The 144,179-nt window shown below is 38.4% G+C and overlaps 2 protein-coding genes, 1 long non-coding RNA gene, 2 other non-coding genes and 1 pseudogene across 33 annotated transcripts; 1 reads left to right on the top strand and 5 right to left on the bottom strand.

Annotated features, from left to right (window-relative positions):
• Positions 1-45,552: 45,552 nt before the first annotated feature.
• LOC125960442 (60S ribosomal protein L38-like) lies at positions 45,553-55,574 on the bottom strand (annotated as a pseudogene).
• An 11,870-nt stretch (positions 55,575-67,444) lies between these two features.
• Positions 67,445-92,942, bottom strand: LOC125960418 (uncharacterized). The gene is made up of 4 exons (XR_007470069.1): positions 92,746-92,942; positions 89,643-89,729; positions 69,975-70,064; positions 67,445-67,821 (listed from the first exon to the last, which is right to left on the bottom strand). It is a non-coding gene; the product is annotated as an uncharacterized LOC125960418 (long non-coding RNA).
• Positions 72,965-73,071, bottom strand: LOC117201749 (U6 spliceosomal RNA). Its single transcript, XR_004483838.1, has one exon. It is a non-coding gene; the product is annotated as a U6 spliceosomal RNA (small nuclear RNA).
• On the bottom strand, positions 78,288-78,748 carry LOC101271922 (40S ribosomal protein S26-like). The gene has a single exon (XM_033430157.2). The coding sequence runs from the start codon at positions 78,744-78,746 to the stop codon at positions 78,435-78,437; it is 312 nt and encodes a 103-aa protein (XP_033286048.2). The 5' UTR covers positions 78,747-78,748; the 3' UTR covers positions 78,288-78,434.
• A 135-nt stretch (positions 92,943-93,077) lies between the features above and the next one.
• CAPRIN2 (caprin family member 2) lies at positions 93,078-135,212 on the top strand. Of its 29 annotated transcripts, none has more exons than XM_033430146.2 (20): positions 93,078-93,277; positions 94,392-94,657; positions 96,638-96,700; positions 103,939-104,025; positions 107,767-107,841; positions 109,137-109,375; positions 110,631-110,713; positions 112,751-112,918; positions 113,935-113,978; positions 114,881-115,558; positions 118,047-118,169; positions 119,593-119,674; positions 120,715-120,770; positions 123,770-123,874; positions 125,167-125,313; positions 128,741-128,909; positions 130,273-130,455; positions 131,163-131,263; positions 133,081-133,144; positions 134,288-135,212. In XM_033430146.2, the coding sequence occupies exons 2-20, from the start codon at positions 94,406-94,408 to the stop codon at positions 134,854-134,856; spliced, it is 3,288 nt and encodes a 1,095-aa protein (XP_033286037.1). In that variant the 5' UTR covers positions 93,078-93,277; positions 94,392-94,405; the 3' UTR covers positions 134,857-135,212. The 29 variants fall into 29 exon arrangements, with proteins under 29 accessions (XP_033286037.1, XP_049550108.1, XP_033286032.1 ...); XM_049694151.1 differs by having other exon boundaries at positions 93,145-93,277; positions 130,333-130,455; XM_033430141.2 differs by having other exon boundaries at positions 93,145-93,277; positions 130,276-130,455.
• On the bottom strand, positions 121,982-122,088 carry LOC117201740 (U6 spliceosomal RNA). The gene has a single exon (XR_004483830.1). It is a non-coding gene; the product is annotated as a U6 spliceosomal RNA (small nuclear RNA).
• Positions 135,213-144,179: the final 8,967 nt, after the last annotated feature.

Genomic DNA, 144,179 nt, shown 5'->3' with positions numbered 1-144,179 from the left:
CCTCTTAGCCTCAAGGCCTAAATATCCAGTTTAAGCCAGGCCAGTTGCCTGCTTCGGCCAACCTAGCCTCCTGGAACAACTCCAACGGCGCACCATTCACATCCAACAGAAATGCTGTCCCTTCCACCCCTCCCCCTCCCCGGCCTCCCCCCACTTCCGCGTTATGCTAGCACTGAAGATAACGGTAGTGGAGTGCACGAATTCAGGGATGCTTTTGGCTTTAGCAGCTTGAGATTCTGCTTCCTAAACTCCTTTGTAATGTTTTCCTTCTTTCTCAAATAAACCAGTGATGAGGGATGCAGTGGGGATATCTTTGGCCGTTTCTAGAGCATCCTGGTGATATCAGTCTGTCAATTGTTAAAATAAGGAATCTGTCATAATTAAAAATTCTAATTTTCATTTTCTTCTGAAGAACTTAAACCATTTCATTATTGAGGAGGCTGACATCTAGAACTACCAGGAAAAACTAAGCCCTTTGCTACTGTTTTAACCTGCAGCTTTTTTATCTTGGCTACGAAGCTTCCCTTATCATATGGTACTATATGAATGTCCACAAGGTGGTGTTAGTCACACAAAATACTCTGAGAATGTTTTAGGCTCATCCAGTTTAGCGCGCTCATTTACAGATGGAGAAACTTACCTAATGATCACCTAGCTCATTAGTTGCGGAGCTAAAACTGGAGCTAATCCCTTGTTGAATCCACAGTCAGCCAAATGGTTATTTTAGCTTAAATGTGAGTCTTAGAAACATATTTAAAATGTCTGGAGAATCTATTTCTATTTCCTTTTGACAAAGATAAGTTTAATCTTTGTTAAGAACTAAAAGCCAAACTTTACTGCTTTCTGCAGTTAATTTTAAATTATCACAAAGGAGAAAGAAAGCATACTTGTGTTTTCCTTCTCCAAATTCCCTATCCCAGAAGACTGCCATTGTGATAAACACATGCTACTGGGGAGTCAATTCTTGAATATCGCAGATACTGTGGCCATAGTCCTAAAGGATTAGGACAGCCTGGGTGTCTGTCCAGTGTACATTTGGAGATTAAGCTGTTGCCATACAACTGAGACCAGAAGTTACCAAGCCCTCCCTAGAGCCTCTGATTGATCTGGTTGTTAAGGCAGCGTGCTCCCACTGTCTGTACAGGTGTGGTTTCCAAGTAGTGTGCAAGGCTGGTCCTTTGGGGTATACAAAATAATTCCTATCTATTTTTTCTCATTCTTTTTGTCTCCTCCTTTTTTATTGAAGTATAGTTGACATATAACATTGTATTAGTTTCAGGTGTACAACAATGATTTGTTATGTGTATACATTGTGAAATGATCACCACAGTAAGTCTATAGTTAACATCCATCACTGACATATTGTTACAGATTTTTTTTCTTGTGATAACTTTTAAGATCTATTTTCCTTCTATGTTCTTATGTTTTTTAAGGTACATAATATTAGCACAGTGTTACATGTGCATATATATATATGTATGGAAGAAACGTATTAGGAGTATATACTCATTTTATTTTTTCACTAATTGGAGAGAGATCAGAAAGGTTTGGAGAGAGTTGCATACTTCTCTGTATGTGTATTACATGTCAATAAGAAGTTTACTTTTAAAATATTTGAAGTTCATTGCTCTAGTTGCCACATAGTGATGGAGGGTTAGGGGTAGGAACTGTTTATTTTCAAGTCCAAGAGATTATTTTGGTGAAATATTAGAGAAAATGGTTTATGGACCTTTCCTAAATTTGATGGGGAAGGAGGAATGACAGTTGCCAGAGCTGGTTTATATTACATGCTTATCAAACGGTTTCCTCTCCCGCGGTGTAATATTTCCTCTCCCCTGCCTTTATCACCAAGAGTGGAGTGTTTTTCAGAATGGCATATCCTCCCTCGGGAGTAAAGTTATTAAGTGTGCCTTGTCATTGGTGGAAAGAAAAAAAAAGCCTGGGGATTTCTAGTTTCTTCCTTTGCCTCCCATTCAACTGGATACCCACAATTCCTAGCCCCCAATTATTTTTTCTTAATCATATTGAAACTCCATAGAAAATAGAAATGACCGCACTGCCTTATTAGTCTCTACATTTGCCAAACAACTGAAGGCACTGAAATGGGCCAAGAGAGATAAAATTATGTGCAAGCCTTTTTTTTTTTTTTTTCTTTTTTTTTTGCGGTTCCCGGGCCTCTCACTGTTGTGGCCTCCCCCGTTGCAGAGCACAGGCTCCGGACGCGCAGGCTCAGCGGCCATGGCTCACGGGCCCAGCCGCTCCGCGGCATGTGGGATCTTCCCGGACCAGGGCACGAACCCGTATCCCCTGCATCGGCAGGCGGACTCTCAACCACTGCACCACCAGGGAATCCCTGTGCAAGGCTTTTTAAGGGAGGTTGAGAGTGGAGGGTAGAAAATCAGTTATTTAGATTTAGCAGTTGTAAAATGAAGCTGCACAGCTACCCAACATGACAGGTAATGAAGAATATGAGGAAGCAGTAGAAAGAGGTTCTTTTGGAAGAGAATCAAGTCAGAACATTTTGAGAGAAATTATTAGTGGATGGTGGAAACTAAGAAAACTTGTTTCGGGGAAAACGAATGTGATTCCATAATTTAGCAATAAAATAATAGATGTTGCAAAGTGTCAGAAATTTATTTATTCAATCATCTATTTAGTTAATTAATTCATTTATTTATTTATTTTTGTGGTACGCGGGCCTCTCACCGCTGTGGCCTCTCCCGTTGCGGAGCACAGGCTCCGGACGTGCAGGCTCAGCGGTCATGGCTCACGGGCCCAGCCGCTCCGTGGCACGTGGGATCTTCCCGGACTGGGGCACGAAGCCGTGTCCCCTGCATCGGCAGGCGGACTCTCAACCACTGCGCCACCAGGGAAGCCCTATTTAGTTAATTTTGAGTTCTTATTCCACACTAGCTGCTGAACGAGGCACTGAGAAAATTATAATGGACTACACACTACCCCTGCTCTCAAGTGTCTCATAGTCTTGGAAAATAGTAAGAAATGCTTAGACAGGGGTAAGCCCTGGTGCCACGTTAGCACACGGAACAGCCCCACTGGTTTAGGGGAAGGTATTAAGTGACCATTTATTGAGCATTTTGTGCCAGGCACTGTGCTAACAAACACTTTAAAAATCACATTGGCTTTTAACAGCTACTGTACTTTTAAAACTAGAGTTTTTAATAAACTCTAGTGTTGTCTTCATTTTACAGATGAGAAAATAGAGGCTCAGAAAGACCAATAGTAAGAAAAAATTTTGATGCCAATACCAAAAATTCTGTAGAATTTTTGTAGATTTAAGTAGAAATATGAGAAAGTAAAAATAATTTGAAAAGTATTAAAGATAAAAGAAACAATTCAGCCACTAAAATTTAAGCTTCCCTGGGTACATTTACTTTCAAACTTTTCATTGAAGTATAACACAAAAGGCTAGGGCACTATGGTAAATGTACAGCTGGATGAATTTCAGTAACTGAGCACACCTATGTAACTTGCATCCAATGTAAGAAACACAACATTGCCAGTTTTCTAGAAGGCCCTCCTATTCCTACCTCCCATGTCCCTTCCTAGTCACTACTTTCCCCTGACTTCTAACAATATAGATTAATTTTACCTGTTTTTTAACTTTATATAAATGTAATTATATAGCATGTACTCTTTTCTTTTCTTTTTTTACATCTTTATTGGAGTATAATTGCTTTACAGTGGTGTGTTAGTTTCTGCTTTATAACAAAGTGAATCAGTTACACATATACATATGTTCCCATATCTCCTCCCTCTCGCGTCTCCCTCCCTCCCACCCTCCCTATCCCACCCATCCAGGTGGTCACAAAGCACCGAGCTGATCTTCCTGTGCTATGCGGCTGCTTCCCACTAGCTATCTACTTTACATTTGGTAGTGTATATATGTCCATGCCACTCTCTCACTTTAGCATGTACTCTTTTCTGTCTGGCTTTTTTTTTTTTTTTTTGCTAGCTCTGTGAGATTCAGCTATATTGTTGCACATAGTTTTAGATCATTCATTCTCCTTACTATATAATATTTCATCATGTGAATGTACCATACATTTCATAGATATTTGGGTAGCTTCAATGAGCATTTTAGTACATGTCTTCTGGTGAACATATAGATGCATTTCTGTTGGTTATATACTAGGAGATGTGTATGTTCAGTTTTAGGAGATGTTGGCAAATGATTTTTTAAGTGCTTTTACCATTTTGTAGTCCACCACCAAAGAGCTCAGAAAAGCAGCATTGCTTGGGACTTAAAGAATATAAAGTGAAACTGCAAAGTATGCTCTACAGAAAATACTGCCCACTTGACTCTTACTGTAGTGCATACTCCCAGTATTAGCTGTGCCAGGCAGCTTGGAGAACCAAGCTGCTTAATTTTTAACTCATCTGAGGGAGAGAGATTTTAGACCTCAAATATCTTCAAACCCCACATTTTAGTTATTTATTTTTTTCACATTGTGGGAGAACTCAGTTACTACTTGGTTAGATACAGGTCTCTTCTTTTATTGATTAAAATTTAATGCATATTAGATGAATAAGTTCACACAATTTTCCTTGACAGTGGCTATTATAATCACGTTATGTAGGATGCAATGGGCGCATTAACCATGACCTTCTTTACCCGAGAACAAATAACCATAGTTAAGAAGCCAAAATTTCTGGCTTTAAAAACATGTATTCTTGTTGTAAAGATAATGGAACATTTTTTTAAACAAACTAAAAAAAAAAAAAAAATCACTTATAAATCCAGCTCTCCATTCCCAGCCCCTGTACAATAATAGCCTTGGTCTTTTGTCTTCCACTCCAGATCCTGGTGTCTAGGTCCTGCTCTTTCCCAGTTGTGGTTTATGTTCCACTGCTACACAAGCAGTTTTCTAAGTCTGTAGACGGTGGAAGACTTAAGGAGTTTTTTTCTTTACAGCTTTATCAGCACTGATGAAATACTGGCAGGGAGAAGAGATGGGAGCTTCCATTCTTTCTATTTTGTAGCTCCAAGGAAAGAAAGTTTAGGGAAAGAGGGGTAATTCACATTTGGAAGATTAGAGGATAAAAGAAAGTCTATTTTCTTAGATGAACAAGGGTTGATAGTCATAAATGGTTTCTGCAGGTTCTCATGTTTGTGAAGAGCCTTGTGTATCCACTCACGCCTCCATGCCATCTCCTCATGTACCGTCTTTAAAAAGAGATGAAACTTGCCCATAGTGATCTAGAAGTTAAGGTCCCAAATGAATTCTCACAGTGATGGTTCTGACAAGCACCAAACAAAAGTAATTAAGATAGTAGAGGTAGCAGACAAATAGAAATAGAAAATGAGTTAGGCAGTGATCCAATAATTTCTTGTTGTTGATTTTAGTCCTTTGCTCATAAAGAAAATTAACATAATGTTTTATTCGAGAGTGCACTCTTGCTTCTTTTATCTTCATTGATGATGGAACGATCACTGGAATTAGAAATCCAAATTCTGTGTTCAAAACTAAAGCATTGTATGTCTAGGAATCTATCCAATGTAAGTGACTAAGATTGTATGTAAGATTTAGCTACACGAAAGAATGAATTTCAACCCTTACCTCATACCATATAAAAAAATTAATTCAAAATGGATCAAAGACCTAAATGTAACAGCTAAAACTATAAAACTCTTAGAAGGAAACATAGGTATAAATCCTCATGGCCTTGGACTTGGTAACAGTTTCTTAAATATGACACCAAAAGCCCAAGCAACTGAAGAAAATAATAGATAAATTGGACTTCATCAAAATTAAAAACTTTTGTGCATTAAATGACACAGTCAAGAAAGTGAAAAGACAACTCATGGAATGGGAGAAAGTATTTGCAAGTAACATATCTGATAAGGGCATAGTATCCAGAATATATAAAGAACCCTTACAACCAACAATAAAAAGATAAACAGCCCAATTAAAAAATGCGCAAAGGATTTGAATAGACCTTCTTCAAAGAAGATATATAAACAACCAGTAAGCACATGAAAAATGTTCAACTTCAATAGTCATTAGGGAGATGTAAATCAAAACCACAATGAAATACCATTTCATACCTACCAAGATAGTGATACTACTAATTTTTAAAAAGGAACATAACAACTATTGGGGAAGATATGGAGAAATTAGAACCTTTACACACTGCTGGCGAGGATGTAAAATGGCACAGCCACTGTGGAAAACAGATGGGTGGCTCCTCAAAAAGTTAAACATAGAGTTACCACCTAACCCAGCAATTCCACTTCTAGGTATAAACCCGAGAGAACTGAAAACATATGCAAAAACTTGTACAAAAATATTCATAGCATCACTATTCGTAATATGTCAAAAGTTAGAAACAACCTAAATGTCCATCATCTGATAAATGGATAAATAAAATGTGGTGTATTCATATGATTGAACATTATTCAGTCATAAAAAGGAATGAAGGGACTTCCCTGGTGGCACGGTGGTTAAGAATCCGCCTGCCAATGCAGAGGACATGGGTTCAAGCCCTGATCTGGGAAGATCCTACAAGCCGCGGAGCAACTAAGCCTGTGCGCCACAACTACTGAGCCTGCGCTCTAGAACCCACGAGCCACTACTACTGAGCCCACGTATTGCAATACTGAAGCCTGCATGCCTAGAGCCCGTGCTCCACAACGGGAGAGGCCACCGCAATGAGAAGCCCGTGCACCGCAGTGAAGAGTAGCCCCTGCTCACTGCAACTAGAGAAAAGCCCACGTGCAGCAATGAAGACCCAACACAGCCAAAAATAAATAAATACATTTTAAAAAACAGGAATGAAGTATTGATACATGCTACAACATGGATGAATCTTGAAAACATTTTGATAAGTGAAAGAAGCCAGACCCAAAAAGCCACACGTTGTATAATTCCATTTATATAAAATGTCCAGGATAGGTAAACACACAGCGACAGAAAGTAGATCAGTAGTTGCCAGGGGGTTGGGGGCGGCAACTGGGAGTGATTGTTAAGAGCATGGGGTTTCTTTTTGAGGTGATGGAAATGTTTTAGAATTAGATACTTGCACAACCTTGTGACTCTACTAAAAACTTCTGAATTGTACACTTTAAAATGGTTAAAATGGTAAATTTTGTTTTGTGAATTTTATCTCAAAAAATTACCAAAAAATTTGTCTGCAAGGGTATTCACTAAATTCCTAGCTTTTATATAAAGAAAAAGAAGGAAAAGAAAAATGTTAAATATTCAACTATGGGGTGTTCTTTGAATGAATTGGACTAGAGCCATAAATTTGTAGAAATTAATTTATTAATGTGAAAAGATGTTCATGATCTTGAGTAAAGAAAAAAGTTATAAAATAATATTTAAGGAATGATTCTATATTTTGAGAAAACAACAAAAAGAAAACCAAAATACACGAGAGAGTGAGAGACTGGAAGGGTTTACACTACCATGTTAGAGAGCTCTGTGTGGCAGTTTTCTTCCTCTTTCTGCCTGCTAGTATTCTCTGGTTTTTCCACAATTCCCTTCGTTCCCATAATAGATTATGATCAAAGAATCGGCTAAGATGTAGGAATTCTGAAGACTTGGGCCACCTTGACTCTCTGGCTTGCCCAAAAGCTGGGTTTTCCTCAGAGTCAGAAAAACATGAAAATTGAAGGGGAAGGAGAAAGTTCTCCAGTTAATAAAGAAATCGTTTTAGAAAATGTCATTAGGCAAATGGTACCTATAACTGCTAGACTGCCTGCTGCTTGATAGTTTCCCCTGGGCCTTCATATCCCCCTGGTGAAGGAGGTAAAAAGACCAGTGTGTTGGCAATAAAATTGTTATGGCAGCACCAGGGAGTGCTACTGTAATTATGGGGCTCCGAGCACTTTCCTGCAATTCCAGTTTTCAGATGTTTAAAACTATGTTGTAAACTCTTCATCCACAATGAGACTTAGCACCTTTGACTACTGCTGCCCAGAGATTTAATTGTTAAAAACAACAACACCTTTTGATTGGGGAGAAAAGAAAAATAAGACTAAATATTTCTGGAACTTGGAATGTATTCTTCCACATGATTTTGCTTTTTAAAACGAAAACTTTTACATTATAGTCTTTTTGTATACTTAGCAGGTTTAAAAACAATGTAAAACACTTAATATTTTAAAAAAGCCTTTTAAGATGCACTGACGAAAGTTGAACATTTCTAAAAACTCCAATAAATTATAAAGAAATGTTTACTTATCGGCCACAAGGAAAATAGGGGACATTTACTAGCTCTTTACTAGTTGTGTAACTTTGGGAAATTTATATAACCTCTGTGCTTTGTTTTCCTTTCTAAAAAACGGGAATCATAATAAAACCCACCTCTTCGTGACAGCCATGAGGTACAGCAATCAGATCTGTCTTCAAGAAAGGACTTGTGGGCTTCCCTGGTGGCGCAGTGGTTGAGAGTCTGCCTGCCGATGCAGGGGACACGGGTTCGTGTCCCGGTCCAGGAAGATCCCACGTGCCGCGGAGCAGCTGGGCCCGTGGGCCGTGACCCCTGAGCCTGCACGTCCGGAGCCTGTGCTCCGCAACGGGAGAGGCCACAACAGTGAGAGGCCCGCGTACCACAAAAAAAAAAAAAAAAAGACTTGCTCTTGAGCTCTAAGGAGTGTTAGCACCTTCAGGATCTAGCTCAGATTTCTGAGGTAGATCATGATCTGGGGCAGCCCCCGGCCAGTGGTTGAGCTCAGTGGGGTACGGGCATAGTCATTGCAGCCCAAGATGAGACTCCTCTAAAGGGAAACATTGCTCCAGAGTTTCTGATGGCTAAGACTTTGTCAGACTGCAGCGCGGTCTGAGGCTCACCCGTCCCAGCCTGCTGACTCTTTAACGTGTCAGATCTGCAGTGTGGTCTGAAGACCCTGTGCCAATCCTGATTTTCCAGCCTTTTATCTTCCACAGGCGTCGTCCCCCAATAAAACTTTTTCATTCCTAACTCCATCTGCTTCCCAGAAAACCCAACTGACACGCTCGGATTTGCTATAACACTTAAGTGTGATAGTACATGATAAATCCTAGTCAATGCCTAGCACAGAGTAAGCCCTCAATAAATGTGTAATATTACTAGCATTACATAACTGATTTTAAAATTAGTTTTTATTTTTGGTCACCACTATTTTCTCATTTACTCTTGATTTGGTTTCCACCATCCTTTTCTATTGGCATATAAATATAAGATTGCATATACACTAATTTTTTAAAATAAAAGTTTTATCATTGCTGTTCTGTGAAGAGAAAAATTTAAACAAATATTGACTAGTATTTGGCAAAAACTTAAAGAGAAGAAGATAAGATGTGCATGACGTGAAGATAATAGATTATGAGGACAGATATTTTTATTTAATATTTAAACAATGTTATATGGCATATTCTTTTAACCACTCACCTGTTCCACCCCTGCCTCGTAAGAATTCTCTGTCAGCATTTAGAAAATTCTTTTTTTTTTTTTTTTTTTTTTTCGGTACACGGGCCTCTCACTGTTGTGGCCTCTCCCGTTGCGGAGCACAGGCTCCGGACGTGCAGGCTCAGCGGTCATGGCCCACGGGCCCAGCTGCTCCACGGCACGTGGGATCTTCCCGGACCGCTGCACGAACCCGTGTCCCCTGCATCGGCAGGCGGACCCTCAACCACTGCGCCACCAGGGAAGCCCAAGGAGATTCTTTTTTAAAAAATTAATTTGGAGTATAGTTGATTAACAATGTTGTGTTAGTTTCAAGTGTACAGGAGTGATTCAGTTATACATATATATGTATCTAACCTTTTTCAAATTCTTTTCCCATTTAGATTATTACAGAGTATTGAGCGGGGTTCCCTGTGCTATACAGTAGGTCCTCGTTGGTTATCTATTTTAAATATAGCAGTGTGTACATGTCGATCCCAAATTCCCAATCTATCTATCCATCACCCCCACCCCTCCCCCCGGAAACCGTAAGTTCATTCTCTAAGTTTGTGAGTCTGTTTCTGCTTTGTAAATAAGTTCATTTGTATCATTCTTTTAGATTCTGCATATAAGTGATATATGATATTTGTCTTTCTCTGTCTGACTTACTTAGTATGATAACCTCCAGGTCCAACCATGTTGCCACAATGGCATTATTTCATTCTTTTAAATGGCTGAGTAATATTCTATTATATATATGTACCACATCTTCTTTATCCATTCATCTGTTTGATGGAGATTTAGGTTGCTTCCATGTCTTGGCTATTGTAAACAGCACTGCAGTGAACACTGGGGTGCATATGTCCTTTCAGACCATGTTTTTCTCCAGATATATGCCCCAGAGTGGGATTGCTGAATCATATGGTAGCTCTATTTTTAGTTTCTTATGGAACTTCCATACCGTTCTCCATAGTGGCTGTACCAATTTACATTCCCACCAACAGTGTAGGAAGGTTCCCTTTTCTCCAGTATTTCTTGTTTGTAGACTTTTTGATGTTGGCCATTCTGACTGGTGTGAGGTGATATTTCACTGTAGTCTTGATTTGCATTTCTCTAATAATTAGTGATGTTGAGCATCTTTTCATGTGCCTCTTGGCCATCAGTATGTCTTCTTTGGAGAAATGTCTATTTAGATCGTCTGTCCATTTTTTGATTGGGTTGTTTGTTTTTTGATATTGAGCTGCATGAGCTGTTTGTAAATTTTGGAGACTAATCCCTTGTTGGTAACATTGTTTGTAAATATTTTCTCCCATTCTGTGGGTTGTCTTTTTGTTTTGTTTATGGTTTCCTTGGCTAAAAGTTTTGGGGTTTAATTAGTTCTCACTTGTTTATTTTTGTTTTTATTTCCACTACTCTAGGAGATGGATCAAAAAAGATTTTGCTGCAATTTATGTCAGAGAATGTTCTGCCTATATTTTCCTCTAAGAGTTTCAGAGTATCCAGTCTTACATTTAGGTCTTTAATCCATTTTGAGTTTATTTTTGTGTATGGTGTTAAAGAATGTTCTAATTTCATTTTTTCACATGTAGCTGTCCAATTTTCCCAGCACCATTTATTGAAGAGACTGTCTTTTCTCTATTGTATATCCTTGCCTCCTTTGTCATAGATTAATTGACCATAGGTGCTTGGGTTTATTTCTGGGCTTTCTATCCTGTTCCATTGATCTATATTTCTGTTTTTGTGCTAGTACCATACTGTTTGGATGACTATAGCTTTGTAGTAGAGTGAAATCAGGCAGCCTGATCCCTCCAGCTCCTTTTATCTTTCTCAAGCTTGCTTTGGCTATTCGGGGTCTTTTGTGTGTCTCCATACAAATTTTAAGATTTTTTGTTCTAGTTCTGTGAAAAATGTCATTGGTAATTTGATAGGGATTGCATTGTATCTGTAGATTGCCTTGGGTAGTATGGTCATTTTGACAATATTGATTGTTCCAATCCAAGAACCTGGTATATCTTTCCATCTGTTTGTGTCATCTTTGATTTCTTTCATCAGCATCTTATAGTTTTCAGAGTACAGGTCTTTTGTCTCCTTAGGTAGGTTTATTCTTAGGTATTCTATTCTTTTTCATGTGATGGTAAATGGGATTGTTTCTTGAATTTCTCTTTCTGAACTTTTGTTGTTAGTGTATAGAAATGCAGCAGATTTCTGTGTATTAATTTTGTATCTTCAACTTTACCAAATTCATTGATGAACTCTAGTAGTTTTCTGGTAACATCTTTAGTATTTTCTATGTATAGTACCGTGTCATCTGCAAACAATGACAGTTTTACTTCTTCTTTTCCAATTTGGATTCCCTTTATTTCTCTTTCTTCTCTGATTGCCATAGCTAGGATTTCCAAAACTATGTTGAATAAAAGTGGCGAGAGTGGACATCCTTGTCTTGTTCTTGATCTTAGAGGAAATGTTTTCAGCTTTTCATCATTGAGTATGATGTTAGCTGTAGGTTTGTCATATATGGCCTTTATTATGTTGAGGTATGTTCCCTCTATGCCAACTTTCTGGAGAGTTTTTTTTTTTAAATCATAAATGGGTGTTGAATTTTGTTAAAAGTTTTTCTGCATCTATCTCCATATGGATTTTATTCTTCAATTTGTTGATGTGGTGTATCATACTGATTGATTTGCAGATCTTGAAAAATCCTTGCATCTCTGGGATAAATCCCACTTGATCATGGTGTATTGATCCTTTTAAAGTATTGTTGGATTTGGTTTGCTAGTACTATGTTGAGGATTGTTTTAAGAAGATTCTTAAGTCTGTAGCTTAAATCCGATATTTGCTAGGCTAGGCATTTTTTTTTTCAATTCCCCAGAAGATTTTCCAGAAGTACTATCTTCATTAGTTTGCCCAATTAAAGTTTGGGCTTCCTCAACTTTTATATTTTTATAAGAGATTAGATTGGCTAGATTTTTCTATGTCATTCCCAAACTCATTGACCATTTATTTGAAGACTTTTAAAAATTGAATTATAGTCAATTTACAATATTGTGTTAGTTTCATGTGATTCAGATATATATACATATATCTCAGATTATTTTTCATGATAGGTTATTAAAAAACATTGAATAGAGTTCCCTGTGCTATACAGTAAATCCTTGTTGCATACCTATTTTATATAGAGTAGTTTTTTTTTTCCCCCCCTTTGGCCATGCTGCATGGCTTGTGGGATCTTAGTTCCCTGACCAGGGACTGAACCCAGGCCATGGCAGTGAAAGTGCCAAGTCCTAACCACTGGATTGCCAGGGAATTCCCTATGTATAGTAGTTTGTATCTATTAATCCCAAACTCCTAATTTATCCCTCCCCCACTTCCCCTTTGGTAACCATAAGTTTGTTTTCTATGTCTGTGCATCTGTTTCTGTTTTGTATATAGATTCATTTCTATTGTTTTAAAAATTCCACATATAAGTGATATCATATAATATTTGTCTTTCTCTGTCTGACTTACTTCACGTAGTATGATATTCCTAGGTTTATCCATGATATTGCAAAAGGCAATATTATATATATATATATATATATATATATATATATATATATATAATCTTCTAAAGCCAATTCTCTGTTGATGGGCACTTGAATTGTTTCTGTGCCTTGGCTATTGTAAATAGTTCTGTTATGAACATTGGGGTGCATGTATCTTTTCAAATTAGAGTTTTCATCTTTTCCAGATATAAGCCCAGAAATGGGATTGCTGGATCATATGGCAGCTCTAGTTTTAGTTATTTAAGGAACCTCCATACTGTTTTCCATAGTGACAGCAATTTACATTCTCACTAACAGTGTAGGAGGGTTCCATTTTCTCCACACCCCCTCCATTTATTATTTGTAGACATTTTGATGATAGCCATTCTGACCAGTGTGAGGTGATATGTAATTGTGTTTTTGATTTGCATTTCTCTAATAATTAGCAATGTTGAGCATCTTTGCATATGCCTATTAGCCATCTCTGTGTCTTCTTTGAAGAAATGTCTACTTAGGTCTTCTGCCCATTTTTTGATTGGGTTTTTTTGATATTGAGTTGTATGAGCTGTTTGTATATTTTGGATATTAACCCCTGTTGGTCACATCATTTGCAAATATTTTCTCCCATTCTGAGGGTTGTCTTTTTGTTTTGTTTATGGTTTCCTTTGCTTGCACAAGCTTTTAAGCTTAATTAGATTCCATTTATTTATTTTTGCTTTTATTTCTTTTGCTTTGGGAGACTGATCTAAGAAAATATTGCTACAATTTATGTTGGAGAATGTTTTGGCTATGCCATCTTCTAGGAGTTTTATGGTGTCATGTCTTATATTTAGTTCTTTAAACCATTTTTAGTTTGTTTTTGTATATGGTATGAGTGAGTATTCTTATATCACTGATTTACATGTAGCTGTCCTGCTTTCCCAATACCACTGGCTAAAGAAACTGTCTTTTCTGCATTGTATATTCTTTCCTCCTTTGTTGTAGATTGACTGTGGGTGTGTACGTTTTTTTCTGGGCTCTCTATTCTGTTCCATTGATCTATATGTCTGCTTTTGTGCCAATACCATGCTGTTTTGATTACTGTAGCTTTGTAGCATGGTTAGAAGTCTGGAAGGGTTATACCTCCAGCTTTGTTCTTTTTCCTCAGGATTGTTTTGGAAATTCTGGGTCTTTTGTGTTTCCATACAAATTTTAGGATTATTTGTTCTAGTTTGTGAAAAATGTCATGGGTAATTTGATAGGAATCTATTAAATTAAATCTTAAAACTTAGATTAAATCTGTAGATTGCTTTTAGTGGTATGGTTATTTTAATGATCCTAATTCTTCCAATTGAAGAGCATGGTATACCTTTCCATTTCTTTGAATCATCTTCAATTTCCTTTATCAATGTTTTATCATTTTCAATGAATAGGTCTTTCACTTCCTTGGTTAAGTTTATTCCTAGGTGTTTTTTTTTTTGGTAAGTGGGCCTCTCACTGCTGTGACCTCTCCCATTGCGGAGAACAGGCTCCGGACACGCAGGCTCAGTGGCCATAGCTCATGGGCCCAGCCACTCCGCGGCATGTGGGATCTTCCCGGACCAGGGCACGAACCCGTGTCCCCTGCATCGGCAGGCGGACTCTCAACCACTGCGCCACCAGGGAAGCCCCTAGGCATTTTTTAAAATGCAATCTTAAATGAAATTTTTTTTATTTTCTCTTTCTGATATTTCATTGTTAGTGTAAAGAAATGCAACAGATTTCTGTGTATTGATCTTGTATCCTGCTACCTTGCTGAATTCATTTATTAGTTCTATGGTTTTTGTGTGCAGCACATAGATTAAAAAACAATAAAAAATTTTGTGAAAGGGATTATAACTACAATTAACAGCAAAAGGATGAAAATGAAGATGTAAAGTAGGACATCAAAATCACAAAATGTGGGGGAGAGGAGTAAAAAAATGTAGATCTTTAGAATGTGAACTTATATGACTATCAGTCTAAAGCAAGTACATGTAGTTACAGGTTAACATACTTGAAAACTAGGGTAATGACATCAAAAACATACAGTAGATTCACAAAAACCAAAAAGAAAGTAACTCAAACATAATACAAAAGAAAACCAGTAAACCATGAAAGGAAAAACAAAGAGAAGAAATGAACAAAGAAGAACTACAAAATCACCTGGAAAACAAGATTTAAAATGGCAGTAAGTACATACTTATCAGTAATTACATTAAATGTCAGTGGACTAAATGCTCTGATCAAAAGACACAGAGTGGCAGATTGGAAAAAAACCCGAGAACCTACAACATGCTGCCTACAGGAGACTCACTTTAGTGCAAAAGACACACATAGATTGAAAACGAGGGATGGAAAAAGATATTTCATGCAAATGGAAAGGACAAGAAAACGGGTGTAGCAATACTCATACTAATCAAAATAGACTCTACAACAAAGTCCATAAAGAAAGACAAAGAAGGGGACCAATTATATATAATTATACAATAATAAGGGGACCAATACAAGAAGGGGATATTACACTCATTAACATGTATTCATGGGACTTCCCTGGTGGCTCAGTGGTTAAGAATCTGCCTGCCTATGCAGGGGAAATGGGTTCAATCCCTGGTCCAGGAAGATCCCACATGCTGCGGAGCAACTAAGCTTGTGTGCCACAACTGTTGGGCCTGCGCTCTAGAGCCTGTGAGCCACAACTACTGAGCCTGCATGCCACAACTACTGAAGCCCGCACACCTAGAGCCCATGCTCCGCAACGATAGAAGCCACCACAATGAGAAGCCTGTGCACCACAACGAAGAGTAGCCCCTGCTTGCCACAACTAAAGAAAGCCCATGCACAGCAATGAACATCCAATGCAGCCAAAAAAATAAATAAACAAATCCCATTAAGAAAAACATATATTCACCCAATATAGGAGTACCTAAATATGTAAAACAAATACTAACATACATAAAGGGAGAAATTCACAGGAATACAATAATAGTAGGAGAATTTGACACCCCACTGACATCAATGGACAGATCTTTCAGACAGAAGATCAATAAGGCAACAGAGATCCTAAATGACACAATAGAGTAGTTGAACTTAATTGATATCTACAGGACATTACATCCAAAAAAACACAGAATACACATTCTTTTAAGCCCACATGGACCATTCTCTAGGATAGATCACATTGTAAGTCACAAAACAAGCCTCAATAAATATGAGAAGGTAGAAATTATTTCAAGCATCTTTTCTGACCACAACAGTATGAAACTAGAAATTAACCACAGGAAGAAAAAGGGGAAAATAACAAACAGATGGAGACTAAACAACATTGTACTAAAAGAACAGTGGGTCAACAATGAAATCAAAGAAGAAGTCAGAAAATACCTCAAAGAAAATAGATTAAAAAAATAAAGAAAATACCTCAAGACAACAAAATGAAAACACAATCTTACAAAGTCTATGAGATGCAGCAAAAGCAGTTCTAAAAAGGAAGTTAATAGTGATATAGGCCTTCCTCAAGAAAAAAGAAAAACTCAACTAAAGAACCTAATCTACCACTTGAAAGAATTAGAAAAAGAAGAAAAAACAAAATTCAAAGTCAGCAGAAGGGAGGAAATAATAAAGATCAGAGAGGAAATAAATAAAATAGAGATCAAAAAAACAATACAAAAGATCAGTAAAACCAAGAGGTGGTTTCTTGAAAGGATAAACAAAATTGACAAACCTCTAGCCAGTGTCACCAAGAGGAGAAGAGAGAGGACCCAAATAAACAAAATAAGAATTGAAAGAGGAGAAATAACAACAGATACCACAGAAATACAAAAAAACCATAAGAGAATAGTACAGTCATATGCCAACAAATTGGACAACCTAGAAGAAATGAACAAGTTTCTAGAAGCATACATCCTGCCAAAGTTAAATCAAGTTGAAACAGATAATTTTTTTAACATCTTTATTGCAGTATAATTGCTTTACAATGGTGTGTTAGTTTCTGCTTTATAACAAAGTGAATCAGTTATACATATACATATGTTCCCATATCTCTTCCCTCTTGCGTCTCCCTCCCTCCCACCCTCCCTATCCCACCCCTCTAGGTGGTCACAAACCTCCGAGCTGATCTCCCTGTGCTATGTGGCTGCTTCCCACTAGCAATCTATTTTATGTTTGGTAGTGTTATATATGTCCATGCCTCTCTCTCACTTTGTCACAGCTTACCCTTCCCCCTCTCCATATCCTCAAGTCCATTCACTAGTAGGTCTGTGTCTTTATTCCCATCTTACCTCTAGGTTCTTCATGACCTTTTTTTTTTTCTTAGATTCCATATATATGTGTTAGCATACGGTATTTGTTTTTCTCTTTCTGACTTACTTCACTCTGCATGACAGACTCTAGGTCCATCCACCTCACTACAAATATCTCAATTTCGTTTCTTTTTATGGCTGAGTAATATTCCATTGTATATATGTGCCATATCTTATTTATCCATTCATCCGATGATTGACACTTACGTTGCTTTCATGTCCTGGCTATTGTGAATAGAGTTGCAATGAACATTTTGGTACATGACTCTTTCTGAATTATGGTTTTCTCAGGGTATATGCCCAGTAGTGGGATTGCTGGGTCGTATGGTAGTTCTATTTTTAGTTTTTTAAGGAACCTCCATACTGTGCTCCATAGTGGCTGTATCAATTTACATTCCCACCAACAGTGCAAGAGTGTTCCCTTTTCTCCACACCCTCTCCAGCATTTATTGGAAACAGATAGTTTGAACAAACCGATCACTAGAAGTGAAATAGAAACTAATTTTAAAAACTCCTTGCAAACCAAAGTCCAGGACCAGATGGCTTCACTGCCAAACATACAAAGAACTTACACCTATCCTTCTCAAATGATTCCAAAATTTTGAAGAGGAGGGAATACTTACAAATTCATTCTATGAAGCCACCATCACCATGATACCAAAACCAGACAAAGACACTACCAAAAAAAAATTACAGACCAATATATTTGAAGTCATTTAAAAAATATTTTCTGTGTCATGATTCCCATTATTATCCTGACTGGAAGCACCTACTGGATACTGATGGATGGGGCAGCTACCAGAGATTTTAGAAATCTTTTGTGCTTTTTGGTAAATCCAACACAAAAGGAACAATGCAAAGTCCACTGCTTGACTGCCATGAATGTAGGCATTAAAGTCTGTTCCTTTGTGATGGTGGAACACACTTTACAAGTAAGATTCACCAGAGAACTTGGTCAGGCAGGTTTTTGCCCTGAACATCCTTGGTAACTAGTTGGAATGTAAGAAAATGCAACTTTGTCAAAAATATCTTTCCAAAAATATAACCCTGAATACTGTCAGGTACATTCTGGCTCCTTGAGTCTTTGTGACTAATATTAATCATGGCTGGCATTTTCCCATCGTGTCAATCTAAACGGAGTGTCATCTGTTTTATTCTTGCCTCTTTTTTGTTTGAATGTTTTTTCTATAAGGTGCTAGTTCTTCCTTGCCATGGTGGTTACTGATCAGAGAAGCAAAGTCAGCTTATTTCTTAGTCAAAGAGCGATGGGCGAGGACTTCCCCGGTGGCGCAGTGGTTAAGAATCCACCTGCCAATGCAGGGGACACGGGTTCCAGCCCTGGTCCGGGAAGATCCCACATGCCATGAAGCAACTAAGCCTGTGCACCACAACTACTGAGCCTGCGCTCTAGACCCCCCCTGGGCCCGTGCTCCGCAACAAGAGAAGCCACCTCAATGAGAAGCCTGCGCACCGAACGGAAGAGTAGCCCCTGGTCGCTGCAACTAGAGAAAGCTCTCCCGCAGCAACAAAGACCCAACTCAGCCAAAAATAAATAAATTTATCAAAAGAAAAAAAGAGCGATGGGCGAGTAAAATTTACCATGAGTCTACAGAAAAGACACAGCACTCTAAGCTTCTTAAGGGCAGTTATCGTTGTATATCACATTGTATTTTCTACAATTCCTAGCATTATTGTTGTGCACATTATAGTTTCTGAAAATAAATTTAGAGAGTGTGTTAAAATATATGTGTATGTATAAATTGTGGAGTGAACCATAGTAGTTTATTAATTTTTATGTGGATATTATAAGGTTAAATGAAATATATACACACGCAAAACTGGGTTTGATTATTGTTTTATTTTTGCGGAACGCGGGCCTCTCACTGCTGTGGCTTCTCCCGTTGCGGAGCACAGGCTCTGGACGCGCAGGCTCAGCGGCCATGGCTCACGGGCCCAGCCGCTCCGCGGCATGTGGGATCTTCCCGGACTGGGGCATGAACCCGTGTCCCCTGCATCGGCAGGCGGACTCTCAACCCCTGCGCCACCAGGGAAGCCCGTGGGTTTGATTATTTTTAACATGGTACCCTCCTGGCTCTTTCAGTATTATCTGGTTTATAACTCTTAGGGAGTCTTCAGCTTTGTTAACCAAAGGTATTTAGAATGTTGGTGAAATGTTGCCTTTTAGCTACTAGCACTGTCAAAGATGCAGTTTGCTTTGCAGAGAGGTGAGCATCTGTTCTCTGGGGGAACTAGAGGCTGGTCAGGGACAAGACAATAGGAACTGATGGCCTTTCAATAAACTCTGTAATAAGGAACACATTCCCTATCCCTTGAAGCATTCAAGCCCAAACTAATTGATCACTTATTAGAATCCTGAAGAGGTGATTTGTATGAAAACAGGACAGGAGGAGAAGACTGCTAAGACTCCTTCTGTATGAAGAACTGTCTTTGAGAATTAGATTCATAAAATTAGTAATGTTTAATGCTTCATCAAGGTCATTCTTAAGTAAAACTGACTTTTTTTTTTTTTTGCCGGTATGTGGCAGAGAAGAGAACAATGGCTATTAGTACAGGTTAGTGTCACTGCCTTGACTTGGGTTAAAGTGCCAGCAGTTTTCCCCACCATTGTTTTTTCCACCATCAGTGCAAATGTCAACAGAGTGAAAAAGTCTTACTTTCATTATGAAAACAGAATCATTTTAAAATCCAGTCTGACAACGATTCTCTTTTAGTTAGTCTGTTTACATTTAATGTAATTACTATATATTTGGATTTAAATCTTTCATCTTACCATTTGTTTTCTGTTTTATCCTGTGTATGCTATGTTGCTTATTCCCTCTTTTCTCTGCTTTCTTTTGGAGTATTTTTTACTATTGCATTGCTGCCCCTACTCCCCCCACCTCTAGCATTAGCTTGTTAGTTACTACTACTCTTTCAGTGATTACTCAAGAGATTAAACATGAATCCTTGATTAATTAAAATTATATAAATAAGTACTTTTATTATTCCCAGACAATATGGGGACTTTGACCATTTTTGCTCCATTTACCTTCCTCCAGCCTTTAAAAATTGTTTTGATTTTGAAAAAAATTTTCAAAAAGTTGAAAATTTTTCAAAAAGTTGCAATAATAGTGTAACACAATTCTATATACACATATATATATTCATATAGATTCAACAGTTGTTGACCTCTTGCTCTCTCTCTCTCTTAGTTTTTTTTTTTTAATATAAATTTATTTATTTATTTATTTTTGGCTGTGCTGGGTCTTCGTTTCTGCACATGGGCTTTCTCTAGCTGCAGCGAGCAGGGGTTACTCTTTGTTGCGGTATGCGGGCTTCTCATTGGGGTGGCTTTTCTTTGTTGCAGAGCACAGGCTCTAGGCACGTGGGCTTCAGTAGTTGTGGCTCGTGGGCTCTACAGTGCAGGCTCATAGTTGTGGCACATGGGCTTAGTTGCTCTGTGGCATGTGGGCTCTTTCTGGACCAGGGATGGAACCTGTGTCCCCTGCATTGGCAGGCGGATTCTTAACCACTGCACCACCAGGGAAGTCCCTCTCTCTCTTAGTTTTGCTCTTAAGGCCTTTTAACTGATTGGATGAGGCCCGCCCAGATTATCAAGGATAATCTCCGTTACTTAAAGTCAACTAATTGTAAATGTTAACCATATCTAAAAAAATACCTTCACTTAGATTAGTGTTTAATTGAATAAATGGGTGCAATGGCTTAGCCAATTTGACACATAAAATGAATCATCACAAGGCACATCAAGTTTCTTTGCTGTTCCAAGTCAGAGAATATAACAGCCATTTACGCTTCCCATTTGTTCATTCATGCCTTCATTCATTCATTTATTCAAGAACTATTTCTTGAGCACCAGCAATGTGCCAAACACTGTGATAGATACATGGATATATATTCTAATATCCAGACAACTGACTTATCAATAACTGCTACACTGAAACCTATTATGTTAAGTGAGGACCCTATTGTGTATTTTTAAGGCTATTGCCTTATTAATTTTCCTGCAGGACGTAGACAGGAATGTATTCATTTTCATGACTTTCATAAATCTCCTTGCATAGTTTCTTGTCAAGTAAATATAAATATCTCCTATCAAAAACAACATTTTAATTAAACCAATAGTTTTAACAGAAAGGTTGAGCTCAGTGGTTATTGAAATGGAGGGGAAACCTCAGCCCTATTTAGTAGCTTGTTTCCCAAGGCAACAATAGAGGACCAGCCCCAGTGCATAATTGCTTTTCAAGCTTCTGCTTGCACCTCATTTTTTTGCGTCCCATGGTCCAAACCAAGTCACAAGGCCAGTCCATGTTCAGGATGTGGGGAAAAAGATTCTACATTTTGATGGAAGTTGCTGCAAAGGATTCATAGCCATTTTTCCCCCCCCCATATACTACAATGGTTTGAAGGTAAGATGAAGCACATGACAGTTTTTTTTTGCAGCTAGTCAGAGGATCACACCAATGGAGCCCAACTGGACATATTCTGGGGTATATGAGGCTTTCCCTGCCGTACTATCATACCTGGTCACCTTTTACAATTGAGGTATAGTTGACTTACAATATTATACTAGTTTCAGCTATACAACATAGTGAATTTTATACTTTAGAAAATGATCACCACAGAAGTCTAGGTACCACGTATCACCACACAAAATTATTACAATGTTACTGGCTATGTTCACTGTGCTGTACATTATAGACCCATGACTAATTTATTTTATAATTGGAAGTTTGTATCTCTTAATCCCTTTCATCTATTTTGCACACCTCAACCCTCCTGCCCTCTGGCAACCACCTGTTTGTTCCCTGTATCAACGTCTCTTTCCTTTTTTTTTTTTTTAATATTTATTTATTGGCTTAGTCGGGTCTTAGTTGTGGCATGCGGAATCTTTTGCTGCGGCACAAGGGCTTCTCTCTAGTTGAGGTGCACGGGCTCTCTAGGTGCAGTGCATGCTCTCAGTTGCCCTGTGGCACATGGGATCTTAGTTTCCCTACGAGGGATTGAACCGGCGTCCTCTGCATTGCAAGACAGATTCTTAACCACTGGACCACCAGGGAAGTCCCTCAATGAGTCTGTTTCTGTTTGTTATGTTTGTTCATTAAAGAATTCCACACATAAATGAAATCATATGGTATTTGTCTTTGACTTATTTAACTTAGCATAATACCCTCCAGGTCCATCCATATTTTGGCAAATGGCAAGATTTCATTCATTTTCTATGGCTGAGTAATATTCCATTGTATATATATCACAACTTCTTTATTTGTTAATCTACTGTTGGACACTTAGGTTGCTTCCATATCTTGGTTATTATGAATAATGCTGCTATAAACATAGGTGTGCATATATTTTTTCAAATTAGTGTTTTTGTTTTCTTCAGAAAAATACCCAGAAGTGGAATTCCTGGATCATATGGTAGTTCTATTTTTATTTTTTTGAGGAATCTCCATACAGTTTTCATAGTGGTGGACCAATTTACATTCCTACCAACGGTGCACGAGGGTTCCTTTTTCTCCACACACCCACCAACATTTGTTATTCCTCGTCTTTTTTTTTTTTTTGCTGTACGCGGGCCTCTCACTGTTGTGGCCTCTCCCATTGCGGAGCACAGGCTCCGGACTCACAGGCTCAGTGGCCATGGCTCACGGACCCAGCCGCTCCACGGCATGTGGGATCTTCCCGGACCGGGGCACGAACCCATGTCCGCTAGCATCGGCAGGTGGACTCTCAACCACTGCGCCACCAGGGAAGCCCTCCTCGTCTTTTTGATAATAGCTGTCCTAACATGTGTGAGGTGATATCCCTTTGTGGTTTTGATTTGCATTTCTCTGATAATTAGTGATGTTGTGTACCTTTACATGTACCTGTTGGCCACTTGTATGTCTTCTTTGGAAAAATGTCTATTCAGATCCTCTGCCCATTTTTTAGTCAGATTATTTTTTTGCTATTGAATTATATAAGTTCTTTATATACATACATATATATATATATATATATATATATATATATATATATATATATATAAAATGGTCACCTATGTGCCAAACATTATTTCTTTTTTAAAATTAACGAATTAATTAACTTATGGCTGCACTGGGTCTTCGTTCCTGTGCCCGGGCTTTCTCTAGTTGCAGTGAGCGGGGGCTACTCTTCATTGCAGTGCGCAGGCTTCTCATTGCGGTGGCTTCTCTTGTTGCTGAGCACAGGCTCTAGGCACGCAGGCTTCAGTAGTTGTGGCATGCTGGCTCAACAGTTGTGGCTCACGGCCTCTAGAGCACAGGCTCAGTAGTTGTGGCGCACGAGCCTAGTTGTTCTGCGGCATGTGAGATCTTCCTGGACCAGGGCTCGAACCCATGTCCCCTGCATTGGCAGGCAGATTCTTAAACAAACACTGTGCCACCAGGGAAGTCCCGAAGTTCTTTATATTTTGATTATTAACCCCTTATCAGATACATCATTTGCTAATATTTCTCCCCTCCAGTAGGCTGTTTTTTTATTTTGTTGATAGTTTCCTTCTCTGTGCAAAAGTTTGATGTAGTCCCATTTGTTTATTTTTGCTTTTGTTTCCCTTGCCTGAGGTGACATATCTGCCTGGTCACTTTTTAGCATAAAGGGTAAAGCTGGTGATTATGTAGTTAAATAAGACAAACTTATCTTAAAAATAAGATAATTCAAGCATAAAAACAAAATCTCATTTGAAACCTGAATTATTGGTTTTTCCATTACACCAACCAGACACCTTGTCAACTGTGCCCATTGTTTTGAAGACATTAGATCTGCAGTCTAAATCACTGCCTCTTTCCTTTACCCCCATGCACATAACCATCCTTTTAACCCTTGGAAAAATATCCAAATTTCCTTCTTTTCCTTGATTACATACCCTGTAAAAGATGTTTGGTCATTTAGATTCAAAATAAAACAGTTTACTCACCTGGCAATACCTTTTAATGTTTTTTTAAATAAGTAAAGTGGAAGGTATGTAACAGGTGCTATAGTAGTTGTTTTCCTCTCATGGAAGAATTACTTAGTTTTTGCAGTACAACACGCCATGCTTTAAAATTAGCAGGAAATAATGAAAATATACCCTTCAGCAAAGTCCCACTGAGGACAACTGAGTAGCTAAGCTGCTTAGTGAGGCAAATTCAACCATAAACTTTCTAATTCAACTGAGCGCAAACGCTCAGGATATTGCAGTGTGACCCTATTGACCTGAAAGAATACATGTATCTTTAAAGAATGAGCAGATTACTTGCTTCCCATCAGCAGGTTTAAAATTGGTATTTTCATGGCTGTGTAATAAAGCTTTAAAAAGAACACAGTTAAAATGATAACCACTAGTCAGAGAAGGAAAACATTCAAACTCAAACATACCTCGGGGCTTCCCTGGTGGCGCAGTGGTTGAGAGTCTGCCTGCTGATGCAGGGGACACGGGTTCGCGCACCGGTCCGGGAAGATCCCACATGCCACGGAGCGGCTGGGCCCGTGAGCCATGGCCGTTGAGTCTGCGCGTCCGGAACCTGTGCTCGGCAACGGGAGAGGCCACAACAGTGAGAGGCCCGCGTACCGCAAAAAAAAAAAAACAAACAAACCCAAAACATATCTCAGTTTTCTTAAACAAATTCTGCCTGGGGTGTGCACACATACAATTGGTTGCTTTCCTCAGTGAATGTTGTACAAAACCACATACCCTGGAAGAATTTGGCTGTGTTCAGTACCAATTAACAAAGAGCCTTTTTCAAACATCTCAAGAGTGATATAAATAGCTGGAAAAGGTGTTAATTGCTGAAGCACGCTGGTTTATCAAATGAATAACTATGTGAATGAGCTTTGTAAACTCTACAAAACACTCTAAAAAATGTGTTGTCATTCTTTTTATACTTGTGTACATAATACATGCACAAAGTCTAACATATTTCACCTTCCACAAAATGGTTTTGCAGTGTGGTGGACTGAAAGTGAAATAACTTTGGTAATGCTTTTCCTAGGTGAATGATTTTTTTTTTTTTGCGATACGCGGGCGTCTCACTGTTGCAGCCTCTCCCGTTGCGGAGCACAGGCTCCGGACGCGCAGGCTCAGCAGCCATGGCTCATGGGCCCAGCCGCTCCACGGCATATGGGATCTTCCCAGACCGGGGCATGAACCCGTGTCCCCTGCATCGGCAGGCGGACTCTCAACCACTGCACTACCAGGGAAGCCCCTAGATGAATGAATTTTTAAATTTTGCTTTCTTGTCACTGGAATCTAGACACAGTCCCTAACAGTATGTATCGTTCCTTGAAAGGATTATTTCTGATGATCTGCATAATGTGTACCCATTTTAGAAAAATTTGAAAATGGAGAAAAGTATGAAAAATAAAGTGAATAATCATTCACAATTCCATCATCTAGAGGTAGTAGTCATTAATATTTTAGTATGTTTTCTTCTCATCTTTTTTCTATACATATAAATATACAGAGAAATATGAAAATTATATATATTTTATATAATACTATGGTACTATATAAGAGGCAAAATAGTATAGTGGTTAACATTGCCAGAATATTTAGGTTTGAATTCTGGATCCTCCGCTTTCTAATTGTGTAATCTGGTACTTATTTTCACTGTAACTCAGTTTCCTTAACTATAATATGGAATAATATTAGTGATCTACTCAATAGGGTTATTGTGAGGATTAAGTGAATTAATACATGCAAAGCACTTAGAACAGTCCCTAGCACATTACAAGTGTTCAGTTTTTTTTTTTTTTTTTGGCCATGCTGCATGGCTTGTGGGATCTTAGTTCCCTGACCAGGGATCGAACCCAGACCCATGGCAATGAAAGCGCCGAGTTCTAACCACTGCCAGGGATTTCCCTAAATGCTCAATATTATACACCATTTTTATCGTATAACACCAGGGCATAAGCATTTTCCAAAATAATTTAAAACATTTCATGAACATATGATTGAATATCATATTCTATTACATAGATATGCCATAGTTTACTTAACCAGCTTAATTGTTGAATATTGTGTTTCCAAATTGTTACTATTATAAATATCATTTCAATGAATATCTTAATGTATAAAATTTTGTCTGCATTTCAAATTATTTGATTAAACTAGATTCCAACAAGTAGACTCTGGTGACCAGCCTCCAGCATGACCCCCAGTGAGACCCCTCTTCTGGTATTCTTGCCCTTGTCTAAGTCCTCCCCATTCCCAACCCCACACTAAATACATAGAGCTTTTTTGTTTAACCAATAGAATATTGCAAATATGATGAAGTGTGACTTTTGAGTCTAAGTCACAAAAGTCATCATGGGTTCTTCCTTGTTCTCTCTGTTTGGAGCACTCGCTCTGGCAAAGGACAGCTGACACATTGTGAAGATGCTTCAGCATCTCTATGAAGAGGTCCATTATGAAGAGGTCCGCGTGTTGAGGAACTGAGGCTCCTGCCAACTGCTATGTGAATGAGTTGTCCTGGAAGCCAATCTTCCAGCCCCAGGCAAGCCTTCATATGACAAAAGCCCAGGCCAACAGCTTGAAAAACTCTGACCCAGAACCATCTAGCCCGAGCCACTCCCAGATTCCTGACCTGCAAAAACTATGTGAGATAATAAATGTATTGTCTAGAGTGAATACAGACAATATTGTATTATAACCATCAAACTTGCTAAGAGGCTAGAACTTAATTACTCCAAGCACTAAAAAGAAATGATAATTATGTCATGTGATGGATGTGTTCATTATTGCTGCAATGGCAATCACATTACAATATGTAAATGTATCAAATTAACATGCTTAAATTTTACAATGTGTCAAATACATTTCAGTAAAGAAAAGTTATTGTCCTATAAGCTGCTAAATTTGGGGGTACTTTGTTATGCAGCAATAGATTAGTAATATACAGAAAAACTGGATTAAGAGGTAGAATATTTAAACATGTTTGATAGTATTAAATGGCTTTCCAGAAATGTTATATTGATCAACTCCCATCAGAAGTATATGAGAGTACTTATATTATGGTACCTTCATCACCACTGAATATTCAGTTTTGTAATCTTTGTTAATTTCATAGAAAAAGTAGGTATTTTTCCATTGGAAAAAATTTGCTTTTACTTGATCTCTAGTGAGGTTAGTATTTTTTCTTATAGTCTTTTTTCAAAGACAGTTTTTTTGAGCAGTTTTAGGTTCACAGCAAAATTGAGAGAAAGGTACAGAGATTTCTCGTGTACCCCCTGCACCCACACATGCATAACCTCCACAATTATCAAAAAATCCCACCAGAGTGGGGTTTTTTTTACAACTGATGAACTTATATTGATACTTCATAACCACCCAAAGTTGATTGTCCACATTAAGTTTCACTCTTGGTGTTGTGCTAGGTTAATTTTTTCATGTTTCTTTTCTATTTATATTTCCTCTTCTGGGAAACCTCTTTATATATAATTTAATCAATCTTCTGTTGAGGTCTTATTATTTTTCGTAGCAATTTGTATGAACTCTATATATAAAGTATATTAACCATTTTATGTTTGTCACATTTTCAACTGGTTATTCTTGTTGGTTTTATGTTTAGTGATATATAGATATTTAAAATTTTTATGCAGTCAAATGGATATCTTCTTTAGTGTTTAAACCTAGAAAGTCCTATTCTATTAAAAAAGATAAACATTTATGTTATAGTTTTTGCTTTTGTTTTATATTTGGATCTTTTGTTCATTTGGAATTTATAATTTTTTTTTGTATCACCAAAGAGCTAGCTAATTTTAAAAGGATTTATGCATAAATAGAACAATTTTCCTCTTTTCTGTTGATCAGTGATTATTATAACTTACGTTTTTTTAAGATCTAGTGCCTGTTTCTGCGTTCTCTGTTTCACTGAAAAGCTCTTCTTGTGTCGATATCACTCTGTTTTAATTATTGTGGTTTATAATGTTTTAATAACTGGAAGGGCTAGTTAGGAAAATGACCTTAGTAGTATGACCTCATGGTCTCTCAAAGGCACAGAGTTTTCTAGAATGCAATCAGATGCCATTCAAAACTGTTTAAAAAGTTGGGTGGCTCTTCACATAAGAATATGAAAGAAGGCAAAATTTCATCAAAATCAGGAGTCTGTGGAGCTGGGCATAAAAAACATTTTAACTTTCTAAGAACCAAAGAAATGAAAAGTCCAATCAAGTGTTTTAGCAGCCTGGGTGAAAGTTGTAGACTTCCCAGAGTCAATGAAGAAAGAGGGCAGGAACTCACACCCAGGGTATGAATGAGTTCCGCTGCACAGACTAAGTTTGGCAAATAAATTACTTTTCATATGTTTATGTATCTTTGTCAAACTCTGCAAAGTTTGAAATAATTCAACTGCAAAACTAACTGAGCTTGGAAAGCTTCTGTAGGCATTCCTTTGATAACTGAATATTTTCTTCAGTTATAAGTTTCAGGTTTTCTTTCAAGTCAGTTCTGGCCATTACAAGTTTTCTATTAATCATCCAATTTATTGAGATTTTCATTCATCTGCATATACTGAAGTTTGTTATTTTATAACAAGAAATTTCCAGTATATTGCTCCTTTCTTTATTTGTTTTTCTCTCCTTTGTGTGTGTGTGTGTTGAATTTGACAGGAAGATGTTTATTTTTGTTTGTATTCTTCCCTCCAAACACATGCTATTGGCTTTATCAGTTTTACTGTTTTATTTTTTAATTTATCTCTATTTTCCTTTTTCTTAGGTTAATTTTAGGTATTCTAATTTTATGAGTTGAATAGTTGGAAAAAAATTTTTTTAAGAAGGAAAGCATTTAAAGTTTAAGGTTATTTACCATTGAGTATATTTGGTTACAACTCCTAAACTAAGTTTTATATGTATTACTTTCATTTTCATTATTTTGCAAATAGTTTGATGTTATATTTGTTTTCTTCTTTGACTCAATATTATTTTACTTAAAAAATGAAGCCCTCGGCTTCCCTGGTGACGCAGTGGTTGAGGGTCTGCCTGCTGATGCAGGGAACGCGGGTTCGTGCCTTGGTCCGGGAGGATCCCACATGCCGCGGAGTGGCTGGGCCCGTGAGCCATGGCCGCTGAGCCTGCGTGTCCGGAGCCTGTGCTCCGCAAAGGGAGAGGCCACAACAGTGAGAGGCCCGTGTATCGCAAAAAAAAAAAAAAAAAAAATGAAGCCCTGACTAAGCAAATCACTAATCTCTCTCTTCATTTACATTTTAAAAAGTGGAACAACTCTTTTTTGTTCTCCTCCTCCCTAAAAATAATTTTTCAAAATTATGCCATAGAAGAATTTAAGAAAAGCCAGTAGAAATCATTGAATTTGAGACATTTAGTTCACTTATTTGATACTTCTCCCTCAGATCTCACATTAAAGCAACTGGTTTTGAGAATAAAAGTTTTAAGTCATTACCACTGAGTGAAATGTATAAAGTGAAAGACTCAGGAAAAGGGATATTTTTGGCATCAGCTAATTTGTGCTACAGCTAATATCTTGGATCCATGATTCAAAGGCAGAAACGTAACTGAAACAGCTGTTTAATTTGCCTAGAGCAGAAAATAAGCAGCACATCCAAAGTCAGGGGAAAGGTACAGGTGAAGAACAAAAACCTATGAGAAGAAGGAGGCCACGTGGTCATCGTCGTCTGGGAGAAGAGCAGCCATGACCCCAGCTGTTGAGCACTTCAGCCTCCACAGCGGTCATGCCAGAGGACGAACGTTGCTTATTGCTGGCCAGGAATTTTGCTCCAGATCCACTGTAGCCAGTCACCACAGTGACCTGTGCAGGCCTGTGGTGGATCACACAAACTCTACGCCCCTTTAGACTGAGGCACAGCCTAGAGCATTAATATGTGCGTTGCTTCCTTTTCTGTATGGCTGTACCATAGTTTTAGGACTGGCAAAGATTACTGCCCTACTAAGGAAGCAGCTAGCAAAGTCTGCAAAACACCTCCACCCTTAAGTACACAGCTTCTGCGTCCTTGCTTCTGAGCCCCATCCTGCCACCGAGCCCCTGGTCAGTTCCTACCATACAACCCAAAGTGGAGAATAAGGAGATGAGCCCCAAAGAAATCACCATGTAAAGAAGTGATGGGCTGGCCTCATCCAGGAGCTAGAGAGAGCTGCTAACGTCTTTATACTTCCTGAGGAAAGTTCCACCCTCCTCTGGCATTCTACGAGGTCCTGAGCCCTAGCCCAGTGCCCTCCTCCTAGAGGAGGCTTAGGCTGTGGACTCATAGCCCCTGATACAACGACGGAACCAGCAGTGAGGAGACCTCAGCTCTATCACTATGGCTTTTCATATTGTAAGCATGTTATCGTGGGAACTTTTGAAAGACACGTAGCCTCTCTGGTCCTGGTTTTCATCATTTAAAAAAAAAAAGAGGGTTTGGTTTGATGACCTCCGGGGTCTCTTCCTGATCCAAAATTCTTGGTTTGATTTTCAGGAGTTTGGTCCATGAACACAGCCTGGGATTCTGCCATTCCTGCCCATCACAAAGTCTCTCTCACCATCACAATAGCCAGAGTGTACCAAAGGCACTATGTTGAGTGCTTTACATGCTTCCCTTGCAAGAATCTTCTTACATTGCCTCCATTTTACAGTTGAAAATTGGGAAGCTTCCAGAGGTTATGGAATTTATCCAGATCACGCAGCTCATAACTGGTGTAATTGAGTTCAGATCATGGTCGACCTGAGTTTAGAGCCAAAGGCTCTGCTTTGCACCACGTTGCAATGAACTCTTATTTCCTGCTTGCTTCTAGATTATTTTGTCTTAGTCTTTACCAAGTCAAGAAATGAGAGTTGAGAAAGAGTAGAAAAGTTTCAGAGTTTAGAAGTCAATGAAGTTTTAAAAAAAGAAGGAGAGGGGACTTCCCTGGTGGTAGAGGGGAAAAGACTCTACACTCCCAATGCAAGCAGCCTGGGTTCGATCCCTTCCCAGGGAACTAGATCCCACATACATGCTGCAACTAAGGAGCCCACCTACCTCAACTAAGACCCAGCTCAACTAACTAACTAATAAATAAATAAATAAAAGGAGGAGGAAGAGAGGAGAAGAGGCACCAGATATAATTCTGTTTAGGGTAATCCAGAAAAACAGCAATAATACAAAGTTCCATACAGCAAAATTTGCAAACTAGTTCCCCTCCAACCCCTCACTCCCAGTTCCATTTTGAAAACAAGGGTTTTCTGTAGCTAATGCACTATAGAGGACACTAAATCGATAGGATGAATCATGTTTAAACATGGTATTGATAGTGTCTTCTATTCTCAAATTGTTGCCTTTTTTTTTTTTTTTTTTTTTTTTTTTGCGGTACGCGGGCCTCTTTCTGTTGTGGCCTCTCCCGTTGCGGAGCACAGGCTCTGGACGCGCAGGCTTAGCGGCCATGGCTCACGGGCCCAGCCGCTCCGCGGCATGTGGGATCCTCCCGGACCAGGGCACGAACCCGTGTCCCCTGCATTGGCAGGCAGACTCTCAACCACTGCACCACCAGGGAAGCCCTGTTGCCTTGTTTTAATAAGTGAAATCAAATCAAGGTACTCTAAGTTCCGTATAGCTCATCATGTTGCAGCTCCATTCATTACAAAATCGTTTAAAAGTAACTCTAAATTAACGTATTTCTAATTATTATCTGTATAAACTACACTCTTACATTTCATATTCCAAACAATCATTTTATAGGTAAGTTGGATCGGGAGTTACAGATCACAGAGTTGATTTTCTCTTCCTAAACACAAAAAGTGACATCATATCTGTGAATGCTCTAGAATTACTGTACAAATATTTTGAATGTTCCAAAATGTTTGGAAAGAGAAGATTTTTATGCTCCCTTTAGAATTTTAAGGTCTAATCTTCTATCTTCAACTGATATTATCTGAGTTTTAAAAATATACCCATATCGATCAGGCAGCTTTAGATACACGATTTGTATACATGTCTGAAATATATTTAAACTCAGCAATTGAAGCTGTGTAAAAGTATTTATTTGTAACTAGCCCCCTCTAGTGAAAATTATTTAAAATAGCATAATTCATTTCAGAATCTCCTTTGAACTGGTCAAATTTTTTGCGAGCAGTTTCAAATTTTAAAATTTTTTATTTTTATTCTCTATCGAGTCCCAGATTATAGACTAATAGATTTTTATTATTATTATAGGATCTAGTTTAGAAATTTATGATGAAAAATAATCCAAATACGCACATAATTAATTATCCATGTCTTAACCCCATAGCTGCGACTTTTTGGAGAAACAATACGATTGACTTTAAAGATAAATCTTGCTAGAAAAGTAAAATACTGACTACTCTTGAGATGAGAAGTGAGTGTGGGACATAGATCGTGGTGAGATTGCCACAAAATTCAGACTGAAAAGAATAACCTTGTTAACAGTCCCAAATTGCTTGTACTTGTTTTTTCACTTGATCTTTTGGATATCCTGTGAAGTAGGTATCATTCCCCTATTTTGCAGATCAGAAAACAGTTTCAGCAAGTGAAGTGCTATGCCCAGGGTCACAGAGCATTGTGGATGCTGTGGTGTGCGCCCAGATTCCCCTGCAGGGCTGCAGAACTTCTTATTCTTCCACTTGCTGGAGGAGTTGTTGCCTGATGCTTCCCAGCTAGGACCTGCTCTCAACAAAAGAAAGACACTTTGCCCAAGGTTATGCTCCCTCCCTTGGGACAGGGCACACCTAATGAATTCTTCATGTGGGAGACAAAGACTTGTCGACTTTGCCTCAATTTGGGATATCACAGAAGGGCCATCCCAGCTTCAGAACTCCCCATGGGAATCTGCTGAGACCTCGGCTGCAACCTCATTGCAGTTCAAACTTTCTTCTCTGCCCAGTCTTTCTTCCCTCACCACTCACAGGGGCTATGTCTGCCAGGGCTCTCCAGTAACGTCTGCACAGAAACCTCAGTGTCTCAGTCTGTTTCCTGGGAAACCCAACCAATGACAGCTGGTTCTCATTGTGGTCCTAAAATGGGATTTTGTTGCTGGCCCTGGCTGGCTGTGATAAAGACCCTATTGCTGGTAGTAGGGGGAGCATTAATAGTCCCAGGCATGCGGTTCCAGTGCTATTGCTAAAACTTTTACAAGTGGTAAACTGAGATGGGATACTGATGGGAAGAAATGTGCCGGCAGGTGCAACATCTCAGGGGTTTGAGAGTTTCGGGGGGAATTAAGTAAGTATAAGTATTTTGGAATTAGATAACTGTTGTTTGCAATTAGATGGTCATGGCTGCTTTGGAGAGAGGCAATGAAAGGCTGAGGACGATTACTCACCAATATATTGTGAAATGTGAAGCCAGAGTACTGCCTTGGCTTTACATAAATTGATTCCCATCTCCTGCAGCCTGGGAGCAGTAAACTGAAGACATCTTTAAGGGTAACAGGATTCCAGAGAATGTTGAATTCTCAGCTCAAGCTGGTCTGCTATTTCTAGGTCAGGGCCCTGATTTGGAAGGAGTGAGAGTCTGAGGTGTTGGGTGGGGACAGCTGGGTTGTGCACTAAAGATTCCATGATTACTTTGGACCCTCTAGACCTGCAGAAGTGATACACTCCTTCCTTTTAAAGGCTAGTGCCCCTTGTTTATTTGCAGATGATGCAAAAAATCTTGTGCCCTGCTCAGGATGTATCTCTGTCTCCTCTTGCGGCCATCAGACCCGTAACTGGGGTCAAGTTCCAACATAACTCGGCCAGAGAAGTACTGGGCCTGCAAAGGGAAAAATGGACTATACTCTGAAGTGAAGTGGTTGTAGGACCTGGTCATTGTGTACCCTCAGAAATTGGGAGTGTATGTGTGGGGCTGGATTCTGAGGGTGCTGAATCAAGGGGCACAGAATATAACATTGGAAAAGGGAGGTTGTTTTGTGTGAGTGTTCTCTCGTGGTACAGGGCTTACACCTTGGCAAGGACGCCAGGAGATGGCACTAATACACTGCAAGTTCGCCTCTTAGATGCTCGGGATAAAGCATGTATTAGCTTACATTAAATAAGGTAGAACTGGAAGCACTGCTATGGCAAATAGTGAAAGAAGAAATCAAAATGTACAGAGACGTGGGCATGCTAGACTGAATATACTACATAGGCCAGAAAACCCACCAGCCATTACGTTCTGTGGGAACCTAGAGGACACTCTTATTTACCTTAGAAATAAAGTAGGTCCTTGGGGAGAAGCTCTGGGCTGCTGGTAGGAGATGCTGTTACAGAAATGGGCTCACTGATTGTAATGGGGACAATAGGGTCCTGAAATAATAGAGGCCAGGTGGTGAGCACAGCTGCAGGATGGAAACAGCTGAGAGTACATTGGCTGTAAACAGAGAATGACAGGACTGCCTCCCAGTCCCCAGCCCCACCGTCCACCCCAGAATCACACCATATTGGCTCAGTAGGGCTCGAAATTCCACTTTTTGTTTAAAATGTTTAGGCTCCAATTCTTCCTTCCTTCCTTCCTTCCTTCCTTCCTTCCTTCCTTCCTTCCTTCCTTCCTTCCTTCCTTCCTTCCTTCCTCTCTCCCTTCCTCCCTCTCTCCCTCTCTCTCTCTCTCTCTCTCTCCCTCTCTCTCTTTAGGCTGCGTTGGTTCTTCATTGCTGCGTGTGGGCTCTCTCTAGTTATGGCGAGTGGGGGCTACTCTTCGTTGCGGTGCGCAGGCTTCTCTTTGCCGTGGCTTCTCTTGTTGCGGAGCACAGGCTTTAGGCGCGTGGGCTTCAGTAGTTGTGGCATGTGGGCTCTAGAGCACAGGCTCAGTAGTTGTGGCACACGGGCTCGGTAGTTGTGACTCACGGGCTCCAGAGCACAGGCTCAGTAGTTGTGGCGCAGGGGCTTAGTTGCTCCACGGCATGTGGGATCTTCCCAGACCAGGGATCAAACCCATGTGCCCTGCATTGGCAGAAGGATTCTTAACCACTGCACCACCGGGGAAGTCCTCCAATTCTTATTTTTTGTTATTCATGTTTTTTTTTTTTAAAAATACTTCTCTTTACCAGAGGCCTTTCTCAACCAGATCCAAGAGCAATTCAGCCCCAGTACCCAGTGGCCTCCATTGCAGGGTGACATCTCAGGCTTACATGTTCAAAGGGGAAATCTTGATTTCTAACTTTAGACATTTTCCTGCCACATCTTCCCCTGTGGCTCAAGCTAAACACCTATGAGCCATCCTCAGTGCCTCTCTTTTCTTCATCCACCTGTTCAGTAAATTCTATTGGCCCTACCTCCAAAATACATTCTTGTCCATCCACTTCTTTTCATCATCAGTGCTTTCACAACATAGTCTAAAGTTTTGTATCCCTCACCTAGAACACTAAGAGCATTTCCCTAATTTGTCTTTCTGCTTTACTCCTGTCTTAGAATCATTATTCCACAGAGCAGCCAAAGGGTTTTACTAGGACTAAGACTAGGACTAAAATGGTGAGACTATGTCATAACTCTGCTTAATGTCCTCTGTTTCCTTCCTATTACACTTGAAGTAAAAACCCAAGCTCCTTTATGGCCTTCAATGCCCTAGGTGAGGTGGTCCCTTGCTTTCCTCTCTAATTCTGTTTTATTGTTTTATATCATTCTCTCCCTTGCTGGCAGCTCTAGCCACACAGGTTTTCTCATCTCCCCACTCCCTTGTTTTAAAATAACACAAGCTGATTTTTGTCTTAAGACCGTTTAACTTTCTACTCCTGAAATACTCTTGCTCAGATATTTATGAAGCTAGTTTATTTTAGGGGAGGAGGAGTTGAGAAAAAGAAGAATCAAGGATAATTTGGGGGAAGGCTTTTGGTTTGACTGATGTGGATGAAGAGTAGTCCCACTTACTGACGAGTGCATACTGGGGCAGGAGATACACAATTTGAAACGTCTATTATTAGCTTACATTTATAGAGTGCTTGAGTATTGTATTAGTTATCTATTGCTGCATAACAAATGACCCCCAAATATAGGGCTTAAAACAATATTTATCTTCTCGCCGTATCTGTGGGTCAGGAATCTGGTGTGGCTTAGCTGGGTCTTCTGGCTCTGGGACTCTCACACAGCTACAGGTGTCTCAGGACTCAACTGGGAAGTATCCTCTTCCCAGGGCTCTGGTGGTTGCCGACAGTGTTCATTACCTTGCAGGTTGTTGGACTGAGGCTTTATTTCCTCACAAACTCCTAGCTAGAGGCCTCCCTCAGTTCCTTGCTGCCTGGGCCTCTCCACAGAGCATCTCATAAGATGGGAGCTGACTTCATCAGAGAGCGTGCCAGAAGAGAGAGTCTAGCAAGACAGAAGACAGTCTTTTGTAACTTAATCACAGAAGTTCATCATGTGGCCATATTCTGTTTGCTTCTAGAAGCAAGTCATTAGGTCCAGCACACTCAACAGGAAGGAATTACCAGATGGGTTGAATACCAAGCGATGGGGATTATTGGGAGGTATGTCAGAAGCTGCCTACCACAGGCATGTAGGCACTATTCTAAATGCTCTACACATCTTAATTTGTTTAGTCCTTACAAGACACCTTAAGATAAATATGTTATTACTGTCTCCATTGCACAGATGAAGTGCCAAGTAGTCAAGTAACTTGCCCAGGGTCACATAGCTATAAAGTCGTAGGGTATAGAAATTTAACCTAGGCTGTCTGGCTTCAGCATCTGTATTCTTTCTTTTAATGCTGCTTTTTAAAAAAATTGGCATGTAAGGTTATATGTATGTATTGTGGAATGATCACCACAATAAATCTAGTTAACTTCCATCACCATACATAGTTACACATTTTTTTCTTGTGATGAGAATTTTAAGATCTCTCTTAGTAACATTCAAATATACAATACAATATTGTTAACTGTAGTCATCATGCTGTACATGACATCCCCAGGACTTATTTATTTTATAACTGGAAGTTTGTACCTTTTGACCCCCTTCAAGCATTTCACGTACCACCCCACATTCCCCACCTCTGGCAAAAAAACCCTCTGTTTTTGTATTTTGTTTTTTAGATTCCACATATAAGTGATATTTATTTTCTCTGTCTGACTTACTTCACTTAGCATAAGTCCATCTATGATGGACCCAAAGTCCATCTATGTTGTCACAAATGGCAGGATTTCCTTTTCTTTTATGGCTGAATGATTCCATTGTGTGTGTGTGTGTGTGTGTGTGTGTGTGTGTGTGTGTGCATATATATATATATATATATATATATATATATATATATATATCTATCTCACACCAGTGTCTGTATTCTTAACTTGTTGGCTACACTGCCTGAGATGGAGGTGTCAAGTAACAGCTGGCATCTGGACTTCTTGGAAGAGGATTTGCCTGGCAAAAGATATTTAGAAGGTGAAATTAACTAATTTGAGGATAAGAATCACAGCTGAGTATAGTACCCAGCCTCCTTCAGTGCCAAGTAGATAAGAGAAAATAGATTTAAAGCTTTTCTCCTGTATTTTTTCCTTCCTTTCTCCCTCCCTTCCTTCCGTGAATACTTACTCACTGCCAACTATGTGCTGGGGAAAGTACTAGATACTGGGGAATGTATTTTTAGCTTTCCGGATACAAAAGATATATTATTTTGAGAAGTTTTTAAACTACCTGTAGTCTTCCCTGAAATCATCTGCTTAACTGTCACGTACTTCAACTTGAACTGTCTTCCTATTAAATGTACCACTATTAAGTATTGTGACGGTACTAGAAAATAAGCAATTTGTAAAGCATATGCACAAATTCTAACCCAGGCTTACTACCCTGGCTTTGCCTATTAATTTCAGCAATTCCTTAATTTAACGTATGATGTTGAAAATAATTTTACAATATTTCCAATTAAGTTAATTTTCACATTGCTTTTGTGTTCTTTGTCATCACATGTAGAATGATAAAATTCTGTTTTGCATATTATTAATGAATATGGGGCGTGTTTTTCCATTTGTGTCACTAATAACTCACTATTATCTAATTTCAGAAATGAGTTCAATACCCAATCTACAAATTATACAGTAACCAACTTCTCCCAATGAATCACAATTCAGTTAAGCTCACAAGCCACCTTTTTCTACACTTGTGTCAATCTGTAACAAACCAAAGCCTGATGGTCTACTTTAGCTAAATTGGTTGGACAAAATTTAGAAGTTCATTAGCAAGAAATCTGACCAAGAACCAAGATAGGCATCACATAAATGAAGAAAAGATGAAAACAACAAGGTCCTATTGTATAGAACAGGGAACTATATTCAATATCCTGTGATAAACCATAATGGAAAAGAATATATATATATATATATATATATATATATATATATATATATATAACTGAATCACTTTGCCGAACAGCAGAAATTAACACAACATTGTAAATCAACTATACTTCAGTAAAATTAAAAAAAAACAATGGATTAAAAAAAAGATGAAATTACAGTTTACATCCACATTATCCAATCCCTAGTTTTATGGTTGGAGAAGATCATTGATGTGGTAACCCTGCTTCTTATTTATAAAAGACTAAAACAATGGGAGCAATCATTGTTCTGCTTTCAACTTCTGCTGAATATTTAGATGATTACCAAGAAAAATATATTGTAAACACCAGCCTATAGAGGATATTGGGAAAGAAAGTAGTGGTGCCTGGGAAAAATCTAACCTATTGAATTTTGAATAGTGTATGGGCTACCAATTTGGTTACAGTGTTAGGATATTCTGATGAAAGACAACTATTCCTAAGGGATAAACCTGAGAGAATCTCACAATAGCTCCATTTGGGCCTTTAAAAAACTGTTGTCATGGAAATATTCCGATGATTTACAGGGCTGTGTCACAGCACTTTTATTTATCTATTAGAATTGTGAGAACTTCCTTTACAGAAGTGCTCATTTTTATGTGGCTAAGAGGCCAATACAGATATTCTCCAAAGATATCATCATCATGAATCAAATAAAATTAGCATACTAAAGGATTCACACTTAACTGCTGAAAGTGCTCTCTGCGTCAAAGTCAGTCCATCAGTTAGGGCTTTATTAAACCCTGACTGAGAGCTTAGCATACTGCTAGGTATCCTGGAGCTGTGGAACACCACGCCTGCTGCCCACCAAGATCTAATGGGGAGCTTTATCAAGTAAACAAACAGACATGGTCCCAGTCCTGAAGAGTCTCATTGGTAGGTTCTGGCATGAGCCTCCTGGGAATCTGTTTTTATTTTTATTTTTAACCTCCCAGGTGATTCTGATGATTCGTCAGAACTGGGAACTCCGCCTGCAGAGATGGTCAAAGTCTGGTCCCTGGGCCTATATCACCAGCATCACCTGGGAACTTGTTAGGACTATTAATTCTCAACCCCATCCAGCCCTACTATAAATCATAGGCTGGTGATCGCCATCTGTGTTTTAACAAGCCTACCAGGTGATTTTGCTGCTTGATAAATTTAGAGGATCTTGGCCTTTTCTCCAGACTGAGATGTTTGCTTGAGTTCTTTCTTTCTTTGCTGCAGAGCTAAGGAAATAGGACATAGTTTCTCTCCTTGGGTACATAGCCAGCCACTCTACCCTTCTCTTCACTCTGAGCATGTCTGAAGAAGTGTGGAGCAAAATAAGCTGCCTCATCCCACTTCCTTGCTGCTTGGGAAGATGATATGCAGAGAGAGGCCCTTTTGTTTTCAAGGAAAACGGAAAGAGGATAACAAATAATAACCAATATGGGGAAATGGCAGAAGTCCTGGGATTTTAAAAAAGCTTTCTGTCCTGGTCCAGGACCTTTTATCCTCCTTTTTTATTCCTGAATATGGAGCTCACAGACTCCCTATTTTCTCACTTCACCTTTAGCAAAGCCATATGACTCTTCACAGTAACTCAAGGCCTAAAAATAAAATAAAGCCAAGCAATAGATGTCCCCTTTCAGCATAAAAGTTTTCTTTTTACTTTTAATGGAAATCACTCTAAAACAAGTTTTATCCAGTACATTCTGGATTTTTCTTGATCATCTAGTGTTATTATAATGAACATTAATTGTTATATCCTACAACAAACAATGTTATCATGGACTATTGAAGGTTGAAGACACGTTTGTTAAATAATCCCAGATGTCTAGGATTTTTTTCTTGTATTTCTGCATTTTTGTCTTTCCTCTCACCCTCAAGCTATCAGAAAACATGTCCAATTATCTTTTTCAATATTCTTCACCTTGCTTCTAATTTTTTGCTTTTGATTTGGAGAGGAGGGCGACTGGGAAGTCAGAAAACAAGTTTGTTACACTTATGTTTAAAAAAAGTGTACAACAAATAGGGAAATTTTATTTTTCAATGATAATACTCAGTGCTAGTGAGGTTGTATTAAAGTTAGTATTTCCTGATATTTCTCATGAAAGTGTTAATTAACATAATCCTTTGGGAAAACAGTATGAAAATATATGCCAAGATCTTTAAAATATTCATACTCTTTAATATAACATTATTACTTCTAGAACTAATATAAGAAAATAATTTATCATAAAAATATTTATCCACAATGGAATTTGTTGTTTTATCATTTATAATAGGAAAAAGCTGGAAATAAATTGAATATTTAATAGTAGAAGAATGTTTAAGTAAATTATGGAAGCTTTAATCGATGAAATTATAAATATCCAATAAAACTTATAGATACAAAGATTTTGAAATAAGTTTAGTATATGCACACATAATATTAAATGAAAGAGGCAATCCCCTTATCCTCTGCAGAGCTTAGAAATAATATAATAATAATGGCTAATTATTTTATATACATTAACTCATTTAAACCTCATAAAAACCCCTGTAAAGTAAGTACTATTATAAACTTCATTTAATAGGTGAAGAAACTGTTAGTAAGAGTCTAAGTAAGTTGAAAATAATTGTCACAGCTGGTATTCAAACCCAAGCAAGGTGGGTCCAAGAGCCTGTGCTTCTAACCACTGGGGCATTAAGTAAGGACATCTCAGTTTATGCTTGCTGAACTAGCACAATTATCCAAGGTGCCCCATTTCATCCTCAGAGGTCCCAATTGAGATGATAGGTCATATGGTTACACTAGCTGTAGGTGAACACAGCCATCTCAACAGTGCTCAGAGGATCAGAAACTGTGAGGATTTTCCAAGACTGAATACATATGGAATCAGAAGAGTGACCCAGAACATGACTGATACAAGGAAGTATATGATCACAAAGGATCAGTGACTAAGGGGGCCTCATGCCTGGAGCCTGTCAAAGCCAGGAGGGGGTCCAGGGGAAACTGGTATGGGGAGTAGTGGGTTACTAGGGCAGGAATAGTGACTTTAGTTATAACAGATTGCAAAAATGGTCACAATTCATCTCCCACCAAGAAGCAGTATCTATTTCCTCCCCTCGTTGAATCTGGGCCAGCCTCATGACTTTCTTTGACAAAAAGGATGTGAGAGAAGTGACACTGTGTGAGTTCTGAACACTGCTACTATGTGAACAAGCCTGGGCTAGCCTGGTGAAGATGAGAGATCACATGGAGAAGGACCAAGGTGCCCCAGCCAAGAGCCAGCCACCGGTCAGACATGAAAGTGAGGCCACTTAGGACCATCCAACTGACGGCATATCCAGCAGCTGACTACAAATGCATGAACAGGAGCACAGAATGACTGTCCACGGAGACCAAACTGCTGACCCACAGAATTGTGAGCTGAATAACTTGTTGTTATTTTAAGCCACTGACATTTGGAGTGCTTTGGGATGCAGCAAAAGCTAACTAATAGGCCAGGAAACCCTTGCAAATATCTCCAGCTTCCACTCTTCAGAGGTCTAGGCAGTGTTTCTTTGCGCAGGAGCAACACTTGGGATAGGGGCAGTGATTTGTGTGTCTAAAGTCACCTGGGATAAAATGAAGATCACTGAGTCCAGAAAAATCAGCCATGAAAAATCTTACCCAATAAGATGTGTTTGGTCCCTTCTTTCAAAAGATAAATAATGTATGTTGCAAAATATGACAGGAGTAAGATTTGCCAAATTTCTAAGAGAAGTCTTTCTTTATCCAGAAATTATTCTTTTTCATTATTTAATGCAGCTGCTGAAGAGAGGCCTGCTCATCAGGACTGCTCCTCCATGTAACTCACGTGCTAGAATTACAACTGAATGTTATCACAGCCTGTATAAAAAACTAAATAAAATAATATTCAAAAATGAAAAAAAACATGATGGAAAAAATTATAATATAACAATATTTTTATAATATAATAATATTATAATATTACATAATAATATATAATATATAGTAATAAATGAAATATATATTATTATATTGTATGTATATTATATGTTATATTATATTAATATCAATAAATTACATACCATACATATATAATATATACAATGTAATATATACAATTTATATTATATATAATATATTAATATTATATTAAAGTATAATATAATATTATTATATAATTTATATATCATTATGTAATACATAATATATCAGATAATAATATATAATATTATTACATATTATAATATATACATTATATAATACATTATATTTATAATATATATTATTATATACTATATTGTAATATATATTATTACATAGTATATTATACATTATAATATATATTACATATATTATTAATTATATTAATATATTATATTTACATAATACATATTATCTATAGGTAATATGTAATATGTAAATATAATATATTAATATAGTATATTAAACATATATTTATATATACAAAATAATATTTATATATTTATATTATAAATTTTATATATTTAATATTATATCTTATATATTTATATATAATAAAATATATAAAATACCATCTAAATATATAATACATATATAAATATGTATTATATTAATATATAAATATGTATTTATATAATATATAAAATTATATTACATAAAATATTGTATATAATATATAATTATACATTATACAAATATGTATAATATTATATGTAAATATAATATATTATAATTACATATAAATATTATATATTACATATATATATTTAGTATTATACATATATAATATGTAAAACTAAATCACTAAACTGTCTATATATTTTATATGTCTAAAAATCACTATATATACACGTTCTATTTTCATAGTCTTTTCCATTATGGTTTACCACAGGATATATAATATAGGCCCCTGTGATATATAGTATGACCTTGTTGTTTATCCATTTTATATGTAATAATTTGCATCTGCTAATTTCAAACTCCAAATCCATCCCTCTCCACCCCCTCCTTTTGGCAACCACAAGTCTGAACTCTATGTCTGCAAATCTGTTTTTGTTTCCTAGATAAGTTCATTTGTGTCATATTTTAGATTCCACATATAAGTTGTATCATATGGTATTTGTCTTTCTCTTTCTGACTTACTTCATTTAATATGATAATCTCTGGGTCCATCCATGTTGCTGCAAATGGCATTATTTTATTCTTTTTTATGGCTGAGTAGTATTCCATTATAATTTATGTACCATATCCTCTTTATCCATTCATCTGTTGATGGATCTGTACATTGTTTCCATATCTTGGATATTGTAAATAGTGCTGCCATGAACATAAGGGTACATGTGTCTTTTCAAATTATAGTTTTGTCCAGATTTATGCCCAGGAGTAGGATTGTAGGATCATATGAAAATGCTATTTTTAATTTTTTGAGGAACAGTCATACCGTTTTTCATGGTGGCTGCACCAATTTACATTCCCACTAACAGTGTAGGAAGTGGAACCCTTCTTGAAGAACCAAGAAGACATTGTGGAGGTAGGGATGCCTCACATGAGACTTAAGCTTGATTGTGAGTGAGCCAGACAAAAAAAGAGGAGGGGAAAGTCTTCAGGCCAGGGGTCCAATGTGTGCAAAGTCTCCCAAATGAGGGAGATCTTAGCCAGTCCAGGGAATCACTGTTCAGCATGGCTGGAGGACAGCATTCTATCAGGAGAATAAGAAGCAGTAAGAGGGGCTTCCCTGGTGGCGCAGTGGTTGAGAGTCCACCTGCCGATGCAGGGGACGCGGGTTCGTGCCCCAGTCCAGGAAGATGCCACATGCCGTGGAGCGGCTGGGCCCGTGAGCCATGGCTGCTGAGCCTGCGCGTCCGGAGCCTGTGCTCCACAACAGGAGAGGCCACAACAGTGACAGGCCTGCGTACCGCAAAAAAAAAAAAAAAAAAGCAGTAAGGGTACAGAGGGCCCCTCTCCAAAATGTCCTGTGAATTTTCTCATGAACTTTGGGCCTTTTGAAAAGAACAACGGTGAGCCATTTAAATAGTTGCAATGGAGGATGGGGTAAGAATGAAGGTAAAAAGGCCAGTTTGAGAGTGTTGCCATAAACTAGATGAGAGGTGTTGATGATATAAGCTCTCGTTATGTGAGTAGGTAAGTAAAAAACAATGAATGGAATGAATGATATTAAAGAGACAGGTTTTGGAGATTTACTCTGTGTGTGTGTGTGTGTGTGTGTGTGTGTGTGTGTGTGTGTGTGTTAGGGGTGGGGACAGCTAATCAAGAGAAGTTGAGGATTACTGGCAGGCTTCCTATCCATCCCCCCAAAAGAAAATTACCCAGAAGAGCAGTGTTGAGTGTGTGCCGAAGTCAAGGTCGGACATATTGGGTTTGAGGGCCCCTGTGGCAGCTGTTTAATAGGCATTTGGATTTATGAATCTGGAGTCAGGTGAGAGATTTGAGCTGAGAAAGCTTTGGGAATCATCCCCACATAGATGGTGATTGACCCCACGGGTCCTTCCCTTCCACGTCTGAAAGTCTGTCAAAGGACAGAGGAAGAGGGGATCCCATTTTCCTCAAAGGAACCTGTACTTCCTCCACTGAACTTCCTTCACTGATACCTAAGGTGGCAGGAGCGCCTTCTGAGAAGCGCGTTCACCTTCTCAGGCAAACCAACACCCAAGGCCTGGGGCTTCAGGGACCTCAAGAGGGGGCAGAGCGCCTCCCAACAACCATGCAGACTTCCTCCACTGGAGGTCAGATCAGCGGTTTCTAGAACTACCAAGTCTTCCGAAACCTGTTAATTGGTAGAAGATCAGACAGCCAGGTGCAAAGCTACATCCCTGGAGAAGTGCCATCCCTGTGCCAGAGCCGTGGCGGGAGAGGCTGGGAGCCTGGAGCGAAGGCACGGGGCTGTCAGGGTCGGGAGGCATGGGGTCCAGGGGACCCAGGGCTCTGGTTGCCTCCCCGGGGAAGAGCCACCACCCCAGAGAGAGAGGACCTGTGGCTCCAACAAAGGCAGAGCAGGAAGGGACGTCTGGGAAAAGGCGTCCAAAGGGCTACGGTGGCAGAAGCGATGGCAGGAGCGACTTCTGACCCTCCCCACTCCTCCCCAGCAATGGAGCCTGGTGCTGGGGCCCTGGGGAGCCCAGGTTCTTGAGCTGGTAACTGATGTCTCCTTTCTGCTACTGTAAGCTTGCAGCCCTGATTTTCATTCCTGGAGGAAACTTCTGCTCCATCTTGTCAGGGATCCTAGTGGCCAGTGAATTCTGATTCCTAGAAGAGTTCAGTTCCAAAGGGCACATGTTCTCCAGTGGTAAGTGTTATTTGGAAAACCTTCAACCCTACAATAAATTAACTTCCATATAGGATATTTTCTTGTATATCTCTTAGAAGCAGTTTTGCTACTGTAAATGTGATCTCTGTTGAGGGAAGATTCTCCCTAGGATGAAGAAAACAGTTGAAAATGTAGAGTAAAACAAAATGAAACAAACAAACCCCTTTCATTAGCTGGTCCTACCCATTGTTCAGGCTGTACACAGTGAACTTCACAGTATCAAAGGTGGCAGGAAACACACTTGCTTCTGAATGCAGATACTTATATCCCTTACATCTCAGGTACCCTTAAATTGGCACTGACGCATGAATGTTGAATGAATTTTGTACCTGCTCTAGCCTTGCCACAGGGGTCACTAGGGCAAACAGCTCAGACCTTTTTATTCTGGACATAGCTGGCCTTGGCACGTTCCCTTATCTGCCCACAGAGTACTCTCATGAGCCAGGCATGGTGGTAGTTGTCGAGATCTGCCAAAGGAAAAGACTACCGTTTAATATCTAAACAAAAAGCCAAATGTAATACTTACTGAAGCACAGTCTTTTCCAGCAAAGCAAGGAGTTGATTTTATACAGGGTTTGGGAAGTATGGTGTTGAGGGATTAGTGGACTTCCAAGGGGCAGGAGTGGGCTGATGCTAGCTGTGAAAACCTGCTTGTTTAGATGAGAATGGTGTGGACTGGCTGGCTTTCAATAGCACAGGGCTGTTTCTGGCTAACTTTCAGAAGTTTGTTCACTTAGGCAAGTTGCCATTGATTCATTAAACCAGTTTAGAACTGGTTCTGGTGGTTCCTTATTGCCATAGCTACAGAATATTTAATCTTTTCCTAAGATTGTAGGAAATTTTTTAAAATATATATATATTTTTAAAAATTTATTTATTTTATTTTTGGCTGTGTTGGGTCTTCATTGCTGCACGTGGGCTTTCTCTAGTTGTGGCGAGCGGGGGCTTCTCTTCGTTGTGGTGCACGGGCTTCTTATTACAGTGGCTTCTCTTGTTGCGGAGCACGAGCTCTAGGCATGTGGGCTTCAGTAGTTGTGACGCATGGGCTTCAATAGTTGTGGCGTGCAGGCTCTAGAGTGTAGGCTCTGTAGTTGTGGCTCACGGGCTTAGTTGCTCCGCGGCATGTGGGATCCTCCCAGACCAGGGCTTAAACCTGTGTCCCCTGCATTGGCAGGCGGATTCCCAACTACTGCGCCACCAGGGAAGCCCAGAATTTTTTTATTTTCAGGTCTCTGCCTTCAAGAAAAATCGTAATCTATGTGGAGGATAGATATGCAGGCTATATACAGAGGCAGCATAACAGAGAGGTTCAAAGGACAGGCTTCTTGCTCAACCCAGAAGATTGGATACTTACATTTACCTCTCCTCCTTCCTGAATCTCCAACCAGATGATACTTAGGTATTAAAAAAGATACATGGGACTTCCCTGGTGGCGCAGTGGTTAAGAATCCGCCTGCCAATGCCCCAACAGAAAATGCAAGGGCATTGAATTAGGGACACCAGGTTCAGGTATAGCAGAAAGGCAGGGAGCTCTGAGGAAAGCAGGGGGATTAAGTGGAAATCAATATCTTGCAAAGTAAGATTCTAAAGCCTCTTTCGCTAACTTGGCTCCCAGAATGCTAGCAGTCAGGTTGACACTCACCAAGATAAGGAACTAGAGGGAGAATTTCTCCCTGGGGAAAATGACCACTCCAGGAAAAAAGACCTAGAGATGCTGCCACATTTGGGAGGAGGTGTCCCCTAGCACATGCCTTGGCCCCTGCCCATCATTCTACAATGGAGTCGACAAGTCAATACTTCCTATTTCCCCTCACAGGTCTTCTTATTGGGTTTTAGTGCCTCACACTTACCCATAAATGAATAAGAATTGCCAGACATTTGAGGAAAGTCTTCAGCATGAAAAAGTAGAGATAAAAGCAAAGAGAAAAGAATTTGGAGGAAACTGAGACAATAGAGGAATCAAAAAAATTAAGTCTTACAAATCATGGTCCCACTCTAATAAAAGAAGCTATAGCATTCACGAAGAAAGAATGAGATGTTTTGAAAAAGCTATATTTAGTGAATAAAAAGATCTCGAAAATAAAAATCAGATAGAAATTAAAAAATCAATAGATAGACATTTAAAGAATCAGTAGATGTCACAAAATAGTTGTATGACTTTGCAGATGTTATTCAACTTCTCTGTGTCTTACTTTCCCTTTCTATAAAATGGGCATAACAACAGTAACTAACTCATAGGGTTGTCATGAGTATTAAATGATTTAGTACATGAAATGAGCACACAGTTACTGCTACTTTATTTTTTCACTTGCTTTTTACCATATTTTAGCATAGCAGTTATCAGTTTGTTTATTAGTTTTACCGTGCAAATAAACTTATTTGAATAATTGCTTCTTTTAAATTTATTGGCTTCTTAGAAAAAATTAGCCTATATAAACAACATGGAAAAGCATGTTATTAACTCAAAAGTACTTTTAAAACTAAACTGGTAGTAATTATTTCTAAGAAAAAGAGGGCAATGGGAAATTCATGAAGCCTATTGTCAGCTGCTTTTTTTTTTTTTTAAAATTCAAAAGATTTAAATACAGTTCAAAACAGCACGCCTTGTTCATTTCAGCTCCTTCATTGTCAAACCTGGGGCAGGGACAGATTTCCAGTTTCTCTGCCTTTGTCTGTGGTGACCAAGGTATAAAAGTATTTGCTGTATCAAACTTTAAACTTCAGATTATCCTTATTTTTCTTAATCTTGACAGATCTGGCATCCTTTCACCTGTCTGTGAGCACAAAGTCCTTGATTTCCTCAGTTTTCTGGGGCACAAAGGAGAGTGCTCAGGCCAACCAACCCCAGAGTGGGAGGAAGCAAGAAGATGGAAAAAAGCTATTGTCAGCTGTTTTGATCCCTTAACTCCAAGTGGCAGTTTGGGAGTTGAAATCCGTTCATTTTTCGAAAACTATGTACTCAGCACCTATTATCATGTGTCAGGCACTGTACTAGGTGGTAGTATTTTTTCATAATTGCACTTTAAAAAATGTAAAAATGACTGAAAAGTTTTTTTTTAAAGTAGGATTGTAAATTAAAGGTGAGGAAATATCTCAGAAAATAGAACAAAAAGACAGAGATGGAAAATAGGAAAGCAAATATATGAAAATTAGAAAATCAGCCCAAGAGACACAATATCTGAGTGATAGGAGTTCCATGGAGAGAGAAACAAACAAGTAGAGAGGAGGAAGTTATTGGAGAAATAATTTTTAAAAATTTCTCAAAGTTGAGTTTCTGATTGATGGGGCCCACTGAGTGCACCAGGCCACCTCACCTTGAAATTTCAGAACCTTGGGATAAAAAGAGGTTGGGAAAAGCTTCCAGGTTGAAAAAAGTCACCCATAAAGGATTCAAAATCATAATGGCATTGGCTATTCAACAGCAACACTGAAAACTGGAAGACAGTAGAACAATGTCTTTAATATTCTGAGAGAAAAAACTATCAGCTTGGAATTATAAAGTTGGCACTCTATCAATCACATGTGAGGACAGAGTAAGTTTTAATCTCCAATAGCTGAGTTACAGGAAAGTAACTGAAGAAAAGGAATAATATAAGATCCAGGAAATAGGAAATCCATCCCCAAAAAAGAGGCAAAGAGAATTCCCAGGTGACGGTGAAGGTAAACCTTCGATAGCAGCACCTGAGAGACTGCAGCCCAGATGGGAGCAGCTTAGAAAGCTTTGAGGGAGGTGTCTCCAGGAAAATGAATCCTAAGGTACCCGAAGTGTTGACATGTACTGAGATAGAGACAGCTGGGTGAAAGTTTAGGGATGATATAGTGATTGAAAATTAAATGACATCACCAAAGAAAAAGTAAAACACACGTTTCTTTTGTTTGCCTAGAAAACTAGGCAAACAAAAACATCAGGCAATTTAAAATTCCAAAGCAAGCACACACGTGTGCACATATGGTGCACTACATGTAATTAATCCACTATATGACTCAACTGTGCCCAGCACACAGTGCTTAATAAGTTGTAGCTATATATAATGTGTTAAGTGATGTACTAGAGAAATGTATAAAGTTGCACTATTTTTATTTATTTATTTATTTTTTAATTTATTATTATTTTTTTTTGTGGAGCACAGGCTCCAGACGCGCAGGCTCAGCGGCCATGGCTCATGGGCCTAGCAGCTCCGCGGCATGTGGGATCTTCCCGGACCGGGGCACGAACCTGTGTCCCCTGCATCGGCAGGCGGACTCGCAACCACTGCGCCACCAGGGAAGCCCAAAGTTGCACTATTTTCAAAAAATTTTATTTATTTACTTATTTGGCTGCGTTGGGTCTTAGTTGCGGCATGCAGGATCTTTTGTTGCGGTGCTCGGGCACTTTGCTGCAGTGCATGGGTTTCTCTAGTTGCAGCGCATGGGCTTCTCTCTAGTTGTAGCACATGGGCTTCTCTCTAGTTGTGGCACGTGGGCTCCAGAGCATGTGGGCTCAGTAGTTGTGCACGCGGGCTCTCTAGTTGTGGTGCGTGGGCTTAGTTGCCCCATGGCATGTGGGATCTTAGTTCCCGGACCAGGGATTGAACCTGTGTCCCCTGCATTGGAAGGCAGATTCTTAACCACTGGACCACAAAGTCCCCATAAAGTTGCATTATTGAAAATAGAACTTAATTCTGTCTGGAGGAGATAGGAACACTTTCCTAGTAGTAGAAAGCCACCACTGGGCCCAGGTGGCTGAATAGAGTTTGACAGGTGACAAGTGGGAAGGACATTCCAGGTGGAGAAAAGTTATAAGCTATAAAACAGAGGTTTGAAAATTCATTGTGTGTTAAGAAAATGTGAGCTAAGGATTTATATTCTTCTGAGCTGACTTTCAACTCCAGAAAGTTATAGACAAACCATTACAAACATTTAAAAACTCAGTGAATATTGTTCCCATGAACTCTTCCTGAGGAATATACTAGAAAATTAGCCTCAGATAATCAAAGACTAAAGAGACCTTGACATAAAGACTGCACATTGATCATTAACAGCTCTGTATCACACAAAAAGAGATAATCAGATGTTATATAATTTCTGTTGAAAGAGCATGGCATCACCTGTGAAGCAGCAGTGTTGTGACAATTGAACCTAAGTCTAATCATGATGGAGACCCAAGAGAGGTGGAGACTATTTGAGAGAAAGGTGAGAGAAAATTTGGAAACACCCAGATGCCTGATTCCATAAGGTGAAGGAGGGAATAGTGGGGTTCATGAGTGAGCCTTCTAGTGTTGGTCACCTTATAGTATTTAACCCAAAACTTCCTATCTTTAGGCTGGTGACACCCTATGATGTCTCCTATGATCTCTGAACCACACAATTTTGTTTGACCTTAATTTGGGTTCTCAGGTGCAGAAGACTAAATTATCATACAGCCCAATTCCAGCACATTCTCATCGTTAGTCTGTGTAAGGTCCTTCTCTTGTTTTATTTATTCCCTCTTAACCTCATTTCCCACTTGCATCTACTTCCCCTCCTATAGGAAAGCATTATAATCCATTTAATGTGGTTCTATTTGTATTGTTCTTACAAATACGTATTTTTGTGCGCACCTGTGTTTTTGTTTATAAAAAACGTGCATCTTATACATCTTAGTCTTGAGGGCTATGCTTTCAGTCCAGCCGTGTTTCAAGGTGCACATCTGATCTGTTGCTTCTAATTGCTACATAGCTCTCCACGTGTGCATCTAGCACAGTTTACTTATCAACTCTCCCAGTGATGGACACCCAGATTATCTCCCACTCACTGTGCCACAAATACTGTCACAATGAACATCTTTGCATATGCCCTTTTATGGAACTGAGATCATTTTGGCGCTGGATGGAACTTAAATATTGCCCAATGATCATTTAATGATAACAAGTTTTGAAGGAATGTTGCCAGGCACTGTTTTAGGTTCTAGGCATACAAGATAGACAAGGTCCTTGATCTCAAATAGCTTACATTCTAGGGTAAAGAAACTGAATAAGCAAATTTTTACTGGTAGTAAAAAGCATTATGCAGAAAACTAAAATTGTATGATGTGCTCATGTCAGGGTGGCTACTTAGGTAGATAAGAATGAACACTAGAGCTAAGGCATGAATGACAAGATAAAGTCAACTAAGTGAAGAGTTGGGTTAGGAGCCTTCTAGGCAGAGAGCGTGGCAAGTGTAAGGGCACTTAGGAGGGAATAACCTTGACATACAGGGGCAGCAGCAAGAAGGCCCAGTGTACGTAGATTATAGAGGATGATGAAGAGTGTGGTGGAAGATAAGAATTAGGTGTTGATGGGCTTCCCTGGTGGTGCAGTGGTTGAGAGTCTGTCGGCCGATGCAGGGGACACGGGTTCGTGCCCCGGTCCGGGAAGATCCCACATGCCGCGGAGCAGCTGGGCCCGTGAGCCATGGCCGCTGGACCTGTGCGTCCCGAGCCTGTGCTCTGCAACGGGAGAGGCCATAACAGTGAGAGGCCCGCGTAACGCAAAAAAAAAAAAAAAAAAAAAAGAATTAGGTATTGCTGCATTAACAATATTACAAGTTTATCAGCTTAAAATGACACCATTTCTGTGAATCAGGAATCCAGGCACAGCTTTACTGGATCTTCTGCAAAGCTGCAGTCAAGGTATTGGCAAGGGCTGGGTTCTCATCCAAGGCTCATCTGAGGATTTACTTCCAAGCTAATGAAGTTGTGGATATAACTCAGTTCCTTTTAGGCTGTTGGACTGAGGGCCTCCATTTCTTGCTAGCTGTCAGCTGAAGGCTGCCCTCAGTTCCTTGCCTTGAAGACCTTCCCTACATGGTTGCTTGCTTCCTCAAATCCAGCAAAGGAGAGAGTCTCCTAGAAAGATGGGTTACAAGCTTATGAAACGTTATTAGTGAAGTGACACTCCATCATCTTTGCTGTATCCTGTTGAGTAAAAACATGTCCAGGTCCCATCTACTCAAGGGGAGTAGATTACACAAGGCATGAATACCAGGCAGACACCATGGGGGCCACCTTAGAGTCTGCCAGCACAATAAGGTAAGAGAGGTTTTGGCAGGGGGTGATTAATATCATGAGGGCTATTATAAGTATGGATTTTTTTCCTAAGATTAAAAATTCTCAAATATTCCTCTGCTTCAGGGTCTCGGATAAACTGTAGTGGGGTCAGCAGGGAAACAAGAAATCCAGAGGAGGCTGTTGCTATATCTTAGATAGGAGATGATAGTGGCCTGGCTTACGTGATAGAATATATAGAAAGAAGTGGATAGAATTGAGATATACCTTGGAGGTAGAGTTGACAGCACTTACATGTAATTTATTATATGGCTGTTCACAGACAAACTAAGTAAGTCTGCCCAAGTTCACAAACTCTCTCATTGAAAGAGCCAAAATTAGATCTGTGCCTCCATGGTTCTTAGTCCAGCTCTTTCTGCTATATCATTAGAGATGCCATGATATATATAGTACATACTCTCTCTACTAACTCCCATTTCCTACCCTCTACCTCTCACCTCCAAATTTTGCTTTGACAAACAAACAGACAAACAAAGAAAGCACAGTTTGCTTTGAAGAGGAGGCGGTGTTGCTGCATCTCTAAAAGTTGTTTTTGGAATTGGTAACATTAATATTGCAAGTGGTAGGTAGGAGTAGCAAAAGCAATGGTCTCAGAGGGGAGAATATGCCTATTCCAGTATTGCAAGAGGTTCTGTCTATTCTTATATGTAGCAACTCCTGTGATGCCTCCTTCTATACATTTATAGAAGTCTGGACTGCCTGAGCAATGCAAAGTATGGGAAAGGAGACTATGCTGTCTTCTTGATTTGCACTCTGCTGAGATGTGGGGTTTCTGTCTAATGAACACTTTATGTAGTGCCCTTCCCTAGGCTGTTCTCCGGGTCAAGAACTCTCATGGGATGTGTTCTTCTAGTCTTCTAGAGCACACAATGCCATACGAGCAAAAACTGTTTTCATAGGAATAACTACCAATTATGGAGCCTTTATTATGTGCCAGGGAAGGTGCTAATACTTTACATCTATTCGTTCATTTAATCATCAAAACAAGCATGTGAATTATTATTCCATTTTATTTATTTTTATTTATTTTCTCATCAGAAAAAAACATACTATTATTCTCATGGCCTCTCTTACGTCAAGCTTGTTCCCTCCACTTTCTACACTGATATAGAATATACTCTTCTTTTTTAAAATGACAGCTTTATTTTGATTATAATTCACATAGCATACAATTAACCCATTTAAACTAAACAATTCAATGGCTTTTAGTATATTCACTCAGTTGTACAGCTATCACAACAATCAGTTTTAGAACTTTGTCATCATCCCTAAAAGAAACACTGTACCTATAAGTAGCCACTCCCTATTACCCCCAATTCCCTCAGCCACTGGCAACCACAAATCTACTTTTTGTCTATAGATTTGCCTATTCTCGACATTTCATAAAAATGATTACATAGAATTGTGGTCTTTTGTGACTGGTTTATTTCACTTAACATGATGTTTTCAAGGCTCATCCATGTTGTAGCATATATCAATACTTCATTTCTTTTTATTGCTAAATAGTATTCCATTGCATAGGTATACAATATTTTACTTTTTCTATTGTAAATAAGGCTGCTATAAACATTTGTGTATACTTTTTTTGTGTGTGTGACATACGTTTTCATCTCTCTTGGGTATATACTCAGGAATGGAATTTCTGGGTCATATGATAACTCTATGTTTAAATTTAGAGGAACTGTGAAATTATTTCAAGGCAGCTGCACCATTTTACATTCCCAGTAGCAATGTATGAGGCTTCTAATTTCTTCACATCCTCACCAATGCTTGTTGTTATGTCTTTTTTTTTTTTAACTTTTTATTTTATAACGGCGTATTTTTTTTTTTTTTTTTTTTTTTTTTGCGGTACGCGGGCCTCTCACTGTTTGTGGCCTCTCCCGTTGCGGAGCACAGGCTCCGGACGCACAGGCTCAGCGGCCATAGCTCACAGGCCTAGCCGCTCTGCGGCATGTGGGATCTTCCCGGACCGGGGCACGAACCCGTGTCCCCTGCATCGGCAGGCAGACTCTCAACCACCGCGCCACCAGGGAAGCCCTATAACGGCGTATTGTTGATTAACAACGTTGTGTTAGTTTCAGGTGTACAGCAAAGTGATTCAGTTTCACATCTACATGTATCTATTCTTTTTCAAATTCTTTTCCCATTTAGGTTGTTACATAATATTGAGCAGAGTTCCCTGTGCTACACAGCAGGTCCCCCGCTGGTCATCCATTAAAAAAAACTTAAAAAAAAATTTTTTTGGCTGTGTTGGGTCTTTGTTGCTGTGCGCGGGCTTTCTCTAGTTGCGGTGAGCGGTGGCTACTCTTCGTTATGGTGCGCAGGCATCTCATTGCGGTGTCTTCTCTTGTTGTGGAGAATGAACGGGCTCCAGGTGCCCGGGCTTCAGTATTTGTGTCTCACAGGCTCAGTAGTTGTGGCGCACGGGCTTAGTTGCTCTGCAGCATGTGGTACCTTCCCGGATCAGGGCTCCCCTGCATTGGCAGGCGGATTCTTAACCACTGCACCACCAGGGAAGCCCTGGTCATCCATTTTTTTTTTTTCATCCATTTTTAATTTAGCAGTGTGTACATGTCAATCCCAAACTCCCTAACTATCCCCCCCCAGCCTTTCCCCCCTGGCAACCACAAGTTCATTCTCCAAGTCTGTGAGTCTGCTTCTGTCCTGCAAACAAGCCCATTTGTATCATTTTTTTTTTTTTAGATTCCACATATAAGCAACATCATACGATATTTCTCTTTCTCTGACTTACTTCACTCAGTATGTCTTACTTCACCTAGAGACTTACAATCTCTAGGTCCATCCATGTTGCTGTAAATGGCGTTATTTCATTCTTTTTAATGGCTGAATAATATTATATTGTATATATGTACCACATCTTCTTTATCCACTCCTCTGTCGATGGACATTTAGGTTGCTTCTATATCTTGGCTATTGTAAATAGTGCTGCAATGAATATTGGGGTGCATGTATCCCTTCGGACGGTGTTTTTCTCTGGATATATGCCCAGGAGTGGGATTGAAGGATCATATGGTAGCTCTATTTTTAGTTTTTCAAGGAACCTCCATACTGTTTTCCATAGTGTCTGTATCAATTTACATTCCCACCAACAGTGTAGGAGGGTTCCCTTCTCTCCACACGCTCTCCAGCATTTATTGTTTGTGGATTTTTTGATGATAGCCATTCTGACTGGTGTGAGGTGATACGTCATTGTGGTTTTGATTTGCATTTCTCTAATAATTAGCGATGTTGAACATCTTTTCACGTGCCTCTTCTTTGGAGAAATGTCTATTTAGGTCTTCTGCCCATTTTGTGATTGGGTGTTTGTTTTGATGATATTAAGCCACATGAGCTGTTTGTAAATTTTGGAGACTAATCCTTTGTTGGTCACATAATTTGCAAATATTTTCTCCCATTGTGTGAGTTGTCTTTTGTTTTGTTTATAGTTTCCTTTGCTGTGCAAAAGCTTCTGAGTTAAATTAGGTCCCATTTGTTTATTTTTATTTCCATTACTCTGGGAGATGGATCAAAAAAGATATTGCTGCAATTTATGTCAGAGTGTTCTGCCTATGTTTTCCTCTAAGAGTTTTGTAGTGTCCAGTCTCACATTTAGGTCTTTAATACATTTTGAGTTTATTTTTGTGTGTGGTGTTAAAGAATTTTCTAATATCATTTTTTTTCACATGTAGATGTCCAGTATTCCCAGCATTATTTATTGAAGAGACTGTCTTTCCTCCACTGTATACTCTTGCCTCCTTTGTCTTAGACAAATTGACCATAGGTGTGTGGGTTTATTTCTGGGCTTTTTATACTGTTCCATTGATGTATATTTCTGTTTTTGTGCCAGGACCATACTGTTTGGATGACTATAGCTTTGTAGTAGAGTGAAGTCAGGCAGCCTGATTCCTCCAGCTCCTTTTGTCTTTCTCAAGATTGCTTTGGCTATTCGGGGTCTTTTGTATCTCCATACAAATTTTAAGATTTTTTGTTCTAGTTCTGTGAAAAATGTCATTGGTAATTTGATAGGGATTGCATTGAATCTGTAGATTGCCTTGGGTAATATAGTCATTTTGACAATATTTATTCTTCCAATCCAAGAACATGGTATATTTTTCCATCTGTTTGTGTCATCTTCAATTTATTTCATCAGCATCTTATAGTTTTTGGGGTACAGGTCTTTTGTCTCCTTAGGTAGGTTTATTCCTAGGTATTTTATTCTTTTTAATGCAGTGGTAAATGGGATTGTTTCTTTAATTTCTCTTTGTGATCTTTCATTGTTCGTGTATAGAAATGCAACAAAAATCTGTGTATTTATTTTGTAACCTGCAACTTCACCAAATTCATGGATGAGCTCTAGTAGCTTTCTGGTAGTGTCTTTAGGATTTTCTATGTATAGTATCATGTCATCTGAAAACAGTGACTGTTTAACTTTTTATTTTCCAATTTGGATTCCTTTTATTTCTTTTTCTTTGATTGCCATAGCTAGGACTTCCAAAACTATGTCGAATAAAAGTGGCGAGAGTGGACATCCTTGTCTTGTTCTTGGCCTTAGAGGAAATGCTTTCAGCTTTTCGCTCTTGAGTATGATGTTAGCTGTAGGTTTGTCATATATGGCCTTTATTATGTTGAGGTATGTTTCCTCTATGCCCACTTTCTGAAGAGTTTTTTTTTTTTAACCATAAATGGGTGTTGAATTTTGTTAAAAGCTTTTTCTGCATCTATTGAGATGATCATAGGGTTTTTATTCTTCAATTTTTTGATGTGGTGTATCACACTGATTGATTTCTGGATATTGAAAAATCCTTGCATCCCTGGATTAAATCCCACTTAATCCTTTTAATATATTGTTGGATTCAGATTGCTGGTATTTTGTTGAGGATTTTTGCATCTATATTCATCAGTGATATTGGCCTGTAATTTTCTTTCTTTGTGACATCTTTGTCTGGTTTTGGTATCAGGGTGATGGTGGCCTTGTAAAATGAGTTTGTTTTCCTTCCTCTGCAATTTTTTGGAAGAGTTTCAGAAGGATAGGTGTTAGCTCTTCTCAAAATGTTTGATTAAATTCACCTGTGAAGCCCTCTGGACTTTGTTGAGAGTTTTAAAATCACAGTGTCAATTTCAGTACTTGTGATTGGTCCGTTCATATTTTCTATTTCTTCCTGGCTTAGTCTTGGGAGATTGTACCTTTCTAAGAATTTGTCCATTTCTTTTACATTGTCCATTTTATTGGCATACAGTTGCTTGTAGTAGTCTCTTATGATCCTTTGTATTTCCGTGGTGTCAATTGTAACTTCTTTTTCATTTCTAATTGTATTGATTTGAGTCCTTTCCCTTTTTTCTTGATGAGTCTGGCTAAAGGTTTATCAATTTTGTTTATCTTTTCAAAAAACCAGATTTTAGTTTCATTGACCTCTGCTATTGTTTTCTTTGTCTCTATTTCATTTATTTCTGCTCTGATCTTTATGATTTCTTTCCTTCTACTAACTTTAGGTTTTGTTTGTTTTTCTTTCTCTAGTTGCTTTAGGTGTAAGGTTAGGTTGTTTATTTGAGATTTTTCTTGTTTCCTGAGGTAAGAGTGTATTGCTATAAACTTCCCTCTTAGAACTGCTTTTTATTTATTTATTTATTTATTTATTTATGGCTGTGTTGGGTCTTCGTTTCTGTGCGAGGGCTTTCTCTAGTTGTGGCAAGCAGGGGCCACTCTTCATCGCGGTGCGTGGGCCTCTCACTATCGCGGCCTCTGTTGTTGCGGAGCACAGGCTCCAGACGCACAGGCTCAGTAATTGTGGCTCACGGGCCCAGTTGCTCCACGGCATGTGGGATCTTCCCAGACCAGGGCTCGAACCCATGTCCCCTGCATTGGCAGGCGGATTCTCAACCACTGCATAACCAGGGAATCCCCAGAACTGCTTTTGCTGCATCATATAGGTTTTGGATTATTGTGCATTTGTTTTCTTTTGTCTCTAAGTATTTTTTTATTTCCTTTTTGATTTATGTAGCCTCCATGTGTTTGTGTTTTTTACAGTTTTTTTCCTCATGGTTGATTTCTAATTTCATTGCATTGGGGTCAGAAAAGATACTTGATATGATTTCAATTTTCTTAAATTTACTGAGGCTCGCTTATTGGCCCAGCACGTGGTCAATCCTGGAAAATGTTCCATGTGCACATGAGAAGAATGTGTATTTTGCTGCTTTTGGATGGAATGCTCTATAAATATTTGGTCTAATGTGTCATTTAAGGCCTGTGTTCTTCATTGATTTCCTGTCTGGATGATCTGTGCATTGATGAAAGTGAGGTGTTAAAGTCCCCCACTATTATTGTGTTACTGTTGATTTCTCTGTTTATGGCTGTTAGTATTTGCCTTATATATTGAGGTGCTCCTATGTTGGGTGCATATATATTAAAAATTGTTATATCTTCTTCTTGGATTCATCCGTCCATCATTACGTAGTGTTCTTCTTTGTCTCATATAACAGTCTTTATTTTATTTATTTATTTTTAACATCTTTATTGGAGTATAATTGCTTTACAATGCTCTGTTAGTTTCTGCTTTATAACAAAGTGAATCAGCTATACATATACATATATCCTCATATCTCCTCCCTCTTGTGTCTCCCTCCCACACTCCCCATCCCACCCCTCTAGGTGGTCAAAAAGCACCAAGCTGATCTCCCTGTGCTATGCAGCTGCTTCCCACTAGCTATCTATTTTGCATTTGGTAGTGCACATATGTCCATGCCACTCTCTCACTTCTTCCCAGCTTACTCTTCCCCCTCCTCATGTCCTCAAGTCCATTATCTATGTCTGTGTCTTTATTCCTGTTCTGCCCCTACGTTCTTTAGAACCTTCTGTTTTTTTCTTTAGATTCCATATATATGTGTTAGCATATGGTATTTGTCTTTCTCTTTCTGACTTACTTCACTCTGTATGACAGACTCTAGGTCCATCCACCTCACTACAAATAACTCAATTTCGTTTCTTTCTATGGCTGAGTAATATTCCATTGCATATATGTGCCACATCTTTTTTTTTTCAGTCTCCTCCCTCACTTTCACTTTTTTTAAAAAAAACACCTTTATTGGAGTATAATTTCTTTTTACAATGGTGTGTTAGTTTCTAATTTATAACATAGTGAATCAGTTATACATATACATATGTTCCCATATCTCTTCCCTCTTGCGTCTCCCTCCCTCACACCCTCCCTATCCCACCCCTCTAGGTGGCCAAAAAGCACTGAGCTGATCTCCCTGTGCTATGCGTCTGCTTCCCACTAGCTATCTATTTTACATTTGGTAGTGTATATATGTCCATGCCTCTCTCTCACTTTGTCACAGCTTACCCTTCCCCCTCCCCATATCCTCAAGTGCATTCTCTAGTAGGTCTGTGTCTTTATTCCCATCTTACCCCTAGGTTCTTCATGACATTTTTTTTTCTTAGATTCCATATATATGTGTTAGCATACAGTATTTGTTTTTCTCTTTCTGACTTACTTCACTCTGTATGACAGACTCTAAGTCCATCCACCTCCCTACAAATAACTCAATTTCGTTTCTTTTTATGGTTGAGTAATATTCCATTGTATATATGTGCCACATCTTCTCTATCCATTCATCTGTCAATGGACACTTAGGTTGTTTCCATGACCTGGCTACTCTAAATAGAGCTGCAATGAACATTGTGGTACTTGACTCTTTTTGAATTATGGTTTTCTCAGGGTATATGCACAGTAGTGGGATTGCTGGGTCGTATGGTAGTTCTGTTTTTAGTTTTTTAAGGAACCTCCATACTGTTCTCCATAGTGGCGGTATCAATTTACATTCCCAACAACAGTGCAAGAGGGTTCCCTTTTCTCCAGCATTTATTCTTTGTAGATTTTTTGATAATGGCCATTCTCCCTCTCCAGCATTTATTGTTTGTAGATTTTTTGATGATGGCAGTTCTGACTGGTGTGAAGTGATACCTCATTGTAGTTTTGATTTGCATTTCTCTAATGACTAGTGATGTTGAGGATTCTTTCATGTGTTTGTTGGCAATCTGTATATCTTCTTAGAAGAAATGTCTGTTTAGGTCTTCTGCCCATTTTTGGATTGGGTTGTTTGTTTTTTTGATATTGAGTTGCATGAGCTGCTTGTAAATTTTGGAGGTTAATTCTCTGTCCGTTGCTTCATTTGCAAATATTTTCTCCCATTCTGAGGGTTGTCTTTTGGTCTTGTTTATGGTTTCCTTTGCTGTGCAAAAGCTTATAAGTTTCATTAGGTCCCATTTGTTTATTTTTCTTTTTATTTCCATTTCTCTAGGAGGTGGGTCCAAAAGGATCTTGCTGTGATTTATGTCATAGAGTGTTCTGCCTATATTTTCCTCTAAGAGTTTGATAGTTTCTGGCCTTACATTTAGGTCTTTAATCCATTTTGAGTTTATTTTTGTGTATGGTGTTAGGGAGTGTTCTAATTTCATTCTTTTACATGTAGTTGTCTAGTTTTCCCAGCACCACTTATTGAAGAGGCTGTCTTTCCTCCATTGTATATTCTTGCATCCTTTATAAAAAATAAGGTGACCATATGTGCGTGGGTTTATCTCTGGGCTTTCTATCCTGTTCCATTGATCTGTTTCTGTTTTTGTGCAAGTACTGTACTTTCTTGATTACTGTAGCTTTGTAGTATAGTCTGAAGTCCAGGAGCCTGCTTCCTCCAGCTCCGTTTTTCTTTCTCAAGATTGCTTTGGCTATTCAGAGTCTTTTGTATTTCCATACAAATTGTGAAATGTTTTGTTCTAGTTCTGTGAGAAATGCCCTTGGTAGTTTGATAGGGATTGCATTGAATCTGTAGATTGCTTTGGGTAGACTAGTCATTTTCCCAATGTTGATTCTTCCAATCCAAGAACATGGTATATCTCTCCACATACTTGTATCATCTTTAATTTCTTTCATCAGTGTCTTATAGTTTTCTGCATACAGGTCTTTTGTCTCCCTAGGTAGGTTTATTCTTAGGAATTTTATTCTTTTTGTTGCAATGGTAATTGGGAGTGTTTCCTTAATTTCTCTTTCAGATTTTTCTTGTATAGGAATGCAAGAGATATCTGTGCATTAATTTTGTATTCTGTTACTTTACCAAATTCATTGATTAGCTCTAGTAGTTTTCTGGGAGCGTCTTTAGGATTCTCTATGTATAGTATCATGTCATCTGCAAACAGTGACAGCTTTACTTCTTCTTTTCCAATTTGCATTGCTTTTATTTCTTTTTCTTCTCTGATTGATGTGGCTAAAACTTCCAAAACTATGTTGAATAATAGTTGTGAGAGTGGACAACCTTGTCTTGTTCCTGATCTTAGTGGAAATGGTTTCAGTTTTTCACCATTGAGAAAGATGTTGGCTGTGGGTTTGTCATATATGGCCTTTATTATGTTGAGGTAAGTTCCCTCTATGCCTACTTTGTTGAGGGTTTTTATCATAAATGGGTGCTGAATTTTGCTGAAAAATTTTTCTGCATCTATGGAGATGATCATATGGTTTTTCTCCTTCAATTTGTTTATATGGTTTATCACATTGATTGATTTGCATATATTGAAGAATCCTTCCATCCTGGGATAAACTCCACTTGATCATGGTGTATGATCCTTTTAATGTGTTGTTGGATTCTGCTTGCTAGTATTTTGTTGAAGATTTTTGCATCTATGTTCATCAGTGATATTGGCCTGTAGTTTTCTTTCTTTGTGACATCTTTGTCTGGTTTTGGTGTCAGGGTGATGGTGACCTCATAGAATGATTTTGGGATTGCTCCTCCCTCTGCCAAATTTTCGAAGAGTTTGTAAAGGATAGGTGTTAGCTCTTCTCTAAATGTTTGATAGAATTCACTGTGAAAACATCTGGTCCTGGGTTTTTGTTTGTTGGAAGATTTTTAATCACAGTCTCAATTTCAGTGTTTGTGATTGGTCTGTTTATATTTCCTGCTTCTTCCTGGTTCAGTCACGGAAGCTTGTCCCTTTCTAAGAATTTGTCCATTTCTTCCAGGTTGTTCATTTTATTGGCATATTGTTGCTTGAAGTAATCTCTCATGATCCTTTGTATTTCTGCAGTGTCAGTTGTTACTTCTCCTTTTTCATTTCTAATTCTATTGATTTGAGTCTTCTCCCTTTTTTTCTTGATGAATCTGGCTAATGGTTTATCAACTTTGTTTATCTTGTCAAAGAACCAGCTTTTAGTTTTATTGATCTTTGTTATTGTTTCCTTCATTTCTTTTTCGTTTATTTCTGCTCTGATCTTTATGACTTCTTTCCTTCTGCTAACTTTCGGGTTTTTTGGTTCTTTTTTCTCTAATTGCTTTATGTGTAAGGTTAGGTTGTTTATTTGAGATGTTTCTAGTTTCTTGAGGTAGGATTGTATTGCTATAAATCTCTCCTTAGAAATGCTTTTGCTGCATCCCATAGATTTTGGGTCTTTGTGTTTACATTGTCATTTGTTTCTCGGTATGTTTTGATTTCCTCTTTGATTTCTTCTGCGATCTCTTGGTTATTAAGTAGTGTATTGTTTAGCCTCCATGTGTTTGTATTTTTTACAGATTTTTTTCCCTGTAATTGATATCTAGTCTCATAGCGTTGTGGTTGGAAAAGATACTTGATAAAATTTCAATTTTCTTAAATTTACCAAGGCTTGATTTGTTACCCAAGATATGATCTATCCTGAAGAATGTTCCATGAGCACTTGAGAAGAAAGTGTATTCTGTTGTTTTTGGATGGAATGTCCTATAAGTATCAATTAAGTCCATCGTGTTTAATGTATCATTTAAAGCTTGTGTTTCTTTATTTATTTCCAGTTTGGATGACCTGTCCATTGGTGAAAGTGGGGTGTTAAAGTCCCTACTATGAATGTGTTACTGTCAATTTCCCCTTTTATGGCTGTTAGTATTTGCCTTATTTACTGAGGTGCTCCTATGTTGGGTGCATAAATATTTACAATTGTTATGTCTTCTTCTTGGATTGATCCCTTGATCATTTTGTAGTGTCCTTCTTTTTCTCTTTTAGTAGTCTTTATTTTAAAGTTTATTTTGTCTGATATGAGAATTGCTACTTCAGCTTTCTTTTGATTTCCATTTGCATGGAATATCTTTTTTCCATTCCTTCACTTTCAGTCTGTATGTGTCCCTAGGTCTGAAGTGAGTCTCTTATAGACAGCATATATATGAGTCTTGTTTTTGTATCCATTCAGCCAGTCTATGTCTTTTGGCTGGAGCATTTAATCCATTTACATTTAGTAATTATCAATATGTATGCTCCTATTGCCATTTTCTTAATTGTTTTGGGTTTGTTTCTGTAGGTCTTTTTTATTCCCTTTCTCTTTTGTTCTCTTCTCTTGCAGTTTGATGGTCATCTTTAGTGTTGTGTTTGGGTTGCTTTTTATTTTGTGTGTGTGTATCAATTGTAGTTTTTGGGTTTGCTGTTCCCATGAGGTTTCGATATAGCAGTCTATATATGTAAAAGGTCATTCTACGTTGCTGGTCTATTTCCTGCCTAGAGAAGTTCCTTTAGTATTTGTTGCAGAGCTGAATTTGGTGATGCTGAATTCTCTTAGCTTTTGCTTGTCTGTCTGTAAAGCTCTTGATTTCTCCATCAAATCTGAATGAGAGCCTTGCTGGGTGGAGTATTCTTTGTTGTAGCTTCTTCCCTTTCATCACTTTATTTATTTATCTATTTATTTATTGGCTGCATTGGGTCTTTGTTGCTGCACCTGTGCTTTCTCTAGTTGTGGTGAGCAGGGGTTACTCTTTGTTGCAGTGTGTGGTGTTCTCATTTCAGTGGCTTCTCTTGTTGCAGAGCATGGGCTTCAGTAGTTGCAGCACATGGGCCCAGTAGTTGTGGCTTACAGGCTCTGGAGCGCAGGCTCAGTAGTTGTGACGCACAGGCTTAGTTGCTCTGCAGCATGTGACTTCTTCCCAAACCAGGGCTCAAACCCATGTTCCCTGCACTGGCAGGCGGATTCTTAACCACTGACGCACCAGGGAAGTCCCTTTCATCACTTTAAATATATTGTTCCATATCCTTTTGGCCTGAATAGTTTCTGCTGAGAAATCAGCTGATAGCCTTGTGGGAGTTCCATTTTATGTTATTTGTTGTTTTTCACTTGTTGCTTTTAATATTTTTTCTTTGTCTTTAATTTTTGTCAGCTTGATTACTATGTGTCTCAGCCATATTCCTCCTTGGGTTTATCCTGCCTGGGACTGTCTGTGCTTCCTGGACTTGGGTGACTGTTGCCTTTCTCATGTTAGGGAAGTTTTCAGCTGTTATCTCTTCAAATATTTTCTGAGGTCCTTTTTCTCTCTTATCCTTCTGGAACCCCTATAATATGAATGTTGGTGTGTTTAATGTTGTCCCACAGGTCTCTTAGACTGTCTTCACTTTTTTTCTTTCTTTTTTCTTTATTCTGTTCCATGGCAGTGATTTCCACCATTCTGTCTTCCAGGTCAGTTATCTGTTCTTCTGTCTCAGTTATTCTGCTCTTTTTTTTTTTAATCGTTTGCTGTTTTTTTGTTTTTTAAAAAATTTATTTATTTTTTGTTTTATTTTTGGCTGCATTGGGTCTTCATTGCTGTGTGTGGGTTTCTCTAGTTGCAGGGAGCAGGGGCTGCTCTTCGTTGCAGTGCGCGGGCTTCTCATGGTGGTGGCTTCTCTTGTTGCAGAGCATGGGCTCTAGGCACGCAGGCTCAGTAGTTGTGGCACACGGGCTCAGTAGTTGTGACCCGTGAGCTCTAGAGCGCAGGCTCAGTAGTTGTGGTGCACAGGCTTAGTTGCTCCGCGGCATGTGAGATCTTCCCGGACCAGGGCTCGAACCCGTGTCCCCTGCCTTGGCAGGTGGATTCTTAACCACTGCACCACCAGAGAAGCCCAGTTATTCTGCTCTTGATTCCTTTTAGTGTATTTTTCATTTCAGTTATTGTATTGTTCATCTCTGTTTGTTCTTTAGTTCTTCTACGTCTTTGTTAAACATTTCTTGCATCTTCTCAATCCTTGCCTCCATTCTTTTCCCAAGATCCTGGATCATCTTCACTATCATTATTCTGAATTCTTTTTCTTGAAGGTTGCCTATTTCCACTTCACTTAGTTGTTTTTCTGGGGTTTTACCTTGTTCCTTCATCTGGGACATATTCCTCTGCCATTTCATTTTGTCTAACTTTCTGTGATTGTGGTTTTCTTTCTGAAGGCTGCAGGATTGTCCTTCTTGTTTCTGCTCTCTGCCTCTGGTCTATGAGGCTCTCTAAGAGGCTTGTGCAAGTTTCCTGAGGGGAGGGACTGGTGGTGGGTGGAGCTGGGTCTTGTCCCTCTGGTGGTCAGGACCATGCTCAGTAAAACTTTAATCCACTTGTCTGCTGATGCGTGGGACTGTATTCTCACCCTGTCTGTTTTTTGGCCTGAGGTGACCCAGCACTGGAGCCTACAGGCTGTAGGGTGGGGTTGATGGTGGCCTCTGGGAGGACTCACACCAATGAGTACTTCCCAGAACTGCTGCTGCCAGTGTCTTTGTCCCCACACTGTGTCATGGCCACCCCCTGCCTCTGCAGTAGACCCTCCAATACTAGCAGGTAGTTCTGGCCCAGTTTCTTATGGGTTCACTTCTTTTGTCCTGTGGATCCTCGTGTACGTGAAACTTTGTGTGCATCGTCCAAGAGTGGAGTTTCTGTTTCTCCCAGTCCTGTGGATGTCCTGTGATCAAACCCCACTGGCCTTCAAAGCCAGATTCTCTGGAGACTTTTCCTCCCCCAGGTTGGGAAGCCTGATGTGGTGCTCAGAGCTTTCACTCCTGTGGAATAACTTCTGTGGTATAATTGTTTTCCAGTTTGTGGGTTGCCCACCTGGCTGGTAAGGGATTTGATTTTATTGCAGTTGTGCCCCTCCTACCATCTCATTGTGGCTTCTTCTTTGTCTTTGGATGTAGGTTATCTTTTTTTGGTAGGTTCCAGTATTTTTTTGTCAATGGTTGTTCAGCAGTTAGTTGTGATTTTGGTGTTTTTGTAAGAAGGGGTGAGCTCACATCTTTCTACTCTGCCATCTTGAGCTAATCTTCTTATTATTCCCTTTTAGAGGTAGTAAATCTAAAGTTCTAAGAATATAACTTACACTTAGCTACTGTTCTTATCTACCTGTGTCTGAACGTAAATCTCTTTCTTAGAAGAAAATTACATCAGGGAAGAAGCATTTAAGTGAAGTTTATTTATTCTCTGCTCCCCACTCCCCCCACCATGTTGTTTAACTTGTTAGCTGTTAGGCGTTTTGAAAAAACTATTAGGAAGGTTTTAAAAGTCTACATCTTTTTTTTCTCTTTCCTATTAAAATCAACATGTTGTTTATTTCCCTTTCTTTTCCATGGCCTAAGAATAATTTCACTGCCAACCTACAGGAAGAGAACATACATTCTCTCAGGATTCCTCCTGAGATTAAGGTAAATATTCTTATTTTTGAAACAGGTAATTTAGTGAATTTATTCTGGCACAGACATCTGTTTTAAATAAAGCTTTAATTAAAGCTGCATGGTTTCAAAGAGGTTAGTTTCCAAGAGACTGAAAAATATCAACATTGTGATGAGTGTGCAACAGATGTAGGGACATTCGGACCACATAACAAGAAGTAGCTCAATTATCTTTGTGGAGGTAGAGCTTGCTCACCCCACTTTTGCCTGATTTTAATTCCAAACAAAAAGAATACAAGGAAAGCACTTCCAGTTGGGCAGCTGGGAGGGGACACTGGAAAGGGAAGTAGGGAAGTGACATAGAAAAAGTGAGGCAGCTAATGAAAGGTACATTTTTAAAAAATTATTTATTTATTTAATTTGGGCTGCATTGGGTCTTTATTGCTGCATGTGGGCTTTCTCTAGTTGCACCGAGCAGGGGTTACTCTTCGTTGCTGTGTGTGGTCTTCTCATTGCAGTGGCTTCTCTTGTTGCAGAGCATGGGCTCTAGGTGCACAGGCTTCAGTAGTTGCCGCACGCAGGCTCAGCAGTCATGGCACATGGGCTTAGTTGCTCTGAAGCATGTGAGATCTTCCTGGACCAGGGCTTGAACCCGTGTCCCCTGCGTTGGCAGGCAGATTCTAAACAACTGACCCACCAGGGAAATCCCGAAAAGTACATTATTAAGCTAGCTATCTTGTGGAAAATCTCTGAGAGATAGTGCAACATACCAACCTCAGAATTGTCCCACCCAAGGGAAGAACGAGCTGAAAAGTCATGGGTGAAGGCTGACCCTTGTGTGTGTGTGTGGAGGGGTGTGTGAATGAAAAATATTGCCTGCCATATCAGTAAATAAAGCAAGTCATCACATTACAGCTGCCCCTGAGTTCCCTCAGAGAAATAGGATGTCCACTGTCTAGCACTCAGGTGCTGCAGCCACCCTTGACATTGCACCCCGAGGAGACTCAGGATGAGAAAACACAGGATACTTGTCCCAGATAGCTCAGGTGCATATCAAAGGAATGATTTCAGTGAGCCCAGACTCTTGCATCTTCCCATACATAGAAAAGCACTAAATTCCTTAACTTGAGATATCTGGTTTACTTTAATTAACTGTAATCTTTTGATGTTTTGTCTACCTGGTCTTTGTTGCAAAAACTCTTATATATCCTGGCTTCTCCCTCACTTCTTCAGAGCAGTCTCTCAGAGTGATCGGAGATGTTGTGTCCTAGGCTTGAAGTCCTCAGTTTTGTCCGCCAAATAAAACATAACTCAACTTTTAGGCTGTGCACATTTTTCAGTCGAGGAGGTGGGAGAGGGAGAGTAATTTTCTATGCTTTTGACCCTTCTTCATCTCCCCAACTCTGCAATCCTACAGGGAACCATCTGCAGTTGTGGTTGGGGGAGGGTGAACCCTCAGGCATAAGGATGTAGATATTGACAGTTGGAAGTCACAGAACTCACTGACAGGTCTGTGGAATGTGAGCTGGGCTCAGGTGGCAAATGCTGCACATATTGATGAGGATGAGTTCATTGCTGATGGGGATGCAAATGCTACTGCTTCTATGGATGGTAATTTGGAGACACCTATCAAAAGCACAATTCAGTAATTCTACTTCAAGAGACTTCCCCTCCAGATACACTCACAAATGTGCAAGATGATATATGAATAAGACTATTAATATAGAGAAAAATGCAAGGTGCAGCAGTGTTTGTATGCAAATATTTGGCTAAAAAATGGTGGTTTTGGGAGAATATATATGTGTATTTGTTGTATGTGTGTAAAATTCTTTGGAAAGATACATAAGAAATAGTTAACACTGGTTGCCTTGGGGGAAGGGAACAGAGGATAAGAGTAAAGGGAGATTTTTCCTCCTGTAGAGTGGCTGTATTGCATTAGCTATTGAAAAATACATTTTAAATAATTTATAAAGAACATTTTATCTTTTTTATGAAACTCAAGAGTACTTGGGAAACTTTATTAAACTACATACCGTTTTTATTTTTATATTTTCAAACTTTTTATTTTATATTGGAGTATAGTTGATTCACAATGTTGTGTTAGTTTCAGTTGTACAACAAAGTGATTCAGTTATATATATATATATATATATATATATATATATGTATCTATTCTTTTTCATATACTGTAAGTTCAGAGCATTTTATCTTGAGGGCAGTAGGGAGCTACTAAAATTTTGTTTTGATCTTTCATTGATGATAGAGTGACATGAACAGATACGTTAGGACATACTGGCAGTTAGGAGGGATGCAGGATTTAGGACATTTAATGACTGGGTAAAGTAGGAACAAAAGTTTAGTTCCCAGGGCTAAGGCTCCAAACAATCAGGGAATATTATTTAGTCATTAACCTCTCAGGCAATGTACTTGAGTAGACAAGGGACTCAGTCCAAGGTAAAAAGTAATTGGATATCTGTTCTTACTGTGTTTTCTTAGATTCTATATGTTTATCCTATATCCATTAATCACAGCCAAAGTGTTTGCCTTTCTCCCAAATTTCAGCTTGTCTGGAACTTACACACATTCTTATCTAACTCTCATGTACCAAGCCAACATTTCCCCTGCCCTAAATTTTCCCACAGCAACTAGAGACCACCCGTGTAACCAAAAGCCCAGTGAAATTAATCAAAGTAGCCAATCCTAAACTGTTTACTCTGCTCTACCTTGCCTTTCCTGCAGAAACCCCACTTAAGGCTCTGGCCTGTGCCTTCCCCTTGCTCCTGCTTCTACCTTCTTATCAAACCTGGTGCTTACCATGTGGTGACCCCCCTCCTCTCAGAAAATGCAGGTAACACAAATCTTCTTTCAATGCACTGACCTCTCCATGTTATCACTCAGTCATCTCTGTAAATTAAAATCCCAAGGGTACAAATAAGACAGTGTCCAATTTTGGATAATAAACATTACTTGGGGGAAATTTTCATGTGTAGGAGAATGCAGAGTATCTTAGACTGTCTTCTAGTCCAGTCTGTTCTTAGGAAATCTGAGAATCTATGATAAACTGAGAAAATAAATGAAGTAACGAAATGGAGAGAACAAGATTTCTTTGTTTGTGACCCAGTTACAGAATTAAATGGAGGTGGGAGAAGGTTTCTCAGATAAGGAAGAATAAAAGACCTAGGAATGACTGAATTATACTGCCCGGCAGCCAAGACAGTTCCATATGCAATAAAACAAAAGTTCATGTCCCCCTGGGAGAAATCTACATGGTTAGGGCCATCTTTTGTATTCTAGACGTCCAATGCTCTCTGCCACAAGAGTATATAAATTTCCACTTATGGCAAACTAAACCCAGAGCCCTTAAAAGACAAAACAAAACAGAACAGAACACCTTTATTAGGATATAATTCACATACCATATGTATTAGTTTCCTAGGGCTGCTGTAACAAATTACAGTACCACAAACTAGTTGGCTTAGGACAAAAGAAATTTATTCTCTCACAGTTCTGGAGACCCGAAGTGTGAAATCAAAATCAAGGTGTCAGCAAGGCCATGGTTGCTCCAAAGGCTCTGGGGAAGATTCCTTTGTCTCTCCCTAGTTTCTGGTGGCTGTCAGCAATCCTTGCTGTTCTTTAATTTGTACCTCCATGGTTTCAATCAATGTCTCTGTCCTCATATGACATTCTTTCTTTCTTTCTTTTTTTCAGTTATATACATCTATATACTTTTTCAGATTATTCTCCATTATAGGTTATTACAAGATATTGAATATAGTCCCCTGTGCTTTACAGTAAATCCTTGTGGCTTATCTATTTTATGTACAGTAGTTTGTATCTCTTAATCCTATACTTCTTAATTTATCCCTTCCCCACTCCCTTCCCCTTTGGCAACCACAAATTTATTTTCTATCTCTGTGAGTCTGTTTCTGTTTTGTAAATAAGTTCGCTTGTATCATTTTTTAAGATTCTACATATAGTGGAATAGCATATGTGACAGCATATGATAGCATATGATATTTGTCTTTCTCTGTCTGACTTCACTAAGTATAATATTCTCTACATCCATCCACATTGCTACAAATGGCAATATTTGATTCTTTTTTGTGGCTGAGTAATATTCCATTATATATATCTATATACATACCACATTATGTGTGTATGTGTATATATGTATGTGTGTATATATATATATATATATATATATATATACACCACATCTTCTTCTTTTTTTTTTTTTTTTGCGTTATGCGGGCCTCTCACTGTTGTGGCCTCTCCCTTTGTGGAGCACAGGCTCCGGACGTGCAGGCTCAGTGGCCATGGCTCATGGGTCCAGCCGCTCCGTGGCATGTGGGATCTTCCCAGACCGGGGCACGAACCCGTGTCCCCTGTATCAGCAGGCAGACTCTCAACCACTGCACTACCAGGGAAGCTCCTATACCACATCTTCTTAAGCACTTGGGTTGATTCCATGTCTTGGCTATTGTAAATAGTTATGCTATGAACGTTGGGGTGCATGTATCTCTTTGAATTACAGTTATCAACTTTTCTGCATATATGCCCAGGAGTGGAATTGCTGGATCATATGGTAGCTCTATTTTTAGTTTTTAAAGGAACCTCCAGCATTTATTGTTTGTAGATTTTTTTTTTTTTTTTTTTTTTTTTTGGCGATACGTGGGCCTCTCACTGTTGTGGCCTCTTCCGTTGTGGATCACAGGCTCTGGATGTACAGGCTCAGTGGCCATGGCTCACAGGCTCAGCTGCTCCATGGCATGTGGGATCTTCCCGGACCAGGGCACAAACTCGTGTCCCCTGCATTGGCAGGTGGACTCTCAACCACTGTGCCACCAGGGAAGCCCGATTGTAGATTTTTTGATGACAGCCATTCTGACCAGTGTGAGGTGATATATATATATATTCTTTTTCATATTCTTTTCCATTATGGTTTATCACAGGATATTGAATATAGTTCCCTGTGCTATACAGTAAGACCTTGTTGTTTTCCATCCTATTTATAATAATAGTTTGTATCTGCTAATCTCAAACTTCCTATCCATCCCTTCCCTACCTCCCCTCTCCCTTATCAATCACAATTCTGTTCTCTATATCTGTGAGTCTGTTTCTGTTTAGTAGATGTGTTCATTTGTGTCACATTTTAGATTCCACATATAAGTGATACCATATGGTATTTGTCTTTCTCTTTCTGACTTACTTCACTTAGTATGATGATCTCTTGGTCAGTCCATGTTGCTGAAAATGGCATTATTTAATTCTTTCTTTATGTCTGAGTAATATTCCATGGTAATATATATATGTGTGCATGTGTGTGTATGTATGTGTGTGTGTGTGTGTGTGTGTGTGTGTGTGTGTGTGTGTGTGTATACCCCCACATTTATATGTACCACATTTTTATTCTTTTAATCTGTCCACGGGTATTTTGGTTGTTTCCCTGTCTTGGCTGTAGTAAATAGTACTGCTATGAACATACAGGTGCATGTACCTTTTCAATTAGAGTTTTGTCTGGGTATACGCTCAGGAACGGTATTGCTGGATCATATGGCAATTCTATTCTTAGGTTTGTTTTTCTTTTAACATCTTTATTGGAGTATAATTGCTTTACAATGGTGTGTTAATTTCTGCTTTATAACAAAGTGAATCAGCTATACATATACATATATCCCCATATCTCCTCCCTCTTCTGTCTCCCTCCCACCCTCCCTATCCCACCCCTCTAGGTGGTCACAAAGCACCGAGCTGATCTCCCTGTGCTATGTGGCTGCTTCCCACCAGCTATCTATTTTACATTTAAAAATGTGGAATGCTTCACGAATTTGCATGTCATCCTTGTGCAGGGGCCATGCTAATCTTCTCTGTATTGTTGCAATTTTAGTATATGTGCTGTGGAAGCGTGCACTATTCTTAGTTTTTTGAGGAAGCTCCATGCTTTTTTCCATAGTGGCTGCACCAGTTTACATTCTCACCAACAGTGAAGGAGGGTTCCCTTTTCTCCACACCCCCTTCAGCATTTGTTATTTGTAGAAAAAGGTTTTAAGTTTGATTAGGACCCATTTGTTTATTTTTGCTTTTATTTCTTTTGCTTGGGAGACTGATCTGAGAAAATGTTGCTACAATTTATGTCCGAGAATGTTTTGGCTATGTTCTCTTCTAGGAGTTTTATGGTGTCATGTCTTATATTTAGGTCTTTAAACCATTTTGAGTTTGTTTTCGTATATGGTGTGAGAGACTGTTCTAATTTCATTGATTTACATGTATCTGGCCAGCTTTCCCAACACGATTTGCTAAAGAGACTGTCTCTTTTCCATTATATTCTTGCCTCCTTTGTTGTAGATTAACTGACTGTAGGTGTGTAAGGTTATTTCAGGGCTCTCTGTTCTCTTTCATTGATCTAAATGTCTGTTTTTGTGCCAAAACTACACTGTTTCGATTACTGTAGCTTTGTAGTATAGTCTGAAGCTTGGGAGGGTTATGACTCCTGCTTTGTTCTTTTTCCTCAGGATGGCTTTGGCAATCCTGTGTCTTCTTCTTCTTTTTTTTTTTTTTTCATCGTGGCCCAGAGAGCCCTTCAAAATGGATTTCTTTATTTACCTGCCATGGATAAGCTTTGAGACACTGCGGACACCCCAAAATTATATGCTAATGTTTTAACGTTGTTTATTGAACTAAAATAATGTGCATACATAGTTTAAAATATATATACATATACTAGAAGGCTTGTAATGAAAAAAGCAATTTCTGACCCACTCTTTAGAGGCAATAGCCTCAACTCTTTTAGATATACATCCAGATTAGATCCATATATCTAAATAAATGAGTATACTACTAATTTATTTTTCCACTTTGCTTTAAGGTTTAATTAAATATCACCTATTTCTGTGATAGCAACATCTATATAGATAACATGAGGCCAATAAAATTGCATAGGATTCTGAAAGTCACACTAGTGTCTATCTCCCTGGTATTGTCACAACACTAAGAAGCCAAAAGGAGAAGAAACATGGTATCAGGAGCAATTTGTTTTGTACATCTCACATGGTACAGTTTGTGATAGGTTTATGGAAAAGTCAGGTTGCCCTCCTTTTTTTTTTTTTTTGACATTTGTTTTCTTTTATCAACATAGATGTCAGTTTATTTTCTTTTTCTTTTTTTCCGAAACTTTCTATTTTTTTTTTTTTTGAAGATGTTGGGGGTAGGAGTTTATTTATTTATTTTTTCTGTATTGGGTCTTCGTTTCTGTGCGAGGGCTTTCTCTAGTTGTAGCAAGCGGGAGCCACTCTTCATCGCGGTGCGCGGGCCTCTCACTATCACGGCCTCTCTTGTTGCGGAGCACAGACTCCAGACGCGCAGGCTCAGTAGTTGTGGCTCACGGGCCTAGTCGCGCCGCGGCATGTGGGATCCTCCCAGACCAGAGCTCGAACCCGTGTCCCCTGCATTAGCAGGCAGATTCTCAACCACTGCGCCACCCGGGAAGCCCTATTTTCTTTTTTTTAATACAGCAGGTTCTTATTAGTCATCAATTTTATACACATCAGTGTATACATGTCAATCCCAACCGCCCAATTCATCACCCCCCCACCCCCACCCCCCCGCCACTTTCCTTGCTTGGTGTCCATACGTTTTTTTCTCTACTTCTGTTTCTCAATTTCTGCCTTGCAAACCCGTTCTTCTGTACCATTTTCTAGGTTCCACATATATGCGTTAGTATATGATGTTTGTTTTTTGCTTTCTGACTTAATCACTCTGTATGACAGACTCTAGATCCATCCACGTCTCAACAAATGACCCAATTTTGGTCCTTTTTATGGCTGAGTAATATTCCACTGTATATATGTACCACTTCTTCTTCTTCCATTTGTCTGGCGATGGGCATTTAGGTTGCTTCCATGACCTGGATATTGTAAATAGTGCTGCAATTAACATTGGGGTGCATGTGTCTTTTTGAATTATGGTTTTCTCTGGGTATATGCCCAGTAGTGGGATTGCTGTATCATATGGTAATTTTATTTTTAGTTTTCTAAGGAACCTCCATACTGTTCTCCATAGTGACTCTATCAATTTACATTCCCACCAACAGTGCAAGAGGGTTCCCTTTTCTCCATACCCTCTCCAGCATTTGTTCTTTGTAGATTTTCTGATAATGCCTATTCTGACTGATGTGAGGTGATATCTCATTGTAGTTTTGATTTGCATTTCTCTAATAATTAGTGATGTTGAGCAGCTTTTCATGTGCTTCTTGGCCATTTGTATGTCCTCTTTGGAGAAATGTCTATTTAGGTCTTCTGCCCATTTTTGGATTGGGTTGTTTGTTTTCTTAATATTGAGCTGCATGAGCTGTTTATATATTTTGGAGATTAGTCTTTTGTCTGTTGATTCATTTGCAAATATTTTCTCCCATTCTGAGGGTTGTCGTTTTGTCTTGTTTATTGTTTCCTTTGCTGTGCAAAAGCTTTTAAGTTTTATTAGGTCCTATTTGTTTATTTTTGTTTTTATTTCCATTACTCTAGGAGGTGGATCAAAAAAGATCTTGCTCTGATTTATGTCAAAGAGTGTTCTTCCTATGTTTTCCACTGAGAGTTTTATAGCGTCCAGTCTTACATTTAGGTCCCTAATCCATTTTGAGTTTATTTTTGTGTATGGTGTTAGGGAGTGTTCTAATTTCATTCGTTTACATGTAGCTGTCCAGTTTTCCCAGCACCACTTATTGAATAGACTGTCTTTTCTCCATTGTATATCCTTGCCTCCTTCTCCATCGAATCTGAATGAGATCCTTGCCGGGTAGAGTAATCTTGGTTGTAGGTTCTTCCCTTTCATCACTTTAAGGATATCATGCCACTCTCTTCTGGCTTGTAGAGTTTCTGCTGAGAAATCAGCTGTTAACCTTATGGGAGTTCCCTTGTATGTTATTTGTCATTTTTCCCTTGCTGCTTTCAATCATTTTTCTTTGTCTTTAATTTTTGCCAATTTATTACTATGTGTCTCGGCACGTTTCTCCTTGCGTTTATCCTGTATGGGACTCTCTGTGCTTCCTGCACTTGTGTGGCTATTTCCTTTCCCATGTTAGGGAAGTTTTTGACTATAATCCCTTCAAATATTTTCTTGGGTCCTTTCTCTCTCTCTTCTCCTTCTGGGACCCCTATAATGCGAATGTTGTTGCATTTAATGTTGTCCCAGAGGTCTTTTAGGCTGTCTTCATTTCTTTTCATTCTTTTTTCTTTATTCTGTTACGCAGCAGTGAATTCCACCATTCTGTCTTCCAGTCACTTATTCATTCTTCTGCCTCAGTTATTCTGCTATTGGTTCCTTGTAGTGGAGTTTTCATTTCAGTTATTGTATTGTTCATCTCTGTTTGTTTATTCTTTAATTCTTCTAGGTCTTTGTTAAACATTTATTGCATCTTCTTGATCTTTGCCTTCATTCTTTTTCCGAGGTCTGGATCATCTTCACTATCATTATTCTGAATTCTTTTTCTGGAAGGTTGCCATCTCCACTTCATTTAGTTGTTTTTCTGGCCTTTTATCTTGTTCCTTCATCTGATACATAGCCCTCTGCCTTTTCATCTTGTCTATCTTTCTGTGAAAGTGGTTTTTCTTCCACAGGTTGCAGGATTGTCATTATTCTTGCTTCTGCTGCCTGCCCTCTGGTGGATGAGGCTATCTAAGAGGCTTGTGCAAGCTTCCTGATGGGAGGGACTGGTGGTGGGTAGAGCTGGCTGTTGCTCTGTTGGGCAGAGCTCAGTAAAACTTTAATCCACTTGATGGCTGATGGGTGGGGCTGGGTTCCCTCCCTGTTGGTTGTTTGGCCTGAGGTGACCCCACACTGGAGCCTACCTGGGCTCTTTGGTGAGGCTAATGGCAGACTCTGGGAGGGCTCACTCCAAGAAGTACTTCCCAGAACCTCTGCTGCCAGTGTCCTTGTCCTCATGGTAAGCCACAGCCACCCCCCCCCCCCCGCCTCTGCAGGAGACCCTCTGACACTAGCAGGTTGATCTGGTTTAGTTCCCCCCTGGGGTCACTGCTCCTTCCCCTGGGTCCCGATGCGCACACTACTTTGTGTGTGCCCTCCAAGAGTGGAGTCTCTGTTTCCCCCAGTTCTGTCAGTGTCTTGCAATCAAATCCCGCTAGCCTTCAAAGTCTGATTCTCTAGGAGTTCCTCCTGCTGTTGCCGGACCCCCAGGTTGGAAGCCTGACGTGGGGCTCAGACTCTTCATTCCAGTGGGTGGACTTCTGTGGTATGAGTGTTCTCCAGTTTGTGAGTCACCCACCCAGCAGTTATGGGATTTGATTTTATTGTGATTGTGCCCCTCCTCCCGTCTCATTGTGGCTTCTCCTTTGTCTTTGGATGTGGAGTACATTTTTTGGTGAGTTCCAGTGTCTTCCTGTTGATGATTGTTCAGCAGTTAGTTGTGATTCTGGTGTTCTCACAAGAGGGAGTGAGAGCACATCCTTCTACTCCATCATCTTGGTTCAGGGCTCAATCCTGTGTCTTCTATGTCATAAAAATTTTAGTATTATTTGTTCTAGTTCTGTGACAAATGTCATGGGTATTTTGATAGGGATTGCATTATGCTTTGGGTAGTGTGGCCATTTTAATGATATTTATTCTTCCAATTGAAGAGCATGGTATATCTCTCCATTTCTTTAAATCATCTTCAATTTCTTTTATCAGTGTTTTACAGTTTTCAGTATATATGTATTTCATCTCCTTGGTTAAGTTTATTCCTAAGTATTTTTTTTTATATGATTTTAAACAGTATTTTTTTTTACTTTCTCTTTCTGATATTTCATTGTTAGTGTAAAGAAATGCAACAGATTTCTGTATATTAATCTTGTATCTTGCTAGATTCATTTATTCTAATAGTTTTTGTATGAAGACTTTAGGGTTCTCTACATAAAGTATTATGTTATCTGCAAATAGGGGCAGTTTTACCTTTCCCTTCCAATTTGGATACCATTTATTTCGTTTTCTTGTTTGATTGCTGTGGCTAGGACTTCCAATACTATGTGAAATAGAAGTGGTGTAAGTGGGATCCTTGCCATGTTCCTGAATTTAGCAGGAAGGCTTTCAGCTTTTCACCATTGAGTATTATGTGGCTGTGGGTTTGTTGTAAATGGCTTTTCTTTTTTTTTTAAAGTATAATTTCCACTTTATTGTCTTTCCAGGGAACAGTATTTCTTTAGTCTTTAAGGACTTAGCTCCTTACATGGGCTTTGGTGGAGGTCGTGGGGCAGCACCAGCAGGTCTAAATCAGGGTGGAGTTTTTCAGTCCTTCCGGGCTTCCCGAGAACGATTCCTGACTACCTTGCTGTGAATGGCACAACTCATGCAGTAATGCAGTTTCATATACAGCTTAGGAAGCACATAGGTGTCGAAAACACTCACTTCGGAAATGTCCCTGACAGCTGCAGCCTCTACGATGTTCCGAATGATGAACTTCTTAATGGCCTTATCCTTGGGCACACAACGGGCACTGTTGGTACAGCGAATAGGCTGCACGTGGCCGCGTCCCTTTTTGGCATGACCATTGTTCCTTCTTTTCTTGGTCATCTTGGAAGCAAGGAGGTGAAAGAGCATAAATGGCTTTTAATATGTTCCCTCTATATCCACTTTGGTGAGAGGTTTTTTTTTGTTTAATCATTAATGGATGCCGAATTTTGTCAAATGACTTTTTCTGCATCTATTGAGATGATCATGTTTTTCTTATCTTTCCTTTTGTCAATGTGGTGTAGCACATTGATTGATTTGCTTATGTTGAACCATCCTTGTGAAACTGGAATGAATCCAACTTGATCATGGTGTACAATCCTTTTAATATATTGTTGGATTCAGTTTGCTGATATTTTGTTGTGGATTTTTGCATCTATATTTATCAAAGATATTGGACCGTAATTTTCTTTTATTTGCAGTTTCTTTGGTTTTGGTTTAGGGTAGATGGTGGCTTCATAGAATGAATTTGGGACTGTTCCCTCCTCTTCAATATTTTGGAATGGTTTGAGAAGTATGGGTATAAGTTTTTCTTTGTATGTTTGGTAGAATTCCCCTGTGAAAACATCTGGTCCTGGACTTTTGTTTGCAGGGAGTTTTATTACAGATTCTATTTCACTTGTAGTGATAAGTCTTTTCAAATTATCTGTTTCTTCTTGACTTAGTTTTGTCAGGCTGTATGTTTCTAGAAACTTGTCCATTTCTTCTAAGTTGTCCAATTCATTGACATATAACTAACTGTTCATAGTATTCTTTTATGAGTTTTTGTTGTTGTTGTTTTTGTATTTCTGCAGTATCAGTTGTTATTTCTCCTGCTTCATTTCTTATTCTGTTTATTTGGGTCCTCTCTCTTTTCTTGGTGAGTCTGTCTAGTTGTTTATCTATCTTGTTTATCCTTTCGAAAAACCAGCTCTTGGTTTTTCTGATGTTTTCTATTGTTGGTTTTTTTTTAATCTCTATTTTATTTATTTCCTCTCTGATTTTTATTATTTCCTTCCTTCTGCTGACTTTGGGCTTTGTTTTGTCTTCTTTTTCTGTTTCTTATGGAGGGTAGGTTAGGTTGTTTGTTTGAGATTTTCTTGTTTCTTGAGGGAGGCCTGTATCATTATGAACTTCCTTTGTAGAACTGCTTTTGCTGCATCCTATAGATTTTGTGAGACTGTGCTTTCATTTTCATTTGTCTCAAGGTATTTTCTGATTTCTTCTTTGATTTCATTGTTGACCCATTGTTTTTTAGTAGCATGTTGTTTAGTCTCCCTGTGTTCATTCTTTTCCCATTTTCTTTCTGTGTTGATTTCTAGTTTCATACCATTGAGGTCAGAAATATGCGTGAAATAATTTCTATCCTCTTAAATTTGTTAAGGCTTGTTTTGTGACCTAGTATGTGGTCTATCCTAGAGAATGTTCTCTGCGTGCTTGAAAAGAATGTGTGTTCTGGTTTTTATTTTTATTTTTGAATATAGTATCCTGTAGATATTAATTTAGTCCAACTGGTCTACTGTGTCATTTAGGACCTCTGTTGCCTTATTGATTATCTGGATTATCTGTCTATTGATGTCAGTGGGGTATTAAAGTCTCCTACTATTATTGTATTCCTGTCAATTTCTCCCTTTATGTCTGTTAGTATCAGTTTTTTCTATTTAGGTCCTTCTACATTGGGTGCATATATGTTGATGAGTATAATATCCCCTTCTTGTATTTGTCCCTTTATATAATGCCCTTCTTTTCTTTCTTTATGGACTTTGTTTTAGAGTCTATTTTTTTGATATGAATATTGCTACCTTTGCTTTCTTGTCATTTCTATTTGCATGAAATATCTTTTTCCATCCCCTCACCTTCAATCTATGTGTGTCTTTTGCCCTAAAGTGAGTCTCCTATAAGCAGCATATTGTTGGTTTTTTTTTTAAATCCAATCTGCCACTCTATGTCTTTTAATCAGAACATTAAGTAATTATTGATAGGTATGTACTTTTTCCCATTTTAAGCCTTGTTTTCCAGTTGTTTTTGTAGTTATTCTTAGTTTCTTTCTTCTTCTTTTTGTTCTTCCTTTTGTGGTTTGATGATTTTCTTTTATAGTATTCTTGACTTCCTTTCTCTTTGGTTTTTTTGAATCTATTGTATGTTTTTGATTTATGGTTATTCTGGATTTCAAGTATGTTGATCCATAACTATATCCACTTGCTTTATTTTTTTAATAGTCCTTTTAAAATTTATTTATTTATTTTTGGCTGCATTGGGTCTTCATTGTTGTGCATGGGCTTTCCTTAGTTGCAGCGAGCAGGGGCTACTTTTCATTGTGGTGCACAGGCTTCTCATTGTGGTGGCTTCTCTTGTTGTGGAGCATGGGCTCTAGGCATGTGGGCTCAGTAGTTGTGGCTCGCTGGCTCTAGAGCACAGGCTCAGTAGTTGTGATGCACAGGCCTACTTGCTCCTCGGAATATGGGATCTTCCTGGACCAGGGCTCGAACCCATGTCCCCTGCATTGGCAGGTGGATTCCTAACTACTGCTCCACCAGGGAAGTCCCTATCTACTTGCTTTAAATCAATAGCCATACAAGTTCAAACACATTCTAGAAGATCTACATTTTTATATTCCCCTTCTGCACATTTTGTGATTTTGATGTCCTATTTTACATCTTCATGCTTATCCTTTTGCTGTTGTAATTGCTTGTAGTTAAAATCGCTTTTACAAAATGTTTTGATTGTTTTTTAATCTAGGTACTGGCTTATTTAAGTGATCTTCAATCCTTTTATATATCTGCCTTTCCTATTGTGACTTTTCCTTTCCTATAAATTCTTGCTTCTTTGCTATTTAGAGAAGACCTTTCAATACATATATTTTTAAACATCTTTTTTGGAGTATAATTGCTTTACAATGGTGTGTTAGTTTCTGCTTTATAACAAAGTAAATCAGCTATACTTATAAATATACCCCCATATCTCTTCCCTCCTTTCAATACTTCTTTTAGGGTAGGTTTAGTATTGCTGAATTCTTTAATTTTTGTTTGTCTGAGAAATACTTTATCTCTCATTCTATTCTAAATGATAATTTTGCTGGGTAGAGTATGCTAGGCTGCACATTTTTCCTTTCAGGACTTCAAATATCTCGTTGCCACTCCACTTCTGGCCTGCAAAATTTCTGCAGAGAAGTCAGCTGAAAGCCTTATAGGGGTTCCTTTGTAACTGACTCATTTTTTTTTGTCTTGCTGCCTTTAGAATCCTCTCTTTAACTTTTGCCATTTTAATTATGAGATGTCTTGGTATAGGTCTGTTTGTGTTCATCTTGTCTGGGCCACTCTATGCTTCCCATACTTGGATATCTGTTTTCTTTTTTAATTTTAGGATGTTTTCAGCCATAATTTTTTTTATAAGCAGATATTCATTTTTAATTATTTATTTATTTATTTTTGGCTGTGTTGGGCCTTCGTTTCCGTGCAAGGGCTTTCTCCAGTTGTGGTGAGGGGGGGCCACTCTTCATCGTGGTGCACGGGCCTCTCACTATCGCAGCCTTTCTTGTTGCGGAGCACAGGTTCCAGATGCGCAGGCTCAGTAGTTGTGGCTCACGGGCCTAGTTGCTCCGCGGCATGTGGGATCTTCCCAGACCAGGGCTCGAACCCATGTCCCCTGCATCGGCATGCAGATTCTCAACCACCGCGCCACCAGGGAAGCCCCCATAATTTTTTTAAAAATTTATTTTATTCAAGTATAGTTGATATACAATGTTGTTTTAATTTCTGCTGTATAGCAAAGTGATTGGTTATACATATATATATACACATATATATATGTATTATATATATATATACACATTCTTTTTCATATTCTTTTCCATTATGATTTATCACAGGATATTGAATATAGTTCCCTGTGCTATACTGTAGGTCCTTGTTGTTTATTCATTCTGTATATAATAGTTTGCAACTGCTAATACCAAACTCCCAATCCCACCCTCCCCCACACCCCCCCCACTTGGCAACCACAGTCTGTTCTCTATGTCTGTAAGTCTGTCTTGTAGATAAATTCATTTGCGTTATATTTTAGATTGCATGTATACGTTATATAATATGGTATTTGTCTTTCTATTTCTGACCTTCTTCACTTAGTATGATAATCTCTAGGTCCATCCATGTTGCTGCAAATGGCATTATTTCAGTCTTTTTTATGGCTGAGTAGCATTCCACTGTATATATGTACCACATCTTCTTTATCCATTCATCTGTTGATGGACATTTAGGTTGCTTCCATGTCTTGGCAATTGTGAATAGTGCTGCTATGAACATTGGAGTGCATGTATCTTTTTGAGTTAGAGTTTTGTCTGAATACTTGCCCAGGAGTGGGATTGCTGGATCATATGGCAACTCTATTTTTAGTTTTTTCAGGAACCTCCATGTGGTTTTCCACAGTGGCTGCACCAATTTACATTCCCATCAACTGTGTAGGAGGGTTCCCTTTTCTCCACACCCTCTGCAGCATTTGTTATTTTTAGACTTTTTAATAATGGCCATTCTGATCAGTGTGAGTTGGTACCTCACTGTAGTTTTGATTTGCATTTCTTTACTTATTGGAGATGTTGAGCATCTTTTCATGTGCCCATTGGCCATCTGTATGTCTTTTTGGAGAAATGTCAATTTAGGTCTTCTGCTCATTTTTCAATTGGGTTGTTTGCTTTTTTGTTACTGAGTTGTATGAGTTGTTTTGTATATTTTGGAAATTAAGCCCTTGCTGGTTACATCTTTTGCAAATATTTTCTCCCGGTTCATAAGTTGTTTTTTTCTTTCATTTATGGTTTCCTTTGCTGTACAAAGCTTGTAAGTTTGATTAGGTCTCATTTGTTTATTTTTGCTTTTATTTCTATTGTCTTGGGATACTGACAGTATCTAGTACTATCATTCTTAAGAAAACATTGGTACAATTTATGTCAGAGAATGTTTTGCCTATGTTCTCTTCTAGGAGTTTTGTGGTGTCATGTCTTATATAAGTCTTTAAGCCATTTTGAGTTTATCTTTGTGTATGATGTGAGGGTATGTTCTAACTTCATTGATTTACATGTGTTCAGCCATAATTTCTTCAAATACATTTTTTTTTTTTTTTTTTTTGTGGTACACGGGCCTCTCATTGTTGTGGCCTCTCCTGTTGCGGAGCACAGGCTCCGGATGAGCAAGCTCAGCGGCCATGGCTTATGGGCCCAGCTGCTCCGTGGCATGTGGGATCTTCCCAGACTGGGGCACGAACCCGTGTCCCCTGCATCGGCAGGCGGACTCTCAACCACTGTGCCACCAGGGAAGCCCTTCAAATACACTTTTGATCCCCTTTTCTCTTTCTTCTTCTTCTAGATCCCCTATTATGTGTAGGTTGGCATGCTTTACATTATCCCATACATCTTGTATGCTGCTTTCATTTTTTTTTTCCATTCATCTCTCTGACTGCGGTTCTGATTGGGTGATTTCCATTATTCCGTCTTCTAGATCACTTATTCCTTCTTCTATGTCATTTAGTCTGCTACTCATTGCTTCCAGGTTGGTTTTTATCTCAGCAATTTAATTGTCTAATTTTGATTGGTTCATCTTCATTGTTTCTATTTCCTTGTTACTGTGATCTGCATTTCTTTTGATAATCTTTCTTAATTCCTTTAGCATTTTTATTGTCCCTTTTTTGAACTCTGGGTCTAGTAGACTGATGAGGTCTGTTTCATTATTTGTTCCTTCAGGGGATTCCTCTTGTTCTTTTAATTGGGAGTAGTTCCTCTGCTTTTTCATTTTACTTAACTTTCTCTGTTTCTATGAACTTAGGAGAAACAGTTAGCTACTGTGGTCTTGAACCGGTGTTTTTATGTGGGAGTGTCCCTGTCTAGACTTCTGTGACTCCAACTCTTTTGGTGCAAGAGCTGGCTTTGGTATGGATACCAGCCATATCTTTCTTTATAGTGTGCCAGTTGTTATCCCCTTGATAGGGGATGTGATTTGTGTTGTGGTATCCAGAGCCTGTGCTGGATGTGCGGCAGGGCTTCCTCTTTGCAGCTGTCACTGCCCTGTCTGGGGTGGGATCTTCTCCCCAGTTGTTGGAGTAGAAGCCCTGAGGATTGGGTTCGATCAGGCTCTTTTGCCTTTGAGTGCATGCCCTGCCCCAAAGGAGGTGCCATTGAAGCATGTGAGGCCTGTGTGGTCACAGCAAACCTATGTGTTACCCATGCAGGTGTCTGCAGTTCTGCCCAAAAGTAGCCCAAGGTGGCATCCCTTTGTCTGTTATGTTTTTCCCAGACCTAGTGCAAGGCTGTGGTGTGGAGTATGCTGGGGTGGGGACCAGCGTGTTGTGGCTGCAGGTCGAGGTGGCTGTGCTGCCACTGAGGTCCTGGGCTGCCACTGTGGCAAACTTCTCCCAGGATCTGTTCACCCCAGATTCAGCTCCAAGCTGAGGTGTGGAGTGGAGGAGCTGGAGTGCTCGTAGTTCACAGAAACAAACCAATGTGTACTCCTGCCAGGCCCTGTCTGCCCAAGACTCAGTGCCCAGCCTCTGCACATTCTGGACCCACTGCTGCTGTGCATGCATTAACAATGGGCTCCCTCTGCTCTTCTCCCTGGACCACACCCCAGCTGCATCCAGTCCTCTTCTGAGATTCAGTGCCAGGCCACTGCACATTCTTGTGGCACTGCCCAGTGCATGTGCTGACAGTGGTCTCTGTGGTTTGGCCTGGATCACACCCCAGGCGTCCCTGCCTGTCTCTGCACAGCTAGACTGAATCTCTGCCATGATCTCATGCTAGGCTATGGTGTTGAGCGAGTGGGGCTGGGCATTCAGCCCTTCAGACTGGGAAGAGCAGCGAGGCAGTAGCCACCAGCACAAGTCTCTCTCAGCCCTGATTGTCTGCATGCAAGCACTCCTTGTGAGCAGAATCTAGTCTTCTCCAGCCCCTCTATCTGTCCAAGTAGATTTCCCAGCAGGCAAGGCAGCTCCCCAGGGTATGAGCCTGCCCATGTGGAACTTCTCTTTCTTACAGATCCTCCCAGGGGCACCAGTCCGTCCTGATGCCTCTTTTCCCCTCGTTCTACCTCTTTATGTGGAGATCTTTCTTGTAGCTTTGATTGTATAGGAGCACTTCTGCCAACTTTCAGTTGGTTTTCTGTGAGAAGTGGTCCACATGTATATGTTTTTTTTGCGGTACGCAGGCCTCTCACTGTTGCGGCCTCTCCCTTTGCAGAGCACAGGGTCCGGACGCGCAGGCTCAGCGGCCGTGGCTCACGGGCCCAGCTGCTCTGCGGCATGTGGGATCTTCCCGGACGGGGGCACGAACCCGCGTCCCCTTCATCGGCAGGCGGACTCCCAACCACTGCGCCACCAGGGAAGCCCTGTAGATGTATTTTTGATGTGTTTGTGGGGGGAGGTGAGCTCCATGTCCTCCTGTCAGCCGTCTTGGTCTTCCTCCCTCTAGTGGCTTATTAAAAGTAATGGACCAGATGCTCCAACGCTTATATCACCCTAATGGCCTGATGGCTCTGAAAGCCTTCGGCTTTAATCAGCTTTTTGACTGCAGCAGGCTCAGGAGATTCCATGATCTCCGGTAGCCAATTCTCTCTTCTTCCATGGTCTGGCCTTCTTTCTTATTTCTCCTCTGTGTCTTCAAATCTCTCTCCTCTTATAAAGACCCCAGTCATTGGATTTAGGGCTCACCCTCATCCAGTATGACCTCATCTTAACTTGATTATATCTGCAAAAACCCTATTTCCAACTAAGGTTACATTCATGGGTTTTGAGGGTTAGGACTTCAGCATATCTTTTTTTTTTTTTTTTTGCGGTAAGTGGGCCTCTCACTGCTATGGCCTCTTCCGTTGCGGAGCACAGGCGGCTCTGGACGTGCAGGCTCAGCGGCCATGGCTCACGGGTCCAGCCGCTCCGCGGCATGTGGGATCTTCCCGGACCGGGGCACGAACCCATGTCCCCTGCATCGGCAGGCGGACTCTCAACCACTGCGCCACCAGGGAAGCCCCAGCATAACTTTTTGATGGACATAAATCAACCCATAGCATCAAACCACTCACCCATTTAAAGTGTACAATTCAATGATTTTTAGTATATTCACAGAATTGTGCAACCATCATTATTATCAACTTTACAGCACTTTAATCCCCACAAAGAAACTATGTATTAGCAGTCACTCCCCATTTCCCCCTAGAAATTCCCCCAAGCCCTAGACGACCAACTAATCTACTTTCTGTCTTTATAGATCTGCCTACCCTGGACATTTCATATAAGTGGAATAATACAGTATGTGGCCTTTTATGTCTGGCTCTTTTCTTGTAGCATGTTTTCAAGGTTCATCCATGCTTTTGCATGTATCAGCACTTCATCCCTTTTTATGCTTGAATAATATTCCTTTGTATGGGTATACCACATTTTATTTATCCACTCATCAGTTGATGGACATTTGGGTTGTTTCTAATTTGTAGTTATTTGAATAATGCTGCTGTGAAAATTTGTGTTCAAATTTTTGAGTGGGGATATGTTTTCATTTGTCCTGAGTGTATATATGTATATATATATGACTATATACTTGGAATTGCTGGGTCATATGGAAGCTGTATGTTTAACTGTTTGAGGAACTGCCAAACTGTTTTCCAAAGAGGGTACACTATTTTACATTTCCGCCAGCAGTGCACGAGAATTCCAACCAATTTCTCCACATCCTCAACAACATTTGTTATTATCTGTCTTTTTGATTCTAGTAGGTGTGAAGTGGTATCTCACTGTGTTTTGATTTGCATTTCCTTGATGACTAGTGATGTTGAGCAGCTTTTCAGGTACTTATTGGCTATTTGTATATCTTTTTTGCAGAAATGCCAAATCAGATTCTTTACCCATTTTTAAAGTGGTTTTTAAAAAATTATTTAGTTGTAGAGTTCTTTGTATATTCTTATATAAGGAATAAAGATGCAGACGTAGAGAATGGACTTGAGGACATGGAGGGGAAGGGGAAGCTGGGACAAAGTGAGAGAGTAGCATTGATATATATACACTACCAAATGTATAATGGATGGCTAGTGGGAAGCAGCTGCATAGCACAGGGAGATCAGCTCGATGCTTTGTGACGACCTATAGGGATGGGATAGGGAGGGTGGGAGGGAGGCTCAAGAGGGAGGGGATATGGGGATATATGTATACATGCAGGTGATTCACTTTGTTGTACAGCAGAAACTAACACAACATTGTAAAGCAATTAAACTCCAATAAAGATGAAGGAAAAAAAAAAGAGATAACCAGAAAAAAACTATAACATTGTATATATATAATATATATTGGTGATATAAGTACCTTATCAGGTATGTGATTTGAAAATATTTTCTCCAGTTCTGTGAACTGTCTTTTCATTTTTTTGATGGTGTCCTTTAAAACACAAAAACTTTTCAGTTTTGATGAAGTCTAATTTATTTATGTTTTTCTTTTTTTGCTGTGCTCAGTGTCACATGTAAAAAAATAGAACTCTTTTAAGATGTATTGCTTATTAAAGATGAGTAATTAATTTATGTGAGAAATTCTGAGGTAACAATATGATGGTGGATAAAAAGTAGTTTTTCAAGTGACAAAATAACTTGTACTATTTTAGGCTTTCTTTTAGGGTAACTTTTTCATGTTTCATTTAGGATTCTTGTCCTTTTATGGGGGGAAGAATTATAGAGATTACCATTTATTCAAATATTTATTATTATATATTATTTTTGTGGTTCCATTTGGACAATTAACATTTCTGTTAAATAATGAGGTATCTAAGTGATACTTCAAGTAAAGTGTTATTTATTGTTTTTCTAATTTCTAACTTGTTCACAGGAAAGTAAAAAGAAGATAAGTAACATCATACAAAATTCTAGCACTCAAACCTAACTCAAAGTTAAAATTTGTTTTAATAAAAAGATGTGTACCACATTTTAAGTGAAAATGACTGAATTGCCAAATGTGTTTAGTACATTCCTATTTTTGTAAAAAGATTATATAGATATTTGCTTGGAAATAAAGTCTGGAAGGATGTAAACAAAAAATTAAGAGTGGTATTTTCCATGTTTTGGGGAAATTTCTTGGGTCTACTTTGCTATCTAAAATAAACATATGTGGGAATTCCCCGGTGGTCCAGTGGTTAGGACTCCACACTTTCATGGCTTGAGGGCCCAGGTTTGATCCCTGGTTAGGGAACTAAGATCCCACAAGCCACGTGGTGCAGCCAAAAATAAAATAAAATAAAATAAAATATTTAAAAAATAAATAAAATAAACATATACTATAAAAATAAAGAGGAAAATATCTTCTAGCCTTTCCATGCATATTTAAAATGAAATATTTTACAAAATCACAACTGTATTCAATGTCTTATGTTATTATCCTGCCTTTGTTTACTTTGTATAATATCATGCCATTGAATATTATTTTAAAAGATTTGTACTGCTTGAATTATAATTCATGGGTTAGAGTCTCCTTATTTAGCTATTTCCCTACTTTGCCTAGGTTTTTGTTTACAATTTTTTGTCACTTAACAAAGGCTGTGATTAGCATTTTTATAAATAAATTATTGTCTGCATCTCTCATTATTTCCATAGGGGAGATTCCTAATATAAGGGCTATTGGATCAAAAGATATGACTATTTTACAATGTCTTATTCAATAAATTCCTTTGAAGGGGACTTCCCTGGCAGTCCAGTGGCTAAGACCCAGCGCTTCCACTGAAGGGGGCACTGGTTCAATCCCTGGTTGGGGAAATAAATCCTGCATGCCACTCTGTGCGGCCAGAACATAAAAAAAAATTCCTTTGACGATACAGTAACACTAATTGCTTATTCTTTGTGCTTCTAGTTTTGTCAGTGTAATTCTGTTTCTACCCTTTATTCACTATGGAAGCAGCAAGGAAAAGGGTTGAAGCTGCTTGGAATGCACTTTGCACTAGTGGGCAGGAGACCTTGATTCTTTAGGTCCTCAGAAAACTCCCAAATGTCCAGAAACTTTATTTACCTTATCTTTAAAATAAGGGGAGAGGTTTCACAGCCCTAAGAGTCTCTAGTTCTCCTCAGGATACCAGGAGAAATGCTGGGCTTCACACTGTTGGAAAAGAAGCACATGAAATACCTCAGCAGAGGATATGACTTTTCATAAATGAAATGAAGTCCTTAATGACACCATTAAGCAGCTATTATTGTCTTTCTCTTAGAGCTGAAGGAACTGAAGCCCAGAGAATTTAGGTAACTTGCCTAAGATCACTGTGAACTAGTAAGAATCAAATCCAGGTGTGTGTGGTTCCAAAGTCTGTGCTGTTGACCCTTTACAATGATTTCAAAGTTGGACACAAATAGTATTTTTATGCTCTTGATATTATTATTATTATTATTATTTTTGCGGTACGCGGGCCTCTCACTGTTGTGGCCTCTCCCGTTGCGGAGCACAGGCTCCGGACGCTCAGGCTCAGCGGCCATGGCCCACGGGCCCAGCCGCTCCGCGGCACGTGGGATCTTCCCGGACCGGGGCATGAACCCGTGTGCTCTGCATCGGCAGGTGGACTCTCAACCACTGCGCCACCAGGGAGGCCCGCTCTTGATATTATTAACCACACACACATCCACAAGTTTTAAACTGATCGTTTCTCTCCAAAGAACTTTTATTTCAAAGGGACTTACCGGTGAAACACTGTTAATGTATTAATTCCAATACCATAAAAATAGTTTAAACAAAACCTCTGGGAATGTGGTGCTATAATTTCATGAAATAATAAGCCCACAAAAATATTAACCTTAGAAACTATAAGAATTCTGTTATAATGCTTCAAAGAATTATGGCAAAATTTTTTTTTCTGACTGAAGGCTGTATTGGTCAGTCCTTCACTTACATAACTTTCTCTCCTCAAGTATTTGAAGAGACACTCAATGAATCTGAAAATATGTGAAAGTGCAATATTTTAAATAATTTTACTATGTTATCTGTTCCCTGAGAATCTTTCTTAGCCTTTTCTTCCTTCCTTCCTTCTCTTCCTTCCTCCTTCCCTCCCTCTCTCTCTCTCTTTCTCCTCTCCCCACCTTTTTGTGGCAACACTCCAGAAAGCCTTGTAGAACCAAAGAGAAGCAGATTTCTATCACTGGTAACAAAATATACAAGATAATTTCTCATATCTCCACTCATATGCTACCAGCTTCAACATCCTTTGGTGAATTAATCTTTCCAGCTTCAACAATACGTAGCTACATTAATTTTAAGTGACTACAGCATAACCATTCCTATAGGAACCATGCATTTGCTAGACAATGCACATTTAAAACCTTCACATTTTCAAGGTATGCAAAGTTCGGCTGTTTTTACAGAAATGAGATGATCCATTATAAGTCTTCAGTATTTTTGTTTTTCTATTTTGAGTTTGTTGTTTTTGCTATTTATTCCTGCAGCTTTTATTGAATTCCCACTCAGCTCCATGAGGGCAGGGGCTATATTTGTCTCACTCAACATTGTACCCAACACATATCTGGTGCCCAATAAATATTTGGTTTTCTCCCCAGCTTTACTGAGATATAACTAACATAACAAAACATATTTGTTGAATGAATGTATTCTTTCCCCATTGATTTGAAACAACTTTTAAAATCACATTTAAATATAGTAATTTGTTGCTAAGCTTAGAGGTGGCTATCCACAAATACTGCCTCACTGTTGGCAAGGCAAATCAAGGTGTAGAAAATAGGGAGTGGGGGAGGGGAAAATATAGACAAGCCCTAACAAGTAAAAATTGAGGGGGCATGTGCTTTCAAAATAAACTGAATTCATTGGCTTTAAAGATCTTTTCTAGCAGGAAAGCTTTTTTCTGAATCACCTTTTTCATTTTTTTCAGAAAACATTACTGCAACATTATCTATAAGGTACAATCTCCTACAAATGTTATGCTGTGCTTATACAGATGGTACCTTACCAGACTTGAAATTTAATTATGTTTGCTTTTGCATCCTTGATTCATTTTCTGAAATATGTTGGGAAATAAAACTGTATAGATTTATTCAGAATTATTTCATTTAGTGGAATATTTAGGATCTATGGCTAGATCTATATGACCCAAGGGATAGTTTATTATTGGTCAATTAGAAGGCAAACATTTAATGATTAATATGTCTGAAATACCATTCTGAGGTTCACTATTAGTTCAGGCTACAACAGGCATAATCTGTGCTGTAACTTTGAGCCTGATCGTTGATCCAAGTGTGTCCTTCACATTTTTTTTTAACTTTGTCCACTTTTTTGCTTCCTCCCCTCACGTTTAGCAGCTTCTGCTCTATCTCTGGTCGTAAACAACGAAACAAATGGACAGTGTAGTATTTGTCTGACCCTCAAGGTCACATATGGGATTCAGAGATTCAAAGCTAAAATGAAACATTAAGGTACAATAGGTTTCCAGAGACGGAAAAGAACACAGATAAAAACTGGCAAAATACTGTATCAAGAAATGTTAAAAAACATGATAATTTTTGTGTAGGTTTCCCCAACACTTTTTAAACTGGACTTTGGTTTCCTTGATTATACTTCTGATTTTTCTCTGTTCTTCTCTTGCTAGTCTAAATAACTTTTATCAGAGCCCCAAGGACAGGACCTAAAACAATTCTATTTGGTGTAATAGCTGGACACATGGTAGGTATTCCTGTTTTTCTTTTCTTTTTTTCCCCTCTTATTCTTTTGGTATGAGAAACACCATAACTTCCTTCAGAAACACTGATGTATTTCCAGCCTTTTCTCTTAATTTGATGCAACCTTACCAAGATTTTTATCAGCTTTTTCTCTGAGTGACAACGAATTAATCTGTTTCAAAGCAACAAATGACACAGCCTAAATAAAATCTTGTTACTGAAGGTTGCGGAGTCACCCACTCCGTTTTTATGGCAACGCTGGTTTGGAGCATTTTGCTCATACATGCTGTCCTTTCTGAGGAAACTGATTTTTTCCCCGTCCTACTGTGAAGGATGGAATCTGGGGGTCAAAGGCATCCCTGCATTTCAACAGTGCCCACCTCAACCACCAGAGGCTCAAGCTCGGTTTAACTGGCAATTCCACAAAGGGCTCGCTGCGCTTTTCGAGTGATCGAAATCACCTGTTCAAGGTCGCACATCCAATTGTTACTGGATGCAATCATCAAGGTCGGGTAGGGCTGCCGGGTCTGCGGCCCGCCAGCTCCCGGCGGCGACTCAGCAGGCCCACCTGGTGCCCCGCAATCTGCGCAATCGCTGGGAGAACGCGCCCTCTCGCGACCGACTTCGCGCCGCAGCTGGGCCTGGCGCAAACGCCCCCCGGGCGGAGGCCGGCGGCTGCAGGACCTGGGAACCGGAAGGAGGAGGCGGCGGCGGCCCGAGGCTGGGAGAGCGGTTGGGGGCGGGGCGCGCCCATATAAGCCCCGTGCGGGGTTGAGGGCGGGCCTAGGTGAGAGCGGCTAAGTCGGCGGAGCGTCCGGCGCCGCAGACCCGGCCAGCGAGGCCTGGGACGGGAGAGGGAGGAGACTGGAGGAGGAGACGCGAGTGCGGGGTGGCGCTGGTCCACCTCCGCAGCTCTCCTGGCTCCCGCCGGCTTTCGAAGGCGGGCCCGTGCTGCGGCAGTGGCGGCGGCAGCGGCCTCGGCGGCCTGCGGAGGTGAAGCCTGGCTGCCGCGGCCTGGGTCGGCGGCGCGGGGTCAGGTGGCCGGCCCGCGTGGGTGGGCAGGGTTGGGCGGCCGCCGCCGTGAGTGCAGGGGCGGCTTGGCATCCTCGGGGCGGGGCCCTGGAGGGCAGGTGGCCCGTGCGTCTTACTGCAGGTCGGTCTCCTAGAGGCACCTGCAGAAGTGGCCCCGGCCGTGTGCTTCGGCGTCCGGAGGACTGTGGGGAGGGCGGGGGTCGCTGCCTTCGGGGTGCCGAGGGCCCGTCGCGTAGAAGCGCCTCTCGCCCGGGCCCTGCAGGGGCTTGGGATCCGCGCCGGCTGCCTGGGGCCTGTTGTGCCCTTGCTTTGGGGATGCTCCTCAAGGGGAGTGGGGGGAATAGCGCTGATGCGCGGGGGTGGAGGGGGAGCTAGGGTCAAGGTCGGGACGGTGTAAGACTCGCCAGGATGAGCCCTTAAACCGGTTGGATGTGAGTGGTTAGTCTAAACAAAACTGAACACCAACTCGGGGCGGTCTCAGCTTCACAGAGTACCTCGCTCTAAATGTCCAGTAGTGACGGACTTGCCTTATAGGCCCCAGAGCAATCAAAGGGAAGTTAGCATTCTTGTTCAAGAAGTTTCTCTTCACTTAGTGAATGAGAGCTCTAAAAGAATTGTGTGTGCTCGGGATTTTCTTTTAAAAGTCGTTGTTAGTGATTGGGGTCGGGGCTGCTGGTGAGGGATAATGTAGAGAGTTTCGAATGGCTGCCTTGTCCCGATGGGGAAGGCTTATTTTTTGTGTGTCATCACTTGACCATAGAAATTATTCAATATGTGGATTGCCCTCAGCTCTGAAGCCACTGCTTGTTTAGCGGCTCTTCCTCCCTGTGTGGGAAATTGAATTTCTGGAAACGTCCCCCATATTGTAGATTTTTGCCTACGTAAAGGCGCCAGTGCGTGGCACTAATTGCCTTCAAGGTAGTGAAATGGAAGTGTGGTATTTAAAGCATCGTTAGGTTTTGAGCTCACTTCTGTGGAAGAGAATTTTGAGGGCGTGGGTCTAGACTTTTCAGGGAATTTAAAGCCTCTAGTCGTAATTGACTTTTATACTTTGTTTTTTTCTTCCCTCTTTCAGACTCATCTGTTTCAATGGTGCAACTCTCTTCATCTCCATTTGGTTACCAGTCACCTTCAGGCCATTCGGAGGAGGGAAAGGAGGGGAATATGAAGTCAGCCAAGCCCCAAGTGAACCACAGTCAGCATGGGGAAAGCCAGCGGGCCATGAGCCCCTTGCAGCCTGCTCTCGGTTCTGCTGCCTCTCCTTCCCAAGCATATGAGACATATATTGATAATGGACTCATATGCCTTAAACACAAAATCAGAAACATCGAGAAAAAGAAGGTAACTTTTTTTTTTTCCTCCCAGCCCTGTATATGCACCATCTTAAATAAGGGTTAAGGAACTGGCATTTTTGCTTTCTATCAGGGCTCATAGGTATTCTTCCTAAAGATTTTTTTCCTAAAGATTTAAGTAACCTTGAGATTTAGCTGGCTAAAATGTACAAGTGGGCTAAATATTGGCTATATTAAACACTTTCTGTTTGATTTGTCAGAATAATTGAATAAAAATATTCTTCATGGTAAAATTATTATGCATGCTACTGTTGAAATACTTGAAGAGCTGGCTACTTTACGTCAGATTAATTCCTTGAGTGTAGTATTAATGTTTCTTTTCATAAATGAGTAATAGTCTGAATTTTTTAGCTTGTTTTCCTTGTGACTTTCTGCAGCAGTTGATATTGCAGTATAGCTGCTGCAGTCTTTGGAAGCTTTAATGATGGTAGAGCCAGAAAATGTTTTAGCACTAATTTTTGTGTTGCTAGGTTATCGTTTAAGATTGGTAGGTGAAAGCATTGTAGAGAGCCTTGTGAAGTTACTCAGGGTTATAATCAGCCTAACGTTACAGTAAATGCTGATGTAAAGATCCAAATCATTCTTCATTTCCTGAGTCATGTAGCCTGTGAAACAGTACTGCACGTAGCTTTGTTGTGTCATGATTCTCTTTTGCTTGGGATAGTAAGGTGAGTTAATAACTATCTGGACCTAGGAACTCTTAAATATTTTTATGCCAAGACCTAGTTAAACCCTAGGAAAGTTGCTTTTAATGGAGGAGGGTGAAGAGATTTTTAAGAGTCTGGTTGACTCTTTTTTCCTCCCCCTTCTCCCCTCCCTTGGCGCCCCCCCCCCAACACACACACTAGGAAGGTAGTGAAGAAGAGCCAGTTACTAGTAGCTTCTCTGTAGCCCTAGCTCTCACCAGTTGTCTTTTGAATGCATGCCGTTGATCACAAGTGTGATAAGGTGAGTGTGCCTGGGTCAGCACAAATCCCCTGCCACTGTGGGAAATTAGTCAAAGCAGGATCTATTGATAGAGACTCATTAATGTCTTACCCCAGGTGGAGGAACTACATATATATGTATAATTATGCTCTTCAGTTTAACTATAGTGCCTCTTTAATTGTGAATACCAATCTGGTCAGTACTTATACATTTGTTTCAAGCTTCTGGAAGAGCATTTTAAAGCTATCCAGCCAATATGGAAGGAGCCTAAAAATTGCTTTTAGAATACCATAAAGGGTCATGTCATTATTATGTGGACAATAAATGCAATTAATTTGTCATCTATTTACTTAAATATCAAATTTTATATGAAAAATAGCTGCAAGTTGAGGCTACTATAATTCTAGAAAAGAAGTATTTTACATTTCTGTACTTCCATTAGGAAGTTTCCTATGGAACAAATGCCTACATAATTCAACAGGTAACAGTTTCAGTATGAGGTTAGAGTAGGACTTCTCAGTCTCAACACTATTGACATTTTGGGCTGGATAATTCTTGGTTGTGGGGGGGCTGTCCTTTGCACTGTAGGATGTTCAGCAGCATCCCTGGCCTCTACCCACAAGACGCCAGTAGCACCTTCTTCCTCCCTCCCATCCCCCAAGTTGTGATAACCAAAAATGTCTCCAGACATTGTCGTATAACCTTGGGGGACAAAATTGCCCCTGATTGAGCACCACTGGGTTAGGAGCATATAATTGATTAAATCCCTGTGTGTCACGTAGTCTAATTATAGAGGCCATTAAGAGAAAAAGGTTTTATTACTGCTTAACTTTTGTAATTCCAGACTAATGTTGATTGTGTGTAATATTTTTTTCCCTGACTGGAACTCACCTACAATTTCTGCTTGCCTCGTAGTAAAATGTTATTCTTACAGATTGATAGCTAACTTCAAGAACTTTGTTTTCATAAGGAACAGTCTGGTATTTAGTTTGTTTCAGAATTTTATATCAGGTTGTAGTAGATACAAGTTTCTCTTTTGTAGCTCAAACTGGAAGATTACAAGGATCGCCTGAAAAATGGAGAGCAACTTAATCCAGACCAGTTGGTAAGTGGTTTATGATCCTTTGGCCAGACCTACTGATTTTCTTTTCTTAGTAAAACTCTAGATGAATTTGGGGGAGACCAAAGATTTGATAGGCTAAAAAAGAAGAGTGAGAATCCACTGGATTTTTCAAAGACTTTGTCTTCACCTATTAGATCTCATAGTTTTGACTTTACTTCTTTTGCACTAGTAGATGGTGTACGGATGGGTGTGTGTGTTGTCAAATAAGAGGGAAAATGTAGACTATCGCTAAGAGTTAACGTATGGATTTAAATTAACCTTTCACTAGAGTGGACTAAAGGAGAAGAGCAGGGAATCATCTAGCTTTCTATTTTTCTAAACCTAACATCTCTCTGCTCTGAAATATAAAAGAATATTTACTACAGCTTACCTTGGTTTTCTCTAGTTGCTTCCCTCTAATTCCTTTGATGGTTTCTCCCTGCTTTTCTATCCTGAATTGCCATGTTCCTTCGCAGGAGGCATGTTTATCTGATAGATAGATGTTGGGCCTTTTTTTTTTTTTTAAAATCTTACTATAACTATTTACTATTTACCACATTTAAAAATATTGTTTACCTTCCCATGATATACCTGGTAATTGCAAATTTTATCTAATATGGTGAAGGAGAGTTTTTGCTATATGGAAAATTTAAAAGATGCTTTATTGATGTTTGCCATTTTGACCTGATCACATCTCCTGGCTAAGATGGGGACAAAATTAATCTAAAACTTATTAGATCTAGCTTGTAGATCTATTGTCTTTTATCTTTTTTAACTAAAATTTTTGGTTGTGAATCATAGGTCCTGGTATTCAAGGGCTTTTCCCTTGCCATATTGGCTGTTCTTCACTGACCTCGAATTTTTGTGATGTAGTAAATTACAGTTTTGCTGAGGCACAGATTTGAATTGTCTGAGCTCCGAGAATGATGGGCTTAGATAGCTGGTGAAAGGACTTAGCTGGACATTTCAGCGTTTCAACATGGCTTTGTTTTTAAGTAGTCATGGTATATTCGATAACTTTTAAAGTGATGAAACTTCCCTTTGTGTAAATACCCTTGGAGGAAATGTTCTGTTACAGTAGTGTTTTTGACTTTGGGGAAACATAGGGGATGGGAGTGGGGAGGTTGGTGGTTCTCATGATAGCTCTGTAAGAAATGTCGAGGATATGCTATATTTCAGAGCTCCAGCCAGGTAAACTTTAATCTCAGCATTTCATTACTGCCTTCACAACTACATGTTGCTTCTATAGTATTAATTTAGATTTCTTGAGTAATATCCTGACAAATGCCAAATTTATATTGCCAATAGATGAGTCCTCTCAACTCTAGATTCTTATGTCCAGTTGTCTTTGACATCTTTGACTTCATTTTGCTTCCCAGAACCTGTTCCTCCTTTAACCTTCACTATGTCAGTTAATGGCTTGATGAATTAGAAGGATGGAGTTGCCCAAAACCTTGGAGAATTTCTCGTTTTTCTCTTCATACCTCATATCTAGCCCATCAGCAAGTCTGGTCAATTCTGCCTTCAAAATAAATCCAGAAACAGACCATTTCTCATAAATTCTGCTTCTGCCTTCCTGTTCCACACCACATCACCTTTCATCTGCATTACTGTAACAGCTTCCTCACAGGTTTTTCTATTTCTGCTCTCTCTCCAAGTCTATTCTTAACATAGTAGCCTCAGTAATTCTTTTCAAATACAAGTCAGATGGTCATTCCTCTGCTCAAAAGTCCCTCCCTATTGGTTCCCATCATGGTGGCAAAATGTCCTATAAGGCCCTACGGAATGTGCTCCCCACTTCCTTTTACATCTTTATTGCATTTCCTGCACTTCTCTCTCTTGCTGGCTTCATCCCAGCAACACTGGCCTTCTTGCTGGTCCTCAAACATCCCAGCCACACTTCTACTTCAGGGCTTTTGCATGTGCTGTTCTTACTGCCTGGGATGCTTTTTTCCCAGATGTCTAAATGGCTCCATTCCCAATCTCCTTCAGCTTTTTATTTGAAGGTCATCTTAGTAACGCATGTCCTGACAATACCATACCTCCATTCCCCCATTCACACTCTTTTGCTCCTTTCCTTGCTTTAATTTTCTTAATAAAAGTGCTTCTCTGACAAACTGTAAAGTTTTATCTCTCCTTCTCTTACACTGTAAGTTCCATTTAAGTAGAGATTTTGTCTGTCACTGTTGTTTTCCTAGTACTTAGAATGGTTTATAGTATATGGTAGGCATTTAAATATGTATTACATATAGATTTACTAAATATAAAGTGATTGAATGTTAGGTTTTTAGGTGTGATTAAGTATATAGTTAGTGGTACTTTTGAGAAATAACATTTCATACAAGGAATATATACTTAAGGTAGAAATTTAGAAAATGCAGATGAGTCAGAAGAAAAAAAATCTATAATCTGACCCCTCAGAGAACTGTTGTCAGTAGTATAGTACTTAATTTAAAAGCTCTAAGTTTAGTTTTTAAAGTTGCAAGTAATTCACATAGTTTAGAAATCAGGAAATATTAAAAAAGATAGTTTTTCTTTCACCCTGTCCTTCCTCTGTTCATTTCTCATCTTACAAAATAATGATTCTAATAGGTTACTTTGTATTTGTCCATAGTTTCTTGAAGCCTGTATACAGTTTAGCTTAATATAGATACTTCTGGGGCCTTTATTTTTGCTTCTTTTTTTCTTAGTGTACTTTATTTTTTGGGCAGCTTTAGAAATTGAGCCGACAGTAGAGAGAATTCCTGTATACCCCTTGACCCCACCACACACGCACAGCCTTCTCAGCTGTCACCATTCCATACCAGAGTAGTACATTTGTTACAATTGAACCTACATTGACACATCATCATCAAAGTCCATAGCTTACATTAGGGTTCAACTCATTCTGTGGGTTTTGACAAATACGTAATGGCATGTATCCACTGTTATAGTAACATACAGAATAGTTTCACTGCTCTAAACATCTGTGCTCTGCCTGTTCATTCTTTATTAATGTGGTGTCAGTGTTTCCATAATACTTTAAAGTTTGGTTGAAATGCTCTCAAACTGTCAGCCTGGTTCTTTTTTGGGTGGGAGTGCTTTGAAAATATTCTCCATTTTTTCTTTGAAAATTGATCTGTTTAGATTTTTATTGTTTTTGGAGTCAACTTTTTAAAACTTTTCCTTGAAAATCACTAATATTTCATCCAGTTTTAAAAAATTATTTGCAAAGATTGGGACAAAGTAATTATTTATAAAAGCCTATTTCTGTATTACTTTATTTCTAACTTTGTGTGGTTGTATTTCCTCGTTTACTCAATTAAGTTAGTGAGTAGCTTAAAAAAATTCTTTTTTAAAGCCAGCTTTTATTTTTTCTCTCCTACGCCTTTTATCTTTTTGCTTTCCTTTGGTTTATTTGCTTCATTTTCTATCTTTAAGCTGAGTGCTTAATTTGTCCTCCCCCCCCCCCACCAACCTATATGTATTTAAAGCTGTGACTATTACTTCAAGCACTGCTTTGGCTGATACTATAGATTTGATTTGATACTGTTTTCAGTATTGTTGGCTAGAAATTTTGTAATTCAGTTTGTATTTCTTCTTCAACCCAACAGTTATTTGTAATACTGTAAATAAAGCTTTCTATGATCTGCGTGATTATATGTGCCTAGCTAATATAACCTCTTTTGGTAGTAACTCTTAAGTAACCAGTTGAGACTAAGCTATAGACTTCTGAGATTTCACTATTGCTAACATAAACTTAGATTTCTCCTTTAAAATAGTAAGAAAAGTGTCTTAATGAAGTTTTTTAGAGTCCCATTTGTAACTTTAATGTCTATTTTGATTCAGGTCTGGATTTGAAACGGAAAACCGAGACTCAAGTGAGTGCTTGAGCAAAAGGCAAGGGTACTTGATGCTTTCAGCTGCTATACCTGTAGTCTAGGTCAGAGCTTTTGGGAGCTGGTACCAAGATAGTGGCAGAGGGGTTTGAATAAAGTAGTTGGATTTGAGAGGTAAAATCAACATAGCTTGGTACTGTGTAGGAATAGAGAGAAGAACCAAGAGTGGTTTCCAGGTTTCTGGCTTGACCAGTTGGGTGGATGGCAAAACCACTTATTGGGCTTGGAAACACCGGGAGAGAAGAATGTTTTGGGAGGATGGGATAAAGAGCTCAATTTTGGACCATTGATTTTAATGTGCCTGTGAAACATTAAAGGGTGAGATATCTAGTAAGTATTTATGAGAAGGTCTGGAGCATAGAGAAGTTTAGTCTACAGATCTATCACCTGTATGGCTGCTAATTGAAGCCATGAGAAACGATGAGACTATCACGGGTGAGAGTATAGAAAGCAGAAAAGAAGCGTAAGACAGAATGCTAAAGAAATCTGACATTTCATGTTTGGATAATAATATTGATAGTGGCTAAAAATATTGATAGTGAACTTACTTTCGGGCCAGGCATCATTCTCAGTGATTTATAAACGTGAAATCATTTAAATTGCACATCTCTGTGATGTAGGTCCTATTATCTTTATAAGTGCTTAAAAACTGAGGTGAGAATAGTTAATGGAAAAATTGCCGGTAAATAAAAAGCTGGAGAAATGGGAAGTTAGTGTTACAAAAAAACAAGGGATCTTAGTAGAGCAGGAGGATGCCTTTATGTTGAAGTCTTCTGAGAAGTTAACCAAAATGAGAGCTATACAAGATGCATAGGTTTAAAGGATGGGACTGACATCGCTGACTTTAGCCAGGACAGTTCTGGTGGAATGGTGGAAACAATTCAGGTTGATAAGGGCTGAGGAGGAAATGGAAACTGTGTAGGCATTTTTGATATATGTCTGAGACTGGAAGGATGTGGTTGCCAGAAAGGCACTTTTTATTTTTCTTATTTAGGTTGGGGGAGACTTGAACTTGTTAAATGCTGGTTTCAGCATCAACAGAGAGGGAGAGGCTCAAGACATTAAAGAGAGAATCAGAGTAAGATCTCCCATGAAGGCAGAATTGAATAGGATCCAGGGCACAGGTGGAAGGACATCTCCTCCAGTATATAAAGAAAGAGAGAAAGAAAGGATGGATCCACATTTGATGATGGGAAGTCGAGGTAGTTCCCATTTGATTTTGCTTTTCTTGAGTCAAAGTTAATACCATTTGGGAGTAGATATGAAGCGGTATTCCTTTTTAGTTTTACATCCCTTTGAGGACTGTATGATATGGTTATGTTATCTGTGCATTCTTGGTTCTATATTTGGAAGGCCTCTCTACCTGTTTTATTAAGAAATATGTAGTCCAAACAAAGTATTGCGCGTAAGTTACAATGCATAATAAAGCAAGTGTCAGAACCCACTGCTCAACCCAAATAGTATATTACCAACAACACTGAAGCTCCTTTGCAGAACTCTCTTTCCTGTAACCTGACCTTGAACTTTTTCCCCCTCATTCCCTTCCTTTTGTTTTAACAGGACTAATTTGTTGTCCTTAAATCTGTTAGGGTTGCTTTTTTGAAACTTATGATAAATGTTATACTGTATATTCTTCAGTTTATCATTTTTATTCATTATGTTTAGGATTTTTATATTGATACAAGTAGCTATATCTCATCTGTTTTTCTCTACTTAGTAGTCTGTAAATAGATGGATGTTTGAGTTGTTTATTTTTTGGCATTCTACTTTGATTGGTCTTATATGTGTTACTGAGGTACAGGTGTAAGATTTCTTCAGGGTGTATACCTATCATTGGGTTGTAGGGTATACCCATAGTTAACTTCATAGTAAAAATGTTAAACTATTTTCCAAAATTATTGTACCAATTTATGCTAAGACAAGGAGTACACAGGAGTTCCTATTGTTCTGTACCTTTATAAAGACGTAGTACTATCAGATTATTTTAAAAACAGCTTTATTGAGGTATCATAAATATATTATAACATTAACCCATTGTAAACGTACAATTCAATAATTTATAGTAAATTTGTAGAGTTATGCAGCTATCACAACAATCGAGTTTTAGAACATTTCTATAACCCCTTCAAGTTCTCTTTTGTGCCCTTATTTGCTTTCTATCTCTATAAATTTGGCTTTTCTGGATATTTCATATAAAATAAAGTCTTGCATCCGGCTTTTTTGACTTACCATTATGTTTTTGAGGTTCATCCATGTTATAGCATGTATCAGTAATTCATTTATTTTCATTGCTAACTAGAATTCCTTTGTATGGTTATAACACATTTTGCTTATCCATTTACCAGTTGCTGAATATTCGGATTGTTTTTATTTTGGGCTATAATGAATAATGTACTATATAAATTTACTTACAGGTCTTTAAGTGGGCATATGTTTTAATTTCTTTTGGGTAGATACCCAGAAGTGGAATATTATATTATTTTAACCATGGAGGCTTTGTAATATGCCTTTGTCTGATTGGACAAGTTCCCCATCTTGTTCTGTTTCATAATGGCCCTTTGAGGTAAAGTCCCACCAAAAAAATAGATAACTAATGAGAACGTGCTGTATAGCACAGGGAATTCTACTTCACTGTACAGTAGAAACTAACACAACATTGGAAAACAACTATACCCCAATTAAAAAACAAAACAAAACAACCTACCCCTTCTCTAATTATCAACTTCGTTCATCTGTGAAATCTCAAAGAAAATTTTCCTCTTTAAATTTACAGGGAATTCCCTGGAAGTCCAGTGGTTAGGACTCTGCACTTTCACTGCTGAGGGCCCGGGTTCAATCCCTGGTTGGGGAACTATGATCCCATAAGCTGCACGGTGTGGCCAAAAAAAAAAAAAAAAAAAAATATATATATATACAATATTTCTGTCACAATACTTAATTTGTCTGTTATAGGTAATTATTTACAAGTCTTTCCTACCGTAGTATAAGTTTCTTGAGGTTGCTTTCATCTGTGTGATTCTCACTGTGCTATTTGTGTAATATATTTGTGTAGTGAATGAATATTGACAGAGGAATCCTATTGGCTCAGTGCTCTTAAAACCCACAGGCCTCTCTGACCTTAGACTTTATAGATAGTCAGCTTTATTATTATTATGGTTCAGATTTCTAGCATAAACAATTGAATTTTTAAATTTAACTTTATGTAACTTCTATTAAATACTTTCTCCATACTTTTTTTGAGTATGTATAGTAAATGGCTAGTTCCTAAAGTCTTAAATCTCCTCTGCTGTTATTAAGGAACTTATTTTGAGATATTTGTACTTAGAAGTTCACAGAATTGATTTTTTTTATCCTGTTCGGTAGGAAGCAGTTGAGAAATATGAAGAAGTGCTACATAACTTAGAATTTGCCAAGGAGCTTCAGAAAACCTTTTCTGGACTGAGCCAAGATGTGAGTATGTTTTCTTTGCTTTTCCTAAAACGAACTTAACCACTGATCTTGAAGAAAATATCAAGTGTCTGATAATGGTGTTTGGTTATTGTTCATCTCATTCCTGCTGATATTTTATCGGGGGAGGTGGGGAGGAGTATAGTTTCTGAAGAACTAGTGTTTTCAGATTTCTAGAGTCTCAGCACAAATGTTATCTGAATATGAGGCATTGTGAATAAAGTGTTAGTTATCTGATGTGTATTATTTCACTGTGGAATTACGGAAATCATTGAGAAGGGGCATGAAAACTATTTTGACAGATAACATTTATTAAAGACGTTTTAGAATATAGGCTTGAAAATTTATATTACATAGGCTTGTAAGTTTAGCGTTACTGGTAGACTCTTCTTGAGAGCGTGGTAGTTATTACCAGGAAAATTTATGGTTCATCTTACATTTAAATAGCGTTAAGTCTGGTCCCACTGCTTGTTTCAATTGCTCTGTGTTGGCAACTCAAACTTTTCTCTTCCACAGATTTAATCAGTAATTAATAGTGAAGTCTTAAGCATTCATTAATGAAGTATTCTTCATTGTTTTAGAATCTTAGTGTTAGATGGCCCTTGAAAGATCATGCTCTACCAATTGAGGAAATAATTTGGTAAATTCATTTCTGAGATGGGGAGCATGCCTCATAAGATAGTCTTTTCTACTTTTGGGATATTTTCTTGTTTGGCGAATTAAAATTCTCTTCTCCATTCCTGTGGCATCAAAAAAGAACCAATAAAAAAATAAAAACCCCAAAACATCATTCTGAAGCTGAAGACAGCTACCATCTTAATCCTTGTAAAATATAGTTCTGAGTTGCTCTCTTCTGGATGTCTGACTTAATTAACTTTTGAAAGGTATTGTGAAACCTAAAATAGTGTAGTATAGAGACACTTCCTTCTGTTTTCTGGATAATTCTGTTAATGCAAGTCTAAGATGATATTAGCTTTGTTATCCATAGCACACTTTAACTCGTGTTTACTTATTCATCACTTAATTATAATACTTTCTGTTAGTTTCACAGTTGTTAAATACTTCTAGGCTGTTTTAGATACAATACTTCTAAGTCATTTTTTTTCTTGTGTGATTGATTCCCCGTCCCCCCACCCCCCATATGTTAAGTTTATTTAGTTTTGGTCCATTGTGCTAAAAAAAAGATCTTTTATATCTGCCTTCTGGTTGGAGGTTTGAAGTATATTTTTATAATACTTAAAAATTTCTGGGGCTTCCCTGGTGGCGCAGTGGTTGAGAGTCCGCCTGCCGATGCAGGGGACACGGGTTCGTGCCCTGGTCCGGGAAGATCCCACATGCCGCGGAGCGGCTGGGCCCGTGAGCCATGGCCGCTGAGCCTGCGCGTCCGGAGCCTGTGCTCCGCAACGGGAGAGGCCACAGCAGTGAGAGGCCCGCGTACTGCAAAAAAAAAAAAAAAAAATTTCTGTTAACTCTCTTTTCTGAGTTACCCTGTCAAATTTTCATTTTCCACTCAGGTGTTTTTTTTTCAATGTATCATGTTCTTTTTATTTATTTATTTTTTACATCTTTAATTGGAGTATAATTGCTTTACAATGGTGTGTTAGTTTCTGCTTTATAACAAAGTGAATCAGCTATACATATACATATGTTCCCATATCTCTTCCCTCTTGCGTCTCCCTCCCTCCCACCCTCCCTATCCCACCCCTCCAGGCGGTCACAAAGCACCGAGCTGATCTCCCTGTGCTATGCAACTGCTTCCCACTAGCTATCTACCTTACGTTTGGTAGTGTATATATGTCCATGCCTCTCTCTCGCTTTGTCACAGCTTACCCTTCTCCCTCCCCATATCCTCAAGTCTATTCTCTAGTAGGTCTGTGTCTTTATTCCTGTCTTACTCTAGGTTCTTCATGACATTTTTTTTCTTAAATTCCATATATATGTGTTAGCGTACGGTATTTGTCTTTCTCTTTCTGACTTACTTCACTCTGTATGACAGACTCTATGTCTAGCCACCTCATTACAAATAGCTCAATTTCGTTTCTTTTTATGGCTGAGTAATATTCCATCTTATATATGTGCCACATCTTCCTTATCCATTCATCCGATGATGGACACTTAGGTTGTTTCCATCTCTGGGCTATTGTAAATAGAGCTGCAATGAACATTTTGGTACATGACTCTTTTTGAATTATGGTTTTCTCAGGGTATATGCCCAGTAGTGGGATTGCTGGGTCATATGGTAGTTCTATTTGTAGTTTTTTAAGGGACCTCCATACTGTTCTCCATAGTGGCTGCATCAATTTACATTCCCACCAACAGTGCAAGAGGGTTCCCTTTTCTCCACACCCTCTCCAGCATTTATTGTTTCTAGATTTTTTGATGATGGCCATTCTGACTGGTGTGAGATGATATCTCATTGTAGTTTTGATTTGCATTTCTCTAATGATTAATGAAGTTGAACATTCTTTCATGTGTTTGTTGGCAGTCTGTATATCTTCTTTGGAGAAATGTCTATGTAGGTCTTCTGCCCATTTTTGGATTGGGTTGTTTGTTTTTTTGTTATTTAGCTGCATAAGCTGCTTGTAAATTTTGGAGATTAATCCTTTGTCAGTTGCTTCATTTGCAAATATTTAGATTTAAATCTTTTTTTAAACACCATCCATGTGCCAGGCACCTATGGAGGTTCACTTTTTTTTTAAAATTAATTTATTTATTTTTGGCTGCGTTGGGTCTTCATTGCTGTGCGTGGGCTTTCTCTAGTTGCGGTGAGTGGGGGGGGGGCTACTCATTGTGCCTTCTCTTGTGGCAGAGCACGGGCTGTAGGTGCCTGGGCTTCAGTAGTTGTGGCGTGTGGGCTATAGAGCAGAGGTTCAGTAGTTGTGGCGCACGGGCTTAGTTGCTCTGTGGCATATGAGATCTTCCTGGACCAGGGTTGGTACCCATGTCCCCTGCATTGGCAGGCGGATTCTTAACCACTGCATCACCAGGGAAGTCCAAGGTTCACTATTTTTATAGCGAAGTACCTTCCAGCCTAGGAATTTGGGGGCTTTCTTTTTTAACTCTTTCGTCAGACCTCTTCTATGGTAGCCTGTTTTGCAGTTTGTGTAGCATTTTCTTCTTTCCCTTCAAACTAAAGTTGGAAGCCTTCAGCCCACCACATCTCTCTTTATCTTCATGATATGAGCTTTGTCCTTTGGGGATTTATCATTCTAAGTCATGGTTCAGAAAATAAATTTTATGGTTCGGTGCTATTGGTTGACAGCAGTTTACTTCATATCTTCTTTCTAAATCAGTTTTCAACTGAAAGAAGAGAAGTCACCTGATTTCTTAGTTTCCACATAAATAAGAATAGGCTGCTGTCAGTGGTTTTCATGACATCTGATTATGACGTAGGAGACAGCATGTTTCTTACTTGATACCTGATAGAATCGATAAATATTTGAGGTTCTGTCATGTGTCAGACTCTGTGCTGGGTACTAGTGATATACTGGTGAACAACAGAGGTATAGTCCCTGCCATCATGGAGCTGAAGCGTAAGGGGGATGCAGCTAAAGAAAAAGATAAGCATTTCATATAATAGATACTTTGATAGGGGAAGTTCAGGATGACCTGAGCCCATAAAAACACCTAATCCAACCCTGGGAGGTGGCCAAAGAGAGATCTGAGGTAATCATGTGATATAGTCCTGAAGATGTCCTCAGCACCAACTGCCTTTTCTTATACCATCATGAATCTGTGTCCAAGGGAATCCCACTGTCTTGGAGAGCTAGAATTGCCACCTCTATCGTCTTTCCTCCTCTCAAGCAGAAGCTGAGTTTGGTAAGTGTTATTGGTGTAAGTCCATATTAAGGTCTTGGAAAAAGCTTTTCTGAGCCTTTGCCGTCCTGAAGAAAATACCCTTGCCCACGTAACCCCCAACCAGTCCATTTCTCACTCTTAAAATTTTATCTTCAGCCATTGTCTCTTGTCCCTGGTAGTAGCACAAGTCATATTTATTAAGTTGCTTTCATACCCTGTAGAAAGGAATTAATAGTGCCATAATGAATCTTTTTCCTGAGGTTTTTTTTTTTTAAGGCCCCATCTTGATTAGGATTTATGAATGTCTCTTTTGTAGAGTTTTAAATGTTGATGCTGAATCAAAGTACTTTAACTCATCTATAGGAAAAATATAAAAGTTTTTTTTTTTGTTATCTTAATTTTCATACCTTGGAAAATATCCAGTACGTTGGAAACATTACAAACAGAAAAACACCTATGGGGAGAAAAGACCTTTTGGGTTTCTCAGTGGAAATAGATGGTACTTTTTGTTATTGGTATTTTATAAATGAGAAGCCACTTTTGGAACCCACATATTATATCAGACTTTAAGGTATTACAGTTGTAAGCTTTAGAGTAGACTCGGAGCTGCTCAGTCTACACACACACACACACACACACACACACACACACACACACACACGCATTTGAGGGAAAACTTACATTCCACTAATTTTCCATGTGTGTTTCCATGACAAACTATTATGAAAACTCTCTCAGTTTTGCTTAAAAAAACCCCTGTTTGCTGTGGCTGTTTTTTTGGCATTACATTTGTCAGACATTTTATTTCTGTTTGGTTTTCAGTTCCTTATGCTTTAAGCAGTCTTCTTTGGTTGGTTGAAAATCAACCATTTTAAATACTCTTCCCCTGGAACATAAGATTTAAAAAAAACCCCAAACTAAACTGAAGCATTTTCTTAAAATACTTAGCCTAAAAAGGCTTGGTATACATAATATGGAAAAGTAAAACCTTATGATTAATATAGACATTAACGATAGGTACTTTGCTTCTCATCATGGTGATAGTAGAGGTACTAGGTTCAGCCTGGGGTTGGGAGTCACATATTGGACTTCTTTAGCTTTGGTTAGCTGAGACAAACCGGCTAAGTACTCGGTGACTTCTTTAGCTCAAAAAGCAAGCAGGCGGTTAAATGACCTTGTCAGTTTCACAGTCAGTGTTATATATTTGAGATTTATCATCTAATCTCAACTCTTTGGGATTGGACTTTTGTAGACGAATGGATTGCTAGTATGGGTTGTGGAGAGTTGTCAGTCTTAATTAGCGTTTGTTTTAACAGCTGCTTAAAGCGCAGAAGAAAGCCCAGAGAAGGGAGCACATGCTAAAACTTGAGGCTGAGAAGAAAAAGCTTCGCACTATACTTCAAGTTCAGTATGTATTACAGAACTTGATGCAGGAACATGTACAGAAAGACTTCAAAGGGGGCTTGAATGGTGCAGTGTATTTGCCTTTAAAAGAACTTGACTACCTCATTAAATTTTCAAAATTGACCTGTCCTGAAAGAAATGAAAGTCTGAGGTAAGTTAATGAAAATATTTTCCTGAAACAGGACACATAACACTTTAGTCTAGCTTTTCAGCATGTATATATGTATATGTATGTGTGTATGTGTATATATATATATTCAGCTTTGGAAACGTTGGCCTGCCCAGACTCTCACGAGGTTGATAGCCTGTCTACTAAGAAAGTGAATTTGAATGATCTCATTAACCTGCTTCTTTATTGTAACACTGATTTTTAAAATGTCTGATCAAGTTTTAACCTTGTATAGGTATTAACCATAATACTAATTATGTATATTCTTAAAAATTTTTTGTAATTAAATCAGGCTGTTGTGTTACCTGAGAGTCTTTGCCTCCTTACTACTGCTGTACTTAAGTGGAGGTGAATAAAATTTAACTTGATTAGTATCACTAAACTGTCAAAGTAAGAATTATTGAGTGTTCTTCTTAGGCTGTGAGTAAATACTGAGAAACAAATCTGATAATTTAAAATATAAAACCAGCAAATTGAGGCAACCCAATTTTTTTCTCCTACAGTATCTATTTACTGTTTTTGCTTAGATGGAGTAAATCAGCTAATGAGCAGAAGCTGTATGCTTTTGGTTTGTTAGATACAGGTTGTTTCAATGCTGTGTCTGTTAGCCATGCAAAAGCAGTTAGATTTCAACTGCTTTAGAAATTAGCCCTATCAGTGCAGGAAGAAACCTGATAAAACTCTTAATTACTTATATATAGCCATATATATATATTTATTCCCATCCCAATAGTCTGTTCCATCATCATTACCTATTTGGATGCTTCCTTCTCTTGCTTCAGTTTGGTAGATCCAAGGAATGTGGCTTACTTTAATATGTGAAATGTAAGTGAAACAATTTGAAAAATGAGCTGCTCTCTTTAAAGACAAATGCAGCTCTTAATATTTCCATTCCACTGTTTGTTTTTTTTTTTTATCTAGGGCATATACTTGATAATGAAGGATACCACACTGATTGCTTTAAACTCTTTTTGTTCTATTCCTTAATAGCTGTATTTGGTAAAATCTTTATTTTAGTTGTTTTAAGGAAAAATGCTGAACGTTTGAAATCCATAAATGGGTATTTAGTCATCTTTTATAAAATTTCAATTTTTCATTTCCAAAGAGTTAAAAAACACAAAATTAACATTGAATGTCTTAATTGTTGATGGGTTATATTGTATAAATTGTACTGCTCCATATATAAATATATGTGCCTCTAAAGCCACTTTGTTCTGCTGCTGCTTTTCCTTGTCAGTGTTGAAGACCAGATGGAGCAGTCATCCTTGTACTTTTGGGACCTTTTGGAAGGTAGTGAGAAAGCAGTGGTAGGAACGACATGTGAGTTTTCTCTACTCTGGACTTATGCAGTAAATACTAAACTTTACATCTAGGAGTTTAGTATGATATTGAGGGCCAAAACTGTGTCAGTCCATCAGAACTTACATGTCTGACAATACTAGATTCATCGGCAGAATGATATCTTTGTTTAGTTCTGTTAAAAGCAGCTATTGTATAATTGTACTCGCTAAAATGGAGCCTAGGGAGAGTTTTGAGGTGACGAGTCACTGTCATTTGGGAACAAGAGCTAGGGACTAGTGCTTGAGCATTTTGGGGTTCAGTTCTCTATTGTGCGTGGTAGTACCTGTTCTATTTACAAATCTTAAATCCACATATTGTTAATATCAAGGCTTATCTATCAGACCTGCGTAAGAAAATAAGAATGATTTGGCTACATAGTCTATTGAAATATTGTTGTCTATTGGTCTGGAAATGATCTGGGGAGAAAGAGTCCTTTTGGCTTCCTAGTTAGGCTTTGGCCAAATGACCAAGTACAAATGTTTGGACATGAAGTACACAGTTTTGTGTACTAGTTTAGGATAATGAAAACTCATTGGAAGCTGGTAAACATTTTTGTTACTAGTGATTGCTTCCTTTTTAAAAATATTTAAGTATGAATAACTATCTCAATTTCTAAGTCCTTTAAAGTTTAAACCACAGAAATTTATTGCTTGGCTGGAATGCAAAATGATACAAAAACTTTGGAAACTAGTTTGTTAGTTTCTTATAAAATTAAGCATGCACTTACTATATAACCAAGCAGTTACACTTCTGGTACTGGAGAGAATTGAAAACATACATTCACATGAGTACTTGTACATGAATGTTCATACCAGCTTATCCTAATAGTCCCAAATTGAACACATCCCGGATGTACACCAACTGATAATTAATAAACAAAATGTGATATATTCATGCAATGGAATCTACTCAGCAATGAAAAAAGGAATGAATTATTGATACTGAAACAGCATGTATGAATCTCAAAATAATTATGCTGAGTGAAAGAAGCCAGACAAAAAATGAGAACATATTGTATGATTCCATTTATATGAAATTCTAGAAAAGACATAACTAGAACGATAGCAGGTCAGTGGTTGCCAGGGAGTAGAGGGAGGAGATTGATTATAAAAGGGGCATAAGGGAACTTTTTGAGTTGTTTAAAATGTTCTGTATCGTGGTTATGGTGGAAATAACATGACTGTTAACATCTGTTAAAAATGTACACTTAAAATGTGAATTTTGTAAATTATACCTCGAATTTGATTTAAAAAAAAAAAGGTCATCTGTGTGTCACAGTATTTCTGTGAAAGGAATAGTAGACCCAAATCAAGTATGAGAACTCTGCTTAATTTGGGAATTATGTTTTTAGTGGATATTAAAAATAAAATAGACTTTAGACCTATTTATGGTACAGTGACTTTAATAACATCATTTTAAGATTTTTCTTGATCATCAAATGGTGATGTGCTAGGAGTGAAATATAGCATAACTCAAGAGTAAAATCTTAATCATGGAATTTTATACTTTAAAAATTCTTTAGAGGTTGTCCAAAATAGGTTTTTCTAAAGTTTATGTTTGAGGAACTGTGTTGTTTATTTCTCTTAAAGCCTAATTACTTGGGGAAGGTAGAGTAATTGCTTTTTGTGATGTCTTGGGGGCAGATGGGAGGAATCACTTTTCTCCCAGCTCAGGGAATAGATGTGTGCTTTTATAACATACTAGATAAAGTCCTTGATTGGAGTCTCTGATTTTTAGCCATTTTTCAAATGGTGTAAATGGAGGCCCAGGGAAACTTAAGTGACTTGCTAAACTTTGGGATTCTGATTTTTAAAATTTATATTGATTCAGCATGACGTAACGATGGACTGCATATTTCCTTTTCATGGTACGACCAGTTCTTTGAATACCCTCAGTGTAGACTGTTATAATGACATACTACAACTAGGATAAAATTATATTACGATTTCTATTCCAGATAATTTTCCATGAACTATTAGGCTATGTGATAACGAAGTCTTAATCACTCTTTCTTAGACAAACACATGAAAGATCTACTATCTAAATTGTTGAACTCAGGCTATTTTGAAAGTATCCCAGTTCCAAAAAATGCTAAGGAAAAAGAGGTATCATTGGAGGAAGAAATGCTAATAAAATCAGAGAAGAAAAAACAATTATCGAAGACTGAATCTGTCAAAGAGTCAGGTTTGTTGTGATCTCTGAAATTGTTTATAGTGGTTGCATTTTTAACACTTAACCAAAATGAGTCAAATCATTGTAAAATGATTATTTTAATTTTATTTTCTACATGCATAGAAATCTTTACTTGCCCCAGGATAAGCCTAGGTTTAGGACACATCTCTAGGCTTTACTACCATGATTTGCAGAGTCAACCTTAATAGAAACATTAGGTTATACTTTGTTACAAAAGAGTACACTGTTAAAATGAGGCATTTATGGAATTTGAATTCTTTGTTAAACTATTAGGATCATTCCATTTAAAACCATTGTTTAAAATGTGAGTTATAGTACATTCCAATACTGTATAGAACAAGAATGTAAATAATCTAAGGTTAACATATTGATTTAGGAAAAAAATTGCCAAAATCAGTAAAAGAAATAGTGTTTTTCAAAATTCCACTTTTCTTGGGGAAGAAATACTTTGAATAAATGGCACCTTGGCTATTTATTGTTGAGGCTGGAGTTATTTAAGAAATATTACTTCTAAGGAGGTAGTCCAAGCAGCCTTTTGGTAGCCACTAGCAAGATTCGAGTATTTCTCGTTTACCCCATGGCACCAGAGCTATAAATCCAACTTGAAAGAAGCTGTGTTTGTGGGTAAGAGGAGATAGTCCTATTTTCAGTCAGAAATCAGTTTTTAACTACAACGTGACTTCAGAAAAGTGTCTTATATAAGCAGAGCTACTAGCTTCAACTAGCCTCAGACCACATGCTTTTGACCAGCACCCAATAGTGAGAATTACTCCTGCCCTGAATGTACTTAATTGCACTATCCTTTTTCTGTTACTATTCTGAAATTTGCCTTAATTTGTACTTAATTGCACTATCCTTTTTCTGTTACTATTCTGAAATTTGTTACTATTCTGAATATCCTTTTTCTGTTACTATTCTGAAATATGCCCGGAATGAATTACAGTGTAATCAGTCTAAAAACTTGTAGTTTACCTAGTACTTATTTAATATTCCTTTTATCTTCTCAGAGTCTCTTATGGAACTTGCACAGCCAGAGATACAACCACAAGAGGTAAGGTACCAAAAGGTAATTTTCAGTCAATTGTGTTTTTTGAGACTTTTGTATATTGTTGTGGTTAGGAGCTGAGGCTTTGGAGCTAGACTGCTTAAGCTTGAATCCTGGCTCTGCAGCTTATTAGCTTAATGACTTTGGGCAAGATATGTAGCCCAGCTGTGTCTGTTATCCTCCTACATAAAATGGGGATAATAACAATGCCTGCCTCATATGGTTATTGTGAGGTTTGAAGGTTAAATCTGAATTACTTACAATTTGGCCTGGCACGCAGAACGGCTCAAGTGTTAGCTGGTGGTGATGGTGGTTTTGGTCCCTGTATTGGAATTTGAAGATGGGTGGGATTTTGCTCTTTCCAGAATTTACTCATATTGGTAATAGAAGAGGGCATTTGTTCTCTTTCTGAAGTGACATCGGAATTCATGGAAGCCGAAAAGAATGGAAGAAGCAAAATCACAGTATGGTTGATATATAATGGGAATAAAGAAAAGGCTGGTAATTCAGGAAACATAAGGCTTCAGTGTAAAGAGTAGGACTTTGTGTAGTTGAACTACCCTCTGCCTTAACTTGAAGGGGGTCAGGTGGTCCTAAGCCTGGCAGAGGCAGAGTAACCTTGGTAAAAGAGCCTGAGTCAAGCAAATGTGGCACCACGGTGTGCACTGCTTACCAGTCTCAGGTGAATCAAATATAGGTTGCTACTTTTGAAGTATACTTTTGAAGTTTGTCTTTCTGTTAATTGAGGGGAAAGGAATGGACATAAAAGTAGAATACTCTTTTCAAGTAGGATAAGGTTAGAAGTTTCCTGTTAGCACAATGGCTCAGACCAGTGGACATAGGAGTTCAGTATTCCCTTCAAGGTCTTCTACAGACTGTGACTTGAGCACATTTTCCCTGTGGTTTAGTTTCTTAACAGACGCTACATGACGGAAGTAGATTATTCAAGTAAACAAGATGAAGAGCAATCTTGGGAAGCAGATTATGCTAGAAAACCAAATCTCCCCAAATGTTGGGATGTGCTTACCGAACCAGATGGTCAGGAGAAGAAACAGGAATCCTTCAAGTCCTGGGAGTCTTCCGTGAAGCACCAGGAGGTATCAAAGCCTGCAGTTTCCTTAGAACAGAGGAAACAAGAGATTCCAAAACTCAGGTCCACTCTGCAGGAAGAGCAGAAGAAGCAGGATGTCTCGAAAACCAAGGCAACTCCTAGCCAGTGGAAGCAAGAAGCTCTTAAATCCAAAGTGGGATACATTCAAGAGGAACAGAAGAAGCAGGAGACACCAAAGCCTTGGCCAGTTCAGCTGCAGAAAGAACAGGATCCAAAGAAGCAAACTCCAAAGTCTTGGACACCTTCTGTGCAGAGTGAGCAGGACATCACCAAGTCATGGACCACTCCCACGTGTGAAGAACAGGATTCAAGACCGCCAGAGACTCCAAAATCCTGGGAAAACAATGTTGAGAGTCAAAAACACCCTTTAACAACACAATCACAGATTTCTCCAAAGTCCTGGGGGGTAGCTACAGCAAGCCTCATACCAAATGACCAGCTGCTGCCCAGGAAGTTTAATACAGAACCCAAAGATGTGAGTTGATTTGTATCAGTTTGTTCCTATCAATGTAGGCATAAATAGAGATTTGTGGTAGTGATAATTTAAAAGTTCTCTTTAGGAAAAGATCAGTAAAACCCATGTTTAATTAATGTATTAAGTATTTCACTTAGCTCTTTAAAGCATAATTTGTTTTCCCTAGAAAATTGGAAGCAGATTTAATCTGTCATTTGCACCTAACCTGAAGTAAAATTTCCACAACTAGAAAATATTGTTTTAGTGCTCAAATTTTAATGACATGATATAACATCAAAATAGTGGATAGTTCAGAAAAAACCATAATGTTGAAGAAGTGAGAAACGTAAATGCATGTCAAAAGGCAGGAGACCTTTCTCTGACAAGTTACATTTTTCTGTATTCTCTTCCTTCTCTTTCATTTATAGTCACTCAAATTAGGCTGTCCTCTTTGAAGAAGGTACAGATGGTCAGGAGAAGAAACAGGAATCTTTCATGTCCTGTTTCAGAAGAAGCAGTAGTTGGGGAAGGATCTGAATTAGTTATCTATTTCTGTTTCAGAAGAATTTTCTGCAGATGAAAAGTATAGCCATTAAATATTCTGTAATTAGGTTTTGGAGTATGAGATTTAGTTCAAATATAAGGCCTCATTCTGCTAATGATAAATAACGCATGTCAGTAAGATAAGAAGCCTTATAATGAATAATCTTGGATATGATGCTAGTTAGTGTTGTCTTTTGTTAAAGCATAAGTTATTTACCACTGTTTCATTGCAGACTTGTTGAAGACTTGTTACCACCTTGTTTGCTAAGAAATGTGAACTTGCTACCCTCCCAGTGTTCTCCATATACATCTAGTAGTGTTGCTGTACTTCCACACCATTTTAGCCAAAGGCATGCCCGGAAATCTTTGGTCCTCTAACAGTTTGAAAAACATTTTGCTAAGGACCTACTTTATTGCACAGGGAACTATACTAAATATTTTGTAATAACCTATAAGGGAAAAGACTCTGAAAAAGAATACACACACACACACATAAAACTGAGTCACCGTGATGTACACCTGAAATTAACATGATATTGTAAATCAACTATACTTTAATTTAAAAAGGTGGGGGGAGAAAAACATTTTGCTTAGGGAATTCAAAGCATTGCATTTTATAAGTTACCCCCGCCTCAATTCTACCTTATGGGAAGAGAATTTTAGAATTGTCTCCTTTTATTTTCCTTTCTTCCTCTTTAAGTGGTAATATAATTTTAGCTTCTTCCTGACCCTGCAGAAGATTGATAGCCTTTTTCATAAACTAGATATCATATGACAGTAATTGTAATATAGCAACTATTTTGAGAGATTTATATCTAAAAACCCAATTTAATACCTCAATAAAGCTGTTTAAAAAACCGCAATTAAAAATTCCACTAGGTATAGCAGTGCTGAACCTTTACCGTACCAGAATATTGATACCATGCTGTTTGCTGAATAGTATTTAAAATTAAGGGTGTTTAATTGGAAAGGTCAAAACTCGTTTAATGTGCTTTATGGCACAGACATCATTATATTGAAGTTACAGGGTCTCTCAGTGACTGAGAGGACGCTTCTCTGTATAGTAGAGTATTTTCCTCTATCTGTATTGAAATCTCAGCTGTTTGGAACATGACCAAGTACTGTCAAGGGCAAAATAGAGTTCAAAGCCAAAAGACTAGGTAACATGAAATAAATCACTAAAGTTCATACTTTTCTCTTAAAAGAGCCTTTCATATATTCCCTTAGGGTCTATTAACAGTTATTTTATGACACTGTTGACAAGTTTAGCTATGTGACTCCCCAGTGAATTAGAAGGTGGAGAAGAGGAGCTGGTAGGGACAGGCTTGCTGATACCTGTAAGAAATAACCATAAACATGAGGTGTATTTCAGGGTATTCAGCAATCATAAGAAATTTAGCAGGAGGGCGAACCACCTTCTAAACATCAGTAGCCCCCTCCCCCACAAAGTATACCCACTGTATAACAGAATATAATAGTATATTTCCTCAACTCTAGGATATATATGTATGTGCTTTTTACATCTTACTGTTTCTGAAATCAGATATGTGTTAAAAACGGGATGTATATTTAATGTGGAGGTAGTAATTTTTTTCCCTGGGGAAAAAAATCATTGATGTGTTTTATATTATAGTCAGTGGCATCTTATCATAGAGCACACAGGGTAACTGATGTCCATAATGAGAGAACTTCTACAAAGGAAGTTCTGTTGCTCTGGGCCTTCCCTTTAAAAAGATGATGTTTAGAAACATTTCCCATTAAAGTTGTTCTGAAGGAGGAAACATGAAAAGTTTGCTTAAATTACTTAGAAAATGCATTTATGTGGAAATTCTTTACCTGAGATAAATCTATAAATGAACACTGCTATGTGTTTTGATTACATTAAGATGTAGTGATAAGCTTAGTTTCCTGAATTAGGCTTTTGAATTTGAATTTCACTCTTATACATTATGGGTTTATCTTATAGGTGCCTAAGCCTATGCATCAGCCTGTAGGTTCTTCCTCTACCCTTCCAAAGGATCCAGTATTGAGGAAAGAAAAACTGCAGGATCTGATGACCCAGATTCAAGGAACTTGTAACTTTATGCAAGTATGAGTCATTATTAAGTGAATCTTAAATGATAGTCATGGGGCTGCTAGCTTCTGATGTGAAGCATTAAATGAAGTTGTTAAGAGCATAGATTCTGGTGTCCAGAATGAGTACAAATCTCGGTTCTGCCATAGCTCTGAGAATTTAGGCAAGTTACTTAACTCTCTGCCTCAGTTTCTTTTTTGAAAAAATGATAATAGTTCCTACTCCTGTTTGTTGTGAGTAATAAAATGAATTAAACATGTAAGAAGCTTAAAGTGCTCAAGTGATATTGCTGCTGTTGTGTGTAGATAATCATAAGACATTCATTATGACACATGCTCAATTGTGTCATACAGACTCTTACAGAATTTCAGAATAGTATGGTATTACTGAGGGATGAAGTAGGCAAATAAGAGATTTTTGTATAGTAAAAAGATTTTGAGCTTTGGAATTAGACCTGCATTTAAATCCACTTCTACCAGTTACCAGTTGTGTAATCTGTGGCAAGTTATTTAACCTCCAACCTTCTGCTTATTTGTAAAGTGAGGGAATTGCATGCCTCTTCAGATTATTTGATAAATAAAAGACCTAAAACGATCACTGTAAGTATATAAGTTAAGTACTCAAAACATTGGAAATATTTTTAGGATAACCAGGATAGGCAGATGGGAGAAGAGAATGCCTTCTTGTCATGAAAGTCTCTAAGAGCATGAGTTAGTTTAGTGGTTGAGATAAAATAATTAGACCCTCTCATTGGTTATAATAAAAATGAGGGCTCAGTCTACACTAGGATTAACGTTTAAGACTTCAAGTCAGGAGTTTTCTTTTCCTCATTTGGCCTTAGAATTACTATTGGAGTTTTAACACTTGACACAGTCTTTTTTTTTTTAATTAATTAATTAATTTTTGGCTGCATTGAGTCTTCGTTGCTGCACATGGGCTTTCTAGTTGTGGCGAGCAGGGGCTACTCTTTGTTGTGGTGCGCAGGCTTCTCATTTCAGTGGCTTCTCTTGTTGTGGAGCATGGGCTCTAGGCACGTGGGCTTCAGTAGTTGCAGCATGTGGGCTCAGTAGTTGTGGCTCGCGGGCTCTAGAGCACAGGCTCAGTAGTTGTGGTGCACGGGCTTAGTTGCCCCATGGCATGTGGGATCTTCCTGGACCAGGGCTTGAACCCGTGTCCCCTGTGTTGGCTGGCAGATTCCTAATGACTGCACGACCAGGGAAGCCCCTGACACAGTTTTAAGGTTTGACAGTTACTTTAGATTTCGCTTTTAATTCTGTTTCTTCTCCTATAAAGACTAAGTTATTAACATCTTGAGATGGTTATTAGCTAGATTCCTATAGCTAATAAGTAGCTGACATCATAAATAATTTAATGGTAATAGCTTTACCAACAAATGATAATCTTTGTTTTCACTTATTATTTAAACTCTTGTCTTTAGGAATCTATTCTGGATTTTGACAAACCTCCAAGTGCAATTCCATCATCACAGCCGCCTTCAGCTACTCCAGGTAGCCCAGTAGGTATGTCCTCATTCTTAAGACTTGTTAGACCTACAGCTGTTTTTCCAATTACTTCTTTTACATATAATTTTACTCTAGATTATCTTAAGGTTAAACTATGTCTGTGTGTTAATTTTTTCTAAATGTGTACATATGTTATCAGAGTTACATACAGGTAAATTACCATGAGGATGTTAGTGTACTTAACTGACCAGTTTGCATTTTAGAGAAGGTCTCCAGATAGGTGAATGGAAGTACACAATATTAGTTGTCTTTGCTACTTTTTATATTCTTTTTGGAGTGAATTCTGACTAGAACTGCTTGACTTCTTTCAACTCTGTATGTCTAGTGTGGAGGCTTTTGGATCCTAACTATGAGTGAAATTACATCAGTGGTATTTAGTGCACAGGTTAACACAGTAACTAATGATGCAGCCCAGATCTGAATCTGGTCTGATGCTTCAGACTTTAGGCTTTTTGTTCTACACTAGTTTATCTCAGGTGGAATGACATAATCAAAGCCATAGTTCAGCTGCAGTGAGCAGTAGACACCAACCAGAAGACTGGTCCAGTAATTCCTGGGTAGGGTAAGGAGAAGGAAGAGAAAGTACTTAACAAAAGTGATAGAGATTAATAAGAAGAAACCAAACTGAAACTATGTAATTGAAAAGTATATTTAATTTTACATGATCAAAGAGAAAAAAAAAACTGAAGAGCCAGATGACCCCTGCACTTGTAACTTAAAGTGTATCAGCTAATTACTGCTCATGATAGCTCAGGTTTTATCATCCAGATTACAATTACCAGTTTTCTAAAAGTCATAGTTCTTTTCTTTTGGAAGCCTTGAAATGCTGCTTTTGTCCATTGATGGAACTAGTATCCTTTTCTTCTGTAATCCTCTCTGACTCTTTTTAGAGCTCTACTACAATAGAAAGGACTTGAGAGCTAGTTCTGCCAGATACTGCTTTGTTTTATGAAGTATAAACTTTAGTTTCCACCCAGTTGGTATGCATAAACTTTTCTCCTCCCTCAGTAGTTTACTGTTGATTTCACTCTCTGCAGCATCTACAGAACAAAATCTATCCAATCAAAGTGATTTTCTTCAAGAGCCATTACAGGTAACTTTTCCAGACTGATCTTTCATTTACTCTTCTTTGCTATTCAGGGAGGAAACTCTTGCTTTGGCAAGAATGATCAGACTCGCTGATTCTAATATACCTAATGAAATTATTGAAAATGTTCTAAGGGTATCTAGTTTTTTAGATTAAGTACAGCTGGTTCTCAAAAGATTCCCTAATAAACATGGGGAAGTCATCTGTTATAATAGAGGAGGTTAGCTGATGTTAGTAAGGAAAGAGTAAGCCTGAAGAATTCGGAGGTACTTTGGGAATCTTACTTTGCTGTTGAGCTACCTAAGTCACTTAGTATATTGGCAGAGTAAAGGGTGTAAAGAAAGAAACTAATTTTGCTTAACTCATGGTTAGCCAGTCCCACCCGCCTACATATATCTAACATTCTGATGAACTAATTTTCACAGAACACACTTAGAGTTATAAAGGGACCAGATCATTGAGATCTGTAAATGCCACATTGCATTTCCATCAATAGTAAGTTCAAGATTTGCTAGTTTTCCGGTCATTACTTTAAAAAAATTTTTTTTCTCAGGATCCCTCTGAAAACCTTACGGCAATTTTCTAGACAGCAACTGCTTTGACAGTAGGTTAAATATTTTGATCAGGTGGTTCAGCAGTTGTTGCCTTCCCTTCCAAAAACTTATGAGTAAATACCATTTGTTTACAGTGGTTTATATTTAGTTTAAGATGTAGCTCGGTTTTCAAAATGTGTTTGTGAAGCAGGGTCCCTCACCCCAGTCACTGCTTTAACTAAAGAATTCCATGTTATCTGGTCTAGCTATTAGGTTCTTTATGAGGCTTTCAAGTGACAAGTTAAGATTTTTTTTTTTTTTGGCGGTACGCGGGCCTCTCACTGTTGTGGCCTCTCCCGTTGCGGGGCACAGGCTCCAGACGCGCAGGCTCAGCGGCCGTGGCTCACGGGCCCAGCCGCTCGGCGGCATGTGGGATCTTCCCGGACCGGGACACGAATCTGTGTCCTCTGCATCGGCAGGTGGACTCTCAACCACTGCGCCACCAGGGAAGCCCTAAGATTTTTTTTGATAAACCAATAGTCTGGTAGCTCTCAGGGCATGCCTGTGGGATGGCTACATCAGAATCACTTGGTCACTTTAATAAAAGTACATACAGTTGACCCTTGAACAGTATGCATTTGAACTGCTCGGGTCCACTTACACATGGGTTTTTTCCACCAAATTCGTAGAGTACTACGCCTCACGAATTTGCGTGTCATCCTTGCGCAGGGGCCATGCTAATCTTCTCTGTATCGTTCCAATTTTAGTATATGTGCTGCCGAAGTGAGCACTAAATACATAGAGTACTACGGATCTGAGGTTGGTTTAATCCGAAGTTGTGGAACCACGGGTATGAAGGGTCAACTATGGGACCTGAGCATCTGCGAATTTTGGTATCCATAGTGTGTCTTGGAACCAATTCCCTGTGGATACTGAGGGATGACGGTGTTGTTAGATACCACCTTAGACCTATAGGGTCAGAATTTCCAGGGGTGTCGTCTAGTCATCTGTATTTTTAATCTGCTCCCTGGGTGAATCTGCACATCCATTTTTTGGAACCACTGGCTCAAACATCATGCTTACTCAGCAGTACTTAAAACGAACTCCAGCCAGTCTTCTTAAAGAGCAACAATTTGGAAGGAAGAACTGCCGTAACTTCTAAATAAATACTAATGTAAAGAATGTTTCTTCATCTTTTTTGTTAACGTTTTAACTAAAATTCAAAGTCTTTTAAAGCTTAACTATCAAGTGGGCAAAGTTGCCTTAACTTAGTATCATTGAATTTTTCTTTGGCAATAGAGTTAGTTACGTCCCCACAATAGCCAGTCTCACTTATTTTGGGTGGTTGTCTCATTGTTTTAATGAGAGGACCAGAAGAAAGGCCTACTTTTAGAAACACTACCATTTTATAATAATTCTAATAGTTTGGTCAGATCTAAATTATATCTATTTATTTAGGTACATTAAATGCTCTAAAGGATTTCAAAATTTTCTCCATAAGACCTTTTAAAGGTCTTCCATGAGGCTTTTTAGAACTTGGTCCCCATCTCCTTATCAAGAAGTGGCATATCATGATGAACCCTTCTAGAAGGTCACTGAAACATAACTGTTCTGATATTTGGTTACCATTAATTAGTTTCTATTTAACCCATTTTATTACTTGGGCTTCTGAGAACCACACTGAAATATTTAGATAAAAGGAGTGGATTCACCGACACTTCAGACCTTGCCATTGCTAGAATTTTATGGATCTCTGTTATGTTGTAGTACCTGTTGTGCCGTAGCATTCCTTCCTAGCTCCTCTTAGTTTTTAATTGGTTACAGTTGTCACAGCATTAGTTCCTACTGTGCTTTCTCCCAATTTGTATTTTATACATATTAGTTTTAATTTTTCTTAGAATATTGGTGCTATTGTGATTTATATAGAGCTTATCCTTACTATTTATACTTCTGCCGACTTCTTTAAGACACTGAGAGCACTTAGAGTAAAAGCATAGTTGTCATGATCCCTGGCAGGCCCGTGCCTAGAGCATTAATGTACCCTGGGCTCATCCCATGGAACTGCTATTGAAAGCCTGATAGAAAATCTGACCCCAGATTTCCAGGGCCAAGAGTCTTGGTAAATGAGGATGGGATTAGATGTGTAGCTCTGGTGACTAGGCTTGGAAAGGCAATGTAGCTGACTGCTTGGGTTTGAATCTTAGCTCTTCTGCTTAATTTTAGTGTGACCTTGGGTAAATTAGTTAACTTTCTTTGCTTCTGCCTGATCATGAATAAAATGGGAATAGTTGTACCTATTGCACAGGGTTATTGTTAGGATTAAATATATTAATATGTGTTAAAAGTGTTTAGCATACCATTTGGCACTAGTGATTGCTCAACGAGAGTAATGTGTTAGGAAGCCCAGGGCCCAAGAAATATAAAGTGAACAAAATGTGCCTTTTACAATGTTTTATATCTTCCTGTATTTAGGCTGCTTCTTCTCCAGTTACTTGTAGCTCAAATGCTTGCTTGGTTACTACCGATCAGGCCTCTTCAGGATCTGAAACAGAGTTTATGACCTCAGAGACTCCTGAGGTAATAAGAGACCCATTGTCTTAATTTCTTTTCTGTCTTAAAGAATAGCAGAACCAGTTTATTGTATGAATTACAGGCATAATCAGTTTAATGATTTAACATTTATACCTTACTAATGTTTGCTTTCTATAGATGTTGTAGTCCTGGAACTTATACAGGTAACTCTAACTTTATTGTGACCTTACCGTATAAATGGACTTAATAGTGTATTGCCTTTCCAGATACAATAAATATGTCCAAATTGCTAGTGTCAAAAAAAATGAAAATTTCTACGTAAGGGTAGGGTTAGTTCAAATTTCTCACTATATTCATATTGAAGGACTCCCTAGGAGAAAAATGGTTTCATCCATGTAACGGAAGACTCAATAACTTTATAGTTTTAATATTAGCACTGACTCAATTGGAATGAGTTACATTCTCTTTTTGCCCAATTTTGTCAAAGCATTTTGACAGTATTACGTTTTCCCTCTCAATTTTCAAGTGAAAGTTTTTGCTGTGTTTGAGCAAATCCTTGAGATAGATATAGCAAGATAGGATGATTTTTTGGATTAATTTAGCAATTCTTAGGTTTTATTATTATTTTTTGGTTAACTATTATATGAGAATTTGTGTTCATTGTATAAGAAAGTAAAGGTAAGCATTAGTTTTTATGGTGTTGACTTGGTCTAAATTAAAATTACTTGGTTCCTTATTTTAAGAAGAGGAAGTGTTTGCCACCTAGTGAGTCACAGCTGTCTGCTTCAAAATCTCATTGGTATTGGTTTTTTCATATCTTTTAAAGCATTTGGCTTTATAATCTATTATATTAAGGACTTGCTTATTCCCTTAGTTAAGATTAGCTCAGGTTTGGTTTTCTTTTAGGCAGCTGACCGAGGAATCCACTAATAAGACTTTAAAATAGAGAAAAATTAACACTGACTAAGTAACTAACCCAAGGTTTTTCTTAAGCCTAATTCTTCTGTATACATTTGGAATAATACTAGATTCCGAACTGGAAAATACCATTACAGGGTTTGAAAAGGACTAGGTACTCATAAAAAGTTCAGTCCCTCGTCTGTTAGACTGATTAATAGTAAGATTCTCACTTAGTCAGCAAGCCGTGCAAAGCAAATGCTAGTGTGCATCCTCAGCAATTGAGATTTGAAATTGTAAGCAAAAGCTATTCTTCTGCATGCCTGTGTCCAAATGTCGTCCTATAGGACTTGCTGACTTATGCCAGTCTGGGGTTTAGTGTAAGTTAACTGTTTATTGTATGGCAGGTGATTGGCTGATATTGCATTTCTCCTCCCTAGGCAGCAGTACCCCCAAGCAAGAAACCGTCTTCACTAGCTTCTCCAAATCCTCCCATGTCAAAGGGCTCTGAACAGGGCTTCCAGTCACCTCCAGCAAGTAGTAGTTCAGTAACCATTAACACAGCACCCTTTCAAGCCATGCAGACAGTGAGTATGAAACGTGAATGATGATTGCAGTTCATTATTCCTGTTAAAAAGCTATTGTTTCTCTTACATCTCTTACATTAGGTACTATATGAAAAAATTTGCCTTTTCTATTACTCTTTTTTGGGCTGGTAGAATTTGCATTTGTCCAATGGGAATATTGTTTGTGTGGGAAGAGTATTAAATCCAAAGCCTCAATAATTTTGAATGGAAATTTTATCAGGGCATTTTCCCCTCTGAAAATTAGTGGCAGGCAAAGCTGAGGACCCATATTAAATAAATGAAATGTGAGTGAGAAACATAATTTTCTGTAAATAGCTTAATAATACTAACCATTACTAATATCACAGTAGTAATGTTCCATGGCATCAATAACCTGAAATACAGGGCACATACTTGTGTGTTCTATCACTGTTGAAACTTTCATTTGATTTCATCTTCATCTCATCTGGGTTTTGGAGAATTGTTCAGATTTCTATGGTATTTTGAATTACATATTCCGCTACAAATTGTAGTTTAAAACTTTTTAAGGTGATATTTCAACTAGGTTTGTATGTTTATTCTGTAAACATAGAATAAGTATAAAACTTTTCTTTAGAAAAAAGCAAAAAGTGTTAGCCAATAAGTACCTTTCCTGATGGTGCTTAATGTCCCACTCCAGGTACTTTCGTGTGATGGTGGTGGGAGGGGGCCAGTGGAGTGGTAGTGGAAAGCAGGCACAATGCAGGGAGATGGTCTGGTGAATTTACACCCCTGAATTCACTAATCTTATTAATTCCTGCTTGACCACGTAGCACAGCTTTGTGTCCTTGCTTTCCCACTATCCCTGTCAATCCATCCTACACAGTATTGCCACATTAGTTTTACTAACTTTTTCTTATTCCTAATGAAAAGCAAATATTGGTCCATTATAGAATGAAATTGAAAGTCCTTTGCCTGACACTCAGTAACTTTTGAAGTCTGGTATAACTTGCCAGACTAGTCCCCTGGGCTTGCCTTGTACACTCTTGTCACAATACCTTTTTTTGTGTGGTGTGTGTTTTAAGATTTTTAATTTTAATTTGGAATGAAATACAATTATTCATTCAACAAATTGGAAAATATTAAAACAGTTGACATTATCTAGAGTGGGGAAAGAAGTAAGAAAGTTTTATACACTGCTGATGTGACAGTAAATCATCACAACCTTTTAGGAAAGGCACTTCCTGTTAAAATTTTTTAAAAAGGGTGCATAAAGCCGTGACAGAAGTTTCATCTTGAGGAATCCATACTACAGGAACAAGGGGATTAGTAGCTAAGGATATGCTTCAGTAGCTGAAGATATGTTGTATATAACGGCACTAGAAAGCAATCGCAACAAAACCAATCTGAATTGGAGACTATCTGAACGTCTGTTAACTGGGAAATGATTGACTAAATTATGGTATTTCCAATTCTATGGCTCATTCATTCACTCACGGTATATATTTTTCGAGGCAGGCATTGTTTTACTGTATGCCAGGCATTGTTCTAGATACTGGGGGTAAGGAAGTGAATAATACAGATTTGTCCCCTTTATCATGAAGCTTACATTCTATGTGTGTGTGTGTGTGTGTGTGTGTGTGTGTGTGTGTGTGTGTGTAGCAAGGGAGAGACAAAAATGATAAATGATAATAATAATAACAGCAACAATAAAACAAGTCCGTTAACCTTTAGAATAATTGCCTGTTTCTAGAGGCAGGTACCTTGGGTTTTTCAGTGAAAAAATTACATCCAGATTTTTATTCTGCTTTGAAATCTTTGTGTCCTGATTAGTTGCTCCTGGTGTGTCTTCTCATTGTATTTTGGAAATTTTTAATAGCACTTACCCTACTTTATTTTTATGCTTTTTAAGTGAAACTTCAGACTTTATCTGGATTTCCCTAGTTTTTCCACCAGTGTTCTTTTTCTTTTCCAGGATCCCTTGCAGGGTGCCACATTGCATCACAATACCTTTTTGCTCATGCCACTCTGTCTTCTCTACCTGTTTGGATTCTATCCAGTATAAATTGGTTCTTATTTGTTTGCTTACTCATTTATTCAATAAACAGGTAGTTATGAAGCCAGGCACTGTTCTTAGGGGTTGTAACAATGGAGAATAGACAGGTCTTTGTGCTTAAGAAGCTTATACTTTATTATGGAGGTGGGAGGGCTAGAGAGAAAAATATTCATATATATATTATATCAGATGCTATGTGTTGTGAGGAAAAATGGAGCAGGATAAGGGGGCTAGAGAGTAACAGAAGTGCTATATTATAGATGATGACCAGAGTCTGGACAGATCATTGCCTGCTACATGGTAGAAATTCAGTAAATGGCAGATTTTTTCATTTGTTTTCAGTTTCTGAAGTACCCTTTTCCCCTATATAGCTTTCATTCTCAGGAAGCATTATTACAACGTAATAGCAGGAGAGTTAATTTTTGTGCTTGGTTTAACTGCTGTCAGAAATCAAATAGAAATTTGGTGTCTTTACTATGGTAAAATATGCATAAACATAAAGTTTACTGTTTTAACTGTATTTAAACGTATAATTCAACGGCATTAAGTACATCCACAGTGTTGTACAGCCATCACCACTATCTACTTCCAAAACTTTTTCATCGTCCCCTCCCCCGTCCTAGCCCCTGGTAACTTCTATTCTACTTTGTCTCTATGAATTTACCTATTCTTAGGTACCTCATATAAGTGGAATCACGGTATTTGTCCTTTTGTATCTGGCTTATTTCAGTTAGCGTAGAATTTTCAAGGTTCATCCATGTTGTAGCATGGATCAGAATTTCATTCTTTTTTATGGTGATATAACATTCCATTGTATGTATGTACCACATTCTGTTTATCCATTCGTCTGCTGATGGACACTTGGGTTGTTTCCATCTTTTGGCTATTATGAATAATGCCACAAACATTGGTGTACAAATATTTGAGTCTCTGCTTTCAGTTCTTTTGGGTATATGCCTAGAAGTGGAATTGCTGGATCATATTCTACTTGGTAATTCTACTTGGTAAATGGGAATTCCGCATTTAGCTTTTTGAAGAACCGCTGTACTGTTTTCTGCAGTGGCTGCACCATTTTACGTTCCCACCAGCACTGCACTGCCACTGAGGGTGGCAACTGTACCACACCTTCAGCAATACTTAGATTTTCTGGGTTTTTTTTTTAAAGTAATAGCCATCCTAATGGGTATGAAGTGGAATCTCATTGTGGTTTTGATTTATATTTGTCTAATGACTAATGATGTTGTGCATCTTTGCATGTGCTTATTGGCCATTTATCTTCTTTGAAGAAATGTCTATTCAAGTCCTTTGCCCATCAAATAGAAGTTTTTGAATGTTGCAGAGTTTTGCTGAATGTCACCTTTAATTGTTTTCTATAAAACTTCACAAATGACTCAGTGTACCCTGTCTTTTAAGGTATTTAATGTTAATGCACCTCTGCCTCCACGTAAAGAACAAGAAATAAAAGAATCCCCTTATTCACCTGGCTACAATCAGAGTTTTACTACAGCAAGTACACAGACACCACCCCAGTGCCAACTGCCAGCTATACACGTAGAACAAACTGTCCTTTCTCAAGAGACTGGTAAGATCTTTGTGTATCATATTTTGAAGACTTAGATGAGAGCTAATTAAACGGAAAGCAAGTCTGTAGTGACACTTGAGATGTTCTTTCTTGACTAGTAAGCCTTATCTTTTCACATGTTCAAGTATTGAGAAACACTTAATGCTTTTTCGTCTCTTTAGTTAAGTTCACTTATTACTTTTAACTTTTGTAGAGGTGGAACTTAGATGGTTGATTTAACCTTGAAGTAGGCTTTTATTTTTAAACCTGATCGCTTTGATTACCATCAGCAGTGGTAGAGGTGCATAAGGCACTATCCAGCTGCTTCTATGAAGGTTTTGAAACCATTCTGTTAACTCCGTGTTAGCACAGATGGCTATCTGGCCTTTTTTCTTCCCTCTTGTAATAAAGCATTGATTAATGTGAAGGTATAATTTAGTATGCTTATTCTACTCTTTGATTAGAGATGGGAGACACTTTTGATTGTTCATGCTATTCTAATACGTACATGAAAGAATAGCAACTTTGTAGTTATTTCCCAATCTAAGAAGCACTTGTAGATTTTTACTGTTGGTATTTCAGGCCCCTATTGGGTTTTCTAAAACTTAAGCTGGAGCAAACGAATTGCTTGGTTAATCACAAGAGGTAGTAAATGTAAATCCCTGGACCTAGCCACAGATGACCTCATTCTCTTCTCGCCTGTACTGTGAAAACATAGGGCAGGTGATTTACATAAAGGATACTTTTTTGTCATAATCCTTTTCAATTACAGTATTAATAAGAGATTTTCTTTTACTCCTCGATCTGGCATATTTAGCCTGTTTTTTTCCTTTAATTGTGGTAAAATATACGTAACATAAAATTCATCATTTTAAACATTTTTAAGTGTACAGGTTTTATGGCATTAAGTACATCCAGGTTGTTGTGCAGCCACCACCACCATTCATCTCTAGGAATTTTTCATCTTCCCCCTTTAACACTAACTCCCCATTTCCCTTTCCCTGTAATCCCTGGCAACCAGCATTCTACTCTGTGAATTTGACTGCTCTAAATACTTAACTTATATAAGTGGAATCATAGAGTATTTGTCCTTTTGTAACACCATAATGTCTTCAAGGTTCATCCGTGTTGTATTGTAGAATGTGTCAGAGTTTTCTTCCTTTCTAAGACTGAATAATATTTTATTACTTAGAGATATATATATATAGAGAGAGAGATATCTGTGTCTCTCTCTATATATACACATACATATCTATAGCATCTGTTTTTTTAAAAAAGGGAGAAAGTTGTATTAAAGGTTTTGATATACACTGACTTCTAAGTATAAAGAATATTAAACTTTTATTACCATTTAACTCTTGGACTCTAAAACTGTTTCCTTAAGCAGCAAGTTATCCTGATGGAACTATTCAAGTAAGCAATGGTAGCCTTGCCTTTTACCCAGCACAGACGAATGTATTTCCCAGACCCTCTCAACCATTTGTCAATAGCCGGGGATCTGTTAGAGGATGTACTCGTGGTGGGAGATTACTAACCAATTCGTATCGGTCCCCTGGTGGTTATAAAGGTATGCTCTGAATACAATTTGTATGTTTACTTGACTCAAACTGTTTTTACTTTACCTTGTTCCTTTTTGTGGTTTCTATTTATAATGTAGTAGAGAATTCCCTATTCCTACAAAATATGGTATTTCTAATATGTCTATTGTCTATAACAGAGGAACTCTTTGAATGAAAAACAGATCGATCCTGTGACTTACTGAAGTGAAAGGTTGAGCATTTTGGTTTTCTTCCAGGGATGAATTTTGGTTTTCATATTTGAATAATTTCTTTCTTCTGTTAATTGACTTGGCTGGCTCAAAACATGTCATATTTAAGACAGTGCCCATTTCCTAGTTATCAGAGTATACCACAGATGAAAACTTTGAGACAATAATAGTGATACGCTTTTAAGTTAGATATGGTTCCAAATATTCTAGTCACTGCTGGTATTAGCAGAAGTACTCTAGACCAAGGCCTTAACCACCATCCTTTCCCAACCCCACCTGCATCCCAGCAATAGTAAATTTCTACAGTTGGCTTGTTTGAAGTCTGTGATATTTTTATAAATGTGTGTTTTATTGTGGAAACAGTATTATGGAGTTTGCTTAAAGAAGGCATAAATGTAATGATGGCTTTATAGGATCAATTTAACTTTCCAAGTGATATAGAACAGACTATTTAAGAGTTTAGTGTAATTTTGCCCATAATTTTATGTAAGTTGTTTGTTTATTAGGTTTTGATACCTATAGAGGACCTCCTTCAATTTCCAATGGAAATTATAGCCAGCTACAGTTCCAAGCTAGAGAGTATCCTGGAACACCTTATTCCCAAAGGGTAAGAATAATTGTTATAACTGAACAATAGTACAATTGATGTGAAGCTGGTGACTAAACTATAGCAGAGTCGTAATTTGTTTTGTAAAGACACGCTTGTAACTATGGAGAGTGGATCTGGAAGCTTTTCTAATAACCCAAGTAGGGTACATGAGAACTGCCTGTTACATGGAACTTAGGAGGTCTTAAGGACTTTATTAAGTTTGCATTAACTCATTTACTCCACCATCCTATAAGAGAAACTGGAGTTCAGAAACAAGTAACTTATCTAAGGTCACTCAGCAAGTAAATGATAGAACTAAGATTAGATGCAAGTTTCTCAACTCCAGAGCCCATGGTCTTTACTATATTGCCTTCAGTTTAACTTTTTTAGATATCAAGTATAGGAAAGTCCTTTTTTGTAAGTTTGATTTTTTTGGTTTATTCTTGATTGACTAGTTCAGCAGATTTTCTTTACTATATATGATAAAAGACTGACAGGAGGATGGTAGACATTCCACTTAACAGCCCTTGGGAACTCCCCGTCATTGGTCATGTATGGATATGAATTTATACTACATTAGCATTTTCAGTTTTGAAGTTTTACAAGCCTTTAAGTATGTATGTGGTATTTTACTGAGCTCTGTTGTTAATATACAAAGGAGCTTATGGTTACATGAGGTAAGATAGATGTCTATACAGAGGCAGTATTGAAGAACACACCTTGGAAAACACACCAGGTCACCTAAATGACTTGGGTTTGACCCCTGATCTCACCAGTTACCTCTTTGTGTGACCTTGGGCCTGTTACATAAACTTTCTGAGCTTTAGTTCCTTATCTGTTAGGTGAAGACTCATCTGTTTGAGTTACTTATCTTACTCTGGAGTGTTGAGGATTACTCTGTGAGGGATTCTGAGGATTAAATGAAGTCATATACATAAGTGCTTTGCATATATCAAGGATGCAAATATTAAATGTTATTACTTGATTGTCACGTACTGTGTGTGCAGGGAAAACTTTGATTAATGCGATCTTTCAGTAATGGAGCTATGTGTTCTTAATACCAGTATTCTAATATTTTTGTGTGCTGCTTTAAATTTCCTCCTGAGGAAACATAAGATATCAATGATAGTAGTGCTGTTGGGAAGAGGGTTAGGAGTTTGGGGTAGGAAAATTAATTATTATTTTTACTGTATACATTCTTGTCCTGTTCAAATTTTTTATTACATGTATTGATATTAATCTGATTGCATCATTAATTATTCTTTTCGTGACTTGCATGGGGGCTGACTTTCACCATACTTGGGAGTCAGTTTGAAATGTTGCCTCTTGAACATTTTTTCTTAAAGATTCCAGGCAATAATATGTTCATACGTTAAATTCTTATCAATTTCCCTGTCAAAACAAAACCAAACCCTAACATAGTTTGTAATTGTCTTCACACTTTGGTTTATAAATAGAGCAAGATTGAAATTGTCTGTATTTTTGCTTTATCATCTCCTTTTATATTGAGATGAGGCACAGAGCACCAGGACATATTTCTGAATTTCCCTCATTACCTAGCATTGTGTCTTTTACGTAGTGTTCTCTAAATGCTTTCTTGTTTTTGCAAGTATTAGCATATCTAATTTGTCAGGTTAATTAACAGATGAAGCAAATATTGCTACTGTGACTCTTGCTTTAGTTGTTTTTCTTGGTGTCATCTGAGCCCTTTTGGTTGCTGGAGAAGGCTAGACCAAGGGCTAGGAGGACTTAGTCTTACAAATGTATCTGCCAATAATAACTAATTACTGTTTTGCATTTTTGGTGCTAAAGTAAATATTATGTGTTCATTTTAGGATAATTTCCAGCAGTGTTACAAGCGAGGAGGAACATCTGGTGGTCCTCGGGCAAATTCTAGAGGTAAGGATAATTAATTGAGGAGTTTATTTACCCAAAACATACCTCTAGATCTTTCTTCATCCTTTGTCAAATTCTCCCCAAAGTATATTAGCATTTACCTTTTGAGGTTTTCAGTTTGCTTAAATGTTGTACTGAAGATCTGAGGGAGATATTAGACTACTAGAAAGGCTGTGGAAATCATTTGTCAATTTACGTGTGTATGTGTTTTAAATTTGCTTGACACCATAATTTAACCTTAGATACATATTCACTGTGCTAACTTGATATAGTTTCAGGTGATATATCAGGATGGTGGTTTTGGAATAATGGGCACTTCTAGATACTCTAGTGCCCCTTAGTACATTGATAGATAGGAATAAACAACAATTAAGACACAATGACTTGAACAAAAGCAGGATACTTTTAATACTTCTTAAAATGTGAAGGTACTATTAAAAGCTTCAGTGTAATTGAGAAGATCAAGAATTACTGAAGATTAACTTTGTCACAAGAAAAGAGAAGCTTTTCCTTTTAAGAAAGTAGCCACTATTCACATTATCTTTGCCCTCTATCTGAGCAGTGTTTTTGTACAATACTGAAAACATTGAAATTTTATGATACCACATTAACTTAGAAATAAAGAACAAGCATTTATTATGGGGCTTAGTACCATAACAAAATATGTTTGAATGTCTAGTAGGCTAGTAGTTCCAGAAGTTGCTACTTTCATGTAATCTCAGTTTTCTTGAGTCCTTCTCCATTAGATACTTAGAGTAGATTTATCACTGAGGAATTAAGAACTCAGAATTATGGGAGAAAGGTAAAGAATTAAAGAGTGTTCACACCTGGGTTTTAGACTCTGCTAACCATAACTACTGTTAAGTTATCCAACCTTTGGGGGCCTCATTTTTTTAATATTAAAAAAAAATGAGGCTACTGGACAAAATCATCATCCAGGTCCTTTCTGGCTTTAGAATAGTAGTAGAAAAGCCTATTGTCAGAGAAATCTAGAAGAGTATACTGTAGCTATACTTTATTGCTTTTTAAAAAAAGATTTACTATAAAATGTATTTTTATCTGTATTTCAGTAGCCGACTAATGCTAAATATTGTGTTCAAAGCTAACTGCTTCATTATGAGAAACTCACTGTTGCTAATAAAACAGCAGGGTGGAGTGATTCTTCTCAGGTGAGCAGCCCAGAAAGAGACAACGAAACCTTTAACAGTGGTGACTCTGGACAAGGAGACTCCCGTAGCATGACCCCTGTGGATGTGCCAGTGACAAACCCAGCAGCCACCATACTGCCAGTACACGTGTATCCCCTGCCTCAGCAGATGCGAGTTGCCTTCTCAGCAGCCAGAACCTCCAATCTTGCCCCTGGAACTTTAGACCAACCTATTGTGTTTGATCTTCTTCTGAACAACTTGGGAGAAACTTTTGATCTTCAGCTTGGTAGATTTAATTGCCCAGTGAATGGCACTTATGTTTTCATTTTTCACATGCTAAAGCTGGCAGTGAATGTGCCACTGTATGTCAACCTCATGAAGAATGAAGAGGTCTTGGTATCTGCCTATGCCAATGATGGTGCTCCAGACCATGAAACTGCTAGCAATCATGCAATTCTTCAGCTGTTCCAGGGAGACCAGATATGGTTACGTTTGCACAGAGGAGCAATTTATGGAAGTAGTTGGAAATATTCTACGTTTTCAGGCTATCTTCTTTACCAAGATTGAAAGTCAGTACAGAATTGACAATAAAAGGATATGGTGTTCTGATTAGTGGGAATAAAGGAAAAGTAGTCCTTGCCCTTCTGACAGATTGGTTTAGGAAAATGTTTTCATTCCTAGAGGAAGGAGGAGGTCCTTACTTTTTTTTTTTCCTCCCCATGGTGAAAAATTTCAAGCTGAATGACAATTAGCACTAATCTGGCACTTTATAAATTGTGATGTAGCCTCGCTAGTCAAGCTGTGAATGTATATTGTTTGCACTTAATCCTTAACTGTATTAACGTTCAGCTTACTAAACTAACTGCCTCAAGTTCAGGCAAGTTATAATGCCTTGTTGTGCCTCAATAAAAAAGTTACATGCACCTTCAGTGTTCTTACTTGATTAAACATTTAGTTAAGAAGTAAAATGTTTAATTTTTAGTGTTCACACTGGTAACTCTTGAATGGGAATCTATTCATGGGTTCATACTATTATTTTAAAATAAGGCTTTTATATATAACAGCTCCTTTTAGAGTTACTTTTCTCTGTTATTATACATATCATTCATCAAAAGATTTCATGTTTTCCACTGGCCAAATCACATATTCTCCTTGAAGCTGTTTTGCAGTAGGGTGTTTTATCCTTTAGTTAGCTATCTTCAAGTACCTATGATATGAATAACAATACAAGGTACAGTACGCAATACATGGGTAATACTACTGGTCCGCCATCAGTAAGGCTTATGCTTTCTAGTGGATTCTTAATTTGAGTAGGTAAAATATTTAGTCATCAAAAAGCAAAGGTCTGTGGTCGTGCAATGCTGTATTTGAGTGCGGATTTTGCCACTTAGTAACTGATCTTGGGCAAGTTATTATACCTCAAAGATTTTTTTTAAAGACCATTTCCCGAAATGCAAAATGGGCATGATAGATCAGCCTCAGGGCAGTTGTGAAGTTCAACTAAGAATTTATCCAAAAGACTTTACACAGTGCCTGGCACATAAGCATTTAATAAATGTTAGATGCTGTAATTGTGTTTTTCTCATTCGGAAAACTTTAGGGTGCTGTGTGTATGTACTGTCTCGTATGCAGTGTAGCAGGCAATGCCAGAGGTTAGTATCCATTCTAGACATACATCCTCACGTCTCAATTTAAGTTTGTCTATGATTCTTACTACTAAGAACTTAATAATATGTTTCTCAATTACTTTAAAGAATAGTAATTCAAAATAAACATTTTGATCGAATATTCCAGAGTTTATTAAGGGTTGGAGAAAGGGCATTCTTAGCCTGCAACCAAGCAGGTCACTTGCTGAGGCAGAAAGTTCTTGTTTTGATCCTCCGCTCACTCTGTGTTGTTAAATAATCTCAGGAAGATGTAAGAGCATTAAATTATTATGGTTAATATTTTTGAGCTAGGTGTGGGTTCAGCAATTAAATCCTTAAGCCTTGTTTAATTCTGTGGTGTTAAGTGTTAGTACAGTGCTCTCAAGAAAGAGGATGTAATGTGATTCACTATTTAACAGAACTTTTTCAATTCATGGTAAGTACTTTGTGAGTTAGGGATATTAGTATTCCAGTTAAATAAATTAGTTCATGGCTTTTATGTCCAGAACACAAAATGAAAAGTATGCAGGAAAGCAGAAATATGATTGGATGCTTGAGGGGAAAACTTGATGTTTAAGAACAGTTGTTGATCAAGTTCAATGAGGCCTTTCTCAGTCTTTTTTAGCCACTGTTTTCTGCTGCATTAGGGTCTTCAGCTTAGTCTTTTGTCCTGCACATGATCGACATTTATTGAAAAAATATTGTGAATGACTCTTTGTATTTTTTAAGGTAAGTGTCCAACAGGAAGAGATTGATTAACTAGGGTATCCCTTCATGATAATACTCATGTTTTAGGAGAGTATTTTAAATGAAATACTATTTCTCTAAGTGTAAAGACAATAAACTAGAAAATTATTCTTAGACTTAAGGAATGAATGGACAAGATCTTTCATTCTGAAGCAGTGTAACTTTTGAAGACACAGTTCTTCTGGAAGCTTTTAGTAAAAGTCCAGATGTCTTTACAGAAAGATGTACACATGCAGATTTTAGATACCTTTGCAGGAGATGTAATGGGGATCCATAGATAAGTAAAGCACATTTAGGGACCTTGTATAAGGAACTTATATTTTACTGAGAGGATCTTGTTGTAGGTATGACTGAAGTGGAAAGGCATTCCATAAAATTACTATGTATCTCTGAATATATAGATTCTTAGTTGTCTTACGGGAGGTGGAGATAGGGGAGATAAAGTAAGTTTTTCTATTTTCTATAGATAGATTTTCTATAAATTCACCTCTGAGTTTCCTTTCACTTTAAATCTTTTAGTCTTTTGTTAAATGAATTCTCCCTTAAGAATTGTGAGCTACTGACTCTTACCTCCTCTAAAGTTATTTAGTGAGTAAATGCAGGTATTTAAAGCAGGAAATATTTTTGAGAGGTTTGCTCACTTGCCTCCCATACCAAGTATCTTGTCAACCATTCCATTTTTAAATTGAAACTTTCTAAACTCCATAATAGCTACAATTTTACAGTGCTTTGACATCACATACTGTGTTTTTATACTTCAGTCTTCCCTGTTTGCAAAGTTTTATTCCTTTATTGACTGATGTTCTGTTGTGATCCTTGTGATAACTAGGATGATATTTTATGTATTTTACAAGGCATAAAGTATTTTATATGCCAGATAATTTTTGGCATATAGACGTTAAAGTTTTTCCATATGAATTCCACTCTGCTCCCACGCCAAACACTTTATTTTGATGAAAAAATTTTGAGTTGTCTCTCCAAGTCCTCCAGATAATGCTAATGTTATCTCAGGGGTATTCTTTTTATTTATTTATTTATTTATTTATTTTTGGCTGCATTGGGTCCCCGCCGCTGTGCACGGGCCTTCTCTAGTTGCGGAGACAGTTGCATTGGGTTGCATTGGGTCTACGTTGCCGTGCGTAGGCTTCTCACTGCCGCGGCCTCTCTTTTTGCTCTAGAGCACAGGCTCAGGAGCTGTGGCCCACGGGCCCAGCTGCTCTGCGGCATGTGGGATCCTCCCAGACCAGGACTCAAACCCGTGTCCCCTGCACCAGCAGGCGGACTCCCAACCACTGCGCCACCAGGGAAGCCCTCAGGGGTATTCTTAATTGCCACTTTAATGATTAGGCTGATATCTTTGTCCTCATTTTTCAGCTTTTGGGCAAGTGTTGACAAACTGATAGGTACAGCTCACTTGCTACCAGTGCAAGACTCTGAATGCCAGATGATAAAATATTGTTACCCATTATCAATATCAAGAGGCCTTAGGCTCACTAATTGTAAGTTAAGCATTATTATTTTATTCATTTTATTTCAAAGGCCTTATATGTTGAAATAAATTATTAATTTAGGTGGGTTTTAATTTACCATAAAACCCAAATAGGTGGGTTATCTGATTTGTACCTGGCTCAGGGGCTACAAAGATCAATGTTCAGACACATCAAGTATATCAGTTTTATCCATTTCATCTGCTGAGAGCAAATCTCTTGAATTATTTCTCTGATTTCTATCACACTTCTGTTTTTTTTTTTCTGTTCTGTATCTGGAAATCTTACTATTCAGAAGCTAAACCTCCTTGGACAAGTTATTTAATCTCATCTTTTCTATTGTTTCTAAGTTTCACTTTCTGGAAGATTTCCTTGATTTTGTCTTCTGACCTTTTTACAGAGTTTGAAATTTCTGCTGCGTTTAAAATTTATAAGTACACATCTGTTATCCTGAATGTTCCTTACATGTGTATTCCATTCTTGTTTTGTGATTGCACTATTGTCTAAGGATAGTTGGTTTTCTTAAAGTTTTCTTCCCTCCGTAGTCTATTTCTGCACTTCGTTTGTCCTAGTCTTATATCTGTATTGTTACATTTGCTCAGAATCTTGTGATTATTTGTTGACTGTTGATATTTAAGAATGTGATTGGAAGCTTTGAGTGCAGAGGTGGGGCTTGTTGGTCTTGGGGTTTGTAGTAGCATGATTTTTGTGGGGGAGAACACCAATGTGGAAGTAGGGAGGAGCTTTCTAAGTGGGGCACAAAACCCAGAAGCCGTAAAAGATGGATAAATTTGACACATAGAATTTATTCCCCTAAAACTTGTTAGGGGAAACAATGTCAAAAGACAAATACTGCCTGCAGTGGGAGAAAATCGAAAAAGATGGCCCAAAAAAGGAGCCACAGAAGTGAAGAGACAGTTCATATGCGCTTACAAAAAAAAAAAAACAAAAAAAAAATACAGTAAGCATATGTAAAGTGCGTATTTTGGCAAGCATGTGGGAAAAGGGGCACTCATAGTGTAGATGGTAATAAAATTGGTACTTTTTGGAGAGAGAAAGTATATGCTTTCTAACCCAGAAATTCCACTGCTAGGAATTTACAAGTAGTTTTGGAATTATGCCAAGGTACATGCATAGAGATACTGTGTATAGCATTAATTATAACAGCAAGAACTGGAGAAACAACCTAGATGCCTGTCAGTAGGAAATTGGTTAAGTCAGAAGAGAAGAATATAGATCAGTGTGTGCAAAATGTCATTTATGTAAAAATTCCTAAAAGCACATATATGTGATTACTTGAATTATTTTTTTTTTCTGGTAGTATGTACAAAACTTGATAGTGTTGGCTTTAAGGAAAAGGGGTTGTAGTAGGTATTTTTCATTCTGCATATTACTATAGAACTTTAAATGTACATATCACTTTTTGTTAAAAATTTTAAAGATAAAATGGTAGATTGCTATGGTACTTACCCTGCTTTGTCTTTCCTTGGCTAGAGCTTGAGGGTCTGCTTTAATTATCATTAAGCCTGGGATAACGCATGGAAGAGTTACCGTAAAAACCTTTCACCTTTCACTAATATTGGCATTTCACTTCATACAGAGTACTCTCATTTGTGTAATCTTATTTGATCTTCACAGTGGTCCTGGTGAGGTAGATGCTTTTCTAGGGGATAAGAAAATTGGGACTCTTGGAGATTGACTTTCTAAGACCACTAGCAGTAGTGCCTGAGCCAGGCTTTGAGTCCAAATACAAGTGCGGCCTTTCTTACCGTACTCGTTGCTCTTCCTTAGTTCTCAGGTGTGGATGCTTTCACCGTATTTTCCATTGCTGTTTTGCACACTGATGTTTTAGATGTACTACTCAGCTTTACTAGAGCAGAATAAACACTGTGAACTGGATAAACTGGACCCAGTTAAGGCTGTCATAAGTTATCATTTCTTGTATGTCCTGAATTTGAACAGGATGACTCCTTTTCCAATGTGAAATGTGAGAAGCCTGAGGAAATGAAGGAACAGAATATTTTGAGGAAAAAACTGATTTGAAAGTACATATTTCATTTTCAGTCTTAGTTAATACCACTCTCTTTAGCTTCTATGCCTTCCGCCCACTACTACCATTTTAGTTTCTTGGAGATGGAAGTTTCTGGCTTCTGATCAGAAACTTCCTAACCCCCTATTACTTTAGCTTATATATACTGATATTTTGTTTTTAAAAAATTCTTCTTTAACTGAGAGGTCTGTCATTCTTCTAGAAAATTCTATTCAGGGCTTTTGGTTACATGTGACAGTTTAAAGGAGATTACCATACCATTGACTTTATTATACTAACAAAATACTGAAGACCTTACATTATTAGATGTATGTACGTACTCTTGCCTGTTTTTCAGGTGCTATGATGTAGAGCTCTGCCAATATAGACCCTTTTGAAGTAGAGGCATTTAATCAAAATTAACGTACTGTATTCACTTACAGATCATTTAAATGGTTTAAGAGATACATTATTAAACTTACAGGTAGAGACTTCTGTGCATTGGGTTTTAACTCCCATTTTGTCTTTACCGTATGGACTAGATTCAAGCCTGCTAACACAGACCAGCAGTTGAGCTGCTGCCAACAGATGGGGAGGACAACTGTGTGATATTCCATTTAGATGACTGAAATGTTAAATCTCAAAAAAGGCCACAGTGGCAGTGCTTGGAGTGAAAATTGCTTTCTGTAATTTGAGCTGTAATCATGCCAGTTATCCTCTGTGCTATATTTCTAGGATAATGTCATCCATTTCTATGGTGTCAACTAACCTATATACACAGATGACTCACAGTTCTCTAACTCCATCCCTTTCTCCTTCCTCTAACCCCCTGCCATAGCTTCCTCCTTCTCACCTAGCTCTTCTGTGAGAGCCAGAAGTCAGTTTCTGATTGTCACTGGAAATCTCCACTTGTATAACCCATAAGCACTTCGAGTTCAACATGTCCAAAGACAAACTCATCTTCCCTCCAAAATATAATACTCCTTCCATTTTCCCATAGGTCATCAAAGCCTGATACTCTAGAATCATTTTTGAGTTCCCTTTGCTACTTTGTGTATCAGTCACAAATTTCTGATGCTTCAGCCTGCGAAATGTCTCATATCTGTCCTACCTTCTTTATTCCTACTGTGCATATCCTGTTTCAGACCCCTTATCTCTCTCACATTCATTCATTTATTCACTACTTATTAATTGCTTATTATGTGTCAGGCATAGTGTGAGACTGTCTCACTATGTCTCATTTATCAAAGGTTGAATAAGGTCTCTCCTCTCTCCTTAATAGAATACAATCATAATAGTTAATATTGAACATGTACCATGGGCAATGTACTTATATCATTTAGTCTTCACAGTGTCTTTTGGAAGCAGATGAGGAAACAGGCACAGAGAGGTAAGCCGTATGCAAACCATGATACTACAACAAGACAATACAGCTCGCTCAAATTCTACCTTAAACAAGGTGAATGTGTTAATAAATATAGACATCCTCTCACATTGTGCATAGTAGTAAAAAAAAGGGACTCATAAACAACGAGCCGTTTCTAAGTTAAAGATATAGTTTAGGGAAAGCAACTTTAAAACACTTGCAAAGAAATCTGAGAGCAGAATCAGATGCTTGGTTTTTTTTGTTTGTTTTCCTGTTGTCTCAGACATCACTAATTTGACAGCATTATTTTTGAGTAACTTGTCTTCACTGAGTCTTTTCAAAGCATACAAAGTTTTCATGGGAACATCATCTCTTTCTTAAATTATATATTTTGTAAGTTAAAGTTTATTTTTTGAGATAATTGTAGATTCTCATGTAGTTGTAAGAAATAATACAGATGGGTCTTGTGTACCCGTATCCAATTTCCTTCAATGGTAACATCTTGCAAAACTATATATATCTATATATCTATATCTATATCTATATCTATATCTATATTACAGTGTCAGATACCAGAGAGAGGTTTTAAGATAACTAAAACTGTCTGTTGCATAGATCAAATGTATATACCTTAGATACCAACTAAGGGATTCGTGTTCATTTTTTGTTGGCAGTTTCAGTGGGGGAAATGAAGGCAGAAGCCTAGGAATAGCTGACTGAAGCACAAATAAGAAGTAAGGAAGTAGAGACAAGGAATGAAGACCCTTCCTTGGAAAAGAATGAACGTTAGTTAGAGAGCATTACTGAAAAAGATTGTTTTTTAACTGAGGGAAATATTTTTAGACTGAGGTTGAATCAGTGGAGAGAAAGGTTGAAAATATAGGAAAGAGTTTTACAAATTGTCAACCATAAGTGTGTAATAAGACTCAAAATTTATTTTAATGAATAATATATAGAATAGAGATTTATGGAGCAAGGTCCCAGAGGAAATGGGAGAAGATTGGGTTCGGATTGGAGGCAAGGAAGTAAAGGGGGGTAAACAGATTAATTTGTGTTTGAGTGATTTGAGCCTAGTGGTTTTGTTCATCTTTGCAGAGCTCTGTGGAAAGAGGTAGGGAGTTTGAGAAGAGTATTGAGGGTGGGAACAGTTGCTGAGATGCTGAAGGTGGTGCTGAGCAAAGGAAAGGAATAGGATTGTTGAGCCTAAGGAAAGAACACATTTGTAGCGGTGTCGGTTTGCACAGTGGGTCAAGGGTAGACTTGAGAAGTTAAATTGGGAGTTTATTAGCAGAGAAGGATGTGTAGTCATGAATGGATAGACTAAGGAAGGGCTGAAAAGTGACTGAGTTGGAAAACCGTTATAGAGTTATTGAGGGAGACAGAGATGGAAGAGAAGGTCCTAAATTGAAAAGAGGATATTGGAGTGAAGATTTTAGAGGTCAAGGCATTTTAGATTCATGTGGTCCAAAAGAGTGGGATAAGGAAATAGTGTGAAGATGAAAGGCACTATGATTCATAAAAATTTGGAGTGCTAAGGAGTTTGTATTTTATCTTGAAGTTGATGGGAAATCATCAAGGAAGGGACATGACAGTATTAACCTTTAAGAAACACTACTCTGATGGAAATGTAGAGAATGGGAAAAACTGGAAGCAACCAGATACATATTGCTAGGCACTTTTGCACGCAGCTGAAGGGCGTGGTCCCATTTACAGCCCCTGTAGAGGGGAGAGCTTTCAGGCAGCTAAGTTTTCCACCACAAAGTTTCTGCGCTCTTGATTGAACCCAGTTAGCTGAACCAATCTGTCTTAATTACGTGCTCCAGGAAAGATCACACCCCTTCAGATGTATTTTGCCCAGAGTCATCTTTACAAATGTAATTAAACTCTCTTTTTCTGGGTTAACTTCAGGAACAACTAGCTCCTTAATATTTTTATGCCATTGAAATTTTGGGGCCATATACGGCCACAGTGGGTGGAGACAGTATATACCTTTTCTTGCATTTCACTACTTTTCTGAGAAGATCTGGAAGTATTTCAGAAAACCTCAGGCATAGAGTTAGTTTCTCTGATCTGGAACAGTTACTTTCTAAGTATATTTTTTCTGTTTACATTTGTCACTTCTATCACATTGTAAGTTCCTTCATAGTAACCTGCATTGAATTCATTTTGTTATAATGTGGTGCCTAAGTATCGTAGTACTCTGGCCCAAAAATACATGTTTAAAAAACGTTCAGTGAGGGGCTTCCCTGGCGGTGCAGTGGTTAAGAATCCGCCTGCCAATGCAGGGGACACAGGTTCAAGCCCTGGTCCGGGAGGATCCCACAGGCCATGGAGCAACTAAGCCCCCAGCGCCACAACTAATGAGCCTGAGCTCTAGAGCCCGCGTGCCTAGAGCCCACCCAACGCAGCCAAAAATAAATAAATAAGAAAAAACAAAAAAACCCGTTCAGTGAATGAATGAATGATGGCTCCCACAGACTGAGGGAGCCTTGTTCTTCTGTGGGCTAGATGATCTCAAGGTCCCAACAAGTCTGCCCTGAAACAGGCTCAGTTGTAATGCCCAAAGAGCGCTCAGACTAACAAAAAGTGCCACGCCATCCATATATGCTTAATTT

This window comes from Orcinus orca, chromosome 11, assembly GCF_937001465.1.
Source record: "Orcinus orca chromosome 11, mOrcOrc1.1, whole genome shotgun sequence".
Classification (NCBI taxonomy): domain Eukaryota; kingdom Metazoa; phylum Chordata; class Mammalia; order Artiodactyla; family Delphinidae; genus Orcinus; species Orcinus orca.
Note: the sequence above shows the minus strand (reverse complement) of the source record. Positions and strands in the feature narration are given on the sequence as shown.

Coding starts and splice junctions, on each gene's coding strand:
- LOC101271922 (XM_033430157.2), bottom strand. CDS start 78,746: ATGCTCTTTCACCTCCTTGCTTCCAAGATGACCAAGAAAAGAAGGAAC.
- CAPRIN2 (XM_033430146.2), top strand. CDS start 94,406: ATGGTGCAACTCTCTTCATCTCCATTTGGTTACCAGTCACCTTCAGGC. Junction 94,658..96,637: donor GAAACATCGAGAAAAAGAAG/GTAACTTTTTTT, acceptor TCTCTTTTGTAG/CTCAAACTGGAAGATTACAA. Junction 109,376..110,630: donor GAAAGAAATGAAAGTCTGAG/GTAAGTTAATGA, acceptor TTTCCTTGTCAG/TGTTGAAGACCAGATGGAGC.